The 143,554-nt window shown below is 45.8% G+C and overlaps 5 protein-coding genes across 12 annotated transcripts in view; 3 read left to right on the top strand and 2 right to left on the bottom strand.

Moving 5' to 3' along the window:
- The first annotated feature begins 3,136 nt into the window (after positions 1-3,136).
- SERPINA6 (serpin family A member 6) lies at positions 3,137-10,005 on the top strand. The gene is made up of 4 exons (XM_054715395.1): positions 3,137-3,746; positions 5,131-5,401; positions 9,471-9,618; positions 9,748-10,005. The coding sequence occupies exons 1-4, from the start codon at positions 3,137-3,139 to the stop codon at positions 10,003-10,005; spliced, it is 1,287 nt and encodes a 428-aa protein (XP_054571370.1).
- Positions 10,006-18,022: 8,017 nt separating this feature from the next.
- Positions 18,023-23,900, top strand: SERPINA10 (serpin family A member 10). 2 transcript variants are annotated; one of them, XM_028136446.2, is made up of 5 exons: positions 18,023-18,136; positions 18,281-18,878; positions 19,929-20,202; positions 21,683-21,833; positions 23,709-23,900. In XM_028136446.2, exons 1-5 carry the CDS (start codon positions 18,065-18,067, stop codon positions 23,898-23,900), a joined length of 1,287 nt encoding a protein of 428 aa, XP_027992247.2. In that variant the 5' UTR covers positions 18,023-18,064. The 2 variants fall into 2 exon arrangements, with proteins under 2 accessions (XP_027992247.2, XP_054571411.1); XM_054715436.1 differs by having other exon boundaries at positions 18,054-18,136; positions 18,257-18,878.
- A 6,720-nt stretch (positions 23,901-30,620) lies between these two features.
- Positions 30,621-108,909, bottom strand: PPP4R4 (protein phosphatase 4 regulatory subunit 4). Of its 5 annotated transcripts, XM_054715729.1 has the most exons (24): positions 108,655-108,905; positions 107,249-107,322; positions 85,055-85,157; positions 70,011-70,158; positions 69,159-69,232; positions 67,037-67,143; positions 65,912-66,019; positions 63,667-63,788; positions 60,075-60,197; positions 58,886-59,055; positions 58,088-58,207; positions 56,085-56,162; positions 55,028-55,111; positions 54,025-54,207; positions 46,717-46,822; positions 44,896-45,043; positions 40,124-40,268; positions 37,136-37,177; positions 36,975-37,049; positions 34,164-34,230; positions 33,664-33,747; positions 33,289-33,382; positions 32,103-32,173; positions 30,621-30,903 (listed from the first exon to the last, which is right to left on the bottom strand). In XM_054715729.1, exons 1-24 carry the CDS (start codon positions 108,769-108,771, stop codon positions 30,752-30,754), a joined length of 2,595 nt encoding a protein of 864 aa, XP_054571704.1. In that variant the 5' UTR covers positions 108,772-108,905; the 3' UTR covers positions 30,621-30,751. The 5 variants fall into 5 exon arrangements, with proteins under 5 accessions (XP_054571704.1, XP_054571705.1, XP_054571706.1 ...); XM_054715730.1 differs by lacking the exon at positions 36,975-37,049; XM_054715731.1 differs by lacking the exon at positions 56,085-56,162.
- Positions 108,910-137,069: 28,160 nt separating this feature from the next.
- LOC103302513 (interferon alpha-inducible protein 27-like protein 2) lies at positions 137,070-138,624 on the top strand. The gene is made up of 4 exons (XM_054715435.1): positions 137,070-137,136; positions 137,231-137,260; positions 137,733-137,894; positions 138,405-138,624. The coding sequence occupies exons 1-4, from the start codon at positions 137,130-137,132 to the stop codon at positions 138,605-138,607; spliced, it is 402 nt and encodes a 133-aa protein (XP_054571410.1). The 5' UTR covers positions 137,070-137,129; the 3' UTR covers positions 138,608-138,624.
- A 4,742-nt stretch (positions 138,625-143,366) lies between these two features.
- The window catches only part of LOC103302512 (interferon alpha-inducible protein 27, mitochondrial-like), an 11,001-nt gene continuing 10,813 nt past the window's right edge, over positions 143,367-143,554 (bottom strand). For all 3 annotated transcript variants that reach the window (XM_054715728.1, XM_028136456.2, XM_028136457.2), the window contains exon 6: positions 143,367-143,554. This exon is cut by the window's right edge and continues 28 nt beyond it. In XM_054715728.1, the coding sequence (XP_054571703.1) occupies positions 143,509-143,554 (46 nt within the window). In that variant the 3' untranslated portion in view covers positions 143,367-143,508.

The following is a 143,554-nucleotide window of genomic DNA, read 5'->3' as shown; positions in this document are numbered from 1 at the left end:
TTTCCTAGTGCCCGATTTAGCACGGTCTACGGGTGGAGAATAATGCTCTAAGTCCTTTCTGTGGGCTGATATGAACAATGAGGAAAGGTGAGTCTCGTTCCTTCTGGTATCAAATAAGTAGTTAGAACCAAGTAACCTGGAGCTGCAGTGGCCACCTTTGCCCCCACCATACAGAGACTAAAGCAGGAAAGCACAAGAAAGCACAGATAAGAATTTCAAAAGAGAGACACAGAGCCCTGGGCAGGTGGCTCAGTTGGTTGGGCATTGTCCTGTGCACCAAAAGGTTGCCGGTTTGATTCCAGGTCAGGGCACAGGCCCAGGTTGTAGGCTTGATCCCCAGTGTGGGGTGTGCAGGAGGCACCAATCCATGATTCTCTCTCATCATTGATGTTTCTATCTCTCTCTCCCTCTCCCTTCCTCTCTGAAATCAATTTTTTTTAAAAAAAAATTTTTTAAGTGAGAGAGAGACAGATCTAATGACAACTTGGGACCCCTGGATCCAACCAGGCCTGAAGCCCTCTCCACCTTTTAGAAGTCTCATTCAAAAGACTCAATAAATATTCTTTTTTCTTTAAAGAAGTTGAGTTTGGTCTCTGTCACTAAAATCAAAAAAGAACTGAGGAATTAAAACGTGGGGAAGAACGCTCTGGTTTCTCTTCAGACCGTATAAATCTCTCGCCTTTTACTAAAATGTGGGAAGAGGGAAGGAGCTAAACTTTAGAGTCTTGAATTTGAATCTTAAGGACAGCTCACATAACCTCCAGGTGCCTCAGTTTTCTCATCTAACGAAAAAGGGGATAATAGTACGCACTCATAGAGTCATGGTGGAGATTGGGAGGGTCCAGGGAAGCAACTGACTGCTTTATTCCAGCTGAGGGCCCCTTGAAGACAGGGCCATGCCAGTCCCATCCCCAGCCTGAGCTCAGCAAATCTGTCTCACAGGTATTAGTGCCATCATGCCAACTAAGGGCACCTGCGGCTTCTCTGCCAGCTGCCACTGGGCGTCCACAAACACTGACGCAACACCAGACACATTTTGATATTTAAAAATAAAGCATCAGGGAATTGAACTTCAAGTCAATCTGGGGAGTTGCTGTGTTACTCAAATTTCCTGGAAAGGCCTCCTATTGGTCAATGACTGGGGGGAGGGGACCACCAGTGATGAAGGCCACTGGCCCCCTCTAACCATTAACCAGCCAGGAAGCTGGCAAACAGGATTTAGCAGCAGCTGCCCCTCTGGCTTACTGTACACCCCTGAGGACCCAGGACACAGGACCCAGGACCCAGCCAGCAGCTGCAACCTGGACTCTGCAGAGGGTGAGTAACAGCTGAGGACACTCCATCCTTTGTTCCTGCCAGACCTCAGAACACAGTAACTACAACTTGCTTATTTGATTTATTTTATTTTATTTTATTTTATTTTATTTTATTTTATTGTTTGAAGTATCACAAAGAGTAGTACATATGTCTCCCTTTTTCAGCCAACAGGGATAGGAGCAGCCCTGGGGAGGGCTCCTGAAGTCTGTATGTCTGCCCACAGGAGGTGTGGTTTCCCCTGGCCTCCTGCTTTGTGGGGGTTGACACCGAGCCAAGACCCATTCCCATCTGTCTCACAACTGATGCTCCTAAGCCACGCAGCATTAAGAGCCCAGAGACCAGTCTGAGAGCTGGCATGGCAGCGCCTGGGGGGGGGGGGGGCGTGCAGGGTCAGGGGGAGAGGGTGCCAGACTGGCATAGCACAGACTGTGCATTCTACAGAGTCACACACACCTCCTGGCTTGGTGACCTGGGGCAAGGATACTGCAGATCAAACAGAACTCTGTGCTTTCCACCACATGTTAGGAGGCCGCAGGGCTGCACCTGGCCCACTGGGGCGTTTGTGAAAGTAAAGGATGCCGTGGGTGGTTACTATGTAGGTCACTTCAGAAATGAGGAACAAGGACATACTTGAAATGAAATTCATGATTAATATTGACACTGCATTTTCAGAGAGCTTTTTCACTCAGCATTCTGTTATCTATAGAGAAAAGCAGAATGGCTTATCACAGGCTCTGAAGTTAGACCACATGGCTTAGAATTTCAGCTCTAACTCCCTGGGCCTCAGTTTTCTCATCTGTACAATGGGCGCAGGATGAGCCCTTAAGTGAAGTCACATAGGAAAACACTAACAGCTGTGACTGATATTCACAACCATCTTGTAGCGTTTTAATCCCCATCGGGGAGGAGTAACACAAGAGACAGCAGGGAGAGAAGGGAAGCAAGCCCGCCTAACTCCAGGCTACCCACTGCAGAGGGCCCTTGCCCAAGAGGGGCTCCAAGACAGGTTTGGAGGGGACCGGAGCTAAAGCAAAGATCGCACTGCAGTGTGACAGGGACAGTGACAGAGAGAAGCACAGCGGAAGGGCTTCCTGGAGGAGGTGACCTGGGACCTGAGGGAGTGAGCCAGACTAGGCAGGGAGAGGCTGGGCCTACAGAGTGGAGCCAAGTGGGGCAAGAATGGGACGGCACCCAGGCCAGAACCAGCTCCACAGACACTGGGAGCTGCAGTGACCTTCTCTGCCCTGGCCCTGCAGAGCAATGAGTCTGGTGTGTGCTGGGAGGGAACCCCCGGGGTAGCCAGCCATCGGGCTGTGGCTGAGACTTCCAGGGGCCACATTTGAGGCTGGGAGCAGGGCTGGCTGTCACCAGTGATGAGGTCATGCATGAGGACCGCCTGGGTCACCTTGGTGAAGATCCACCCTGCCTGGAGCCCTGGAGAATGCCATCAGCTTGTTAGTTAAAGGACACTATCAAAAGAGCAAAAAGGCACCCACAGAATGGGAGAAAGAATTTATAAGTCACATATCCGATAAAAGGCTAATATCCAGAATATATAAAGAACTCCTAAAACTCAAGTACAAAAATACAAAAAAAACCCAAACAACTCAATTCAGAAAATGGGCAAAGAACTTGATAAACCAGCTGAGACCACTGAGACCTAGAGTCCTCCTGAGGGGCCCCAGTCACACAGTCCAAGTGGAAGAACAAACCGGGGCTTGGACGGGTCTCCTGCCTCCTGTCACGCAGGCCCCGGTGCCTGGGAGGCCCCACATCACTAACGAGCACTTCTCATTCTGCAGGCCCAGCCACCGGAACCATGCTGCTCGCCCTGTGCACCTGTCTCCTCTGGCTGTCCACCAGCGGCCTCTGGGCTGTTCAGGCTCAGGACTCTGATGCTGACACGAGCCTAAGGAGCCAGCACCGGGTCCTGGCTCCAAACAACGTTGACTTTGCCTTTGGCCTGTATAAGCACCTAGTGGCCTTGACTCCTGGCAAGAATGTCTTCATCTCCCCTGTGAGCATTTCCATGGCCTTGGCCATGCTCTCCCTGGGTGCCCATAGCCACACAAGGGCCCAGCTTCTCCAGGGCCTGGGCTTCAACCTCACTGACATGTCTGAGGCCGAGATCCACCAGGGTTTCCGGCACCTCCATCGCCTCCTCAGGGAGTCAGACACCACCTTGGAAATAACCATGGGCAATGCCTTGTTCCTCAACCAGAGCCTGGAGCTTCTAGAGTCCTTTTCCGCAGACACCAAGCATTACTACGAGTTGGACACTGTGGTTACGGACTTCCAGGACTGGGCCAGAGCCCACAAGCAAATCAATGAGCACATCAAGAACAAGACGCAAGGGAAAGTCGTGGACTTGTTCTCCGAGCTGGACAGCCCAGCCATGCTTATCCTGGTCAACTACATCTTCTTCAAAGGTACCCCTCCCCATCCATTCTGACGGCACCTCACCTGCTATTGCCAAGAGCAGTAACAGCTACCCAAATTCAGGGGCGCTCGTGGGCAAGGCCTTTGTTTTACAAAGCACATGCACGTCTGTGAGTCTCCATCCTCACCATAACCCTACTAGGAAGATGGAATTACATAATCTTACAAAAGGTCAAAACGAAACCGGAAATGTTGAGTGACTTGCCCAAGCTTTTGTAGGCTGGTGTGAGGCACATGTAACCGTGAACAGTCTGGCTACCTCATAGTCTCTAAACACTAGATAAGTTCTGGCTGCGAATCAGGCCCTGGACCAGGGACTGGAAACAGCAGCCAGGAACCAGACAGACCTCCGGAGCCCTCAGATTGCACCTGAGCGGTTGTATGTGCATCTCCCAGGTGCTCACAGCCAGCCAAACTGCAGTTCCTCTTCACCCGTTTGGAACAGCTTTTCCAAAATCCCTTTTCATAAAATCACCGGGGAGACTTGTTAACATTATAGATTCCAGATCCCACACCAGACCTACTAAAGCACGACCTCCACAGGAAAGTCCTAGAATTTGTATTTTTAACCCTCCTCTAATCATCTTAATGATTAGAAAATTTGGGGACATACTGTCCTTGAGAATAAAATCTAAGCTCCTTAGTTCCCAACCCCCACCCGCCCTCAGGGAATTGGACAATGTCTGGAGACTGTGGTGGTTGCCATAACTAGGGGTGGGGTGGGATGTGCCCCTGGCATCTATTGGAAGGGCGTCTACTGGGAGAGCCCAGGGGTGCTGCTAAACGCCCTAAAATGCACAAGACAGCCCCACATGATATCTGCCCCAAATGGCTATAGTCCCAAGGCTGAGGAACCCTGGCCCAGCACCATCTGCTTCTTTGCCTCTCCAGCCTCATGTCAACATGTTCCCTACACACACACACAGTGTCTGACCACACTAAATTCCTCTCATGTCCTGGAGTCTGGCTGTCCCTATAGAAACCTGTATGAGTTTCCTATTGCTGCTGCAACAAATTACTGCAAATATGGTGGCTTAAAACAATGCAATTTATTATATTACAATTCTGAAGGTCAGAAGTCCAAAATGTGTCACACGGGTTACAGTCACGGTGTTAGTAAGGCATGCTCCTCCTTACGTTTTTAGGGCCAATCTCAGAAATGGAGCTAAGCCTCAATCCATTCCAAGAGCGGAAGATGGAACAGGCCTTAAACCTCCGGGGATTTCCCTTTTACCAGGAAACGCCAGGGGACTGGCAGGGACCTTCCCGGGGGAGGGAAGCTGCTGTGTAACTTGCTTAGCGGTCACCCCTGGTGCTCAGCTGCCACCACGCTCCTGCTCTTACAGGCCTATCTCCTGCCCTCCTTCTTCCCAGGCACCTGGGCACACCCCTTCGACTGGGCAAGCACCAAAGAGGAGAACTTCTACGTGAACGAGACGACCCTGGTGAAGGTGCCCATGATGTTCCAGTCGAACAACATCGACTACCTCAGGGACCCGGAGCTGCCCTGCCAGCTGGTGCAGCTGGACTACATGGGCAACGGCACCGTCTTCTTCATCCTCCCGGACAGGGGGCAGGTCGACGCGGTCGTCGAGGCCCTGAGCCGGGATACCATCCAGCGGTGGTCCGATTCCCTGACCCGTGGGTAAGCCTCCCGCTGGCCGTCTGAACTTCTGAAGGGGGTCTGTCCCCAGAAAGTGGGGTGGGTGGGAAAGGGGTGCACCTGGGCGCCCTTCTCGCCCCAGACGCACCCTCCAGGGCTCATTGTTCTCCTGTCTGCTGGGTTCCCAAAGGCCACGCGGTTCTCTGACCTCGGGTCACATTCATACATCCGTCGATGGACACGGAGATACTTTGGGGCGTTCCACAAAGCGAGGTGCCTGGGAGGTTAATAGCCACCCTCCGTGTTATCACATGTTTGCATCGTTTTCTTAAACTGAGTTCACCAGCCTCCCACTTACCCATTTCATTACCTTGCTTCCTGAAACCAAGTACTGCTAACGATGCCTGAGAGACTACAGTTAAACATGTAGGGAAAATGGCCACAGTATCCACCCTGGAAGCAACACAAAGCCCATGAGTGACTGTCACGTCACTCAGGGATCTAACTCCTCTTCAATCCATCAGTAAGTAAGGAAAACTCAGGACATACAGTAGGTAATAACTGAATAAGGAAAAGGAGAGTGAGGAGTGTCCATGCTGATGGGCTGGTGGCCAGGAGAAACAGCCAATGAATTTCAGGCCCAGGAAAGGGGCGGGCTCAGAGTGCACATTCAGGGAGGGCTGGCTGAGCATGTGAGCAAGCAATGAATGAGTGAATGAATGAACGAACGAACGAGCAAATGAATTCATTTTCCCCAAGGCACTTCGAGCTAGAGGACAATCACAGTTATGGTCAAGCATGTGCCCAGCCCCAATCCTCACCTTGGAGGAGAGGCAGATGTTTTTGAACGTGATCCTCACTCTGGGGAGATCTGAGTTCTGTCTGTACACAAGCAAACAGTAACTCCAACCAACAGGGACCTGGTGGTGGGTGGGGTGGTGCAGACTCCAAGGGCAGAGGGGATGCAGGGAAGGGAGCAGACACTTGGATCTGGAGTAGCGCAGGAAGGCTCATGGAGCAGGTGTCATTCCTTTCCTTCCCTTAGTCACTCATTTGTTCACCTAACAGCCGTAATTGGAAGCACCTGCTATGTACCATGCACTAGGCCAGTGGTCGGCAAACTGCAGCTTGTGAGCCACATGCGGCTTGCGAGCCGTAATTTGCCGCTCTGTTGACTAATGTGTTTGCCGACCACTGGGATAGGGGTTTAATCACAAGGAACAACAACAGCCTGTAATTATTGGAATCGAGAGTCTAGGTTAGTGGTTAGCAAACTCATTAGTCAACAGAGTGGCAAACCGCGGCTCGCGAGCCGCAGTTTGCCGACCACTGCACTAGGCTAAGCAGAAGGGATAGAACGATGAACAAGACACAGTGTAGACCTCAAAGACATGCACTCCAGAGCAGAAAACAGGTTCTGGTGGAATTTACAGTGGACAGTGATGGAAGCTCTGCCCAAGGGAGAGAGGGAAGGCGACGTGTGCAATGTTGGGGGGGGGGGGGGGGCGGTCCCTGACTGGGCCCAGGGCCTTGGGGAAGGAGATGAAGAGCAGATTGTTTTGGCTTTGAACTGTGTATTAAGCCTAGGTGAAAGTTCAACCAGCAGGAAGTGGCCCCTAGAGCATGAGTGGAAGAGGGAATGGCACCAAGTCAAGGAGGCTGTGCCCAGGGCCCCAGCCAAGCTGGGCAGCAGCAGCAAAGAATAAGAACAATTAACTCAGATGAACTCAGCAATCCAAGACTTTGCAGGTACAGAATCTAGAAAGAAGCTCTTCTACTTCATTACATACTAGAGGCCCAATGCACGAAATTTGTGCAAGGGGCTCAGCCCCCACCATCATGGCTTCAGAATGTCGTCCAGAAGGACATCCGGAAGGATGTCCGGTCTAATTAGCATATTACGCTTTTATTATTATAGATTATTATTATAGATGTAGGTTTTGGGCTTTATGTTTGCATTTACTTTGAATGATCCCCTCCATGTTCGCTGCTGGGGCTCCTGGAAAGGTTAATCCAGCCCCGTGAATGGACATGGAGGTGCCTGGGAGTTTGACCTCACTCCTGAAGGGACTCGGGGTCTAGTCAGCTCTGGGATTCGGAGAGACCCCCTATGGCTACATGGGGGACACAGGAGGCATTCTTAGAGTCCTGAAACCAAACATACCTGCCCTGTGTGAGGTTGTGTGTGGGGGGTGGTATGTGGAGGTGGGGTGTGTTCATGTGAGCCTGTGTTTGGGTGATGGTAGATAGGGACCCATTGGCCAGCTCTTCACCATTTCAACTGTCCCATCCCCACCTCCATTCAGGTACAGTGCCACCAGGTGCTGATAACGCACCTGGATTCTAACAAATTCTGGACCATATTGTGCTGCAAACGAGGTCGATAATCTTTCTCTTTACACCAAAAGTAATCTCTTCACTAACCTACTTTAACTTACCATTAATCAATAACACATGCCACTTTCTTCTAAATCCTTTTTAAAATAAAGATCCAAAGGGAAATTTTGCACCTTTAGCCCTCATATGTGACTGGGCATGAACAATTCTCTACGCCATCTGAACGGAGCCTGCCCAGTGCCAGAGACAGACCCTCCCTCTGGTTCCGCCCCCCATGCTTCTGTGACCCTTTCCCCACCTACCCTCCCAGCATCACCTCGACGCTTCCCAGTCTCCCCGGTGCACTGAGCCCGCACCTTCAGGGCCAGCTTGCACCCACCTCCCACGGAAGCCGCCTCCCCACTCAGAGCTCGCACACTCTTTCCTCCCGGTCCCCTTGTCCCGCTGTCCAGGCAGATAGCTTTGAACTGTGTACTGAGTCTCACTTACCCGCCCGCTGCACTGTGTCACCTGGGCAGCTCTCCAGGGGTGAGGAGATGGGGCCTGGAGGCAGGTGGCTGGTCCTGGTGCCTCCCTGGTGTCACTGGGGGAACCCTCGGCCTTCCGGACTTTCAGCCTCAGTCTGGACACTGACGGTAGGGTGAGCGCGTGCGGACTGGAGGTCGGGAGGTAAAGGTCTGCCAGCCTGGCATAGGCCCGTCCCGGTACTTTCCGCTGCCGTTTCCCAGTCCGGAGGAGCACCTCCACATCCCGCTCACCGTGCTGCCACATCCCGCTCACCGTGCTGCCTCCTCGTCCCCTGGAGGGATGCTCAAGTTCTCGCGGCCGCTGGCAGCCTCCGGGACTCCAGGGCTGGTAGCTCAGTGCACAGAGGCTGCTGCCTCCCCGCCTGCTGTGGAGCCCATGTCATTTCGCTGATGCCCCTCAGACTCAGGGTTTCAGGCACCTTCTCGCTCTCTGGAGAACAGGAAAAGGAAGAAATATTTACAAGAAATTAATACCTTGGTAGGTGAAAATTTTAGCATCCCATGCCCAACATGATTCCACCTAACTTTCTAGAAACTTCACTGGCTTTATCCAATGAGAACTGCTGGCCGAGTCTCAGAATTCTTACAGAATTGACCTCAGCACAGAAGGGCGAGGGCACAGAGAGGGTGCACCGTGGCTCTCCCACACAGCCTTAGTGGCACAGCTGTGGCCAGGACCCCGCTGCCAGCCAGCTGCTCCCGCCTGCACTCCTGGCAGGGGGACCACAGGACTTCTGTTTTGTTGTTGTTGTTGTTAATCCTCACCCGAGGAGATATTTCCATTGATTTTAGCGAGAGTGGAAGAGAGAAGGGAAGATAGAAACATCAATGTGAGAGAAACACATCGATTGGTTGCCTCCTGCACAAGCCCTGACCAGGGCCGGGGAGGAGCCTGCAACCGAGGTACATATCCCCAACCAGAATCAAATCCGGGATGCTTCAGTCTGGCTTAGACCACAAGGACCTCTTTAGGGACCCTCCTCTTCGATGTTCCAAGGTCCAGCAGTATCACAGGCAGAATCAGCTCAAAGAAAGAGCTGAGAAGAAAAGACTGCAATTCAGAGGCCCAGTGAGGAAGCTGCCTCTGTGGTGGATGGAGGGGCAGATCCAGCCCTTGCCCTGTCCCTGTCCCTGCCCCCAAAGAACCTGTCCAGCTGAGAGGCAGGGTCCGGGGGGATCACAGGAAGTCTGGCTGGCCAAGCCCAGCCCTGGGAAAATCTAACACCCGTCTGCTCTCGCCCAAGCAGCCCAGTGGACCTGTACATCCCGAAGGTCTCCATCTCTGGAGCCTATGACCTTAGCGGCCTCCTAGAGGACATGGGCATTGCAGACTTGCTCACCAACCAGGCAAATTTCTCAGGCAGCACTCAAGAAGCCCAGCTGAAGGTGTCAAAGGTAAGTGTCTCTTGAGCCTCTTTTTCCCCCAAAAATGCACAATATAAATAACCATCAGCAGCATGGAGCCCACTCATGAATGGGCCCAGAGCCCCAGGCTGAGAGCCCAGGCCTTGTCCATCCCAACAGGTGATCCACAAGGCCACGCTGCAGCTCGATGAGAAGGGGGCGGAGGAAGCTGCCCGCACCGGGGCCACCCAAAATGTGGCGTCCGAGCCTCTCAGCATTCGCTTCAACCGGCCCTTCGTCGTCCTGATCTTCGACAACTTCACGTGGAGCAGCCTCTTCCTGGTCAAGGTTGTGGATCCTACCCAAGCGTCCACCTTCCCAAGAGCCACAGCGTGGTCTGACTTTAGGCGCCAGGGACCCCGCAGAAAGGACATGTGAGGAGGGCGGGGCCCCAGTCCCCTCCAGGCTCTCCTCTGTAATCACTGGCATCGGGACTGACGACAGTGTATTACAGGAGAAAGGTAGGGCACCTGATAGAATCTGAATCATAGCCATAGAGTGTAGTCATGTGATTGTGTTTTTGGATCCTTGTACGACGGTTAAGTAATCATATGTGGCAGCTGGGGAAGGATATATGGAAGCACTATTACTTTTGGAAATTTTGTAAGTTTGAAATTCTAAATAAAAACTTTAAAAAGAAGAAATCGTGTAAGCCAAAACACAACAGGAAGACATTTTCAAAGTCCTAGGGGGGGAAATGTCATTATCTTTCAAAAAGAAAAAACAAGTCTTCAAAAATGAAGGCAAAATATTTTTTTAAGATAAATGAAAACTGAGAAAGTTAATCAGCTTCACTAAAGAAATTTTTTTAAGTAGTTGTTTAGGCAGAAAAAAAAGATGACTTAAGATGGAAACCTGGACCTATACAAAAGAATGAAGAACACTGGAGAGGGCAAATACTTATGTAGATAAAACAAAATACTTAAAAAAATATCTTTAAAGTATAATTACTGCTTCAAGCAGAGAAAGTTATCAATGAATGCATTGCTTCTCACCTCCAAATCCTCCCTTCATTGCTGCTCTGCAAAAATGAATCTGGGCCTTTTAAATACTTTTGCGTTGCCTGCTGGGCATGATGCTAAGCTTTGTCAGTAGAGGGCTGCTAGAGCGACATTGAGGAGGAAGAGGCCTTACCCTCCTGGTTAAGGGCAAAAGGTATTAAATGAGATAAAAGAACTGAACTGACTGACAACAGATAGAAATATAAATAGATGTAATACATATGATAGATGAAAGGTAAATAGACAACAGCTAAACAGACGGATGGATAGGGCATATATCTTAAAAAATAAGAACTGAAGGGTACTTCCTTAAATATACTACTTATCCCATATATAGCTGAACTTGAATCCTATAGCCACAATACATTTCATGTTTGCTTACTCAGTAAGCATACATGAAATGTATTCCCACTAAGGTCAAGAGTAAGACCAGGCCGCCCGTTACATCTACTACCATTTTGCATTGTCCTGGAGGGATTAGACAGTGCAATTACAAAGAGAGAGCAAAGGTGCAGATGGCATTTAATGTAGTTGCTTAGCCCTAGCACACCAATGACTAAACTAACTCAAACAATGAAAGAATTCAGCCTAATATAAGGAAAAGGAATTCAGATGCAAGAACAGACTTTCATACACACAAGTAACAACCAGTTAAGACATGTGCTGGAAGAGAAAACCCAACAGCAACCAAAAAGATAAACATCCTATATAATAAAGAGCTGATATGCTAACTAGACCAAACAGCAGAACGGCCATCCAGACGACCTTCCGGACGAAGCTGGGGCTGCGAGGGCCGAGCCCCTTGCATGAATTTCGTGCATTGGGCCTCTAGTTAGAAATAAACAAAATGCGCACAACTTATGTTCAGGAAATTATAAATACTTCTTAAAGATGCAATTGAATGAACAAAACAAACTGATGAACAAAATAGATCCAGGGACACAGAAACATGGGGCAGACTATGGAACCTCAGAGGGAAGGTGGGGGGGAGGGTGGGGGGGAGGGAGGGTGGGTAGGTGGGTGGGAAGAGGTCTAACCAAAGAACTTGTTGTACATATATGCATAACCCATGGACCCAGACAATAGGGTGGCGAAGGCCTGGGATGAGGGGCAGAGGTGGGCTAGGATAGGTCAATGCGGGGGGAGGGAGAATTGGACATATGTAATACTTTCAACAATAAAGATTTTTTTTAAAAGACGCAAAATTATACTTGAACAAATGGAAAGATGTTTCTTCTTGAATAAGATGCCTCTACATCATCCAGGTGTCAGTTTTCCCCAAGTTAATTTGATCATTTAATGGTATGCCAATAAAAACATTAACAAATTTTTTCTGGAGATAGACAAGATGATACCAAAGTTCATATTAAAAAATAAACATGCAAGAATAGCCAGGAAAACAATGAAAAGATATGGAAGACAGGGAGCAGATGAAATGGAAATTTAATATTTGACCCAGAAGGACTTTTAAGTAAGTGGAATTGGAACAACTGAATAGCCATTTGGGAGAGGATAAAATTAGACCCATTCCTCACTCCATATTCAAGAATAAACTAAGAATCAGAGATCTAAATAGAAGTAAAAAAAAAAAACACAAAAACCACAATACAAGTACTGGAAGAAAACACCACACATTTTCTCTATAAATTAGGTGTAGGAAAAGGTTTTCTAACCATGACTCAAAGTCCAGATGAAACTGAAGAAAGAATTGACCAACTTGACCAAGTAAAGACTATTTTTTAATTGCATGGCCAACAATTCATAAGCAAAGTCAGCAGAAATGAAAACTTGAAAGAAATATTTGCAATATATGTCACTGATAGAGCGACTGACTCTAATACATGGTGCTTAAACATATGAACATATGTCCAACTTCACTTATAATAAGAAATGCAAATGGAAACTATACTGAGATACCACTTCCTATCTATCAGAAGGGCAAACATTTGAAAACTTCACAATACACTCTACTGACTGTGTGGGAACGGTCCTTCTCATACATTGCTAGTGGAAATGCCAAAATGTCTGTACGGAAAAGAATTTGACAACATAGACTATATTCGTTCCCTAAGACTGATGTTGCCGATTACCACAGACTAGGTGGTTTTAAATTATTTTTCTTTTTTTCATCTTAATACATTTTTTTTTTTAATTTTAGAGAGGAAGAGAGAGATAAAAACATCAATGATGAGAGAATCATTGACCACCTGACTCCTGCATGCTCCCTACTAGGGATGGAGCAGCAACCCAGGCATGTGCCCTGACCGAGAATCCCACCATGACCTCCTGGTTCACAGGTCGACGCTCAACCACTGGGCCACACTGGCTGGCCACAAACTAGGAGAGAGAAATTCTTGCACAGTTTTGGAGGGCAAAGGTCAGAGATAAGGTGTCTGCGGGGTTCGCTCCTTCTAGAGGCTCTGAGTGAATCCATTCCGAGTCTCCTCCTAGCGGGGTGGCGGCCTGCAGTCCTCGCGTTGCCCGGCTGTAAACACACGCTGGGATCTCTGCCTCTGTCTTCACGTGGCCTGATCTTCTCTGTGTCTCTCATCTCCCTCTGCCTTTTCCCCCAAGGACTCCTGCCATTGGAGTTAGGGCGCACCCTAAATCCAGAGCCATCCTCTCCTCAGATCCTCACCTTACTGACATCGGCAAAGACCCCTTTTCTTTTTGAGTATGTTTTTATCGGTTTGAGAGGAAGGGAGAGGGAGAGGGAGAGAGAGAGAGAGAGAAACATGGATGAGTCATCGATCTGCTGCCTCCTGCACGCCCCCCACTGGGGCCTGGGGCCTGGGGCCGCACCCGGGACAGGACCGAGATGCCAACCAGCGACCTCTCTGTTCCCGGATGGAGGCTCAACTGCTGAGCCACACGGGCCAGGCGCCCCTTTTCTAAACAGTGTGGCAATCACAGGACCGGGAGTGAGGACTGGGGCCTGTCTTGGCGGGGAGGACCACTCCACACCCAAGTAAATGTAACAAAATTACAGAAATCCCACTGTTAGGGATTTGGCCTAAAGACACGCCTCCAACGCCTTTTAAGAACAGTCTGCTGTGTGTTCCTGCCCAGGTTAGCTGCCCTCTCTGAGCCTCTGCTTCTTTACAGCCTCCCAGGAGCACTGCTCATTTCCCTCCCGCCCGAAGGGTCCTCTGACTCCGCCACAGAAAACCCGCCCTCAGGAGCGCTCCGGCTCCCGGCCTCCGGGCCGCAGGCGGCAGGCTGACCCCGGGCTCCCCCACGCCCCCCGCCCCCCGCCTGAGGCCGGCTTCTCCGGGCGGCCCGCGGGGACGGACCTGCCTGGGCCCTCAGCCGAGCGGTGCCAGCGGCAGAGCAGGCCTGTCCGCCCCTGTCAGGTGTCACTGGAGCCTAGCGAGGCCAAGAGCCGGACATTTGCCCCAGGTGTGTGTGCGTGCGTGCGTGCGTGCGTGCGTGCGTGCGTGCGTGCCGTGCGTGCCGTGCGTGCCGTGCGTGCCTTGCGCTGCGTGCCGTGCGCTGCGTGCGTGGGCGTGTGTGCGCATGGGCATGCGGGGCATGCGTGCATGTGTGGGCGAGTAGGTGTGTGTGTGCATGTGTGTGCATGTGTGCATATATGCATGTGTGTGTGCACGTTGTGCGTACCTGTGTGTGCATGTACATGCATGTGTGCGTGCGTTGCAAGGGTTTGAGAAACCTCTTTTCCACCTGCCCAAGCTTCCCCCCATCGGACCCACAGGGAGCCGACTGGCTGCGCGGTCCCCCCCCCCCCCCCACCCACACACACACACACACCTTTCCCTGAAGCTGACGGTGCCGGTAACGGGCCTGGGCTGCTTTCCACATTTGCTCTAGAAGCCCCCGCTCTGGCCCTGGGAGGCGGGAGGCCTCCCGCGAGGAGCTCCAGGAAGGACGGAGCTGTCTCCGTTCACTCCGGCCACCAGAGGCCTTCCTGTCAGCGCTTCCCCGGTCTCTCTCGACAGGTGCGTGTGATGCGCTGCCATCCGGAGCAACTGGACATCGGGGGGCCTGGTTCCGTGCTGGCTCCGAGGCAGGAAAGGCCTGGGGGGCCTGGGCCCGCATTCCCCGCTGTAACCGTCCAGATCAGGGCCGCAGAGGTTCATTCTGGCACTAAAATTATACCACACACGCCACTCATTGGCCCTTCCGACCAGGTGCCCAGCCGAACAGGCAGGACTGGTCTAAGGCCCCGCCTGGCGGTGGGGATTCTGGCTGTAGCGCTGGACGGATAACCGTGTGCAACACAGATTGTCCCACCGCCCCGCGTCTGGCAGCATCACACGTCTTCCAGGGGAGTTACGCCAGAGCATGAACAATTCAAAGACACGTGATTTCCTTATCCTTTACTTTTATTTCCCCTCCGTATTATAGAGCAGTATTTTGCTTTAAAAAAAAAAAATCTGTGGATATGTTCTAGTAACTATAAATTTCACTTCAGGGTGGTAAAGGGCACATGAGATATTTATCAAAAGGAGAGTCGATGGGGCTTTTTGTCTCAAAGGGCCTCCACCAGCCTTGACTGGATACTTGAGGACTCCAGACCCTCGAGTCTGGCAAAGTAGTAAGCTGACCTTGAGTTGACCTTGCATTGCTCATAGCAGTGTGCCTGTCTGTCTCCCATGGAACCCAAAGTTCCCAGGGGGGTTGGGGGAGCAGATCTTCATCGTCTCTGCCCGCCCCCACCCGTGCCAGCCCGGGGTGGGGACTCAGGAGGCCCCTTCACAGGAGGCGTGGGCGCCTGGACTGGCCATCCCAGCAGCAGTGGGCCTCCGGGGCAGTGCCTGGGGTTGCGAAACAGAAGCTCCCTTGGAGGGATTTCCACATTCAGGGTTGGAGCGGCAGCGGGGGATGTGGGAAGCCTCTCTCTGTGTCTCTGCTTTTCCAGAAACGCCAGCATCTCCCGCAAGATGTTAATCAGTAACGGTCCCTCCGGCGCGCACTCTGGAACAGCAAATATTTGCTGCGGGCTTTCAGCTGCGCACCCCAACCTCTGCCTTCGCCCTGAACGAAGGACCTTCCCAGGCGCCCGGGGCCACAGACTGGTAAGAGGCAGCAGATTAAAGGGAGACCTTCATAGTCCAGCCAGCGGGGGGGTGGGCTCTAAGGTGAGAGGGGGAGTCTGGGCAGCGCTGGGCCCTCACTCGTGGGCGGAGGGGGCAGCGGTGGGGGGAGAGGTGTGCGGTGGACACAGGGGCTTCCTCTGAGGGAGGAGGAAAGGGGATGAGGCTTTAAGTCCAAAGAGTTTGTGTCCGCAGCACTCACTGTTCAAACCACACTCAGCGTCCTGCTCTCCTCCCCCCGGTAAGCGAACCCCCCACCTCAGGGCCGGGTGGGGTGCTGCTCCAGGTAATTCGGGGCTGGGAAGTGGTGAGTGAGCCGTTGATTTCTTCCCACTCGGGTTCTCTAGGATGACACGTCCTCGGCGTGCTTGAGGGGTGCCCCGCACACAGATTCTGTCCCGTTCGGTAGATGAACGTGACCGTGGGGGATAGATACCTGGGTCTGTCCGGTGAGCAGCATGCAGGGGCCGTGTACGCCTGGGGCCCGCTCCCGGCTGACGGAGGAGCGGCACAGGAAGACTGGACCTGGGAGGGGTGGGCTATATTGGGGTGCTGGGACTGTTTCCTGCGGCTGTCACCGAGAAGTGGCCCGGATTGGGGAGCATGCTCCGTGGGATGAACGCGTTCACTGGCGGAGTAGTGCTAACTACTGTGAACGGGCCGAGCTCAGAGGCACGGGGTACTGAGGCTCCAGACTGCAATAAAGTGAGCATCGCCATGAAGCGAGTCCCATGCGTTGTCTGGCTTCCCAGTGTATCCGAAAGTTATGTTTACGCTGTGGTGTAGCTTATTCAGTGTGCAGTACTGTCATGTGTAAAACAATATACATGCCTCAATTACCAAAGACTTTATTGCTCAAAGATGCTGACCACCAGCTGAGCCTTTAGCGAGTCGAGCTCTCTGTGCTGTGGAGGGGGGCTTGCCCTAATGTCGAACGCGCAGCAGCACGAGGCAGGCCTGCACACCGAAGGCACGGCCAGGCTCCGTGCGGGTGCTGCAGGGGGCACTTACCCAGCATCTGCGGCTGGGAGCTACTGAACGCGGCCTTGACATTTAGAATTGCACCGAGTTCCCTAAACCCCGACATTTAGAAAACACAGCAGACGTACTCCGCTACGTGGGTGAGGTGGTGACTTCCGGCACATTCTGCGGGGCCGTGTAGCATAAGCAAGAGCAGTGCGCTGGGTCCTGGGGGGTCGCTTGTACCAGGCACAGACGAGGACACAGCGCCTGCGTGAGGGAGGCGGCTGAGGAACGCCATCCTGTCACACGGCCTGTTCAGAGTGAGGGCCTACTGATGGGACTCCTGTGAGGCCTGCAGCCTCCCCTGCCCGATGCCCACTGGGCTGAGTGGCTGCCCTCCCAGCCCCTCCTGGGGCATCTCGGTGACCTGCCCAGCCAGCCTCTGGGTCACAGACCTGGACAGCAGGAGCCGAGTGTGGAGACTGCGGAGCCCACAGCCCAGCGCTGGGGTGTTTACTCAGACAGGAAACGGGCAGGTGCGCGGGAGCCAGGCTCTGCGCCCGGATGCCAGGGAGCCTGGAGAGGTGGCGGGGCTGGGCCGGCTAGCGGTGAGGAGCGTGGGGTTTGGAGACCCCCTGCCGGGGCCAGAGGACTGGCTCCACGCGGGGCTGAGAGCGAGGACGCACTTCACAGCCTCTGTGAGGGGGAGAGGTCAGCCCGGCCTCACTCAGGACAGGCGGCTCTCGTGTCTATCAGGGCCTCCAGGCAGAGTGGAGGAAGGGAGAGCCGGCAGGAGCTGGGACCTGGGCGCCAGGGCTGTCAGAGAGGTGCAGGGGGCAGAATTCTCACCCCGAGCCAGGCAGACCCAGCACTTGCCCTTTCCTGGCCCTGATCGCTACTCGGACCCTCTGCATCCCCAGCCAAGCAGGCCCCAGACCCAGGGCCCCAGACCCAGCTTGATGGGCTGCTGTCGGGCCCAGCGATCAGGGGCAGCGAGTGAAGCCGACCCATAAAGGCCTGTGGGCCTCCTGACCCTGCCCTGCTCTGACCCCACCCAGCCAGGCCGGGTCCAGACCACATCCTCTCTAATCCACTCCTTCGTGAGGAAGTGGGGTGAGTGGGAAAGGGGGGAGGCCAGGCGCTGCCCTGGGCTAGGGCCCAGAGGAGGTTTCGTTCGGTAACAATCCCCTCCTCGGTGGCCAAGGTCCACCCTTGTGCTCCGGGTCTCCCCGAGGGCACTCGGCTGCCTGAGCCAGAGGTAAGCCCCCCCACCCCTCAGAGGGAGGAAGTGGGTCCCTGGAGGATGGACCACAGCACAGGGACGAGGGACTGCATCAGGCATGATCACCCATCTGCTCTCTTCTCCCAGGAAGCCCTGCTGCTGAAGAGCTGCGCTGCCTCGGCCTCCACGCTGACCGGATGGCGGCGGTACTGCGCCTCCTGCTCCCCTGCCTCCTGGCCCAGGTGTGGCTGGTGCCTGGCACGGCCCAGGCGTGGCGACAGACCCCTGCTGTCCAGGCGGCCCAGGCGAGGCCACAGACCCCTGCTGTCCCGACGGCCCAGGCGAGGCCACAGACCCCTGCTGTCCAGGCGACCCAGGCGAGGCCACAGACCCCTGCTGTCCCGACGGCCCAGGCGAGGCCACAGACCCCTGCTGTCCAGAATGAGACCTTCCAGGGAGTGCAGGCCCCAGAGGAGGAGGAAGAGGAGCCCTGGCTGATGGCCAGCGGGCACCAGCTCTCTGAACAGACCTCCAACTTGGGGTTCAGCCTGCTACGCAAGATCTCCATGAGGCATGAAGGCAACGTGGTCTTCTCCCCGTTCGGCCTGTCCTTGGCCTTGGCGGCCCTGATGCTGGGGGCCACGGGGCAGACCAGAGCCCAGCTGGAGGGCGTGCTCAGCCTGCAGAGCCCGAGCCAGACGGGGCCCGGGCACCTGCCCGCCTTGTTTCGGCGGCTCCGGCAGCACCTCTCCCACAACCAGGAGCTGGGCCTCACCCAGGGGAGCTTGGCCTTCATCCACGAAGATTTTGATGTCAAAGGGACCTTCCTCAATTTGTCCAAGAGGTATTTCGATACCGAGTGTGTGACTGTGAATTTTCGCAATGCCTCGCAGGCCAGAAAGCTCATGAATCATTACATTAACCGGGAGACGCTGGGGAAAATCCCCACGCTCTTGGATGAGGTCAATCCCGACACCAAAGTCATTCTTGTGGACTACGTCTTGCTCCAAGGTATTTTGAGAATGTTCTGCTCCCCCCAAGCTGGGTCCCTGCGCAGCCCCGCCCTCTCCTGCTCGACCGCATAGGGTTAAGCCAAGTGATCTTCTGTGAGGTCGGGTTTCACAGGCAAACCAAAACAGGCGTTGACATGTGACGTCCCAGGCACACACTGGGTGTGCCCCCCCAGGCCCCTGCTGGTGGCCCGCGTGCTGTCCTAGTTTCCATGCACCTCCACGCAGTTCTAAACGCCTCTAGGTTCTGACGCTGAGTCTTCCGGGCACATGATCTGTGAGATGTGGGGTTACATCTTTGCTCCTTCACTCTCTCCTTTTGTGAACTGGGGCAAGTGACAATGTCTCTTGTCCTCAGACTCTTAATATAGAAAATGGAGACCCTCCCACCTACTGTGCAGATGAGAGTGAGGCTCGGAGAGGTGAGCCTGGGCAAGGTCACGTGAGGCCAGACTCAGCGAGGGGTCCTGACACTCTCACGCCAGACCCTGTCCGTCCTGGGGCTTGTGTGGCCGCCGCTGCAGCAGGAAGCTGACACGAGGGCCTCGCCGAGCCCAGGAGAAGGTGCCTCCTGCTGCCAGGCACAGCCCAGGACAGAGTCTGTGTAGAGGGTCACGGCGCTGCACGCCGGTGGCCTCCCCTGGACCGGGTGGCTGTGTCAGCAAGGGTCCCCTTCTCGCAGGACCGCCCTGAGCAGCCATGCGTGGGAAGGCCATCACTGCTGTCCCAGGGACCCTGCCCGCACGTGGCTGCGCACACTGAGGGCGGCAGAGGCCCGTCTCCTGCCGCTGGAGCTCAGGACAGGGAGCGATGAGGACCCTGCCCCACTGTTGTGTGATCGAGGGGGCCCCGGTTCTGCCGGCTGGGAGAGGCTGGGCCAGGCGGCCTCCGGGGAGCTGGTTTTGCTGCCTGAGCTGTGGTCACACCACTCCTCCCGGGACGGCCCTGCCCGGTGGCGGCAGAGAGGGCTGCGGGGCGCTGCCCTCTGTGACTTCAGCAAGAATGCTCCCCCGGGGTGTGTCCACACCGAGTTCTCTTCTCACCTGTCCAGGGAAGTGGCTGACCCCCTTTGACCCTGTCTTCACCGAGGCCGACACTTTCCACCTGGACAAGTACAAGACGGTTAAGGTGCCCATGATGTACAGCGCGGGCAACTTCGCCTCCGCCTTTGACGAGAGGCTCCGCTGCCATGTCCTCAAGCTGCCCTACCGAGGCAACGCCAGCATGCTGGTGGTGCTCATGGAGAAGATGGGCGACCACCTGGCCCTGGAGGACTACCTGAGCCCAGAGCTGGTGGACACGTGGCTGAGGAACATGAGGACCAGGTAACGCCAGCCCCGACCCTACACCAGCTCGGTCCCTGGAGCACGCACCACAATTCCGGGGTTCTGTCTGCCTCCCCAGTGGCCGATGGGCTCCCTGGGAGCAGGGGCTGCGTTTGCCGTTTCCCTCTGTCCCGGCATCTCTCAGCGCCTGGCTCATTCACCCGCTCGGCCGGGCACTGCCACGCGCACCGTGGAGCCCTCGATGAGCTCACATTCCAGTGAAGGGAGACGAGGGAGTCACAGCGAGGGAGCGAGGGGGGCACCAGGGTGCAGGGCTGCCAGGAAGGCCTCGGGAAGGTGGTGGCGGAAGTGAAGCAGGACCCTGTGGGGTTGGGGGAGGGAAGTGTTCCGGGCAGAGTGAGAGCCTGGGATGGGAGGGTGCCTGGCGGGTCTGAGGAGAGCAGGGCAGCAGGGAGGAGAGGAGGGGTGATAGCCAGGCCCAGGAAAGACTTGGGCTTCTCCTGAGGGCGGTGGGAAGCCCCGGGGATCTGAGCAGAGGAGCCCCAGGGTCCGACTCCTGTTTGGAAGAGCCACACAGCCCTGTGGAGTAAAGACACTGAGGGCAGGGGAGGCGGGGAGGCAGGAGACCTGACAGGAGGCCGCTATAGCCACCCGTCAGGACGCGGCCCTGGGCTGTGGGGTGAGGGCAGCAATGAGCAGCACGTGCAGGGGGTCCGTCAGGAAGCCCGAGGTTTGGACGCGGTGAGAGGAAGAATGAGGGGGGGGGCAGTGAGCCGAAGGGGATGAGCTGCGGCTCCCCCCGAACAGCGGGCATTGTGCTGGGCGCGCCACATTAGTTCACGCAACCCTCTGAGACCCGGGAACCGGTGCTGCTGTTTGGGGCTACACCTCATAAGTTAGGAAACTGAGACTTCTTTAAGACGACTAGTGCCAATTATGCGTTTCCATGCTTTTTATTTTTGAGCCACAGAACTCATCTGTTCAAACACAGTAATTTCAGAGGAGAACACCAGTGCATATGAAACAGAATATCAGCATGTCTCTGCCTGCAGGAGCGGGGGGGGGGGGGGGGGGGGGGGGGGGGTAGTTCCCTTTACTCCCTCCTGTTCTCCATCCCCGACTCCTGAGATTCTAGAAGGCGCGGGGCTGCAGGATCTAGGCTGTGGCTGCAGGGCCGCCTGGGGCCTGCAGGGTTGCTGCAAGCAAACAACTACTGCAAGGAGCCCTCGGATTGGGTTGTTGTTAAAACAGGGAAATGGATGCAAAAGGCAGTGTTCTTTGCCAATGAGAATGTGCGTCCTTGGCTGGGAGGTGAAGCCGGCTCGGTGACGCTGACGCTACATATCTGCTAGCCAGAGCTGCGTTCCCCGAGCTAGAGCATCACCAAAGGACGGCGTGAGCTATACACAGCCCAGTGAGCGAGACCCGTTAATGGGAATGATCTTGGAGAGAGTGGTCTTTGTAGCGTGCAGTCCACGGCTCTATCCGCATTTCCCCATTTCATCCACTCGTCCCACAGACACATGGAAGTTTTCTTCCCCAAGTTCAAGTTGGATCAGAAGTATGAGATGCATGAGCTGCTTAAGCAGATGAGAGTCACGAGAATCTTCTCGCCCTGGGCCCACCTGGGCGAGCTCTCGGCCATCGCGAGAAACCTGAAAGTGTCCCAGGTAAGCCAGGGTCTCTCATGCGGACCCAAACCCCAAGGAGGAAGTCGGACCAAAACCAACACATATTTTTGCAGATGATTGTATCGTTGATAAAATACCAAGTTGTAGTAGAAGCTCCGATTTAAATTCCGAGGACTTGAAATAGCACTCAAGTTGGATGTTTTAAGAATTTTGAGCTCCTTTATTAAAACATTAGTTCAACTAATTTAATTTCTCTTATGTAGAGCTCTCCCCCTCCTCTCACAAGCACTGAAGGAGAAGTGTACCCCTGAAAAGGAACTTAGTCACGGGTTCATTTAAAATGTCACGAAGTCACACCACTCTCAAGATGAAAGAAACCCCCAGAAGCCATCTGCCCAACTTCCCACCCTTGCTGGAACCCCCTCTATAATATCCCCACAAATTATCCTCCAGTTGTCCTTCCTTCCTTCCTTCCTTCCTTCCTTCCTTCCTTCCTTCCCTCCTTTTTGCCTTTTTCCCTCCCCTTCTCCTCCTCCCTCCCTCTCTTTCTCTATAATGCTTCCAGTGACAGGGAAGGCGACACTTTGAAAAGCAACTCAATCCACAAATGGCCAAAATTGTAATTGTTGTTTTGTGTGTGTGTTTTCATATATATGGCTTCGGGTGTTTTTTTCCTATAACCCCACTAACTCATCCTTTTGGGCCATTGTTCTGCCTCTAACGCTACTAACTCATACTCTGGGGCCCTTGTTCTGCCGCTAAAGATTAGTCACCTTCCACAAGGAATCCCCTCAGCTCATCTGCCTTCCCAGTGGGAACCTGCTGGTTTCGAGGGGAGCCATGGCCTGTTACCTGTGGTCGGAGCAGCCGGGACATTGCGGGGAGCTGCCTACCACTCCTGGCCGCTCACTAATGCCAGCAGTAACCCCCTCATTATTACGACTGAGAAAATGTCCCACCTTTTCCAAGTGGCAGCTCCATCTCCCCCTGCTCTTTCTTAGCTGTGGGGTTTGATTTCTATTTTCCCATTTTCTCGTTCCAAGAGAGATTAAAAATGGAACACCCCCCTCCCCCCCCCTCCCCTCCCCCCCCCCCCCCCCCCCCCCCCCCGAGCGGGACTCAGCAGGGTGAGCAGGCCTGCAGCCAGGCCTTGGTCTCGGGAGGTGAGAGGCATAAACAGGACAGCCCTGCAGACCAGCGCCTGCAAGACTTCCTGCTGCGGACACTGGGCATGGTGACGCCACGCGCTCTTCACAGTTTACGTTGCAAACCACTAACTGTCCTCCCTGTTTGCTCCGGAGGAGAAGGTTCACTCAGGACATTCGGGGACCCCCAGGAGCTACTACACTGATGTTTCCTTTGTCTCCTTCCTCTTACAGCAATTAGGTTGGTCCATCACCCACTTAACATGAGGTTCCTGGACAAAAGGGCCTCCCGGCCAGGACAGGTGGCCTGAGTACAGGCAACCGGAGTCCAGGAAGTCCTCAGGGACCCCAGCACTTGCCGGGGACTCAGAGCCGTCCCAGGTGCTGGGAAGCTGCCGCAGACTAGCCACACCCCTCACCCAGCCGGCCTGCCAGAGGGAGGGCCAGAGTATTCGGGGCTCCAGGCAGCGTGAGCTCCTTTCCGGGGAGCACCAGCTGTGCCCAAGGTTCAGCAGCACAGAGGCCACACTCAGCAAGTACCTGCTGATCTGACGCATGCGTGCAGGGGTTGGCCAGTGTTTCCCATTTGGGGTCCTGGGGTCTCCTGGTATTTGAGCTTCCAAGGCAAGTCCCTGGGCAGCCTCAGACGCCTCCTCTCAGCTCAGATGCATGGCCCTGTAGGTAGCGCCACAGCAAAAGCTGCCAATGGGCTCAATTGCCTCCTCTTCGCTGTCACTCACACGGTCCTCCACATTACTTCCTTTTCTAGGTCTTACAAAGAGCAGTGATTGAGGTCGATGAGAAAGGAACCGAGGCAGTGGCAGGAACCCTGTCAGAAATCATTGCTTATTCCATGCCTCCCATCATCAAAGTGAACCGGCCATTTCATTTCCTGATCTATGAAGAAACCACGAGGGTGCCCCTATTTCTGGGCAGGGTGGTGAACCCAACCCTCCTGTGATCGATGACAAGCATGAGGACGCGGTGCCCAGCGGATGCCGACCTGAGGTATGGGACCCGCGAGGGCACTGGTGCTGGGTGGCAGGAAGGATGGCTCCCGTCTGCTGCCGGTTTGAGCCACTCTGAGAGAAATCCGAGTGTTCAAGTCAAACTTATTTTCAGGTGATGTTTGCACAACCCGTTCGGTATGTGCACCTGTGATAAGAGCCTTGGCTGTTGACGAAAGCCGAGTTTGGTAGAATGCCTTTGCCCCCCTGCTACTCACATGCCTGGACACTCTATCCAGATGAGCCGCAGGGAGGAAGACACACACACATTCTCCATGAGTCACGTGCTTCGCTCTCTACTTCCCTCTGGTGCAAAATAAGCATTTTCTTGCCATCTGCTCTAGAACCATTTCTTGCTGACTAACATTAGAAAAACAGCCCAGCCCTGTGGCTCAATGGTTGAATATCGACCTATGAACCGGGAGGTCACGGTTTGATTCCCGGTCAAGGCACTGGGCACATGCCTGGGTTGTGGGCTCGATCCCCAGTAGGGGGAGTGCAGGAGGCAGCCAATCAATGATTTTCTCTCACCATTGATGTTTCTCTCTCCCTCTCTCTCTGAAATCAATAAAAATACATTGAAAAAAGAAACACAGCGTAACTTGCCCTGATCCAGCATCTGCATCAGTGCGGCCGTGTACTCCATGGCAGGTTAGAGATGCCTGACATCACTTGGCAGAGGCCTTAGCTGGGCCACAGGTCACCCGTTCAATACCTTCATTTTACAAAGGACGGGAATGGGGAACCAGACACAGGGTCACATTATGGCTTTCAAGGGCCCCAGGCACTCTTGGGGTCTTTCCAACATAAAAAAATAGACGTGTATTAAAAATTTGATTTTAAGATGGCATTGGTATAAAAATGAATATATTATGCACTGTATATGGCTTTATACCAATGCAGTTAAAGTATGTAACTTGCTTATTGCAAAAAGTAAAACATTCATGAGCCCCAAAAAGTATCCTGGGCCTTAGGCACTGTGCCTACTGCGCCTAATGGATACATGTCGCAGGACATGGCAGAGAAAAGCAAATGCTTGCCAAGGTCACCCGTGGCCCCAGGCCTCTCTCTCTCTTCCTTCTTTCGACCTAAACCACCTGGCGAGGTCCAGCTGACCAGGCCGAGTGGGCTCGCTGCTCAGTCAGCGCTGTGATTAGACGAAGAGAAGCATGGCCTGCGCCAAGGCTAACAGGAGAACAGCAAATCCCCGACGCTCTTAAGCGGTCACTTTCTGTCACAGAGACAAGGAAGTATTTTCGGAGTAAATTCTGAGACTCGTGGCTAGACCTAACTCACCTTGGAGTGTCAACTGTGTTAACTAAATGCCTATTTGGATTTCTATCCGTTTGCTATCGATTTTATACCTAAAATGAATTTATTGATTAGTCATCTTAACCATTAGTTTAAACCAGAGCAGTGTGTGTGGTAGTGATGTGAACAGGCCATGATTTCAAGCTGCACTTTAAAGGCCGGCTTTTCATCACTCTAAACTCCGGACATGGATTACCACGTGACCGTTGGTAAGGGCAGGGACACGAAATAGAGGACTAACTCCGCTGTTAGTGTTCAGTTAGCCAGGTTTACTTGTGGGAAAATACCTACTTTTAGAGATGAACCTTGGGGGGGAAGTCTATGGAAACAATATTCTCTAAAATAAATATGGCCGAGGCCGGTTACGGAAAGGTTCATTGCTATGGAGGGGTTCGTATAACATGCAGAGCAAACTCTCCCTCGCCTCCCCACAAGCACTGCAAACAATGCGGCATAAGGACTATCACTCATTGCTCTTTAAGGCAGACCAGTGCAAAGTGCAGTCAATGAGACAAAAATTCCAGGTTTCAACTGAGGGGAGAATCTGAACATTACAACAAGGCTTTGCTATGTAAAGCGTCAGGTTTTTCAAACTGTTCCTACAGGCAGACAGGCAGACACCCACAGTCTCTCACAGGCTATAATAACGAGAACAGAGTATTGAATTAATCTAATTCATTTCTCTTCTCTGTGAAATTCCTACTCAAGCTGAATAGCCTGTTCATTCCGGTTTAAATATTTCATGTTTGCCTACTAACCACAAGGGAAAATGGAGCTGTCCCTTCCAAAGGAAGGGGTTTGAGCTCAGGAAGTCAAATAATGGAAATGATTCTCAGAAGCATATGAGGCTGTGGAAGAATATTTCTATATGCCCCTTATTCTACCGCTATGAAGTAAAATCCATTTAAGCCCTATCTCCACTTCTGTCAGTAAAGTTGAGTTTTGCAGGTCTGTTTTTGCTGGCAGTGCTGACCTGTGAAATTCTGAAACCTGTCCTTAAAAGGCAAGTTTCCGTAATTAACAAACAGCTGACGGTGTGGCCCTACTTCCCTCAGTTCAGACGGAGGAGATCGTTCTGTCCCAAAGTTAGTTTCCTGTCTGCTACGCGGCTACGCCAAGGACGTGGACAGAGGATCGGTCTCGTTTCGGTGTAAATCTAAGTATGTGTGGATGGTCGTAACTGTCATCAATTTGTTTTCCACTCTGATTTTATATATCTGGTTTTAGAAATACATATAATTTTTAAAAATATTTCAACGATTTTAGAAATGATCATGTTCTGCAAAGAAAAGAGGAAACTTGTGAGCATAATTTTGATTGACTGTTACTTGATTGCTTAGTGCCCTGGAATGAGACTGTGTTGGCCTCTATAAATCCCTGGATTGTAGAAGCTGTAGTGACTTTTCTGTCGAGTCACTCTCCTCTCCTCTCCTCTCACATGCATAAAGGAAATAAAGGTTCCTAACTCTGCTACAGTTATTAGTGAACAAGTAAACTGGAATTCTCCATTTTATTAAAATGACAGAGTCCATAATTATGAATCACAGTGCTGGGAAACTGCTGTCACTCTGATGTCCCACTTACTCCCCGATCACAGTGTGTGAAAGTCCATGTCAGTGATGCTGTTCGGAGATGTCATTAAAATAGTTCAATGAAATCCATAAGGAGTGTACTAAATTAGCCATATGGTCAAGCTTCTCGAACCTACTCAATTTTTAAGTACTGGCAAATGGGTTGAATAATTCCATTAACCTATCCTTAAATGAAAGATACTAAGAATCATTAAAAATAGCCAACAAGAGCCAATTGTAAGGAAAGGTGGAGAGAAATTGGGTGAAAGTTTCACACCGAGTAGCTGTTCCTGAGTAATTTACAGTTGAGGTCGGCGTGCTTCTGTTACTCATCACTTAAAAGTGAACTGTCCTACTCATTAGAGAATAAAAATTGCAGAAAAGTATTTAAAACTTTTTTCACAAACACAGGTATCTCATTAACCTATGTTTTATTTTAAGTAAATTCACTATTCATTATTTCACATTATAAAAAGTAACCACACACGCATTTGCATTCACAAATTAGATCATCTTTATCATACATCAATATATTTTAAAAAACAAAGATTTTCTAATATCAGTATAGTTATATGCTGATTGCATTTTGTAATAGAGAAGCTGACAATAGCTTCATACAGTATATCTCAAGATCTGACATTTTAAATTAATAATCGTACATGTTCTACAGGCAAACTGTGATGGAAATATTAGCATTAGTATAAATAAAGGCTGTTGACATAGCATAAGCATGATAGCTCAGAGTAACAGCTGATTCAAACTAGATTCATCATTTTTAATTAAGGACAAATACAATCTGAAATGTAAACAAAGTATTTATAAAATAAAATTCTCTAGGAAATAAAGGAAATCATGAATCTATTATTTTTAAGGTGAGTGTGGCTAAAAGCTATCAGAACCTCAGTGGGGTTTTCATTGCCAAGTTTAAGTTTCAGAATATCCGGGTTCACCCTATTGTCACCCCAACCAGCGGGTAGCATTGTGGGCTGCTGGCTGTACCCTTTCCAGCGTGACTGTTCAGATGGGCGTGCAGATTCGTGAGAAGCAATGTCTTTCTGTTTACTCCCAGCCCCCCTCCACGTGGCTCTCTAGCGAGGGTAATTGCAACCGATGTGGGCTTTCGTCTGGTTTTCCATGCGAAAGCTCTAGGACAAGGTAACGGGTGGTTTCCTACACAAATTCAGCCGCGTCTCTTCTGCCGCAGCCGCTAAAGCACATACTACAGTTGTTTTTCATGACACTTCACTGCAACATTGGAATCCTGCAACCACATTATTACTGAAGAAATATATATGTTATACCTCCTACAGACTCTGATTTCAAATATGGGGCTTTTAGCAACATCAGCTGCCAATGTATCTCTTTTCCATTAATTAAAAAAAAAGAAAGAAAGAAAAAGAAAAGGACCCCCCAGCCATTGCTTTAGCTTTTGTCCATCAATCACATTATCTCCAGGTGTCTGTTTTGCCTCCTTCATCAAGCAGATGATTTAAGGATTGGATTTTCTGGATTTTCTTTGTCAAAAAAGATGTAAAAAAGAGAGGGGGGAGGAAAAGAAAGAGAAAGGGAAGAAAGGATGGATAGAGGGAGAGGAGAGGGAGGAAGAGAGGAAAGGGAAAGATAAGAGAGAGGAGAAAGGAGAAAACAAAACATGAAAAATTTTATCCATATAATGCTTAAAAAGTAAATAAATATAGACAGAATCTACTCTGAGAATTCTGAGTTAGTGAAAAATAAATTACATATTAAATATTACTTGGAATTACCTTTAATTACCAAATCCTGTGTGCCCCTAAATAGCATTCAATTCAATTCATACAACTTTCCTTACATTGTTTTTCGTATAACCATAACAGAAATTAATGCAGCTTAAATATATCAATTATCTGGCTTTAAAAGATTTAAAATGCAATGCATTCCCATACATCCTTGAAGACACCTATATTCCTAACTGCCAGATGTGTGTGTCATCTCTGTGATACTAAAAAGTTGGAGAAGGTACTGTTAGGATTTTGTTGAGCAGCAAAAACAGGTATTCATATTTTCTGAAATTATTTCCTAGGCTTATTTTAAGTATAAAGGATAGATTTTCATTTGGAAATAGCATGGTGCTGAACTGTAGGTAACACTTCACAGGAACACAAGGAAGCATAACCACACTGGCCCTGTCCGGTTATGGGCAGTGTGCATTCATGAGAACGTCGAATGAGAAGCACGTTAGATGGACTTGTGGATCCAGTCACATGTTAAAAAAGCAGCTGTGATACCAATTCCCTCCTCCTTCAGAACATCAGAGCAGGAGAAACAAACGATGTGATTTGTTAGCAGAGTGTTTGTTTCTAGATTCATGTTTTAAATAATTATATATATATATATATATATATATATATATATATATATATATGGCTGATTATATAATTAATATAATTATACATTATATATTGAGAAGGAGAAAATTCAGTCTATGAATAGGAAAAACACGCTCAACAATGAAAGAACAGATTTAAAAAGTAATCTGAAATAAAGGAGAGTTGATAGGAAGTTTCAATGGTCTTTATTTTTTAAAAATGCCTATGGCATTTAGAAAAGTAAGTTGAGGAGAGAATGAATTTTATGCTGATGTAACTGTGTTCTTCAATAGAACTCCAGGGCAATCTTTGAGAGGAGGAAGGTCAAGAGTGATGGAGAGGCCGGATCACAGGAGGCCAGAACAGGAAGGCACCGTGGCGGGTAAACCAGGAAACCCTGTCATTTTACCGACGAGACATGAGGCCGAGCACTGAGCGGAGCGTCCACAGCGGCCAGCTGCCCTGAGAGGGCCCAGGCTCCAGCTCCGTGCTCTGCAGACAGGACCCTCCGCTGGCTCAGTCCTCAGGACTTTTAAAGGGACCGCCCACCGTATAGTCACTAGAGCACTGTTCCAAAGAGCACTCTGTAAATAAAACTACCCTCTATGTTAGCATTACTGATTTGTAACATCAATATTGTTTTTTTCTGTTTCCTATTACTTTTTTCTGTGATACATGATCCTACTCTTTCCTTGAGCTCCTTTCCATAAATTTGTTTCTAAGCTTGAATGAATCTTAAATACATCTATATTTATATATACCGGTGAGCAATTAAAAATTTAGAGAAAGTTACAATATAGTTCAGTTCCTAAAAGGGACACCAGCATGGAGTTCCCACTAAAAGATGGATGTCAGAAACCTTAATAGCATATTCATGAACTAAGGGACATATGTCTAAAAGGTTTAAATTCTGATTTAATCAGAAGGTTCGGGCGCCCTGTAGGAAAGAGTTGACCTGTGAGTAGAGTTGGGGCGGCCTGGATGAATCACATCCACGTGACATGGTCGTCTGCCATCAGGATGGTTCTTACGGAGCTACCCTCTTCCACGTTTAAACTAGCAGGAACACAGGCTTCAGTGGTTCACACAGACACCCACCAACAGCACAGAAAAGGAACCTGGGGGAGGAGGAGGCAGGCCTGTATGGCCTCCTGTTAAGGACAAGGACAGCGTGCAGGACTCTCACAGGCTGCCCCGCTCTGGCTCACGCTGCAGGAAGACTCAATGACACACTGTCCGCGCACACTAGCTGTTCAAAGGGAGGCACTTACACCCAGTGTCTTCTTCAATAACCTCCCTGGATGCAAACATTTCACAGAAGATGTTTAAAATCTCGGATATCAGTGGGAGCCATTTGAAGTCTCCTGTTGATCCCCTTAGGTCGCCGTGTCTTTGCCATATACAGCTCATTTTATATAAAGTATCAACATAACAGAGGCACGTGTGCTAAGAACCCCTTTTAATTGAGAACATTTCCTCGTTACAGACAGTTTCTGTTCTGTGGAAACTGAGTGGGAAGGAAAGTGCCCTGAGAGAAAGAGGAGGATGGCACACTTAGCACTACATCCTGGTTACTTACAAGGTGGCCTTACGTGGTGGTGGGTCTTTACCTCCACTGCTCTTTGGATCAACTGAGTTACCTGTCCCACGGGAGGTGCTGGGGAGGGGAGTGTTAGGAGAAAAGGACGGCGGGAGACTACTGGCATTGCGAGTCCGGAACGAGTCATCTGAAAGGAACACATGCCGAGTCAGACACTCCATGTACTAAGAAAGATGGGAACCTAGCAGAAGAAGCTTGATGAGAGCGGCTAATTTTTATTTTAAAATCAATGTATTAGGGTATAGTTTATCTATAATAAACTGCATCACTACCAAATGTTTCTTCCTGCCCCCTGTAATCACTCCCCCTGTTCCCCACCCCCTCTGCCTCCTGTCATTAGGGACTTGTTTGCATTTTCTGAATTTTATATAAATGGAATCAGATAATATGTACCCTCTTTGTGTCTGGCTCCTCTCATTCAGCACAATTATGATGAGGTTCGTCCATGTTGTTATTGTATCGATTCTTCATTCCTTTTTATAGCTGACTGGTATTCCATTGTATGGATATGTCAATATCCATTCTCCTATTGCTAGACATTTGGATTTCCCCCGTTTTTGACTATGATGAATAAAGCTGCTCTGAACCATCATGTACAAATCCGTGTGGAGATGTAGGTTTTAATTTCTCTTCAGTCAAAGCCTAGGAGTGGAATTGCTGGGTCACACAGTAAGGTGCTGTCCGAAGGAGTTGCACCCGTGGCTGCCCACCAGCAGTGTCTGAGCGGGCTGGAGCGCTGCCCACGGCCCTGCGCACTCGACACCGTGAGCCCTTCGCTGAGAGGAGCTTTCACTGTCAGTCATCTTAGTGGGACACAGCCACCCACTCACGTGCCACCTACAGCTACTTTTACCCCACAGGGCACAGTGAGTCATCGTGACAGAAACCAATTTGCCAACGAAACCTAACTACTGACTCTCTAGCCTCCTAACAGAAAAAGTTTTCTGGCCCCTGGTATAAAGTTTCAAAGATACACTATTGCAAATGTTAGCTGTATATTATCTATAGTAAAGCCCTAGTGTTTTAACTGAGTTCATGACTGCAAAACATTTTATTCTTTGCTCAGCGGATCCTCAGACCGTGGCGAAACCTATCCTATCATTTTGTCCCTTTTTCTCTTTTAAAAGAACTCTTAAGTCTTGATACAGTGAAAACAAAATAGTATAGTCAAGTATTTTCTCAATTGCTAGAAAAAAAGTTTCATAGGTATTTGATAAAGATACAAATTTAGAAAAAACACTGTATCTAGAAATAAAGAAATTATTTAAGGAAAATCATATTTCATTAAATTTAGCAATGCCTTGAGGAGCTCAGATTTCTACTTACCAGTTAGTGAAATCATAGAAGTCTTTGCTAACGCTGAGGCAGAAGATGTATATGCTGCTGTAGAAGTTTTACTGGAAAAGAACATAATTAAGTTTAAAATGCAAGAACATGTTTATTTCAATCCTACTCATTCAGCATTTGGTCTTCTTAAATCTATTTTTAAAAAATGTTTCCCCTAGCCCAGTGGTTCTCATCCTTTCTAATGTCGAGACCCTTTAATACAGCTCCTCATGTTGTGGTGACCCCCAACCATAACATTATTTTCGTTGCTACTTCATAACTGTAATTTTGATACTGTTATGAATCATAATATAAATATCAGGCCTAGCCTGACCGGTTTGGCTCAGTGGATAGAGCGTCGGCCTGCGGACTCAAGGGTCCCAGGTTCAATTCCGGTCAAGGGTATGTACCTTGGTTGCAGGCACATCCCCAGTAGGGCGTGTGCAGGAGACAGCTGATGGATGTTTCTCTCTTATCAACGTTTCTAACTCTCTCTCCCTCTCCCTTCCTCTCTATAAAAAATAAAATCAATAAAATATATTAAAAATAAAAAAATAAAATGTTTTCCCATTATGAAACATGCTTGTTACTTCTATTTCTCATTTATTATTTCTATTCCATGTCTCACAATAATTATGTGCCCTTATCCGGGAATTGAACCCTCAACCCTTCAATGCATAGACTGATGCTCTAACCCAGTGGTCGACAAACTCATTAGTCAACAAAGCCAAATATCAACAGTACAATGATTGAAATTTCTTTTGAGAGTCACATTTTTTAAACTTAAACTATATAGGTAGGCACATTGTTATTAACTTAATTAGGGTACTCCTAAGCTGGCCTTGGCTAAAAACGTCCTCAATCTGATTGAGGTACACTCAAGGGACCAAAGAGCCACAAGTGGCTCACAAGCCGCGGTTTGCTGACCACTGCTCTAACCACTTAGTTAACTGGCCAGGGCAAGGCATTATATATCGTCATGGCTGTAGTCTTCCTAGAACACCAGTACCTATTTTTATGAAAATTGGTAGACTACTATCTTTTAACAGTCTTTACAGAAAAAAAATTATTTACCTATAGGAAACTCAAAATTAGTCCTAATTTTTATAGTAATGTAAATATTTCACATATAATGAGATGTGACTATAAAATAAAAATTAAAACGTGAAGAACTGACAGATCATACCTAGCACACTTGTCTAAGTTGCCATATTTTGCATGAAAAGCTTGATTATTAATAGACTGGCTTCGAATCAATTTGGATTTCTTGATTTCTTTGCCTAGAGTAACAAGCAGAAGGAAAATGGAATTGTTCACTTCACCTTTAGAGGCCCCAAGCCCGTCCCCTCTCCCACTCCCTCCGCTTTCAGTACACGCAGACGGCCTAGCTTCCTTTCCTGAGTTTGCTCTGGGGCATCTTTATCCCAACTGTCCAGGAAGAACTCCCAAACAAACACTAAAGGAAAGGGTGCTTTAGAATAGCGTCTCTCCTCTGAGAAAGTGATGGCCCTGTAACTGCTGTTTACAGAAGGAAACAGGAGCAGAAGAGGCTGTCTCTTACTTGCCGACGGGGTGCTGGACGAGGGCCCGGGAACAGCGGTGGGGATGCTCTTGGGCAGAGCTGTTGGTGTCTTGATGTCCCTGCCTAAAATAAACTCTGCTTGAGAGCTGTAATGGCCTCTGGGTCCTTATTAACCTCCATAAACACACAGACAACACAGAAACAAGGAAACACGATCCCTTGCTAAGCAGCATTCTTTCCCACATAAGCTTACCCTGCATGTTTACATATTTCCATCTTAGTTATTCAGTGATCAATTACACATTCTTACTGCTGCTATCACTTTCCTTTGAAGGATCTGAAGCTCCACACTGATCCCCATCACTTATTCATGTATTCTTAACATCCATACAACATTAAGCAGCCAGTTTTTTAAAACTACTTTTAGAAAGAAAAGCAATTTTCCATATAAAATTAGTAACTCAACATGGTCTTTCAGAAGGCCAGGATTAAACATTAATTGTGTGATTTAGTGGTGAAGACATGAGAAAACTACTTACGTTTCTTTTCTAAGGTTTTTTCATTCACGGGCCTTCCATCTTGTTGCTTCTCTTTCTCTAATTGTTCCTATTATTAAAAATAGTATCTGAGCATTAAAGGTAAGCATGAGTAGATTTAGAAAAATGTTCTAATGAGAAATTACTCTAAGTTCTAGAGATACAATTATTCTTTATAAAAATCCTTTAAAAAGTACTTTTTTTCCAAATTAGTGTCTCCAGTTTCTTTCAGATTTGTGTTTTTTTGTTGTTGTTGTTTTTTGTTTTTGTTTTTTTTTACATCTCCAGAATTGTGCTTTTGGGGACTTAAGCTAAAACAAGGTGTTTAGTAACACGATGGGAATGAGTCTTTACTTTCTAAGATGTATTTACTGATTCTCAGCAAAATATTTGTTACTATTGGTCATTTCCATTTCTGATTGGTAAATAGCAAAATAATGTGTTTTGTTTTCTTTCAAATATGTTTTTATTTATTTTAGAGAGAGGAGAAGGGAGAGGGATAGAGAGATAGAAACATCAATTGGCTGGCTGCCTCCTGCACACCCCAAGCCCGCAACCCAGGCATGTGCCCTGACCAGGAATCGAACCAGTGACTTCTTGGTTCATGGGTTGATGCTCAACCACTGAGCCACCCTGGCAGAGCAAAATGTTTTTTCTTTTAAAAGACTGAGAGGAAAGGAAATGGTCTTTGGGACATGTTAAAAATGTCTTATTGAAGTATAAATATAGAGAAAGTACATAAATTGTAAGAGTACAGCTCAATAAATTTTCCCAAAATGAACACACCTATATAGCCACACCAGCTCACAGATCAGGATATAAAACATCACCAAAACGCAAGTCCCTTATCCCAATAGAATAAGTAGGCAAGAAAATCAATAAGCATATCAAGTTCTGAACAAACTATATATACAGAACACTATACTCAGCAACTGGAGAACACACTTTCTTTTCAAGTGCACCTGTGAAATAATGAAAAAGATGAAGAAAAGAAGCAAGATAAAAATGTCCACGTAGCCCTGGCTGGTATGGCTTAGTATTTGGAAAGTCCACCACACACCAAAGGGTCGTGGGTTCAATTCCTGGTCAAGGGCACATACCTGGGTTGCAGGTTCTATTACCAGCCCCATTCAGGGCATGTGAGGGAGGAACCAAGCAATGTGTCTTTCTCACATCGATGTCTGTCTGTCTATCTCTCGCTCTCCTCCATCCCTTTCTCTCCTCTCTCCCCTCCCTCCCTCCCTCCCTTCCACTGTTTAAAAATTAATGAAAAAAATATCCACGGTTGAGGATTAACAACAACAACAAAATCTCCATAAAAAGAACCAAATGAAAATTCTAAAACTGAAAATAAAAAATATAAAACTGAAAAATAAAATATCATTAAGCGTTATCTGCCAACAGTAGTGTTATCTATTTTCTCTATCTTTTCCTCTATTATCTTGATCATTAGTAATCCTAGTTATCCTGAAGTCCTTGTCTGCTAACTCCAGTATCAGGATCATCTATGGGTCTTTTTCTATTGCCTGATTTTTCTCTTAGGCATAAATCATTCAGTCCTAAAACATTTTAGAGCTCTCTTAGTCTTAATCCTGAACTAGAAAGTGAAATTAAAAATTTTAATTCCATTTATAATGATACCAAAAACATAATATACTTAGAAATAAATCTAACAAAGACATCCTTGAATGCTATATACTTAACACTATGAGAAAAAGTAAAGGAGGCTAGAGATTGGGGGTGGCAGTGGGGAGGTCAATGGAGGAAAAAGGTAACATATGTAGTACTATATGTAATACTTTAAACAATAAATAAAACTTAAAAAAAGTAAAGGAGGCTAAATAAATGGAGGGGTAGACATAGTTCATGAATTAGGAAGACTCATGTTAAGATGGCAATTCTCCAAATTGATCTGTAGATCAATCCTAATTAACACAATCCTCATAAAAATTCTAGCAGGCTTTTTATAGAAATGAACAAACTGATTCTAAACTTCATATCAAAAGAAATTATGATGATGGAAAAAAGCATGACAAAAAAGATCACATAACATTATTAAATTTATGTAAATTCTCGTTGCAAACTAATTTGTAGTAACAGAAACTAGAGTAATGCTTTCTGGGGACTGGAGTGAAAGATAGGAATCATAAAGGGACATGGGAAGCCTTTAAGGGAATGAAAATGTTTGGCGCTTTGATTGTGGTGATGGTTTCATAGATACCACGGTTGAGGATTAACAAATATCCGTGGTTGAAGATTAATTTTAACCTATATGTTAAAATTCCTTAAACTGTACACCTAACATATATGCAGTTAACTGTATGTCAATAATACTTAAATAACATAGTTTTTAAAGCCTTTCAAATATCACTTTCCTTATAGTTCATAAAATCACAGATATCAAAAGATCAGAACTCTTGCCCTGGCTGTTTTCTCAGTGGTTAGAGCATCAGCATACAGACCAAAGGATTGTGGGTTCAACTTCCAGTCAAGGGCACGTACTTTGGTTGTGGTTGCAGGTTCCCCGGCCCTGGTAGGGGCAAGTGCCAGAGGCAACCAATCCCTGTGTCTCTCTCATGTCGATGTTTCTCTCTTTCTCCCCTCCTCCCTTACTTATACTCTCTCTCTAGAAATCAATGGAAAAAATATCCTCCAGTGAGGATAAAAAAAAAAAAAAAATGATCAGGACTCTTTCGTGATTTAGGAAGAAAAAAAGTAGTGTAAAATTGAAAGAAATTATTTAATAGGTTTAGTAACAAAGCATATGTAATGGTCAGAAAAAAATATGTGTATGTGCATGTGAAAATAACATACCATTTCCAAAAGAAGTAGTTCTTCTCTTTCTTTCTCTTGATCCAACAAATCTTTCTCATAAAACTTGTTCTGAAACTAAGTTTACGTTTAAAATGAAATTGTGGAACATTAATGACGAGTGTATGTCAACTTTTAAGAATAAAAGCAAAGAGTATACTTACAGCATCCATAGACATTTCCATTCTGTCCAACTCTAACACAGTCTGTAAAGCAAGTTTTTAAAATATTCAATGGTAATTAAATCAAGCATCCTTTCACAAAAAGACTCTTTCCAGAGGGAGTTTCAAATAAGAGACTTCTACACTATGTATAGGTTAAGTTAGAAACCTTTGAAAGTTCTTCCCAATTCTACATTGTATTTTTTATTTTTCTTCAATCTCTACACTTTTAATGCCAGGATCTATTTAAACTTTTAAAGTTTTTTACTTTAAGGAGAGCAAGTCTACGCCTGGCCAGTGTGGCGGACATCCCTCAAGGGGTCCCAGACTGAGAGAAGGTGCAGGCTGGGCTGAAGGGACCCGATTTTCGTGCACCGGGCCTCTAGTATATATATAAATTTTTATTTTTATGCTGAAATTTACAAAAATTTGAAAATTTATGCCATAAAATATCTGTTAAATAAAATTACTTCCCATCTTAAAAAACTGACAAGAGTCAGCTATTCCATTTCTATCCAGAAGCTTTGTGTAGCTTCTCTCAAAGGTTCCCATACCAACTCCTCAGTATGATAACATTGTATGATAACATTGTACTATAGAATTTTGATAGGACAGATTGACTTCATACTCAAAATAAGAGGAGTATTCCAGAATAATCCATTGTAATCCATTAATTTAATTATTTCATTTCTGTACCTATTTATGGGGTTAGCTTATATTATCTCAAGCTAACAGAGTCTTTCAGAAAAGTAACTAACCCTCTCATGTGGCATGTTAACTTCCTTGCCTAAACTTCTGTAATTAAATAGCAAGGTCAGAAATATCTGATAGAAACAAGTGTGCCTTGTGTGTGTGTGTGTGTGTGTGTGTGTATGTGTGTGTGCGCGCGCGTGCGTGCATGTGTGTATGTGTTTAAATTTAGATGCATGTCCAGGTGCTGGCTATTTCTGGTTATTTCAGTTGATGAAGAGAAATTCACATCGCAGTAAAATAAAAGTATACTAATTAATACTAAGTTATCAAGTCACTTTATCAAAAAGTTCCTCATGTGACACTGGAAATTATTCCTAGGGTAAAAAAAAAGAAAGAAAAAACACAAGGAATTCTTTTTCTTTTTCTCAAATCAATGCCATTATTTAAGACATTAATAAATTAATTTCTCTCACTACAAATAAATTCTCAACACTATGTGTCCTGAAGTTCACATTCATATTCATAAAAGCAACCACTTTTTTGTTGTTGTTAATCCTCACCCGAGGATATTTTTCCATTGATTTTTAGAGCAAGAAGAAGGGAAGGAAGAGACAGAGAGAGAGAAACATTGATGTGAGAGACACATCGATTGACTGAGGCATGTGCCCTTGACCAGAATTAAACCCACAACACTTCAGTCCTGGGCCGATGCTCTATCCAGAACCAAACTAGCTAGGGCAAAAAGCAATCACTTTAATTTGGCTTAATCTTATAAAACCACTAGAGGCCTGGTGCACAGATTCGTGCACTCATGGGATCCCTCAGCCTGGCCTGTGGGGATTAGGCCGAAACCAGCTCTCTGACATCCCCTGAGAGGTCCCGGATTGTGAGAGGGCATAGGCCAGGCCGAGGGACCCCACCGGTGCACAATTAGGACTGGGGAGGGACCGTGGTGGGGCTCCAGGGCGTGTCTGGCCCTTTTGCCCAGTCCCAATCAGCCAGACCCCAGCAGCAAGCTAACCTACTGGTCGGAGTGTCTGCTCCCTGATGGTCAGTGTGCATCAAAGCGACTAGCCAAACGGTTGAGCGAATGGTTGGACCCTTAGCATATTAGGCATTTATTGTATAGGATTAGCATTAGTTATATATCGGGCATAAAAGAGTTTTTGAAGAATAAAGTATTTTAAGGTTTGACTTCACAAATCAAAATTCTGACTGTTTTAATGTTCCATTCCCAAACAATCCCTATAATAAGATCACATACTAAGCCGAAACCGGTTTGGCTCAGTGGATAGAGCGTCGGTCTGAGGACTGGAAGGTCCCAGGTTCGATTCCGGTCAAGGGCATGTACATTGGTTGCGGGCACATCCCCCAGTGGGGGGTGTGCAGGAGGCAGCTGGTCGATGTCTCTCTCTCATCGATGTTTCTAGCTTTCTATCCCTCTCCCTTCCTCTCTGTGAAAAATCAATCAATAAATAAATAAATAAAGATCACATACTAAAACAAAACAAAAACCATAAGACACAATGTTACTTTATTGAAAAAAGGATGCACTTGGGAGTAAGAGATCTATACTCTAGTCCTATGTCTGTCACTTACTAAGATGATATTAAGCAGACACTTAATATTTATAGGTCTATACCTTCTGTAAAGTCAAACACACTGGATTACCGCAGAGGGTCCCTCCATGGCTAAATGTCTATAAATGTGCCTTTTCCATTTTACCAACAAAGCTTTCCCAGATTATAATTGCTTGTAAATAAAATCTGGTGAATGAAGTATTCATTACTAGTTGAACAGTATTTATTGAGCACCAAAATTGTGCCAAGCTCTCTCTTGTGGAGCTTATATTACTACTAATAGTATCTAATGAGTGCCGACTTTCATACCCAATTGTAGCACACATCAACCAAATCAGTTACTAATTCTTAGTGCACTAGCAAGGATATAAAGATTTTAACATAGTGCCATCCCTTCAAGCTAAAACAGTGAAGGTATAAAGATTATCCTTTTTTTAATAGTTGATTGATTTTAAAAGTGAAAGGAAGGGAGAGGGAGAGAGAGAGAAACAGTGATATGAGATCAAAACATGAATCAGTGCCTCCTACACACCCCCTACCAGGATTTGTGCATACCCTGGGCATGTGCCCAGACCGGGAATCAAACTGGCAACTTCTCGGTACACGGGACAATGCCCAAAGGCACATTTATAGACATTTAACTGAGCCACACCAGCTGGACTGATAAAGACTGTCTTAATGCAAGAAATACAAATGTTGTGGCAAGCATGAGACTTACTCTTTTTACAATAGCCAGAACATCTTTATCTTTTTCTTGACATAGAAGTTTTCTCACGCACATTTCTAACTGCTGAAGTAGGTGTTTATCTTCAGGGATCTTCAGAGTAGATTTCACTTTGGGCAACAAGTAGCAAAGTTTCATTCTATAATAAATTAAATACTAGTTACTTGTGAGTAAATTTATAACTTAAATTTAATTACTTTATAACAATAGTGACATATAACTGAAAGAAAAAACCCAAGTAGCAGGTAGCCTAAGAGTTCGTTTATTATGCACTAAATGCTTATGGAGTGCCTAGAATGAGTGGAATGTTCATTATTCCGGGTGCTGGGATACAATGGTGACTAACAGCAGCAGAATCCTCTGGTGTCATGGAGCTTACATGCTAGCATGAGGTGAGGGAGAGAGGGAGGATAAACTAAGTAAAATGTTAGAGAGTGGTAGGTGCTGTAGAGAAAAATCACATGGGAAAGAAGACAGGTGAGAACCAGAGGAGGGGAGTTACAATTTTAAAACAGGTGTCCGAGAGGGTTTCAGTGACGGTTTCACTGAAAAGATGACCTTTAAGCAAAGACCTAAAACAATAATGAATAAATGAGGGAATAAGTCGCATGGATACCGAACATTACAGGCAGAGGCTGCAGTAAGAGGAAATGTCCTGTCGGGAGAGCCTGCCTCGGTGCTGGCCCAAATTAGCACATTGGCCCAAACTGGCAAATCGGATGAGAGGACAGAAGGGGCAAAGGTGAGATTAGCAGATCTTTGAGCAGCAGTAGGAGGCCCGCTCATCAGGGCCTTGCAGGCCACTGTTCCGAGACTGGCTTTTTTTTTTTTTTTTTTAAGTGCAATGAGAAGCCAGGGAAGGTTTGAGCAGAGGAGTGAAATTGTCTGACTTAAGGGTTTTGTTTGTTTGTTTTTTATATTTTTATTGATTTCAGAGAGGAAGGGCGAGGAGGAGTGGGGAGAGAGAGAGATAAAAACATCAATGATGAGAGAGAATCATTGACTGGCTGCCTCCTGCGGGTCCCCCACTGGGGATCGAGCCCGCAACCCGGGCATGCACCCCGACTGGAACTCAGGACCCCTCAGTCCGCAGGTCAACACTCTATCCACTGAGCCGAACCAGCCAGAGCTGACTTAAGGTTTTGAAAGTATCATCTGGCTATTGTGCTGAGATTAGACTGCAGATGGTCAAGGACAGGCGAAAGGAAACCACAGGGGAGGCTCTTTCAGTAATTCAAGTAAGAGCGATGTGCCTGAACCAGATGATGGCAGTCAGGTGGTGAGAAGTATTGGGTTCTGAATACATTTGGCAAGCAGCAGGATGTGCTGAGGGCTTGGAGATGGAATGGCAGAAAGGAGCTAAGGTTTGACCCGAGCAAGTGGAAAGATGAAGTCGTTATTTACTGAGATGGAGAAGACCTCTGGAGCAAGATGGGGGTTTACTTTGGGACACATTAAGTCAGAGGTGCCTGTCAGATATGCAGTGGACATGTTAAGTGGGCAGTTGGTTCAGTGAGTCTTCTGTTCAGGGCAGGGGTCCCTGCTGGAGAAACAGGCAGGAAGGAATCTTCAGCATATGGATGATTTGCAAGCGAGGGTGCAGCCTGAGTAGATGAGATAAAAGGGTAAGGTCTAGGGCACAGTCCGTCTAGATCAGGCTGACAAGGAAGCAATGAGCAGACTGAAGAAGGCCACGCGGTGAGGGGACACGCAGCAAAGTGCAGACAACCTGCCTGGGAGGAGGCAGCTCAGAGCTCAGCCTCTGTGGGCGGGACCTCGAGAGGGATGCTAGGCAGGTGTCTTCTATGGCTGCTGTTTTCATTGGTCAGCTGAGTACTCTCAGACATTATTCTTATTTCTGTGCCAAGCCTCGCGACAGCTAAGTCCCATTCCTAGAGATTTCAGGATGCTTTGTCAGCTGAGCCCTCAGTTAAGGATTCTTCTCAGCAACAAAATTTGTTCTTTATTCAACCAAAAAGAGGAACGCTCCTCCTCTAGAGTTTTCAGCTCTGTAAACAGCCATAACTCATTCACAGCTCACCACGCATGCTGCTCAGTCCTGTGATGCATTCTCCAATAAGGGGTCTCAGTCCCCCAAAGAGATTTTTTTCTCAATTCTCATAGCGCAGAAGAAGGCTTCTTAGAATACCAATAATATTTTCCCAGCCTTGATACTGACTCGGTAAATTTTAATTTTAAACACTCACTTACTGGTAAAAAAAAAAAAAATACCGTATATACGCACTTCATTCTTTATAACTCAAGTCAGGTCTAGAAAACATTTATTCAGCAGAAGCTATACAAACTACAGTAATGATTTACCTCTATGGGAATCCGGGGCCTGTGATATTATGAAGACTTTGAGATCAGGGACAACACCTTTCTGGTAAACTACACTCTTTATGTACATGATCTCTGCCGTATTCCTCAGAACACCCTATGAAGTAGACACTAAGGAAATGGATGCACAGGGAGTTTGGTAACTTGCCCAAAGACACACAGCCAGCATAGGGCTGGGAATCAGCTGAGGCAGTCGCTCCAGAAACTCCCCTCCTAACCTGCCTGACCCTACCACCCTTGCCTGTGATGGCTCCTATTCCATCTGCAACCTCTACAGCATTGGGCAAAGGCCTTTGTACCCAAAGCCACTTAGTATATGGTGGTTCTGGACCCATTTGGGGGGCTGGCAGCCGCCTAGGCAGGAAGTGGGAACCAAGACTTTCTGCTACACAGTGAGCTCTTACCCAAAAATATCGTCAACACTCAGAGCGCTGCTCAGTGATCTGCACTTGGTTTTTGCATTGGCAGAGCCAGTGCTACATTATTAGTCCCAATGCCCAGAGGAGAGGTGATTCCATTTCCTTTCAAATAATTTTTGTCAACTTCTTGGTAAATGATAATTCATCACATTGAAAGCCACTTTTCTAGAATCACAACATCAATTTTCAAAATGGTAATAATATGGTCAGATCCAAGAGCTAAATTCTAAAGAATTATCAACAGTTCTTTAAATCAAAATGACAATGCGGTACCACCTCACACCTGTCAGGATGGCTACCATCAACAAATCAACAAACGACAAGTGCGGGCGAGGATGCGGAGAAAAAGGAACCCTCGTGCACTGCTGGTGGGAATGCAGACTGGTGCAGCCACTGTGGAGAACAGTATGGAGTTTCCTCAAAAAATTAAAAATGGACCTGCCATTTGACCCAGTGACCCCACTTCTAGGAATATATCCCAAGAAAACAGAAACACCAATCAGAAAGGATATATGCACCCCTATGTTCATAGCAGCACAATTCACCACAGCTAAGATTTGGAAACAGCCTAGGTGCCCATCAGCAGATGAGTGGATTAAAAAACCGTGGTATGTCTACATGGTGGAATACTATGCTGCGGTAAAAAGGAAGGAATTCTTACCATTTGCAACAGCATGGATAGATCTGGAGAGCATTATGCTAAGTGAAATAAGCCAGTCAGAGAAAGATAAATATCACATGATCTCACTCACTTATGGAATATAATGAACAACATAAACGGATGAACAAAAACAGAGCCAGAGACAGTGAAGCATAGATCAGACCGTCAAACCTCAGAGGGAAGGCTGTGGGGGGAGGTGCAGGGGGGAGAGATCAACCAAAGGACTTGTATGCATGCATATAAGCCTAACCAATGGACACAGACAGCAGGGGGGTGAGGGCATGAGTGGGGGGGGGAGGGGGAAACAATGGGGTGATAAGGACACATATGTAATACCTTAATCAATAAATTAAATAAATAAATAAATAAATAAATAAATACTTTACTCCAAAGGAAACCTCTCCTCTCACATAGCAGAAAGAAAATGCACAAACTACCGAAGCCGATGTAACAGTGCTTTCTGTATGTTCTCACACTAAAAATTCAAACAAAAACCAATCTCTAGATCTGTTCCCCTTAAACAATGATCTCAAAATTCTCAGGTTGAACTTTTCCACATCTTTTGGCAATTCTTCTTGGTATATTTTCTCTCAATAGCAACCCTATGCTTATTGCCTTGACAATTCCTCCTGTTAGTATTATACTATTGCCTACAATTCATGTGAGTTCATTATAAAAGATGCACATATGTCACACAGCATAAAGTAAGTGGCTAGCATGTGAAAACGCAGCAGGGAGATCTGGAGTTCTTCTGTTCAGGGAAATCTTGGCCACCTGACTTTGTGTCTCTCCCCCTAAGACCTGAGGGCCTCAAGTTCAGAACAGAGACATGGAGCATAGAACACAGAAATCTAATGGCTGACGGACTACAATTCTCAACTCATTATGCACTGTACAAACAACTGGAAGAGCATTCGCGTACGAAATGCCACTGACCTATTCACTTAAAAATGGTTAAAATGGTAAATTCTATGTTATGTATCTTATCACAATTAAAAGGAAGAAATAATATGCGTATTTTGGGAGGGGAAAAAAAGGCAAAATATATCTATTACTTTTTTTCAATTTTCAAGCAAGCTATTTCCAGTCCTGTTCCATCTAATCAGTTAACCAACTGCAAATGACATCTATTGGGTTTCAAAAATGCAAGACAGCTGAACATTGGAAAAGGCAAGAAAAAGACTTCACAGCAGCCCTACTCCTGTTCACTAAGAATTTCAAAGTTAACATAAATTCTCTACTTGAATTTTTAATTGACTAAGAAAAAACATTTTGCATATATTCATTATAGTAGATACACATTAAAATACATTTTTTCAAATATTTTCTTGGATTGATAGCCATACCTCACATTTGCTACTGGATCATATGTCAGTTCAATAACAGGCAGAAAGAAATATTTACAGAAAAATGATTTGGAAAAGAGCTCTATAATAAATTCACAGGTATCCAGAAATCGAAGTCTATTCCAATAACTTTTTCCTTGGCCCAGTTCTAAAAACAAAACCAAAAAAATTAACATAAGCTTAATGTTTTCTACATGAAAATACATATGACAGAATCAGACACAAAATCCATGTCATGTTTATTTATACCCACAACTTACTTAGCAAATACAAGAGATAAGAGAAAAAAAATCATATTATATACCCCAGGTTTGTAAACCCCAAGTTAATAATACCTCAAAAAACAGGGGGAAAAAATCTATTAAACATTGCATTCAATCCCATGAGCATTTAGTAAATACTGAATGACTACATCTACTATTTTTGGTCATCCACTATGTGCTAAGTACTTTAAACATATTCCAATCCTGGAAAACAATCCATGGGATAAGCACATACTTATTCCTCCTAAAGGATAAGGGTACTGAGGTTCAAAGACATTACAGTGGCAGAGCCGGTAAGGGCAGAGCTAGAATTCAAACGCAGGTATGTGTAACTTCAAAACCTTTCAGCAACCAAATTAACTGTTTTCTTCCTCGTTTACTTAAAAAGGCTTTGAAGTGAACAGTCATATGTAAATACAGCATTATTAAAATAATTCAGATCAAATTAAAAGAATAATTTTCTCCCTTATTATGTAAATGTTCAAAGGCAGCATTTTTAATATTTAAAACCAAATTCTTTTAAAATAAAAAATTTTAGCCCTGGCTGGGTAGCTCAGTTGGTGAGAGCATTGTGCCCATACGCCAAGGCTGTGGGTTTGATCCCCAGTCAGGGCGCATATAAGAATCAACCAATGAATACGTAAATAAGTGGGATAACCAATTTATGTTTCTCTCTCTTTTCTTCTCTCTCTAAAGTTAATCAATAAAAATAAATCAATAAAACATTTTAAATGTAAGGTCCTACCCAATGAAAAATAAAAATTTAATTAAAATAGACTAAAAATTGAAACATTAAAGTATACTAAGCATAACTTTTCATAAATGAAATTTTATGTACTCTTAATGTTTTGAAAAGCGGCAATCTATACTTAAAATGGTAAACCCCAGAAATAATTAGAAAATCTCTACCCACCTATGCTGGACAACAGTTTAATAATAGCTTAAAGACATGATTATCAAAGGAAGTATACAATAATTAACAAATTCACTAAGTAGATATAGATGTAGGCCACTATTTTTAGAATTAACACTTCCACTAAAGGTATTTGTCTTGATTTTGGCCCTTAGCAAATTAAAATAAATTTTTGTTTGTTAATTGACTTAATTTTTAACACATTATAAGCCACCTAGACTCACAGATTCACATTTATTCAACTCTATTCAAGAAAAAAACACACCTCACGGTTAATATTTAAAATAGAAAGATAAATGCTTAGATTCATGGATATTCTTTTTATATTTTAGTTTCAAATTATTTTTCATTAGGGGAGAAACTAGGCTTTCAGCAAAAGTATACAGTTGAGTTAAGTTCTCAACTGCAGAAATTCACACAAAAAAAGGCCCAGAATAATTATTACTTTCATTCATCACAGCTCTGATCCTGTCATATAGATTTCTAAAACAAACCAAAATATTACCTGTGAAACTCAAACACAAACACTCTAGGTATTACCAACATCAGCCTAACTACTCATGGCAAAATGATAGGTAAGTCAGAGGTAATTAAGCCAACTACTTTGTTTACCTTTTTTCAAAATAACAGACAATGATTACTCACGTTCAATTAATTTTTGAATGACCTCAAGTCTCTGTTCTTGTTTACGATTATAACGTAGAAAAATGCATAAAGTTCGTGAAGCTGCCTTTTGGACAGGTAAGACTTTCTTAAAGAAAGAAGAAAGACAATTAAACTAGTCTATTAGTGTATATTCTGAATAACTTGGCCCACAAGTCAATTTTAAGTTATTGAGTAAAAGAGCAGTGTAATCTGCTTCTCAAATCACTGTACTCATAGCCCTCTGATGTGTCTTCATAATTTAATGTTAATATCATTCATCAGACAAATCAACTTGTCTCTGTAATACATCACATTACAAAGTTAATTTAATTTGGCACAATCATTTCCGTATCATCCAGATTTGATTCATATTTAACTGTCATTTTCTTGCCACTTCATCATAAGTGACAATCTCCCCAAATATATTCTCTTAGTCATTCCCTGGACCAGACACTCGTTTATTCAACAAACTTTAGCTAGAACATTCCCTGCCTCGGGTACATCACTAAAAACGTGCCACTTCTAAAATATAAATTTAGAGATTCCCATGATCAGGTATGTTCTTCATTCCTTCTGGCTCACTTCTGGCTCTTCAACTTCTCTGCCATTGACACGATAAAGCGTAGAATCCAAAGGACACCATGTCACTCTACAGGGTACTAAACTCTGTTGTCCTTTGAATTTCTGTCACACCACTGGGAACCTCAATTCTAAATGAATTCAACCATCCACCTATATCAGGTTTTGGTTCAAGATACTTGTTAGAGAAAAATTTCTTAACCAGATATACAGGGAGGAGCAAAAGTAGTTTTATAGTTGTTCATATGGAAAATAATATGATAATTAATAAATAATAATACAAGAATAAACTGTTTTGCATACTCACAAATGTAAAGCTACTTTTGCCCCTCCCTGTATTGTGTCCTGTATAAGTTCATGTTCACCATCTTGGCTTCATATCCTATGTAATAGAAGGCTAATATGCAAATTTTCCCCTCAACCAGTTTGATCAGGGGGCAGGGCCAGCCCGCCAACTACCCGAGGTCTCCCCGCTGCCGGCCCAGCCCGATCAGCCCCAGTAGAGGCAGGCTGACCGGACCCCATGCACCGGGCCTCTAGTAAGCATTATAATATTCAATTCTTGAAGATTCAGATTATTATAATGGGAAGCTTTGAAATTCAAGTAGAATAAAACTTCACATTGCTGAGAGAATATTGCCTGCTATCTCATCTCATCTATCATCCTATCTAATAATAGACAAATATGCAAATTGACCATACCTCCACCACGCTCACAATCCAATCAGAGCGAGTATGCAAATTAACCCAAACCAAGATGGCTACAGCCACAGAGAGCAAGGTTTCCTAAGTAACAGAGGAAGCCAAGCTTTCTGCCTGCCCTTGCCAGGCCTAAGCCTCCACTCAAGCTACAAAGTTTCAATTATAGAAGGTAAACAAATTCAAACAAATGGCGGCAGAATGGAGCTTGAGAGAGCAGGCCAGGGTTGCCGCCGGCAACAGGGGAAGCAAAGCTTTCCACACACCGTGGCCGGACCCACCTGCTTAAGGCAACAAAGTTTCAATTATAACCCCAACACAAATGGCTGCGGGCCTCGGAGGGAGCCCCAGGCTTGGCTCCGCTCCAGGCTACAAAGTTTCAATTGTAGAAGGAAAATAAATTCCAGATACCAGGGCCTCCACTTGGGTTGCCAGGGGGCGTGACCGGCCTGCAAACCACCACAGGCCCCTCGCTCAGGCTGCCCCACACCCCAAGGGAACCCCCACTTGATCCGGGACGCCCTTCAGGGCAAACCAGCTGGCCCCCACCCCTGTACCAGGCCTCTATCCTATCTAATAAAGGAGTAATATGCAGATTGATCATCACTGCAACACACAATATAGCTGCCCCCATGTGGTCAAAGATCCTTCCCCCATGTGGACACAAGATGGCCACCACAAGATGGCCAGCAGGAGAGGGCAGTTGGGAGGCACCCGGCCTGCAAGGGAGGGCAGTTGAGAGGGACCAAGCCTGCAAGGGAGGGCAGTTAGAGGTGATCAGCCCTGCAGGAGAGGGCAGTTAGGGGTGACCAGGCCAGCAGAGGAGGGAAGTTGGGGGCAAACAGGCTGGCAGCAGAGTGGTTAGGGGTTGATCAGGCTGGCAGGCAGAAGTGGTTAGGGGCAATCAGGAAGGCAGGCAGGCAAGCAGTTGGGAGCCAGCAGTCCTGGATTGTGAGAGGGATGTCCAACTGCCTGTTTAAAACGGGCAGTCGGACATCCCTCAAGGGGTCCCATATTGGAGAGGGTACAGGCTGGGCTGAGGGACAACCCTCCTCCGTGCACGAATTTCGTGCACCGGGCCTCTAGTATCTAATAAAAGGGCAATATGCAAATTAACCATCACTCTGCTACACCCACAAGCCACGCCCACCAACCAATCAGGAGTATGCAAATTAACCCAACCAAGATGGCTGCAGCCACGGAGCAAGCAGGCTTGGGTTTCCACGGCAATGGAGGAAGCCAAGCTTCCCCACACACTCTGGCAGGCCCTGGACTCCACTCAAGGCTACAAAGTTTCAATTATAGAAGATAAATAAATCCCAACAAGAATGGCTGCAGCCACGGAGTGAGCAGGAGGCTTAGGTTTCCCTGGCAATGGAGGAAGCCAAGTTCCTGGCAGGCCCAGGCCTCTGCTGAAGGCTACAAAGGTTTAATTATAGAAGATAAATAAATCGCAGATACCAGGACCTCCACTTGTATTTTATAAAACTGTTTCCATTGTATGAGATGCTATTCTGTGTGGTGTTTTTAATGTATTGAATGTAAAAAGGAAATGTTCACTACAAATTAGAACAGGAAATTTAAGAAGTACACATAAACAGAAATACCACAGAATTTTTTTAAAAATTTAGATACATGAACTAAGTAAAAGCATGTTATTCTTTTCTTTCATTTTGTGTATACAATAGAATTTCAAATGAATATATACTACTTACATGAAAAATACATATATTTTGTACTTTACAGTAGCCTACCTTATAAAAGACAAATATGCAAATCGACCGCACCTTTGCTATGCCCAAGCCACGCCCACCAACCAAGCCACGCCCACCAACCAATCAGGACGAGTATGCAAATTACCCCCAACAAAGATGGTGGCTAATTTGCATATCAAGACAGCATAAAAAGAAGCCAAGAGATGCTGAAGGGAGCAAAGCTGCAGAGAAGCAAGCAAGCCGGGGGGAGGAGAAGGGAGGAGCGGAGGCGGGGCCAGGGGAGAAGGAAGGAGAGCGGGGCGGGCTGGCGGAGAAGGCGGGCCGGGGGACAAGGGAGGAGCAGAGGCAGGGTGGGGTAGAGTGCAGCAGGAAACCCTATTGCAGGATTTTTCCTGCAACGGGAACGCTAGTCCTATATAATAAAGAAGGAATATGCTAATTGACCCTCACACCGATGCACAAGATGGTTGCCCCCATGTGGTCAAAGATGGCTGCCACAAGATGGCCAGCAAAGGAGGGTAGTTGTGGGTGGTCAGGCCAGCAGGGGAGGGCAGTTAGGGGCAACCAGGCCAGCAGGGGAGGGCAGTTGGAGGGGGGAGGACCAGGACTGCAGGGGAGGGCAGTTAGGAGTGACCAGGCCGGCAGGGGAGGCCAGTTGGGGGCAACCAGGCAAAAAGGGGAGGGCAATTGGGGGGGACCAGGCCAGCAGGAGGGCAGTTGGGGGCAATTGGGCTGGCAGGGGAGCAGTTAGGCGTCGATCAGGCTGGCAGGGGAGTGGTTAGGGGGTGACCAGGCTGGCAGGCAGGCGAGCGGTTGGGAGTCAGCAGTCCCGGATTGTGAGAGGGATGTCCAACTGCTGGTTTAGGCCCGATCCCTGGATCAGGGCTAAACCGGCAGTTGGACATCCCCCGAGGGGTCCCAGATTGGAGAGGGTGCAGGCTGGGCTGTGGGATATCCCACCCCCCAGTGCACGAATTTCGTGCACCGGGCCTCTAGTATATTATAAAAAGTAAATAAATAAATAAATAAATAAATAAATAAATAAAAGTAAATTATCTTTGGGGCCAGAATTTAAAGGTAAATGCAATAATATCACAAGCACATAAAAGGCAGCTTGAAGATGTTGGGACAATTTGAGCACACAAAGAATGGCTGCAGCTGATTAAAACATTATTTAATATAAAAATGAGTCTAAACAAGAGACAAAACCAAAAATAAAATTCCTTTGTCACCACTGAAAGTGGCTTCTGCCCCAAATGCTAGCCCTACAAATTGATAGAGGGAATGAATAAGAATCCATCCTGTCTTTACACTAATAAATGTGTTTCAGGTGATCAAATAGCCCAAGTGGATAGAGAGGAACATCTCTTCACAGAAGAATGTCATTAAAAATGTAGAAGAAATGATAGAATTTTTAAAAATCACTCTTTCACAAGTTCTAATGAAATAATTGATTCAGGTTAAGAATTATCAATGGCTGCAAAAACTAATGGGTAAAAGGCTGATGGGAAATTGGGTGTCAGCTTCAGATTACAATGCAAATCACAGGGAGAAAGCATAATTTTGAAGTGGACTAACAGAGCTGTTACCACCTGCACAGCCACCCTTAGGTCACTTATAGGGATAACCATCCAGATTCAATGTAATATAAATATACAGTAGCACTTATGAAATATTCTTGCCAAAAATGCTTAACCTAAAACTCAGCAAGCCCTTACATCTACCTTCCAGTTTACAAGAAACATGAAAATAGATGAACAAATTAACCCAATGAAAAAGCAATCTAACAAACATAGAAATGAAATATTCCACAGGACAACTAAGTCTTCCCAAATTCAACATCGTGAAAAAACAGGGAACGGGGGAGGAAGGAATCTGTTCTAGATTTAGAGATGTAACAACCCAAGGCAGTAGCTAGACCTTCATTAGATCCTCCACATCTACACGCTCACTCGTTACTGTGCTCAAGCCTCTGCACGAGGCACTCTTGATTGGAAGGCTTTTCCTGCCATTATGTCCACAACAGCATGCTGCCGCCCTCCATCACTTTCTTTCCCTCCAGCTTGCTCTGTAGTTCTTCACTGTACTTTTCATCCTTGACATGCTACATATGTATGTGCTTGTTTATTGCCTGTCTCCAATAAAATGGAAGCTTCCACAAAAATAGGTCCTTTGTCTCTTCCATTCATATTGTACTCCTAGCATCCAGAACAATGTTAAAGAAATGAATAATATTATGACCATTAGATATAAAGCTAAACGTAGATTTTTCTTTTCTCCAGAGACTACTGAAACAGGAGTGTCTTCTTTGGTCATGAAAAGTGTGCGGTAATAATCATGTATCTCTTTTTATGTATGGAATTACCTCCTTGTAAAAGAGAACAAGAAAACAAATCTCTGAGGCTTAAAAGTATTTTGTTCACACTCTATGGTTATAAATCATTTCTCTGTCCTAGTAAGAGAAGCTAAAAATATGGAGTAATTATGTAGTCTTAGTTTTCTAAATACAAACATGCCTACTAAGTAATTAAATTGAGACAATAAGACCAAACTTCATAGCACTTTTTAGTACGTGTAAGTACTGGTATATTTACTTACTAGAAGCCCATTGCATGAAGTTTCGTGCAATAGACTGTCCTTCACCTGGCTGCCAGCACCAGTTTTCCACCAGCACCAGTTTTCCTCTGGCCACCTGCAGATTGGAGCGCCTCCAGCCAGCGCGATTGGCCACCTGGCGCCATTTCCTCTGGCCACCCGCCGATTGGAGCGCCTCCCGAAGGCTGGAGGCGGAACTCGGGGTGGCCGATGGCGCTGGCTGGAGGCGCTCCGATCAGCAGGTGGCCAGAGGAAAACTGGTGCTGGCGGAAAACTGATGCCGGCAGCCACGCAATCGGCCACCCCGAGTTCCGCCACCGGCGCCTTCTGCTGGCCCCATGGGTCCTCCCGCAGAGCTGGCCTACGGCTGGTGAGAGAAGCAGGGAGTGGGGACTCGCGAGTCCCTGCCCCCCGCTCCTCCTGCCAGCCAATCGGCCACCCTGAGTCCCGCCCCCCACGCCTCCAGCCGGCCCAATCGTGGGCGTAGCGGAGTGATGCAATTTGCATATTACCTTTTTATTATGTAGGATTTTATCACCTATCACTCTCATCACCACAACCTCCTTGGAACATAAGCTCCATTGGAGCAGGACTCTGTCTTGGTCACTCCTGTATCCCCAACTCTTAGTGCCCGACAGAGAGCAGGCACTCAGAAAAGTACTATCTGCATAAAATAGTCAATAAGTCTGCTCGATTTTATGTGAAGTTCCAATGCGGTGCACTCATGCACTGTCTTCTGACAAGGACGTGATTGCTATCAAAATCACTCTGGCAGTCCTTCTATCTGTAATGTACCTTCATCCTCCATGCTTTGCTTTGATACATGAAATAAACTTGTAGAAGTGTTAGTTCATGAAACATGCCTATAATTTTTAAACTTAACTAGTAAATGACACCAATGTCATATTTTTCTCTTTTTAGTCTTTGAAGCCAAAACTAATTTGGGTTTTTGAGATGGCTGCTAGATTTCATTCTCTCCCTTTTATTGAGAACAATGAGAATTTAAAGTACATTTTTAACAGTTTCTAAAATGTATTTATATGGAAATTCTTATACTTCAAAAAGTGGTTGTAGGATGTCATATAAAATGTACAGTGAACTGTGGGTTTAAAAATCCCCTCTGGGAATTCTTGTGAAAAAGGGCAGACAACGTACGCAATGGGGAAGTTTACGTACAACTCTCCCCCGCTTCTCTCACTGCCCTCCCTCACCAGCCCCGCTTCTGATTCAAATTTTAAAGTTATCCCTAGAAGGGCATCCATGTTTTTGGTATAAGCTTTGCCTGTTACGCAGCCACTCTTTAGGTGCTATTTTTAAAAAGTAGCCAAACTAATATTAAGGGGACTGAGGGAGCCTTGGCAAAACGGCAGGGTTGAAGTAGGCACTGAGGCCACGACACATAAAAGGTGTTCGTCAGAGCAGAAGGGGCACTTGCAGTCGAGGTCGCACGCTCCTGTCAGCCTTCCCCTGGGACAGACTGCATGAGGTTGAGGTGAGTCTATTGGCCCTCTCCCTGGCGCTATGGAAACAGGGAAGTGAAGGTGTCACCTGCTCACTCCTCTCCCACTGGGCAGAAGATGGCCCAGGGAGATGAGTGGAAGCAACCCGGGAAGAAAACCTCCTTCCGGCAGAATGGAATGAACTGGGTGCTGCACGGCTTCAAGAATGTAAAAAACTTGCTAGAAATCCCAAAGAAGAAGACAAAGGGCGTGGGGCTCACATTTGTCATCATGATTGTGAACATTCTTTGTAAGAAACGATAATAAATCTGGTCACTTGATATGACGTGTGGCAGGCAGGCATATTTCTGTAGCAGCTTCTCATGGGTTCTCCATTTTAAAGAGGCTGCAGCTCGCTGTTCAGCAGCCGTGAGTGCTGGAATCAAGTCAGGCAGGGATGGCAACTGAAATGGAAACACACCAAAAACCAGCGATAAATAAATCAACTGCAGGATTCCGTCAGATTAGTCACCAACAACACTCTGAGGAAGGCAATGCTCTTGTCCATTTCAGAACATAGGCGGCATCTCAGCTGTCACAGGGAGATAACAATCTGATTAAATTAAATGCTTAAAAAACATCCAAAGCCCTAGCCGGTTTGGCTCAGTGGATAGAGCGTCGGCCTGTGGACTGAAAGGTCCCAGGTTCGATTCCCGGTCAAGGGCATGTACCTTGGTTGTGGGCACATCCCCAATAGGGGGCGTGCAGGAAGCAGCTGATCGATGCTTCTCTCTCATCAATGATATCTCTCTATCCCACTCCCTTCCTCTCTGTAAAAAAAATCAATAAATATATATATTTTTTAAAATATCCAAAAATAAAATATATTAGTTGCTGGAAACAAAATTTTGAAATAGAGACTGGGACTCTCACAACCCTTCTAATTAAAGTAAAATTTATTCTATTTCACTGTCAGCCAACTTTGACTTTCTAAATTCCTACTCCTTTGTCTTTACAAGTTGTTATTCTTGGAATAATAATTAATGTGAATAAAAACTGAAAATATGAATGTAAACTCCAAAGACTGCAAACAAAGCCGTGGCAGTATAAGAATTGTGGAGGAAATTCAAGCTGCTCAGACTCCAACAGGCGTTTACTGAGCATGTACTATGTGTCAAGCACTATTTAAATGTTTCCCATACAGCCTTTCACTGAATCCCCACAACTCTGTAGAGAAAGATAGTACTTTACAGCGTTCAGAAACTTTTTGACATATGGAATTACCTTATTTTCTTGAATACTGCTTTCTCCACCAGTAGACATAAGTTCCAGGATTTCTGGAAGATGATCTATAAGAGCATCTAGTACCTTTTAATAGAGATATTGATTATTCTTGTGGCAATTACAATGTTTTTCTGATCTCAGATTAGTTAACTTCACATGTCAATTCCTACACAGAAACAGTGCTATTTACCAAACAACATTCTGGAGGGTTCAACTTTCTTACTTGCCTGACATCTTCTTGCTGGAGGGCCTTGGAGACATAATCAACTGCCTTGATCAAACTACCTATCACTATCACACTATACTAAACTATACTAAACTATATTGCCTCTTAATATGTTTAAACAGTCTAGATCTGAGACAGCTGCACACCAATCTGCTCAAACACGTTTGAAAAGCACCCTTGGTGATGCAGAGTTGCACTATAGCAAGCTAGTATCACTTAGGTGGCTAGAATATACTATCACATCAAAATTAAGTATTTCAAAGCCTTCACAAGTATACTCCCCATGTAATGCTGAGAGAGAAAAAGATATGAAATGTGATATAACATAGGGTTACAATTGTGTAAAATAAAAACCTTTATATAGAAAAAATGAAAAAATTTAACAAAATACTAATAGTGATTGGAACTAAAGGTACTCACTCTTTTAAAAGTTTGTCTACTTTTTGGCATTTCCAAAATTTTCCTGAACAAACAAATATATATGTATATATAGGGTGTCCCCAAAAAATGTATACACACTTTGAATAATTATTATTTCCAATGGATTAAATCTGAAAAGAAAGAAACATGAATTGAGCTATCAACTTTTAGTAGCGTATAGATTTGGGGGGGGACATCCTATATATTTTTTTAACTGAATATATTTTAAAACCTAATTTTTATAAAATACCTTCCCAACTTTCAGTCTCTGATACAGTGGTACATGGACTCCAAGCTTCTGGGGCTGGTCAGCTGAAAGGCTATACAATTCCCAAGAAGTAGGGGGGAAGGCATTGATGTATTCAGACTTAACATAAAACAAGTAAAACTCAAAGAGTAAGAAGATATTACCTCCAGTGATTCGTCTTGTAATAATGTTATTAGTTCTTTATGTATTAAATATACGCCAGAATTCAGAAGTTTAGACACCTAAAATGTAGCAATAAAGTCTCTCAGATTTGACTCTACTAGACATATAAAGGTTGTAATAATAATTCTTAAAATTACATCCCTGTTAGGTCTTCTAAAATGAGACTAGGTTAAAACAGAAATATAACATTAGACTTCTAGAAAAATTACTTGCATACATAACTAGCTTTATCTGCTATAACATGCTAAAGTGTGCGGACAGATGAGGGTAAGAGACGAACATATGGCATGGAAGTGCAGGAAACTGAGTTTATCAGAGTCGTAACTTCGCTGTCACAAGCACTAATGAGCCCAGGGTGCCTCCGTGCACGGTGGGAAGCCTCAGAGCAGCCATCGGGTCCAACAGGACATTTCAGGTTTATGAGCATTCATCCCGGCTCAGGGTTCCTGAGAGAGGCAAGTGCTACTGCAGGCCCACGACACAGGGTGGAGACAGTGCCTCACCGAGCAAAAATAAAGGCTTTCCCATCAGAGACTTCAGTCAGCATGCGAGGAGTTGGGACAGTCTAGCCTAAAGTAAGCACTTAGTATAAATATATTGAATGAATGGATTAATAAATAATAAAAATATAATATTTCTGTAAACTAAGTTTATAAACATTCTAAGAAGATAATTGAGAACATTTAAAAAAGATTTAGGACTATACTGTGAAAGAAATATAGAGCTTATATTTTCTAATACATCTATAAATAGAAGTGTACAAAATACCAAATAATCATCCTACCTAATATAAGAGTAATATGCAAATTAACCATCACTCCACTACACCCACAAGCCACACCCACCAGCCAATCAGAGTGAGTATGCAAATAAACCCAAACAAGATGGCTTCAGCCACAGAGAGCAGGAGGGAGGCTTGGGTTTCCCAGGCAACGGAGGAAGCCAAGCTTTCCGCCTGCCCTTGCCAGCCTAAGCCTCCACTCAAGGCTACAAAGTTTCAATTGTAGAAGGTAAACAAATCCAAACAGAAATGGCGGCAGCCACGGAGCTGGAAAGAGCGGAAGGCTAGGGTTGCCCCCGGCAATGGAGGAAGCAAAGCTTTACGCACACCCTGGCCAGCCCAGGCCTCCGCTTAAGGCTACAAAGTTTCAATTATAGAAGATACACAAACCCCAACAGAAATGGCTGCCGGCCACGGAGCGAGCAGGAGGCTTGGCTTGGCTCCAGGCTACAAAGTTTCAATTGTAGAAGGTAAATAAATTCCAGATACCAGGGCCTCCACTTGGGTCACCGGGGGGCGTGGCTGGCCTGCAAACCACCACAGGCCCCTCGTTCAGGCCGCCCCACGCCCCAAGGGAACCCCCACCCTGATCCGGGACACCCTTCAGGGCAAACCAGCTGGCCCCCACCCATGCACCAGGCCTCTATCCTATCTAATAAAAGAGTAATATGCAGATTGACCATCACTCCAACGCACAATATGGCTGCCCCCATGTAGTCAAAGATCCTTCCCCCATGTGGACACAAGTTGGCCACCATAAGATGGCCAGCAGGGGAGGGCAGTTGGGTGGGACCAGGCCTGCAAGGGAGGGCAGTTGAGAAGGACCAGGCCTGCAAGGGAGGGCAGTTGGAGGCGATCAACCCTGCAGGGGAGGGCAGTTAGGGGTGACCAGGCCGGCAGAGGAGGGAAGTTGGGGGCAAATAGGCTGGCAGGAGAGCAGTTAGACATCAATCAGGCTGGCATGGGAGTGGTTAGGGGGTGATCAGGCTGGCAGGCAGAAGCGGTTAGGGGCAATCAGGAAGGCAGGCAGGCGAGCAGTTGGGAGCCAGCAGTCCTGGATTGTGAGAGGGGTCCCAGATTGGAAAGGGTGCAGGCTAGGCTGAGGGACAACCCCCCGCCCCCATGCACGAATTTCGTGCACCGGGCCTCTAGTCTAGTTAATAGGTAGAATTAACAACAAATGTATCACTTCTTCAGACTTACTTCATAAAAGCAAATGGCAATTGTGTATCTGACGGGTACTTCAGGATCATGACAAAGGCAAAAGAATGTAGAATAGAGTTCCAATTGGAAATTTTTAGGGTCAACAAAAACAATCATGGCCTGGTGGAGGTGGAAGGAGAGAAAAGCATGCATCAATACATAATATTATAATCATTTCACTTAAATTGAAATCATGTCCTCTGAATCATAATTTACTTAGAAATCATATTTGGAAGATCCAAATGTATGTATATAATTCTAATCTTATATAATAAAAGCCTAATATGCAAATTGTCCCCTCAACTGGGAGTTTGACCGCTTGCTATGACATGCGCTGACCACCAGGGGGCAACGTGGAACATGGCAGGCATCTGCGATGCGGTGCTGGCAGTGGGTGGCGCTAGCAATGGGTGGCACTGGAGGCGCTGCCAGCCCTGATGGGCCTGACAAGAGCAGGACCGCAGTGGGATGGTGAGGGGGCAGCACCAGGCCAAGGCGGGGTGCCAGGTGGGGCTGTGGAGCTGCGAGGCTGGGGCGCGCACTGGGCCCCAGCTCGTGCCCCCAGCCTTGCAGCCCACCCTGAGGGATCCCATCTGTGCACGAATTCGTGCACTTGGCCTCTAGTTTATACATAGAAATCAATGTAAATTACACCAATATTTACTAGGTACCTACTATATATACCAGACAATGCTAAACAGCAGGTGTCAAATATGGCAATATTTTTAATGCTATCTATTCACATAATTTTAAGTAATAATCAAAATGTTTAATCAACACAAATATATAATGTATTACCGGAAGGTTATAAGCACAGTTCTTCCGCACTGAAATATATTTCTTCTCCTGCTCTAGGATTTGGGGTGGAATCTGGTTTTCATTGTGTCCATTTTCTTGCTGCAAACCTAATGTACAAAGTTTCTTATAAAACTCCAAAAATCTCAAGTGTTGATCTGGAGTAAAAATTCCTAGAGAAATGTAAAACATTTGTTCAACATTTTAATTGAAAATAAAAATTAAAAAGATAAAAGCAAAGTACAATACAAATTAGAACAGAATATTTAACTAAATGGGTAGAGATCATAAATAACAGCAACAAGGAGAAAAGGGTAACTGTTATTAAGAAATCTAAAGGGTCTATTGTTTTACCTTATGTTGATTTTAATAATATTTTAATTTCAGTAGCATAAACTATGCAATACAAGAATTATGCCTGCATTAATTTCTGCAGAATAAGTCACACTGCAGAACTAACAAGTCACTATAATAATAATAGTGTGGCTGTTATTGCTACTTACTCATGGTAAATATACTAAATTGTCTGCTGAAAAAACATGTATATGTGTCTACAGAGGAGCTTGAAAATTGAATCTGAAAGATCGCAAAGTAAACTCAAAATATTTTTTATCAATAAACTGGTTCCATTAACTATGTTAGGGAGCCTGGAACTCAGGATGAATTCCAATATATTTTCCAACCACCCATCAAAAGTCTACAATCCACATAAAAAGTTTTACTATGCTAGATGGTTATAACTTAATTAATGATTACATTATTATAGTAAGCTAAGAACTGGCTAATATGTTCAAAGTGCCAAGTGTTATGAGTGTTATTCTACATTCTAAGCTGAAACTATCATATCATACATTAATTATTCAACAGATGATTAATAAGGATATACTTACTATGTACCAATAGTTAATATACCTGAGCTTCTTTTATCAGATACAAACTAACACATAAAATATTCAGAAATTTAAAGGGCTCTCCCTACTTCACTCTGTCATTGTTCAATCAAATAGGTTCTATTAGTAAAAAAGGTTATTTCTAAATGTGTTCTAAATTATGCTACCAAAATTCTAAGATGTCTTAAGAGTTTACACACTTAAAGGTAAATTTTACAACTGAATGGCTGAGGTTTAGTGACAAAGGTAGAAGAAAAAGGAAAAATTATCCATAACCTTGAAATTCTTAGGATACATCATACCGTATAGTCCATGGCATAGTTTTCCTAAGTGGAAAGATAAGGAAATAAGAATTGATTCATCTGCTTTGAAAGATTTTTCACAAAATGATTTCACTAAGGGAAGTATAGTTTGACTTCTATCATCTGAAAAACAAACCAAAATAAAACATACTTTAGATCCATTGCTTGTACTGCACATTTGGAAACTAATAAATACACATAAATTCCAGAAAGAAATATTACTATGCTAGCCACATGGTAGTAAGAAATATCTGAAAATAAAGATGGCAGTGTATAGTGAAGAAAGGTTCAGAGGAGAGTTGAAATTATCAAAAACTTTAATGCCAGGCTGAGGGGGTTACACTTTACTAGTATATCGGGGGCATAGGGAATCCTATATAATAAAAGACTAATGTGCAAATCGACCGAATGGTGGAATGACCAGTCGCTATGATGCACAATGACCACTAGGGGGCAGATGCTCAACGCAGGAGCTGCCCCCTGGTGGTCAGTGCACTCCCATAGGGGGAGCACCACTCAGCCAGAAGCTGAGCTGATGGCTGGCAAGCGCAGCGGCGGTGACAGGAGCCTCTCCCACCTCCGCAGCAGTGCTAAGGATGTCTGACTGACGGCTTAGGCCCACTCCCCACGGAGCAGGCCTAAGTCATCAGTCAGACATCCCCCAAGGGCTCCTGGACTGCAAGAGGGCGCAGGCCAGGCTGAGGGACACCCCCCCCCCAAGTGCACGAATCTCGTGCACCAGGCCTGTAGTAATATATAAAGTGATTACAAATTTAAAAGCTAAGATGATTGAGGTTTTGAGCCTGAATAATTAAAAATTCTAATATCACTAATACCAATACATGAGAGGCAGGCACAGAAAACCTTTCTGACTCTCTCTTGCATCCATCTCATGACTTTCTACAACTTTTTGATTGAAATTAAGTTAGCTTATAATATGTTCTATACAGTGAATTTCTTCACTATTACTTCTTAGATAAGTCTTCTTTAAAATGTTGATTGATTTATTGAATATGCCTGCTTAAGTCAAAAGTTTGATATATTAGTAATACTTAAGTCTTGATTCTAAATACTCTGAATTTCTTAGTTATCTTAAACTTTCAGAAATGAATCACTATTTTATTAAGGGTCGGTCTGACAATACTAAGTAAAGTGCTGTAACAGGCTTATTTGTATTATTGTTATTACTGTTACGAGAGGCCCAGTGCACGAATTTGTGCACCAGTGGGGTCCCTCAGCCTGGCCTACAGAATCAGGCCAAAACCAGCTCTCCAATATCACCTGAGGGGTCCCGGATTGCAAGAGGGTACAGCCCAGGCCAAGGGACCCCACTGGTGCACAACTGGGGCCGGGGAAGTACGCGGGAGGTTGGCCAGCCAGGAAGGGACCACGGGAGGGCTCCAGGGCATATCCGGCCCATCTCGCTCAGTCCTGATCAGCCGGATCCCAGTAGCAAGCTAACCTACCAGTCAGAGCATCTGCCCCCTGGTGGTCAGTGCACGTCATAGCGACTGGTCAACCAGTTGACTGCCCCCTGGTGGTCAGTGCACGTCATAGTGACTGGTCAACCAGTCAACTATCTGCCCCCTGGTGGTCAGTGCATGTCATAGTAAGCGATTGAGTGGCCTTAGCATATTACACTTTGATTGATTGAACAGCAGACTGGACAACCGGACACTTAGCATATTAGGCTTTTATTATATAAGATTATAATCACATTTCAGTATCACCTGTACTGTTTTAACTAAATGATATTCTTTAAACAAGCACTTTATTTAATTTCTTACAGAACAAACATATTAACCTTTTGCACTCGGATGTCAAGTGTGACGGTTATTTAATGTATCAATAATTTGAAATATAAAAAAATCCAAATAAATAAGTTTGTATGAAAAGAAACTCCAGTTTTTTATTCTACTGTCGCGCTTTGTAAAATCTGGGGTATTTAAAAAATTAAATCCCGAGTAGAATAAAGGAATCGAGGAAAAAGCAAGCGAGTGCAAAGGGTTAACAAGATGAAAGTTAAATGAACTCTGAACTTAAGAAAATGAGAGCAGCAAAGAAGCCAAAAACAAAAGTATCTTAAGACAGTGTGATCACAGTTTACACAGCTGGCATAATGCAGGGGTCTGTTTACCTTTTTTGTAAACTTTCTAGGCTTTGCAGTTTATCTACTGAAACTACTCAACTCCGTCCCTGTGGCACAAAATCAGCTACAGAGAATACATAAGCAGGAGGGCATGGCTATGCTCCAATAAACCTCATTTATAAAGCCAGGTGACAACGGGAGTTGGCCTATAGGCCATAATTTGCCAACTCCCTGGTATAAGGAATTTGGAAAGATGTTAGAGGGGAAAATATATTAGAACTGGGCACTGGAGCAGGAGAAGAAGTAGGCTAGGAAAAAAATAGAAGGGAGAAAAAACAGGAAGAGAAAAAGCATGTGGAAAGGCTAAAGGTCTGAAAGAATGTGGTGTGCCACGTGAGGAAATAAAGCCATGAATACAATCAGCAAGTGTGGGCCAGAGAAGGGGAGAGATCAAAGCTGACACCAATTTTCTAGTTTGGATGCCTGGGGATACCCCATTATTAGGACAAGGAGATTCGTTTTTTCAGTCATTCAGTGTGCAGTGCAGTTTCTATGCCTCTGGCTCATCATACAGCCTAAATATTATTCTAAAACATTCATACATAATTATTGTCCACATTGCCATAATCTTTAAGAGGCTCTACAAATTCAGGTAAGCCCGGCCAGCGTGGCTCAGTTGAGCATCGACCCATGAACCAGGAGGACATGCTCAGGCTGTGAGCTCAATCTCCAGTGCAGAGTGGTGCAGGAGGCAGCCGGTCAGTGATCCTCTCTCTTCATTGATGTTTTGATCTCTCTCTCCCTCTCCCTTCCTCTCTCTAAAATCAATTTTTTAAAAAATTTGGTAAAATTTGTTAATCCAAGTCAATGTAATCCTACAATTATGCAATAGTGTTTTATAGCTGAGTACTTGATATTTACCCCTGCAAATTTCATCCTACAAGAATGGTTAATGTTTACTGATAAACTATATAAAGTCCAGAATTAGTCAAGAGTCTAGTCATACACTCAGGAGAGAAGCTCATTGTCTTTGTGATTTAATTTGCACAACACTAAGAAATACCTCCTTACCTATTTCCATGTTAATGCCCCTTTCCAGATTTCTTCTCCTGTGGGCCATGAGATTTCCAGTATTAAAATATTAAGGAGAGGAAACTAATGTAAATATTGCTTTAATCAAGGTCTTTCTTGATTAAAGGGTCAATTAGCTGAGCAAGTTAAAGGCTAATGACCAAGCCAAATTTCTAGTCCTACACACAAGTCGGTTAAATGTTGACAAGAGAAAAGGGAGATATGGAATATGCAGCAACAGTGGGCACCATGAGGATAAGAGTAGCAGCAGAGAAACCACCATAGGAAGAGAGATAGGAAGGGAGTTTAGCATTCATCATGAAATTTAACGTAAGCAATTCTGTCCTGCGCCCACCTTTCTCCTTATCAGTGCTACAAAATCTAGGGGAAAACAGCTTTCGGAAGCAAAGGTGTGTCCACATGACGATTTACCTGTATCAAATACGTCAAGCAGATTGACCAAGGTTTCAAACGCTGCCAGCCGCACACTGCAGCCTTCATCCCTAGAGAGTTCTATTAATTCAGGGAGCACCACACTTTTTGTAAGGTCTGTCCTGCACAATAAGCAACGGAAGAAAATAAATCAAGTCAATACGTTTATAGCAAGAACTTACTAAAAACAAGTCACTGGGCTAGATGTTATAGGAAATTGGAAAAAATCACAAGACATGGCTCCTGCTCTCTAGAAACTTGCAGGCTGGTTGGGAAAGCTTGATATAAACATAAATATTAATATTAACTGCAAAATTATTTAAATCAGGGTGTAGGCAAGAGGCAAACAATCGATGTGTCTCTCTCAGATTGATGTTTCTCTCTCTGTCTCTCCCCTTCCCTTCCACTCTCTCTAAAAATCAATGAAAAAATATCCATGAGTGAGGATTAACAAAAAAACAAAAAGAAAGAAAGAAATGCTAGTACTATTCTGCTGTCCTGGCCAACCATAAAATGCAGAATCTTCTTCATAAGTATTTAACCTGGAGCAGACAGCTAACCATCAGATGACAACAGATCATAGCCAGCACTGGGGTAGATTGTACCCCACAGCCTGACCCTAGAATTCCTGGTTGGCCATGTGGACAAGCTCACCTATTTATTTCATTCATCTCGTTATCCCTGACCCTGTATCTTATTCCCTTATGACCTCTTGGAGGGTTAGATTGTAACGACTAGCACCTAAGCTAATAAAACTGGACTTCTACAAAAATAACGGGATCAGGCTGTCCTCAGACTTCTGTTCCATATACTGAAATAACAGGAGAGTTTTTAGTAAAAGGGATTATAATCTAGAATTCTGCCCCAGCCAGGGTGGAGTTTGCATGTGAAGGCAAGAGAAAAATACTCTCATAAATAAACTACCTTGTGCAATATACAGCCCATACCTACTTCCTGAAAAAAATTACTCCAGTTTGCTAAGAGGAAGTAATGAAGGAGGGAAATAGTTGCATCCTATATGTGTAGGTCTGCCATGATGCCTTATTTCCCTCGACTTTTAGAAGGTGACAGATGGGCAAAGAAAATGACCATCTACTTCAAAATACAAGTAGCTCCTAACCAAATATTCAACCTCATTGTTGAACATCATTAGTTGTCAGAGAATGAATGAATACATATGAGCAACTGCTTTAAGTAAGCACGGCACTACATATGGGTGAGGTAACAATAAAAAAAAGATATAATGCTGTCTTCCAGGTGCTTCAAGTTTAAGAAAATATAGTCACATAGACAGACAGTTACTGAATAATATCTTTGCAAAATGATAGTGAAATACTACTTCTGCCAATGAAATTGGAAAAGTTCATGATAAACCTGAATTATTTGTAAAGTTGCAGGAAACATCTTCATGCACTACTGGAAGAAACATAAACTCAGTCTTTTTGAGTTCTACAATATACATTAAAGTTTTGCTTATTTTTTACCTGTTTTATTCCAATTTTAGAGAGTCTAAGAAATTACCTGTTTATATTAAAATATATGAGATAACAATAGAAGTAAACAGTTAGCTAATGTTTACAAGGTGTCAGGCACTACTCTAAGCACTTTACATAAGCTAGGTAGATTCTTTCTAGTTATACTTTTATAAATTAATCTTCAAGCAATAATCCTAAATTAATTTTCAGAACACAAATTTGAGCACACAATGACCTGCCCAATTTTAACAGTGGCAAAATACCAGGTGACAAAAAGATAGAATACAAAAAGACAACAACAGCATGTTCTCTTAATAGGTTTAAATACTGGTTAAAGAACACAGATCCAGGAAAGACAATTATGGCCGCAACGATCCAGAGCCAACCTAGACTTAGAAGACCTATCACCAAAAGTTGCTTCTGAGATCAAAATTAGGGAAATGATTTTTCATAAATACAACTGCACACATAGTTTATATTGGAACATTTTCCCTTCCTAGATTAAGGAGTTTGGAGTAGTAACTAAGTAACTTAAGGTGAGAAGGAAAGAAATTAACATTAATTGAATGCCTATCACATTGCTAAGCTTTTTCACTTTTATTTCTTTTAATCCAGACACATCAGGAGGTACTTGATGTTATAATCATTCTTAAAGATCATATAAAGTTTAGCCTTTCATTAGCATGCTTCCATGGAAAACAGAAACAGGATACGCATGTTTGATTATCCAGAAATAAGAGTATGACATAAGAAATTGAAAGTATACTTACCCAATGCCTTGAGCTATATTTTCTAATTGCCGACACATACAAGATCGAACTTCATATTCTACATCTTGACAGAGTGATTTTACCAAGGGAAGTATTTCTCTTTTAATGCTTAGAGAGGAAAGAAACATGTAAATGGGTGAGTGTTTTAGAATAATTAGTATTTTCAAACAATTATCATCAAAATCTTAGCTTAATAATAACAAATATACTTTAATATAAAGCTTTATAGCTTCTCATGTATTTTTACATAACTGATTACATTTGGATGTTATCAGTAACTGTAAATTATGTATATGACTGTTTTTAAAATAATGGTTAATTTTGGATTGGCAGTTAAACATTTAGCTAAGATAAAAAATTAAAAAAAAAAAATCTGATTCTACCAAACCATCAACCAAAATGTTCTTCAATTTTATATTTTAACTTTTGTCATAATTACACTCCATTCCATCTTTCCATTTGGGATTTATCATTTGGGCAGAAAGTAGCATATAAATTATAAACATTCTCTATAAAACCTCAAATAAGTGCATTGTTCAAAACAATGAATTTGTAACTTATAATAATGGAAGAAAGCAGAAAGTCTGTCCTTATGTTATATGTATCAATTTTTGAAGTCTATACAAAAATGTCATTTTATCCTCAAAACTACACTAGGTGTATGACAGAGTAGATTAAGATGGAAAATAAAAGAAATGTTAACCTTATTTTTTAAATATATTTTTATTGATGTCAGAGAGGAAGGGAGAGAAAGAGGGAGAGATAAAAACATTAATGATGAGAATCCTTGATCAGCTGCCTCCTGCATGTGCCCTACTGGGGATCGAGCTCCAAACCCAGGCATGTGCCCTGACCAGGAATTGAACCGCGACCTCCCATAGGTCCACGCTCAACCACTAAGCCACACCGGCTGGGCAAAAGTTAACCTTACTGGTTTTGAAAAGGGATGAGATCAAGAAGAAATGCATCTGAACAAGTAGACTTCTGAGAATTCTATAAAGTTAAAACAGCTAAATTTGTATGCAATGTGGAGTAATACAAATCTATTGTTAGTCACACGGTTATTATTCATTTTTTATCAATTTAATTTTATAAAGGAGACAAAAAGTTAATACAAATACTCACGTGTGGGCATCAAATTTGTTGGTCAATTTTCCTAAAATTTTACAACTAACTAAACGAGATTGGACGGTTTGGGAAAGCTGTGCCTTGGAAACAAGTGGATTCAAAATCTGAAGAGAAAGATTGAGAGAACAAATTCACCAAGTTTTATATATTCTTGACACTAATGTCAGCTATTTTCCTCAAAGAATAGTTTAATGTCCTCAATGTTTTTAAAGAATGTGAATTACAAATTAAAATGCAGAAATTATGGATATTCATAACCTGGATCACCTTGTTTGTCTTCTGGGATATAGATACATATATATTTAAGATAAAGATGATGATAGATTATGTAACTAAAAACAATGATGCACAAATAAGATTGAATTAAAGCTTATGGTGAAGTCTGCAATGATCTGTAAGCACCTAAAGTATAACTGTGAAATATATTCAAAGAAAAAAAGCAAATTAATAGCCAGCTACCCTTAAATAGATTTTCATATTTATTCTGAAGGAATGCAAAACATAAATTATAGGTTCAAATGGATTCTATTAAGTAATTCTATCATTTGAATACAACAACCCAAGTCTGATACTGTATTATGTATATGTTGGGCACTCAAAAAATCAAAAGCAAGATACATTATGAAGAACTATGACAATCAGATCTTGACTCTGGTCCCAGCTCTTTAACTTGTCCAAGTCAGCTTGCTATTTCTCATCTACTTAAAATGGAAATCAGAATATGTCATATGAAGATTCCTCCAAGTTCTAAAATTTTATGACTCTAATAAAAAGGCCAACTGGCTTTATTCCTCTCAACAAAGTAGACAGAATTCCTGAGCACATAATGATAAATATAGCTTAAAAGTGAAATATTTCAAATAAAGTAAAACACATATTTAAAATCACGTTAAGTAACAGATGGCATTCTAGAGTAAAAACTGCATTCTACCACATACCACTCTTCAAAAAATGTATAAATAATACACATCAACATTACACTGAACATTTAAATAGGTGTAATCACCTAGATTTTTGGCATCAAGTATACAAGCATCCTTATAAATGGTAAATCTTCCCATTTTCAAGCAAGTGTTTTATCCTTGAGAAAGGACCATAAACTGTATGAGGGCAAAGGATGAAGACACTTCATAAAATCCAGAGAGGACATTTTACTGATAGGTTACTGGGTTTTTTCAACAATGACATATTTGAAAAGAAATACATATAGGGATAATGTTCTCAGGATAAAAAACCTTTTCATTACAGAAAAAAATTCCTTTCTAATTATCTTATTCTCTTATCTTAATTTACTAAAGCTTTTAGAGAAGGATGTATTGAACAATATTGAAAATTAAAAATAACAAATTGGTAACAATATTGGCAATAAACATAACAACCTTCATAGATAAATAGCACATACAAATAGTAATCAATGATACTCTTAGACAATTCCAAAAGAATAATTAAAAGTGACATAATATATGAGAAATATATACAATAGACTAATTTTTATAATTCTGATTAAAATATCATGCCATTTTTGGCCCATCAAATTAAATTCGAACACTATTGCTGATAGAAGTCCAGGGAAACAGACATTTTCACATGCTGCTAGTTAAGACCCAGAAGAATATTAATGCTCTCTGACCCAGTAATTTCACTTCTTTGGAAGCTATAGTTAAATCATCTGAAAAACAGGAAAAGCTCTATAGAGATGTTCATTACTGCCTTATTTTGATAATCAAATACTGAAACCAGGCTTAAATGTCTAACAAGTAAAATATTTTGTAGGTACTGTCAAATGAGTTTAAAATAACATAGGAAAATAATACTAAGTGAAAACCAAATTAATGCTAAATGATCACTAAGATGGCTAACAACCATACTAGTACATAGGGGAGAAATCTGCAATGAAAATATATCAGAATGTTAAAAGTGGCTAAGTACAGAATCATGATTTTTCTCCTTACTAATTTCTGTATTACTCAAATTTTCTATAATTACCATGGTTTGCTTTCAGAGTGGGAAATAACTTTATTCTTTTTTTTAAATACCATTTTTATAAAAAGAAAAATTGTAGAGTGACTTAGTATTTACTCCCCCACACACACCAAAAAAAAAAAAAAAAAAGAATTACCTCATGCCTTAGGGTTTCTTTGGGCAACACTTCTATCACAGACAGAAGAGTTTCCAGCCATGCGTTGCTGACACCTGATTGACACAGATAAAACATGGAAATTTAATATCACAAATCTAGTTTCAACTCAGCCATTATTCACTACAATATTACTTAATGATAAAATGAAATAATAATTACTACCATTGTAAGAAGTTTCTCTATTTTTATTTTAGCCAATATCTGGAAAAAATTTATATCTTTAAAAATAATATTGGGGAGCCCTAGCTGGTTTGACTCAGTGGATAGTGTCAGCCTGTGGACTGAAGGGTCCCAGTATCAATTCCAGTTAAGGGCACCTGCCTGGGTTGTGGGCTCTATCCCCAGTGGGGGGCATGCAGGAGGCAGCCAATGAATGATTCTTTCTCCTCATTGATATTTCTCTCTCTCTCTCCCTCTCCCTTCTACTCTGAAATCAATAAAAATATATTTTAAAAATAATAATATTGGGGAGCTATCTTTACCCCAAATTGTGCATTTCTGCTGTACAGTTATAAACACAAATGCTTTAAAACTCGAAGAAGAAGGTGTAAATCGTAAGATGAACTAATGGGTCTTCAGCTTTCAAGGATACTGAATTTCGTGGGTTTTAAAAGGAAACAGTCAAGTCTATTTTTAGTCAGACTAATGATCAACTCTTGGACAGCATGACCCCATTCAGTTGTCCTCACCAGACTAACAAGATTCCAAGAACATCATGACCACATGAGTTTAAAATGACATAGGAAAATAACGCTAAGTGAAAACCAAATCATGCTAAATGACATTTAGAGCAATAAATAACTACAGGAAGACTCGTGCCAGGCTCCTGACCTGCATCCCTGTGCTCCAGATGCAGCAGAATGATTTGGAGGAAGGAGTGGGCATACGTATGAATTGACACTGATTCTTCCTGTAGAATGGTCAGAAATGATACTGCAGCTGTTAGCTGCATTTCCACACCTGCAACATGCAGGACTTCCTGTAGAATCAGAAAGAGTTTGCTATTATATAGGTGAGAGATCATAAATTGTAAGTTTTAAAAATCCAAGGTCATAGAAACAAACATAGTCACATTCCACAAATAAATGTATATGACTTCCAAGAATATGTATGGCCCAGCCAGCATGGCTCAGTGGTTGATCTCAACCTATGAACCAGGAGGTCACAATTGGATTCCCGTTCAAGGACGTGGCCAGGCTGCGGGCTCAATCCCCAGGGTGAGGTATTCAGGTTGCAGCCGATCAATGATTCTCTCTCATCATTGATGTTTCTACCTTTCTCTCCCTCTCCCTTCTTCTCTTAAATCAATAAAAATATATTTTAAAAAATATATGTATGCTTGCTTTATTTAAGAAAACTATATTAATCTGCTCCTGATCACTTAAGTCATTAGACCACATAAAGTTTAAATACCTTATGAACTAATAAAATAACATTCCATTGCTTTATGAATGAAAATTATAAAAGTATATAAACCTTTAAATAGAATAGGCATTTTTGATAGATTTCAACTTCTATTTTGCTATTTGCCATCATATCTAGAACAACAATATCAAAGCTCAGATAATCACATGTATTTTCATTACTTGTATTTCTGGTTCAAAAAATAAACATACATTTTACTTTAAAAAAATAAATGCATGTAAGATTTGAAAATGCATTTTCCCCTTTAAAGGACTGACAGGAACATAAATTATCATAAAGTAAACTGCTACTAAAAGAAGAAATTTTTATATATAAGAATGTTTTTTAAAAATTATATTCATTGCAATCTCTATTCGCCATTTTTTTTAAAATCCTAAATATATATGCAAAGTTAAAGCCTACATGAGAATATTAGTTTTCAACACATGGAAAAGTAAAAAAGGCTTTCACATAAACCTTTTCAAAGATATTATCTATACTTCACTAGATAAGAGAGCGTGTGTGTATGTGATATACTTTGTTTAACCAATTATGGCAATTATAAAATTGAATAACTATTTTATAACTAGCATGGTAAACTTAGTAGAACGTGGAACTTGCAGCCACAAAACAAGGTTTCAGATCTACGTGTGTGTGAGCCTAAGAAACTTCATGATTCTGCACCATTTTCTAATAGATAAAATAGAGGCCCAATGCACGAAATTCATGCAACAGTAGGCCTTCCTTCCACCAACTGCCGGCACCTGGGACCCAGGCTTCCCTCCGGCTGCTAGCAGGCACCCAGGACCCGGGCTTCCCTTGCAGCCCCAGCTTTATCTGGAAGGACGTCCTGTCTAATTAGCATATTGTGCTTTTATTATTATAGATGTGAATTATAATACTGTCTTCTTAGAGATTTAAACAGAACTTATATGACTTACCAACTTGTGTAAATTGAGCATTAAATAAGGCGGCTGTACATCCAACTACCCCTCTCTACAACTAGGCTATCTAATAGGAATCTCGTCTTGGCCACACCTGAACTGATCTCTTCCAGAACCTTCTTCTCCAACTTCCATCTCGGTAAACAGTAAATGACAACTTAGCCCTTCCAGTTGTCAGCCCAAAAATGCTCAGGTCATCCTTAACACATCTTAGTCCCTCACACCCCCAATCACATGACCAATCCATCCTGATCCAGAATATGACCATTTATCACCTCCACCATTACCACCTGATGCAGGCTACCATCATTTCCGGCCTGAATTACTCCAATGATCTGTTAACTAGTCCCTGATTCCATCGCTGCCCCTAGAGAGAGTCTTGTAAGTCGGATCATGTCGCTTCCCTGTCCAAAACTCTCCAATGGCTTCATATCCACTCAAAGGAAAAGGCAGTCCTCACAATGACTTATAAGATCTGTTCCCAGTTCCCCCTTTTGTCCAGATTTACTCATGGTTGGCTCCTGATCTCTTTCAAGCCTCTGTTTAAATATCACCTTTCCAATGAGCCCTATTTTAACCGGAAAGCCACTGCCTTGCCCCAGTTCTCACCACCCCCTTTACAGGCGTATGATCTCCATCACCCAACACAGTCATTTGTGTATGGCCTATCTCCCACATCTAGAACATAAGCTTCATGACTGCCAGGATTTTTGTCTGTTTTGTTCACTCCCATAGCCCCTGGTCTTAGCGCACAGCAGGCATTTGCAATAATGGCTGGATGACTGAATATCTCTTACCCTTTCACCTCAACTTTCTGCTATTGATGCTATTCCCTTCACACACATTATCCACATCTCCTAAAGAATAGTTTCAGGAGATTTTGGGATGAATCCTAAAGATTAGGGATTGGTAGAATTATACATAAGGTAAAACAAAAATGGATCACACAGAAATGCATTCTCAGTCCTCTTACTATGTCAATAGGAGGTGTTCCTGCCATCATCTACCCCAGCGTCTCTGTGGCCATGATTTAGACCGTGTACCCAGACTCCTTGGTTCAGCCTGGTGGGACCACTGCCAGGCATTTGCTAGAAGACCTTCTACAGCATGTCATTCTCCAGCAGAAGAAACAAACTCAGAATCCTCAAGCATCTTGCTGAAGGCCAGCGAGCTAGGATCTGGCAACTCTAACCCTTGTGTGCATGATGTCAAATCTAAGCGCTGAATTCTTCCTCACAGGTTCTGCACTTCCACTCCCCGCTGATTAAGGCATGGCTTAGTCAATCCTAAGCCTTCCTGAGTGTCACTGTGGCCTATGTTTATGACGTACGGTAATTCCCAGAGACCTATCAAACATTAGGGTGGTCGATTACTTATTTATTTAGTTAGATAACCCTCTCCAGAGGATATTTTTTCCATTGATTTTTAGGGAGAGTGGGAGAGAGTGAAAGACAGAGGAAACATCAATGTGAGAGAAACACACTGATCGGTGGCCTCCTGCACGAGCCCTGACCAGAGCTCAGGCTGAGGAGGAGACTGCAACCGAGGTCCATGCCCTTGACCGGAATTGAACCTGGGACCCTTTGGTCCGCAGGCCAGCGCTCTATCCACTGAGCCAAACCGGCTAGGGCTCGGGGGCTGATTTTTGTGTTGTTTTGTTTTAAACTTCTGTATCGCACGCACAAACATTATTTTACAAGTCTTTCAGCCAACAGTCAGTTACGATCTTAACAGTCATTGGCTGACAGAAAGGAGAAGAGACCGTGAGGCAGAAGCAGAAGCAGCAAGTGGTCTCTGAAATGGGCCTCCCGTGTATCCTCGTTCTACTGTTTCCAAAACAAACGTAACTCCACACTAACAACCGGGATTGGAAAACGTTTCCTAAAGATTCTATGTGGCCAGGATGCATCACTCACAGGTTTCAGAAGGCACAGCTTTTATTTAGAAACATAAAGGACTTTGCGAAGAAAGATTAAAAGAAACGGTGAGGGCCACAGTGTACATTATTCCGGCTCGCATGTGTCTGCTGCTTTAAGTTCCAAGAGATGTAATTTTGCACCCTCTTAAAAAGCCATTAAAGTCCGGGTGTGTACGTATGCGAACGTTAGGTACAAGAGGACGTGAGAAGCTCTCCGACTTCTTATCTTCTTACTGCGTTACTTAGTCTTGACTCCCGCAGCAACATTTGCCCCAACTATTTTGCATTTAATTTTCGAAAAATCCTCAAGTCTTATCAGGATTTGGGTTTTTCTCTTGTGCTGACTTCAACATCTGGGACTGTCCACTGTTAAGAAACCAGCACAGACTAAGAGATTTGATCGCTGCTAAAAGCCAATTGACTTCTAAACATGTCTTTCTGAAACAGTACAATAAGAGTTTGATACTTACCGGTAAGTATTCTCCTCCAGTCACACCTCTGGACAAACAGAGTGAGATCCATACTCTCGGGGTAAATAAGTGTGCATCCTCATGGGCCTTGGAAGACACTGAAAAGTAAATGCCTCTATGGCTTAAGTGCATGCCTTAGTGCCAGTCACCCTTCCTCTTACGACTACTGTATAGCTGGCATTCCAACTTGAATCCTCAAAAATGAAATGAGACTGTTTACAAATGAGTTAATGATACATTTCCAAATTTCAAAAGCTATTCTGATTCTAGGAAGGGAAATATACTAGCCACTCTGGGTTAAACTGATTCTTTAGCAGTATGAATGGAGGAAGAAAGCATTTTGTAAGATAATGTAATGCAGTCCTTGCAGAGAGAAAAACTGCTGTCTCCAGTAAACCCACACTCTATGCATCAAGAAGAGACTTCTCTTTATAATACACAACATACAGAAGCAATAAGTCATTGGCTTATTTCAAAAAGAGCAAATATTTTAGATGCACACATTGGGAAGCTAAATTAACTGGCAAACACATGGTGCTGGTTAAAGGTAAAGGAGCCCTAAAATCATAAAGTATCCTGGTATATTTTTAGAAATAACATCACTAATTATTTTGAAATTAAATAACAGGGATTTAAATATTGAAGATCAAGGACGTAGAAAATATTTGAGGATCATAAATGTGGGAATTTTTAGTAGCAATAACAGTGAACAGCACTTTCACTATAAAATGATAATATTTATGAAAGACTTTAAAACTGAGTTAAATATGAATAATTGGAACATGCCAACTCTAAGACACCTTTAACAATTAACTACGATACCTCGTTCTTTTCCTTGTCACTAACTGCCACGTTCCCCTCTGAAACAAGTGTGGGTGGAACTATTAACAGCAATGAAAATCAAACTCCGAGAGAGAAAACAAGGTGGAGACAGTCAACGGAACGAAGGGGATATGTTTCACTCTCCTCTAAATCTGTATTTCAGTGACTCGCAAGACTCATGAGGAAGTACAAATAGAAATATTCCAAAGACCTCTTTCCAATCAGGAAATACCAATACCGGTAACACCTATCACATGACTATGTAAATGTGTAATGAAGTATCTGCCGTGCAAAATCATGACAACACCAAACAAACACATTTCAACACAATGACTTTGAAACTGAACTTCTAGCTGGACTACTCTGTTATTTTTACATATAATAAAGTAGAATCATGTAATTTCATAATTTCAGCTTAAAATGTAAACAGACAGTAATTTAAAATGCTGCAAAAAGATGTGCATATCAAAAAAAATGTCTATTTATTGGATATAATAGCCCTAAGTAACCATTTCAAATGATCCATTGTAGCTATATTTAATTAGTTAAAATATTTTAGAAAAAATTATGAACTGTTTTCTGGGGTGGGGAGCATTTTGAAGTATGGCAAATTTCTATAAGCAAGTGAAAATAGGATTTTCTTTGTAGTCATTCTAAAGCATAGTAACCTCCATCTTATATAAAAAATGTTGTTTGAAATTTTAACCCTGCTATTTTGGCTTCTGTAAACACTTACTTGCTTAAAAAATAGGGAAAATAAGACTACTCCCATTCCAGAGAGGCCATAAACTATGACAAGGAAAAGAACGAGGTATCGTGTCAGTGCTGGCACCAAGCCAGGCCTTGAGATAGGGTCTCATGGCCCCTTTCCAGCACACAGGGCTTCTTTCTCAGAAGGTCCAGAAGTCTCATTCCAAATTTGGGAAATAAAGTACTAAGAAAGATATAAATAGGGAAAGCTTCCTCCATGTTTTTGCTCAGAATTTGAAAGACATTTTTCTATGAGCCCATGGTGTAATAATAATAATAATAATAATAATAAAGTGTAACTCCATTTCTCTAAGCGTTACTTGGTTTTTCTCCAGTCTTCTGTAACAATTCAATGGTAATTTTCCCTCCTATCCAAATCTTCCTCTAATGAAAATCTAATTCTGATAATATAATTTTAACTTCATTTATAGCTATGTTAAGTACCAGTACTATACTAAGTGCTCTGGGAAACTGCTTCCCTACTTTTGAGGGATTCCTGTTGCTTATACATATTTAAATATTCAACAAATATTTATTTAGTTACATTCAAGGCACTGTGCTAGATGCTGGAGACTTAGCTACAAGCAGGACTAGCAATGTATCTGTTAATACTGTAATTACAGTGACAAGAGCTAAGGATGAGAAGTACAAGATGGCATTAGAATATCTAATGAGTGGCCTGATCTCTTCTGAGGATCATAGAGAAATAATAAACAGAGAAAAGAGAAAGAAACAAAGAGACAAAAGTTGGAATCGAGAGGCAGAAAAGCAAGAAGAGTAAGAGAGAAAGAATGCACAGCTCTGAGAAGTAGGAGCAGGGCAGCACATTCAGGAACCGAAAGGAGGTCAGTGTGCCAGGAGCACAGTCCGAGGAGGGGCTGAGGCTAGTGAAACAGACGGAGCCCAAACTATAGGGCCTTAGGTGCGGTAAGCAAATGAATATTCAAACTATAAATTAAATGCTTTGAAATATCATGCCTATTATAAAAATAAAAATGAGTCAGAAAGCAGTGAGGGAGGGTGAGGTGGGAGGGAGGAGTGGGCAAGGATCACTTGAGAAGCTATTGCATTTACGTGAGCAAACCCTCAGAGTAGCTTAGACTAGGGTGGAGGCGGTGTTGGGGAGGGGTGGACGGGTTCGGGAAATATTTAAGATATAAAATAAACAAGATTGTATATGTGAGTAGTGAAGGAAGAGATGGTATCTAGGATGACTCCCAAAATCCTGGCTTGAAAACCAGAGGAGTAACAGTGCTCTCCACGAGGGGAGTGGAGGAAGCAGGTTAGGACAAGGGACACTGGAGGAAGACCAGGGTCAAGGGGAAATACCAGCTCCATTTGGACTTGTTAGCTGTGAGATGCCTTTGAGGCATCCAAATAGAGATTAAACACAGGGAATTGTATTTACAGATCTGACCCGCTGAAAAGGTCTGATATAAATAAGAGAATTTTTATTGGCTAGAACGAGATTGCCTACAGAGAAAAGATGGGCCGAAAGTGGAGATCTGCTACTGTAAACACACTTTCACCTCAGTGAAATAAGAGTGCTGAAGATGTCAAAATTTAAATAAAGAGATGCATTATAAGTGCTTGGCAAAGTATTTAAGTTTAAGTTTTGGACTATTCCTAACACGTCATTAGAAAACAATCTGCAGGTTAAGGATGATGACAGGATATGGAGGGAGGTGCAGGTGTATGTACAGAAACATTTTGGGTTAATATTGTTTTGATATTAAATCAAGAAGAGAAAAAAAAGGAAAAGGAACTTCCTCTTTCAGTAATGGCAGAGCAGGTAATTCTGATCAGCTCTCCTGATGAGGATAATTTAAAAAGCTTGAAAAAATAGACAAATCAGCTGCATAAAGGCATCTGGAAATGAATAAGGTTACTCATTCAAAAACTAAAAAATTACCCAACTTAGATTATCCATTACTAGCAAGATGGCCCATTACTAGCAAGATCACCCATTAATAGCAAGATTTCCTGTCTAACAAATAACAGAATTCCAGAAAGGTTAGCATGTAATTTGGGGCCTGTTTTTTTCCTCTGGGACCATCTGCTGATTCTAGAAAAGGCTCCTTAGTGGCCAAAAGCTTAACTGCCTTTTTTAACAGCCTCTAAGAAGCGCTGATAAGACCCTGGGATAGGATAAGGGCAATCCATCAGCAAACTGACCTTTGCAGGGAGAACGGCCCAGCTTCAAATCATCCAACACCTAAAATGGGTTAAGTATAGCTGTACATAATGTCTCAAAACATACTTTCTTATGCTTATTGGCCAGTTTCTTATGCTTTATTGCTAGTGCAGTTAAGAGGCTGCCAGAAGACAAAATATTCCTTTCTAGAGGAAGATATCACCCTGGGCCTCAAACTATTTCCACAAATAATTTACTGAATTCAGGATCAAGCACACAATCAATAATATCCAGGCACATGAAGAGATAATGTGAATCAGAACCAGCAGAAGCAACAGAAAATAGAAGTGCACCCACAGGAGCTCCAGGTATTGGTGTATGATGAACACCTGGTTCAAAATGATAAAAGATACAATTGAAAAATTCAACAGAAAATTCTAAGACATAAAAGAAAGGATGTGGCAGATTTTTTAAGGAGCTAAACAAAAATTCTAGACCAGAAAAATATAATAATCAAAATCAATAATCAGAATGAATCACAAAGAGAAATGACAAAAAAAGAAGGTAAAAGACAGAGATACTATGGAAAGGTCTAATATGTAAGAAATTGGAGACATAGCAAGAGAGCAGAGAAGTGATTAGGTAGAAGCAAAATTAACAAACATCTGCAAAGACTTTTTTTCAGCAGATATTCTAGATTGTGTAGAGATTTGTTTGCATTTATCTAATGACTAAGCATGCTGAACATCTTTTCTTATGCTTATTGGCCATCCACAAATCGTCTTTGGTGAAGTATCTGTTCAAATTTTTGCTTGTTTTAAAAATTGGGTTGTTTTCTTACTATTGAGTTTGAGAATTCTTTATATATTTTAAACACGTGTTCTTATCAGATATATGATTTATAAGTATTTCCTCCCATTCTGTCACTTGTCTTTTCATTCTCTTAACAGTGTCTTCTGAAGTGTAGAAGCTTTAAGTTTCATGAGGCCCAGTTTATCAAAATTTTCTTCTATGGATCATGCTTTTCATATCAAATGTAAAAAAACCTTTGCCTAATCCAAGGTCACAAAGATTTTTCTCTTGTTTTTTTCTACAAGTTTTTATCATTTTGGTTTTCAATTCTTAGGTTTATAATCTATTTTGAGTTCATTTTTGTATATGGTACAAGGTATAGACTTTTTCCCAATTGACCCAGCACCATTGTTGAAAAGACTGTCCTCGCTACACTGATAGGCCTTTGCGTCTGTATTAAAATCAATTGGCAATGCACATGTAGAGGGCTTTTTTCTCTATATATATCCCATTGATTTGTCTTTATATCAATATCACATAGTCTTAAGTGCTGTAGCTGTATATAATGTCTCAAAATCAGGTAGTAAAAGTCCTCCAACTTTGTTTCTCCTTTTCAAAATTATTTTGGCTATTCTTGGTCCTTTGTATTTTCATATGAATTTTAGAATTAGCTTGTAATTTCCTACCAAAAAAAAGAAACTAACCTACTGTAATTTTTATTATTTTGCATTAAATATATAGATTAATATGGGAAGAACTGGTATCTTTTTTTTAAATATATTTTATTGATTTTTTACAGAGAGGAAGGGAGAGGGATAGAGAGTTAGAAACATCGATGAGAGAGAAACATGGACCAGCTGCCTCCTGCACACCCCCTACTGGGGATGGGCCTGCAACCAAGATACATGCCCTTGACCGGAATCTAACCTGGGACCCTTGAGTCCGCAGGCCGACGCTCTATCCACTGAGCCAAACCGGTTAGGGCAAGAACTGGTATCTTAACAATATTGAGTCTTCTGATCCATGAACATGGTGTCTCTTTCCATTTACTTAGTCTCATATTATTTCTCTCAGCAATGTTCTATAGTTTTCAGTATACAGATCTTGCATGTCATTTTTCAGACTAACCTCTAAACATCACATACTTTAGCACTATTGGGATAGGTTAAGAGAAAGTTCAATTTCCAACTGCTTGTTTTCCTGATTTGTATATTGATCTTGTATCCTGAAACATTTCTATATTCAGCAAGTGCTAGTATTTTTCTTATGTAGATCCCATCATAAATGATGTTATGTGACCAAAAAAAAACAAAAAACTTTTTCTTCTTCCTCTGCAATGTGAATACCTTTCATTTCTTTTTGTTGCTTTATTGCACTTTTTGGAATGTCTAGTAGTGTTGAACAAACATGGTAAGAGCCAACACGCTTGACTTGTTCCTGATCCAAGCCACCATCAAAAATGAAGACCAGTGCTGTAGTTTCCTCATTCTCCCATTCCCATCTACTTTACACACAATTAAAATGATCACTGTAAAAGGTGAATGGGCAAGTCACAGGCCTGCTTAAAGCCTTCAATGATTTTCCACCGTCCTGAGAAAGAACAACTCTTGCATGCTGTGTCACTGACCATCACTCTAACATCTTTTTAAGTCACAACCCACCCAGACCACTGGGTTCCAACCAAACATACCTCTCAATTCCCCCAAGCTCCTTCATCTTAGGAGCTATGTGCTGCTCTCTCCACCTGGACCACTCATTCCTGACTCTTCAAATGGCTGCTTCCTCCCAGCTCTTCAGTTTTAAGAGCTCCTCAACAAGGCTTTCTTTGACCTCCCAATACACATTAAGTTCCCCCTGTCACTTCCTCCTGACATTTACACTCACCTTCTTCTGTTATGTCTGTTTCCCACTCTGAACTGTAACCTCCTTGAGAGCAAGTTCTCTCTTTTGATCACCTCTATTTTCTCAGTGCTCAGAGCAAGTGCCAGCACATGGAAGGCACTCAGTAAATATTTATGTATGAATCAAAATGCCATTATCACCACTCTCTCACTTATAGTACAAGATTGCCTTCTATAAGATGAACTAAGAAATTATGTCCATGACAAAAGTGAGAAAAGTGGCTCTGCATGATTTTTTTTTGTCGTTTTACCACTTGAAAGTAACGACTCCCAGAAGCAAGGCGGAACTGAAGAAGGTATTAACAATAAGTACAAATACTTCTTAATATCTTAATATAATGATTTAAAAATTAGTTGCACATAGGTTTTATAATTTGACATGAGGTTGTTTAAAAGTTTAGCTGCCTACATTATATAGCAAACCCTCTTTAACAGCCATTATTATTGCCCCCATAAAGTCTTATCCAGTTGCTTAATTCTTCAGCATTTTTAGATATAGTCAGAATCACACAATTAAATACTCTCCTATGCTTATTCTTCAATTGTTTTCCATATAGTTTTTAGGCCTGCTTGATATACAATCTAATCTGGCACTGAATTTATTTTTTTGTATTTTTTAGTACAGGGCAAGATAAATGAGAATCCTAAATAAAGGACTTCATGTTGATTAACTCAAGAAATGAATGAAATTATTTCACCAAATAAAGGTTTTCTTAGTATATATTCATTAGTATACATTTTCTTTATTGTATCCATTTATTCAGTTTTCTATGCTATGGATTAATTTTTATTACTTTAAAAGGCTATTATTAAAGTCATCTTTATAACTCAGTTATATAGTTTCAGCAGACACATTTGATTATTTATATAAATACTAGAGGCCCGGTGCACAAAATTTGTGCACTGGGGGGGGGGGGGGAGGGTGTCCCTCAGCCCAACCTGCACCCTCTCCAATCTGGGACATCCCCTTCACAATCCTGGAGTGCTGGCTCCCAACTGCTCACCTGCCTGCCTGATTGCTCCTAACCGCTTCTGCCTGCCAGCCTAATCACCCCCTAACCACTCCCCTGCCAGCCTGATCGATGACTAACTGCTCCCCTGCCAGCCTGATCATCCCCAACTGCCCTCCCCTGACAACCCGGTCATCCCCAAATGCCCTCCCCTGCATATTCCCTCTTTATTAGATAGGGTTTTTTCTTTAACATATTGGACAGCCCTAACTGGTTTTGCTCAGTGGGTGGAGTGTCGGCCTGCAGACTCAAGGGTCCCAGGTTTAATTCCAGTCAAGGGCATGTACCTTGGTTGAGGGCACATACCCAGTGGGGAGTGTGCAGAAGGCAGCTGATCAATGTTTCTCTCTCATAGATGTTTCTAGCTCTCTATCCCTTCCCTTCCTCTCTGTAAAAAATCAATAAAATATATTTTTTAAAAAGGAAACATTTAAGATTCCTCCATTTCTGCCTGGCTGGTGTGACTCAGTGGTTGAGGCCCCGGGCTGGCACTGGGAGGGGGTCACTCCGTGGGGGTGCGCGCCCCTCCCAGGCTGAGGCCCCAGGCTGGCGCTGAGAGGGGGTCACTCCGTGGGGGTGCGTGCCCCTCCCAGGCAGAGAGCCCACTGGGGGTGTGCACCCCTCCCAGGCTGGCGCTGAGAGGGGATTGCTTCGTGGTGGTGCGCGCGCCTCCCAGGCTGAGACCCCAGGCTGACGCTGGGAGGGGATCGCTCTGTGGAAGTATGGGCCCGAGGCTGCAGGTGTGTGTGTGGGATCACTCCGTGGGGAGTGAATTTGTTTTTGTTTTTTATAAAGGGTCAGGAGGGCCTCTGGGCAGCATTCCGCCAGGCCACTTACGCTGCCGGCTCTCAGCAGCAGCCCTCCCTGGGACTGGGGGACTCCAGCAGGGCTGAGAGGACTAGGCGCCGCCATTTTGTGGCTATGGGCGCCACCATTCTGTTGCAGAGTTATGGTTAATTTGCATATTATTCTTTTATTAGATAGGATACTCTATAGATGAGTATATAATATTCTTTACACACTTCCATAAAATTAATATTGGGGGGAGTTATTTAATTAACTTTATTATAACCTCATTAGCAAAATGATTTTTTCAAAATAATTTAGAAACCTCAAGGTCACTACTCTCTATCATTCATTTTTTATTTTTACTTCATGAAATTTTGGACATTCAATACCCTCTGTGGACTAGATTTAGCTTGCTCAACACAGTATGTGTATAGCATGCTCAATATTTTTAGCTTTAAATCTAATTCACTTAATATACAATAACTTTATTTTTAAGAGAGAAACATAAATGTGAGAAACATCAATCAGTTTCCTCCCATACATGCATTAAACCTGCAACCTAAGTATGTGCCCTGACCAGGAATCAAACCCTCAACCTTTTGGTGTATGGGACAACACTCCAACCTACCAAGCCACCCAGCTAGGGCTAGAATAACTCTTAATCAAGAGGACCTAACTACCTGTTCCTTCTAACGTTGTTTAATTGGCACTTTCAGGTGTTACGCTAATAAGCATAGGTCAGTTAATATCACTGAAGTAGAATGTAAAGTTAAACTTAAACTGTGTAGACTTAATTCCATTTAAATTATAGCATGATTCTGGGAAAAGAGGTATGAAAGGCTTGATTCAATTTTGAATCACATGCAGTGCTAAAATAAAAATAAACATCTCAATTCATCATGGTAACAAGTAAGAAAACAAAACAAAACAAAACAAAAAAACTCATGCTGCCAGGATAGAAGGGTGGGTATCTTGTATAAATAACATGGTACTTCCCTACATCTAATTTAAATCATAGTAATTGGAACCAGCTATATATGCCTCTATATGCCTAAAAATAAAACGCAAGGGCACACTAATAATTACAGTATTTTAAACACATATGAATTAATTTAAAAGTTAGGGAAAAGTTACAACCAAACAGAAAGCCAAAGTAAAGTATACAAAACTATTAGCAAACATAATCCCCATTAGTATGTAACCTCCCTGACCCCATTAGTAGGTAAGCTCCCTAAGGACACATAGATTGTTGTCTGTTTTGTTCATTCAAGTTCTTAAGAACAGCACTTGGCACATAGGCACAAATAAATAATAAATCTTACATATTAAACATTTAACATTATATGTTAACTAGAGGCCCGGTGCACAAATTCATGCACCAGTGGGGTCCCTCAGCCTGGCCTGCGGGATCAGGATAAAATCAGCTCTCTGACATCCCCCAAGAGGTCCTGGATTGCAAGATGGTGCAGGCCAGGCTGAAGGACCCACCAATGCACAATCGGGGCTGGGAAGAGATGAGGGAGATTGGCCAGCTGGGGAGGGACCGCAGGAGGGCTCCAGGGCATGTCCAGCCCCATCTCGCTCAGTCCTGATTGGCCGAAACCCAGCAGCAAGCTAACCTACCAATCAAAGCATCTGCCCCCTGGTGGTAAGTGCATGTCATAGTGACTGGTCGGCCGGTCAACTGTCTGTCCCCTGGTGGTCAGAGCATGTCATAGCAAGGGGTTGAGCGGCCTTAGCATATCATTAGTATACTAGTAGCCCTGCGCACGAATCCGTGTGCCAGTCACTCTCTGCAGGGCCAGGCCGCTCCACGCCTGCTGCCCAGAGGCTCTTCGCAGCCCAGAGGTCCATCAGCAACCGGGTGCGGAACGCTTGCCTCGTCACTCAGGCGATGACGCAAGTGTTCCACACCCCAGCCTGGCCAGAGGCCCATTCGCGGCTGGGCACGGAACGCTTGCCTCGTCTCCGCGGTGACGAAGCAAGCATTCTGCCAGGCCACTCACGCTGCCCGCTCTCAGCGGCCACGCCCCGGGACTGCGGAACTCCGGTGGGCTGAGAGGACTGGGTGCCGCCATCTTATGGCTATGGGTGCCACCATCTTTGTGATGGAGTGAGGTTAATTTGCATATTACCCTTTTATTAGATAGGATTACACTTTGATTGGTTGAACGGCCGACCCGTCGACCGGACATTTAGCATATTAGGTTTTTATTATATAGGATAATCCATAAATACTAAATAGAGGAAAGAATATTCTAGTCGATCAAATATTTTTTGTTTATAGCAGGAAAACTAATTCTGAAGAATTTAGGAAGCAATAAAATGAATATAAAACTAAAATTGTGATGGCCCAATTCAATCTTTATTTGATGATTATTTAGAAGTCACACCACAGGGTCATTATTAAGAATATCAGTGAAATAAAATATTATCAGTGTTGCTGAATACTATTAATATAAATTTAACTCAACAGAATACCAAATAATATAGGTTAACCAAGTAACATATATGCATATACGAATAGCCCACAGACACAAACAATAATATGGGAAGAAGGGGGGAAAGGGAGTGGGTGGAGGGAGGGGGGGCAAAGGGAAGGAAAATGAAAGACATCTGTAATATTGTCAATAATAAATTTAAAAAGACAGCTATGATTTTGTAAAACTAAAATTTTTCTGAGCTACTGAAAAGCTAACTTTATTAAAATGTCTCTACTCAGAAAATGACTAAAATCTTTGTTTCAACTAAGACCTGGATTTCTCCATTTCCATCAACTAATTTCCCTAAATATTTTCATCACAATACAAAATGTGTATCATAATACTTCCTCCACTCAATGATTAAGGTACAAAAGATCAGCCATCAAAAGCTCTGAAGTTTTCTCCTGACAATGAAAAAAACAAATGGTAAATTCAAATCTCATTTCGCACCAACTTACTCTAACTTTTGGCAAGACTCTCCGAAGTGTCTCAGCAGGATTCTGTCGCATCAAAAACGGGAGATTCGCAATCACACTTGTTCCCTGGATATCTTGACCAGCACTTACAGAGAAAAGACAAATTTAAAATTTGTAATTGTAAGCTGAATACCTAGTTTATGACTATAAAAAGCAGATTAATTTGAAAAATGGCTGCTTTTAATGACAAACACTAAGATTTTGACAAAGTGTTAAATTTCAAACACCATCACTTAAATACAAAAATAAAACCAGAACTGAAATTTCATTAAGTAAATCTTATAACACTGCATGAAAATATTAAGCTTATGCTAAAAACAAGATTAACTTTTAAGTCTAAAAGTTTTTAATACTATTATTAAATACTTTAAAATTCTACCTCATTTTTTTCATGTGACCTACCAATTTGCTGTACTGTCTGAAAAATATAAATGGAAAATTTTCATCATGGTAAAATATTAATAATCATTACAATAGGAATAGCAACAAAATCAACTACACAGAATCATACAACTTCCTTCTGTTATATTGAAGTTACCTGTGGCCCTAGACTGACTGTGAGTTGCCAGAACTTCTTAAAGAAATACTCAACATTCTTAAAGGTCAGTAGGGTATATGTATACTAGTACAGTATCTTTTTGACATGTTATTCATTAGATCACTAAAGCTTTACCAAAACAATCTCAGTGATGCTCTAATGGTCTAAATGCTTTAGAAGAGGTGTTCAGGTTCTTCTGAAAAACCAGTTCCAAGCAAAAAATTCTTGGATTTTAAAACAGAAACTAAGTGACATAAGATTTCCAAGTACCTGAAACATATATATATATATGGTGCTAGTAAACGTGGCACTGCTATTCTGATACCAATTTAAATGCTAACTGCTGATGCCATATTTATTTATCTTAATTAAAATGATTTTAACTTAGCTCTTCAAATGGAACTATTTGTTATTATATGTATGTTAAGACCTTAATATGGTTTTTAAAGTTTTATATTTATTTGCTTCAGTTTTATACGTTCTGTTAATAAGAAGCAGATTCTGATTCTAAACAAAACTGCAGAGCTATGAAGAAAGGCATTTGCCCTGTTGGAGTAAGGCAGGCTATGCACCACGGTCAGCACAATATTCCACTGCTGTCACCACTCTCTAAGTGAATATTTTAAAAGACAAAAGTCAAAAAGGAATGGCACTGAAATAAGGAACACATGCCAAGATGGGAAGATGGTCAAAAAAAGGAAATTAAAGTTGCATATAAAATAACTAGTTGTAGTGGGTTGAATGGTGCCTCTCACCCCATAAAGTATGTCTCTGCCCTAAGCCTAGGTTTCATGATGTCATCTTCATTTCAAAGAGGGCCTTGAGATGAAGAGACCATTCTGCGCTATCCAGGTAGACCACAGACCCAGTAACAGGTGTCAAAGGAGACGCTCAGAGGAGAAGACACAGACCAGAAGGCAGTGCGACCACAGAGCAGAGACTGGAGTGGTGCAGCCACAAGGCAGGGAATGCGGACAACCTACAGAAGCTGCAAGAGGCAAACAACAGCCTCCCCTAGAGGCCTGCTGACAACAATGTTTCATATGACAACTTCTGGCCTAGAGGAGAGGGTCCGTAAATGTCTCTTAAAAGGATGAATAAGCTCTGGCCCCGGTGGCTCAGTTAGTTGGAGCGTTGTCCTGTACACCAAAAGGTGGCAGGTTCAATTTCCGGTCAGGGCACATACCCAGGGTGTGGGTGTGATCCTCAGTCGGGGTGCATGCATGAAGCAGCCAATCTCTCTCTCTCTCTCTCTCTCTCTCTCTCTCTCTCTCTCTCTCTCTCTCTCTCTCTCTTCCTCTCTCAAAATCAATTCAATAATTTTTTTAAAGGATGAATGAATGGATGACTCACTGGTGAAGTTCCCACCGCTGCATAACATTCTTGAAATGACAAAATTATACAAATGGAGAAGAGTGGTTTCCAGGGGTTAGAGATGGATGTGGGAAAAGATGTGACTATAATAGTGTAACCTGGGTAATGAAAATCTTAACTGTCTTGACTGTATCAATGTCAATATACTGGTTGTAATATTGTACTATAGTTTTTCAAAATTTTACTCTGGGGGAAGCTGGTTAAAGAGAACATTGGCATCTGTATTATTTTTTTACAACTGTAAGTGAATCTACAATTATCTCAAAATAAAATTTAATTTTTAAAAAATCAGTCAATGTGATAGATTTTAAAAAATACCTATGAACATCTCAACAAACACAGAAATCTGACAAATCCAACATTCATTCATGATTTAAAACTATCAGCAAACTAGAAGTAGAAAGGAACTTCTTCAACCAGATAAAGGGCATCTATGAAAAACTTAGAGCTAACACCATACTTAACAGTGAAAGAATGAATGCTTCCTCCCTAATCATGAACAGGACAAGGATGTTAACATTTCCACTCATATTCAACATTGTGTTGGAGGTTTGAACGAGTGCGATAGGTAATAAAAAGAAATAAGAAGCTTACGGATTGAAAAGGAAGAAATTAAGCTGTAATGTACAAAATAGCCAGTAAAACTAATACCAGTAAGTGAGTCTAGCAGTGTGGCAGGATACAAGATCAAAAAGGATTTGAGAACGTGATATATCAGACAGGTAAAGAAGGTCCAATAGACTGTTAATATAAGTCCATAAAAAAGAAAACCTAAGCAAAGGAAGCTTTTAAAAAATGTTATCAAAAACCCTTTCTTGAAATTAAAAAAAAAAAAAAAGATTCAAAAGAGCACACCATATACCTGAGAAAATCAATCCAACAGAACTGAGATACATTATTGGACTTTAAAGAAAAATAAAAATCCTTTGGGCATCCAAGCAAAATGAGCAAGTTACTTGTATTAGAAACAAAATCAGATTGGCTTTAAACTTTAAAGTAATAAGATATTAGAAAAGCAAATAACAACTGATAAGACAATGCTTACTGTAAACAGAACTTGAAAAAATAAAAGAAATGAATCTAAATTGCAACCACCATAATCTCTATCAACAAACACCATCTAGGAGGATCCAAGATGGCAGCAGGGTAGGTGGAAATTACACTCACCGCCTCCCAGGACAACGCTGGAATTAAATTACAGAACATTCAACCTGAATAACCAACTGAAGACTAGTTGAGCAGAAGTCTTATAACCAAGGATTTACAGAAGGCACATCAAGACTGGTAGCAAAGGCAGAGATGTAAAAAGCTTCTTTAAAGTTGCAGAAGGTCCATCTGACGTCGACTGCACGCATTCACTACTTCGGCTTGTCCTGCAACAGGTCTCCTCTTCATGATGATGGTAAAGTGATATGGCAAAATACAGTGAGCAGAGGTGGAACAACACAGCCGACATAAATGCAACGAGAGGAAAGCGTGAGGAGGAGCGGGGACAGGGTTGTTTATCAGATGAAAGGGCAGACGTGGCTGTACTTTAAAGTAGGGAACTAAGCGTGCACACCTGGGAATTTCTCAGGTGCTGTGTACCTGCTGTTACCTCCTGCTGACTTTGGTCCCAATCAGTATAAATAAACCAAATACGTGTGAATCTATGCCACCAGCCACTGAATGGAAGAAATCCCAAAACAATCAGCATTGGTTTAAGTCAACAGTATAAAATTCATGTCATTGCTATTTGATATGGTACATGTAATTTTAAAATAAAAGTTTAATCAATATTTTATTTATATAGTACAGTGATGGCGAACCTATGACACGCGTGTCAGCACTGACGCGCAGTAGCCATTTCTGATGACACGCGTCCACTGAGGCGGCCGCATGCCGAGGATGAAACATTTGTGAATAATGTTTTTTCCTCAAAGTGACACACTACCCGAGTTATGTTCAGTTTTTTGGCGAAGTTTGACACACCAAGCTCAAAAGGTTGCCCATCACTGATATAGTATGTTATTTTATGTTTTACTAGAGGCCTGATGCACGAAATTCGTGCAAGAGTAGGCCTTTGCAGCCCCGGCGGCTGCCTGGATCCCTCCCTCACAGCCGCATCAGCTTCCTCTATCCTGCGGCTGCAGCCCTGACTTCATTCGGAAGGTCATCCGGTCTAATTAGCATATCATGATTTTATTATTATAGATTTTTATAAAATAAGCTTCTTAGACTTCAAAACCTACAACTTTCAACTGAAAGGCGCCAGGAACAAGCATCCTGCTACCCCCTGAGCTGCTCCCTGTTGCCGGATTCTGCTGTCTCTGGGACATGCTCCTTTCCTGAGATACTGACTCAGAAACAAAAAGACACAAGCCACTCGGCAAACCATTCCTCTAAAACTAAAAAGAACTGGGTGAGTCATCTACTCTGTGCACTAGTGACTAAAAAGGAAAGAGGAAGGGGGAAAAGACTAGTTAGATAAATGAATTTAGGACAGCTATCTTTTAAATTCTAAATTAATGTTACTAATTATTTTATTCCCATTGGGAGATGCGCCTATTTTAAAGAGCCATTTATAGTAATATCTTAAACCAAAAAAAAAAGTCAACCCACTCAAGCATTTTTTATGATAATAAAAAATTTAGTAGTCTTCATTGTCATCCCAGCTCCTGCCACTGTCATGATAACTTCATCACTGACGGGAATGACTAATAGCTACTTTTTGATCCCCTCTAATCCAACAATGTTTCACCCAATTTTTACATTCTCCAATACTTAGCACAGGATCTAGCACTCAGAAATGTTCCATAAATTTTTTATTTAAATTCAATTTGTCTCCACATTAACAACCATTTTCAAAAGTTGGATCAATCATTACCTGGAAATGTTCCATTTCTAGAATCTGATCCCATTTGCTGCCCATAAACTCTTATCTATTTTTCCATTGCTAAATACATTTGTTATTCTTATCACATTCCTAATCTCTCAATTCCTTCTGATTCTCTAGTTTCTAATACTCCTAGTTTTACTTTCTACTTGCCAGCCTGAACCTCCCCGACTATTACTTCAATTACAGTCCCTACTAATGACCTTGCTTCTTCAATTCTCCTCCTAACAATAAAAATAGTATCAAATATACTATTACTAGGCATAATACTAATAAGCACCTTACTTGCAGTCATCTTTTTTAATTCTCACAATAATTTTATGAGATAGATTAAATATTATTATTAGCTCCATTATATAGATGAGCAAATTAGGGCTTGGAGAGATGAAGGTACTTGCCCAAAGTTATGCACACAGCCTGTACAACTCCAAAACCCATGCACAAACCACTACACACACTGCCTCTCATCCAACCTCAGCACCCAGCCAATACCAAACCCACCCATCTGCTTTTTCCATCCCACTCCTGATCCTAAGCTATGTAGCACTACTAGAGGAAAATGTATAACTACGCTGCTTAATGCTTTTAAAATCATAATTTTTTTAAGAAAGCTGGTTCTCAATGATGCTGGAAGTAAACAAAATGATAAGGAATTTGTGAGAAATCAAGAAAAGCTCAGAAATTCTTGGTATATCATATTGCCTAAAGAACTTTCAGAAATATTATTTTGGTCTCTAAAAACACGGCTATCTGTGCTAGTTATGAAACCCGTGCCCTTACCCACCAAAAAGAATAAGCTGTATGTTAGAACAGATCTAGACACTGACAATATTGTCTTTCTCTATTCTTATATGTACCTTGCTTCAACCTTCTAGGAGCTCAAAATCTAAGGAGAAAAACAGATTTGCACGTAAGAATCCTGACTGTAGAGCAAAAAGTCCTTCTCTTTTCCTAGCCAGACAACCTTCATGTTTTATTTAATCCTAAACCAGTAAGAAAAGGGAGAGGGGGAGGAGCATATGCTACCCAGAAATGACAACACAGCACAGTCACCACTAGAGAACTGAACCCGAGAATTCTAGCTCTGCTACTGTTCGACTCTGTGCAGGACCGGAAAGGGTTTGTATAGGCAGAGCCTGCGGTCCCAATCCGAGCAGCTCTCATTTCAAAATCCAAAATACAGCACATAAATAAGCTGGCACTGCTTGAATTTCAACGATGAAGCAGGTGCACACAGACCTTGCTTTGAGTTTGCAATGAAAACTAAACTTTAAATAGTTGATATTTAATTATTTCTTTACTCAAAGTAAATTATTAAATAGTTTGTTTTCATGACAGAACAAAATTAAGTGATTAGCTTAGAGAACTAAACTTCCAAGAAAGACAAAACTTTCTTTTAAGACAAAGATGACTCAAGAATATAAAGCAGAGGATACTGATACCAATCAATAACGTAATTTTTCAAATGTTGCACATTTTCATTATTACAAAATTAAATCCTTAATACTGTTAAATCTTCAAAATATCACCTCAAAGGTTTACATAGTTAGAGAACCATTCAACTCTGCTTGTAGACATCATACTTAGAGTCAGAGAGTAACAAATTATATTGTTTAAGAGCACCAAAGAAAGAATAAAAGAAACATTAAGATTTAAGTGTCACTATGTGCCAACCAAGGCACTTTATACACATTTTCAAATTCATCTTGATAATATATATATACAATATATTTCTTTTTTTTTATTGAGGTATTATATGTGTACATATCTTACCATTACCCCCCCTATATACAATATATTTCTATCCTTACTTGACAGTTGAAGAAACAATCCCAGAAAAAAAAAAAAGTGATTTACCCGAAGTGATCCAACTACTAAAGATGAGAGGCAGGGCTCCAAGCTGTGATTTCTAAGTTCATGCCCGAGCACCACCGTACCACCTAGGATCGTAGTCCTATCCTAAGAAGCGGCTGAGCTGTCAGCCTAAAAATGTCTCTATGTTGATAATTTTTCTAAGAGAAAAATTTGCACATAAATTAGTAATATTCACATTAAAATAAATTCCTTTACTAATAATTTCCACTACATATCCTTTACTATCCCAATGTCATGTCAACAGAGTATGCAGAAGCTTCATGTCCATTGTGAGGAAGAGACAAACACCTCTCTTCACTAAAGCAGTGTCACAGCTATACGGAGGGCGTTTCCCTTTGAATGGCTCTTCAACTGCCTATATCACGAATTGAGCTCATTCCCCCGCCCCTCTTTTTACCCCCAGAGATAGAAAGAGCCCTCTGACTCTCCAGGTACACAGCTTAGAACGACACTACCCTTTCCTTCCTCCCTCACCTCCACAGCAAACCTCACAACAGTGTACAAGGTGAACACTGTCCTTGCTTATTCTGGAGTGGAATGAACAGGCAGACACACCTGTTGAATTAATAAATCTTTCCTTATTTTTTTTTAATTTGGAATTTTTCCATCTTCTATTTCAATATTAAGATTACATTTGTTGTTAACTTCCATATGTTTTTCATTTATTATACATAGGTGGATAATTATTAACACTTAGTATCAATTATACATTATTAGTATATATACACAACCACGTGTGATTATATTTAGGTGACAATTTAAAATGTATTCCTTACTGTGAGTCATGGAAAAAATATTTTTTTGAAAATCATTGTCCTACAGTATTTTGCAGAGTAAAAGGAAATATTACTAAGGCCTGCCCTAAATATATAACCTATAGTAGGAATAGTGAAAGGTATGTAAATTATGAGTTCAGGGATAACTAAACAAATTTAGAAGGTTTCTGGAAACATTGTGACCTCTCCCATTATTTTTTTTTAATCGGCCTTTCAACTTCCCCATTAACAAGTGGCAGAAAACATCATTTTAAAAATACTTTTTAAAACTATATAAATATAGAACACAGCAAGGAAAAGGGTTAGCTAAGAAGACTGGGTTGCATAGCAGCTAACCCAGCAGGCGAGGAGCCAGGAGAGGGAATGGAATAAGTACCTGGCAGCTGTATAAAAGAGATGAAATGAGGCCACGTCCCTGGAACCCGCAGGAAGAAAGGATGATGACCCGCTATGACAGGAAGAGGACCAGACCCACGTACCTAAGCTACAGAAGACAGGTGGCCTGAGATGTTCAGTAACTCAGGTGGCATATATGCAGGACCTGCTGTTTGTTAGGCCCCGGTTCTGGACTCTCCAATACAATCTAATAATGCTTCATGCCTCGCCACAGAATTCATCAGGCAACAGATTACATATCTGGCACAGAACTACGCCCTGAGCAGGGATACGGTGGTACGTATAGACATGACCTTACCCTAGGCTTCACCGTCAGAAGAGACACGTATTAAACAACAAAAATCAATTAAGGCCCTGGCCAGGTAGCTTAGAGCAGTGGTCGGCAAACTCATTAGTCAACAGAGCCAAATATCAACAGTACAACGATTGAAATTTCTTTTGAGAGCCAAATTTTTTAAACTTAAACGATATAGGTAGGTACATTGTTATTAACTTAATTAGGGTGCTCCTAAGCTGGCCTTGGCTAAAAACGTCCTCAATCTGATTGAGGTACACTCAAGGGACCAAAGAGCCGCATGTGGCTCGCAAGCCGCGGTTTGCCGACCACTGGCTTAGAGTATCTTCCCGATGCGCCAAGATTGTTGGTTTGATCCCTGGTCACAGCACATACAAGAATCAACCAATGAATACATAAATAAGTGGAACAACAAATCAATGTTCTCTCTCTCTCTCTCTCTCTCTCTCTGTCTTCCTCTCTCTCTAAAATGTTTTTAAAAATGTTTACGTTTATTACATCATCCTAAGTGTGCAAATACCTATAAAGGAACAGTACATAGCACTATCAAGAACATCACCTACTTTGGAGGTTAAGGGAGGGCTTCTTTGAAGACCTGAGATCTGAAAGATCAGTGAGAACAAAGTGTAGAAGGAACAGTGTGTTCAAGCATCCTTGCTAGATGGGATTTCACCAAGAATTACTGAGCACTTACGCATTGCCAGGCACTGTGCTCTGAAAGCGGGAAGAAAACAATAGACAGAAAGCACTCTGTTTCTGTGTATCTAAAGTAGAACAGAAAGGAAGAAATGGCTCTTTGCAGAAATAAAATCAATAGGACTTGATACAAAACTAAGTTCTGCAAGAAGAAAGAAGAGTACAGAATTGTTCCCAGCCTTCCCTCCAGTGTCCTTTAAAAGGGCAGTCAGGCCCTGGCTGGCTTGGCTCAGTGGATAGAGCGTTGGCCTGCGGACTGAGGGGTCCCAGGTTCAATTCTGGCCAAGGGCACATGCCTGGGTTGCAAGCTCAATCCCCAGTGGGGGGCGTGCAGGAGGCAGCCGATCGATGATTCTCTCTCATCATTGATGTTTCTATCTCTCCTTCTCCCTTCCTCTCTGAAATCAATAAATATATTTAAATTAAAAAAAAAAAAGGGCAGTCAGGCCCAGCCACAGTGGCTCCATTGGTGGGAGAGTCGTCCTGTGCACTGAGGGGCTGCCAGCTGCATTCCCAGTCAGGGCACGTGCCTGGGTTTCAGGTTCCATCCCCGTTTGGGGAAAGTACAGAAGGCAACCCATCTATGTTTCTCTCACGTCAATGTTTCTCTCTCTCTCTCTCTCTCTCTCTCTGAATGTCCTCAAGTGAGGATTAAAAAATAAATTAATATTAAAAATTAATTAAAATAAAGGATATTCAGGCTTCAATAACAAGTGGAGACATATTTAGATTTAAAATTATGAATGCCATTTCAGGTGCACTAAGTTTGAAAAGCCAGTGAGAGGTTCTGCTAGCGGCATCACGCTGACACCACCCAGCAAGCAGTCCTGGTCCAGAGGTGGGGAGAAAAGCCCAGAACTACAGCTGCAGATTTGGAAGGGAAGCCATGGAGACCACAACTGACATCTAGGAGTGCGAAACCTGACTCAGAGAGTCCCTAACCGTATACTGTGGCTCCTCACTGTTTGTCTGACTGATATTGTAACTGAGTCACTTAATCAGAAGAAATACAATACAAACAAATCAATTATAAAATGTAAATGTTCATCAGTCAAGCAAAAATCAATCTTATAAAAGCTGTGTGAAATGCTGATTCCTTTTCTCTAATGCTAAGGATCGGGTATAATGGAATGTTGGACTTAAAGAGGGCCTTAGAAATATAATTCGCCTCCTCACATGCTGGCAAATGAAGAAACCAACATCTAGAGATTATGGAAGTTGCTCAGGTCAACCAGCTAGTTCTTGTCAGAGTTAGGACACTATCTTCACAAAGCAAAAATCTAATTTAAAAAAACAACAACACACAAGCAAGAAAAAAGAATTTATTGATCCTATAAAATGGCTCATGGGTTCCTAAATAACAATTAATTTAAAATAAGTTCAAACGTGTATTTTCTTACTTAAGAGAAAAAAATGAAGTCAAGTTTCCCCATGATATTCCTTATAATACAAGAACTAATTTAGACAACTATATCATTCCTTTTGTAATATATGAATTACTAGTCCTCTAGTTGTCTTGAAAAAAAAATTGTCTAAGGAAAAATGTTTAATTATATCGTATGTAATTCAATGAGTAAATATTGATACACTAGAGGCCTGGTGTACAAATACGTGCACAGGTGGGGTCTGGCCGGCCTGCCCTGATCGGGGCCTATTGGGCAGGGGCGGCCAGGGAGAGGGGCCATGGGCAGTTGGCGGGCTGGCCCCGCCCCCTTGTCAAACTCCTGGTTGAACTCCCCGTCGAATTCCTGGTCAAGGGGACAATTTGCATATTAGCTTTTTATTATATAGGATAAGTAACTAACGTGTAAATTAACTCATATGAGTATATAATTATATAAAAACTAGAGGCCTGATGCACGAAATTTGTGCAAGAGTAGGCCTTCCTCTCCTCCCCCCTCCCCCCCGCCCCGGCTGTTGGCACCAGCTTCCCTCTGGCACCCGGGACCCGGGCTTCCCTCGCAGCCCCGGCTTCCTCCGGAAGGTCGTCTGGAAGGATGTCCGGAGGTGTCCAGTCTAATTAGCATATTATGCTTTTATTATTATAGATTTAGGTAAGATATATATGTATTTTTTAAAGTAACTCTTTTTTTATTTATTTTATTGATTTTAGAGAGGAAGGGAGAGGGAGAGAAAGATAGAAACATCAATGATGAGAGAGAACCATTGATTGGCTGTCTCCTGCACACCCCCTACTGGGGATGAAGCCCACAACCCAGGCATGTGTTCTTGACTGGAATCGAACCTGGGACCCTTCTGTCTGCAGGCCGACGCTCTATTCACTGAGCCAAACCAGCTAGGGCTTATACAAATATTTTAGCATGTTGTCCACAAGACTAGGTCCATGTGCTATTTATTTACGTGGGAATCATGAAGACTAACAAACCATTCTATTCGTATTTATACACTAATTACCTGCACAAACCAAAAAGAAATGTTTATCATGCAAAATATTGAACATTAATATTTTTTTAGAAAATACTAGTCAAAAGAATCAGAGCTGACTAGTATACCCTGAATGTTTTTGTGAGTGTGTTTTTTAACTAGAGGTAAGTAAATCTTTTTGAAGGTGTCAAGAAATGAATGCACTAACCACCTGAGGCAAGTTGATAACTGGGGTGAGCAGTGAGTTAAGTTTAGAGTCACGGGTGCAAGAAAGAATCCTAACAGCATGACTGGCACATCCCCCCTCACTTTACTGACAATACAGAGAAGCTGAATGATGCTACCAAGGTCACACAGCTTTTAGTGGCTGTGCTCCATGTTTCTTAGCAACAAATTTTGTTAAGAAACATGTTATATAGCTCTCACTGACTAATAAAAAGAAATATGAAATTAGTCTACAGACCGATTATAATATATGTTCCTTAATAATAGACTAGAGCCGACAAAATAAAATAAGTGCTATTTTAGAAAAGTACGAAATATTTTCCTGAAGAAAAATAAGGAGGCCACATCTATTTGCCCACTAGTGAACCAAAAGAAATTAGTGTTTTCCAAAGTGAAAACACTAGAATTCTGACCCTCCAGCAGGTTTCTACTAATCAAAGATTTGAAAACCATCTTGACTATAAACAAATGTAGGGTTTTTTAATGTTTATATCAGAAAACTTACAGAAACCCTGTGAATGATTCTATTTTGTAAAAGAGAGATTTAATCTGTTTAAATATCAGTGATATGAGGAACAGAAAAAATTGAGGATACTCCCAGGTTTTTAAGCTGTGGCATTAAGTAGATGGTGGTGCCATTTATGAGAGATAAGGAGGCAACCCACATTGAGTAAAGATCTGAAAGAAATAATAGCAATGTAAGTATCTGAGGAAACATTAAAAGCAGAAGGAACAGTAAGTTTGTAAGCCCTGAGATAGATGTGTACTTGGTATGCTTAATGAACGGCAAGGATGGCTGGAGTATACACCAAGGGAAGAAGGTAATAGTAAGAAATGAAATCAGAGCTGCAATAAGGAAGAAGGAGGAAGTCACAGAAATCAGGCAAAGCACATTCTCAAACCATAATGGAACTAAGGATCAATAACAAAAAAAATCTGGGAAATTCCCAAATATTTGGAAATTAAACAACACACTTCTAAATGACTCATAAGTCAAAGAAGTCTCTAGATAAATGTTTAAATGTTTTTCAATTAAATGATAATGAAGGTTTAACAGATCAAAATTTGTGAGATGCAGCTAAAGCAGTGCCTAGAGCAGTGGTTCTCAACCTTCTTAATGCCGCGACCCTTTAATACAGTTCCTCATGTTGTGGTGACCCCCAACCATAACATTATTTTCGTTGCTACTTCATAACTGTAATTTTGCTACTGTTATGAATCGTAATATAAATATCTGTGTTTTCCGATGGTCTTAGGCGACCCTGCTAGCAATTCTCAACCTGTGGGTCCCGACCCTGCTAGCGGTTCTCAACCCACAGGTCACGACCCACAGGTTGAGAACCGCTGCTATAGAGCCTAAGACCATCGGAAAGCACAGATATTTACATTATGATTCATTAACAGTAGCAAAATTACAGTTATGAAGTAGCAACGAAAATAATGTTATGGTTGGGGGTCACCACAACATGAGGAACTGTATTAAAGGGTCGCGGCATTAAAAAGGTTGAGAACCACTGGCCTAGAGGGAAATTTACAGCATTATAATGTATATATTAGAACAGAAGATGTAAAATCAATAACCTAAGCTTCCACCTTAAAAAACTAGAGAAAAGAAAATTAAATGCAAGGTAAGCAGAAGAAAGAAAATAATACATGTTAGAACAAAAATCATTAGAGAAACATAATGAAACCAAAAGTTGGTTCTTTGAATAGATCAATAAATCTGAAACTCTTCACTATCCAAGGAGTTTCTGCTGTTCAAGGCTGTCTACTAGCACCTCCTTAGAGGACAAAATTAGAAACTGGGGTTCAACATCTTTTCTTTTCTTAGAATTGAGAATAGCCTGCTAAAGCAACATGGAAACAATTTCTATTGGGCCCAACCCATTATATCATACTAGAGGCCCGGCACACGAAATTCGTGCATGGGTATGGTCCCTAGGCCTGGCCTGCAATCAGGGCCATCTTCCCCAACTGCCCGCAGCCAGCCCCATTCCCCATCACCACCCACCCCAGGTTCCCCATTCGCCATCGGGTGATCGGAGCCTGCTGGCCGGGGAAATAAACCAAGAGGTGGTCAGTGAGCCTCATAGTGACTGGTCGAGCGATCGTTCTGGTCATTCTGCCGTTAGGGTCCATTTGCATATTACCCTTTTATTACATAGGACTATATAGGATGGAGGGAAGAGAAGGAAACAGTGCCTGAAATACCTAAGTGACTTGAATGTGATCACAGAGACAGATGCCAGGTCCCCTGGTTTTTACAATAGCAAAGTGGCCCTTTCTATTGCATAATATAGCCATACTGGGGGGGAGGGGACCTCAACCCTTACCTTACACTATACATAAAATTTAACTGGAAAATGAATTACAGACCTAAAATTAAGAGCTAAGACTTAAAACTTTTAAAAGAAAACCGGGACAAAAATCTTAATGACCTAGGATTTGGCAAAAAAATTTCTTAAATATAACATAGAAAGTACTAACTATAAAGAAAAAAAACACAATAAATTAGACCTCACCAAAATTTGACCACAGCAAAGCAAAGAAAGCCTTTGCTCTTTAAAATATGCTCTTGTAAAAATTAAAAGGCAAGCCACAGACTAGAAGGAAATATTCGCAAAGCCAATAACCAACAAATGGGCGAACTATTTCACCAAACAAGCTCTATGGCTGCCTCATAAACACACGTAAAGATGCTCAACATCCATTGGCCATCTGGAAAGTTCGGTTACAAATACAATGAAACACCAGTACACTAGACCACTAGAATACCACTAGAATGGCTTAAATAAAAAGACTGATCATACCAAGTATCAGCGAGTATATGGAGCAACTCAGTCTCTCACACACTGATGGTGAAAATGTAAAACTGCACTATCAATTAGGAAACAATTTAGCAGTTCCTTAAAAATATAAGCATATACCTACTATATGACCCAGCCATTCCACTCCTTGATGTTTACCAGAGAGGAACGGAAAGCACATGTCCACACAAAGATTTTTACATGAATGTTTATAGTCTGTAATAGCCAAAAACTGGACACTATCTAGATATCTATTAAATGATCAATGAATATGCAAAACATATTATATCCTTAAAATGAAATAACTATCAATAATAAAAGCAACAAATTATTGATATATGCAGCATCATGAACTTCAAAATAATTACATTGAGTAACAAAGCCAGACAGCCCTGGCTGGTTTGGCTCAGTGGATAGAGCGTTGGCATGGATTGAAGGGTCCCAGGTTCAATTCAGGTCAAGGCCAGGGTTGCGGGATCAATCCCCAGTAGGGGGCGTGCAGAAGGCAGCCAATCAATGATTCTCTGTCATCATTGATTTTCCATCTCTCTCTCCCTCTCCCTTCCTCCTGAAATAACAATAAAAATAAAAAATTATTATTTAGGAAAAAAAATCCAGACAAAAGAGTAACTATTGTATGATTCACTTCTATAATATTCTAGAAATTGTAAACTAACCTATAGTGACAGAAAGCGAGTCTGTGATTGCCTGAAGTGAGGGAAGTGATCAGAAAAAGAGGAGAGAATATTTTAAAGAGACACCTAGTTACTTTGGGGAGTGATGTATATGTTCATTATCTTAATAGTTATGATGGCTTTATGTGTATATACATATGTCAAAACTCATCAAATTATACAGTTTAAACATGTACATTTTATTGGGTGTCAATTATACCAAATAAAAAGAATAAATAAATAAATATACACACACACACACACACACACACACACATATACACTCACCATATGACCTAGCATTCTATTCTTAGGCATTTATCCAAGAGGTATGAACACATATATCCACACTCTAGAACTGGAAAAACCCAATCCAAAATGACAAAAGGCAAATCATATTGATTGCCTTGGATCAAGGTGGAGGATTAACTGCAAAGGGGCACCATCCGGAGAGAAAACTTTATAGCTACATGAAGTTTCTTTTTTTTGTTTTTTTAATATATTTTATTGATTTTTACAGGGAGGAAGGGAGAGGGACAGAGAGCTAGAAACGTCGATGAGAGAGAAACATCGACAAGCTGCCTCCAGCACACCCCCCACTGGGGATGTGCCCGCAACCAAGGTATATGCCCTTGACCAAAATCGAACCCGGGACCTTCCAGTCCGCAGGCCGACGCTCTATCCACTGAGCCAAACCGGTTTCGGCTACATGAAGTTTCTTGATGGAAATTTTTCTATACATCCCAAGGGAAATGTGTTCTGAATTGCAAGTAGAAGATTTAGAAGACCGGTAACAATTGCCCTCTACTGAAACAACTCTGCTCCAAGCATTGTGCCCTCTCCATACATGTCCTCTACTCTTCCTAACAATCCTACAATGTAAGCATTATTATTCCCAGTTTAGTTTAGGAGGCTTGAACTCAGAGGGAATAAGAAACCTACCCAAGGTCTCTCCGTAAGTAAATCAGGAATCAATCTGGCTGTGTCTTAATGTCAAGTATTTCTGACAGCACACTGCCTTCTCAATGCTCAACACACTTGTTAATTGGGGATGACTTCTACTCTATTGAAATTTAGGAGAAATACATTTGCTTCCTCAAACGTAAGTATTTACTGGTACAACGCCATTCATTTTCCCGGGAGATGCATAACAATAAGTACTCAATACATTGATGATTTATCCTAAAGTAACTACAAATATTTCTCATTATTAACATCTCTGATTTGGATGGAAAATTACACTACATAAACAAAAAAAGAGAAAAACTCACATTATATCACATCCACACATGAGGATATAACAGATTTGCCTTTATTTCTGACATGATCACCACATACCAATGGATAAAGACGAAAGTGGTGACTGTGATAACTAAGTCTGAACACCTTCTTCATGCCTCCACTGATTAATGGTTGAATACCCTTTATGTGACCCTAATTCTAAGAAAGTTATGATTTTAACCACTTGATACAGTCAGCATCTTAACTTTCATTTCCAGATTTGGCTGCAGAACTCCCACTCTGCGATATCACGAGGGGGCGACTTACTCCTTTATTTTTTATTTATTTATTTATTTTTTTAATGGGAGGAGAGCCCTAGCTGGTTTGGGTCAGTAGAGTGTTGGCCTGCGGACTAAAGTACCCTGGGTTGATTCCAGTCAAGGGCACATAACTCTGTTGCAGGCACTATCCCTGCTCTGGTTGGGTCCCGGGCAGGAGGCAACCAATGTGTCTCTCTCACATCAATGTTTCTCTCTTTCTATCTCTCTCCTCCTCCCTTCTACTCTCTCTAAAAATAAATGGAAAAATATCCTCTGGTGAGGATTGACCAAAAACAATGGGAAGAGAAAGAAAAAGGGAAAAGTTCTAAAGATGCACTTTTATCCTGACTGTCCCTGGAAGGTAAAGTGCAAAATGTTTTAAAATTAACAGTGCAGTGGATTTTAGCTGGTTTTGTTCAGTGGATAGAGCATCAGCCTACAGACTGAAGGGTCCCAGGTTTGATTCCGGTCAAGGGCACATGTCCAGGTTGCAGGCTGGATCCCCAGTAGGGGGGCGTGCAGAAGGCAGCCCATCAATGATTCTCTCTCATCATTGATGTTTCTATATTTCTTTCCCTTTACCTTCCTCTCTGAAATCAATAAAAATGTATTTTAAAAATAAAATTAAATAAAAAATTAAATTAACAGCAAAGTGAAAAATAATTTAAAAGTGACACATGACTATAAAAGTAAGCAACATCAATGTTAGATTTGGTAGATACATTAACCAATGAACACATTTAATGCATAATATAAATAGCAAATATTGCTTAAGGTCTTTTGGTAAAAACAAAAACAAAAATCTATAAATCTGTAATAAAAGCTGACCCTAATTATAACTCAGTTTAAAATGCTTAATTATAATTTGTGAAGATTCTGGTTTCTGATAAAATACTACTAGCAAAGAAAGTTAGATATTTATCACAAACTTCAGCTGATATACTTCACTTGTCTGTTACTTTATTAAATTACTAGAGGCCTGGTGTACGGATTCGTGCACCAGCGGGGTCCCTCAGCATGGCCTGCGAGGATTGGGCTGAAACCGCAGTCCAATGCCACCTGCCACTCCTGCCTGCCACTCCCGCTCATCCCAGCCCCACTGCATCTGCCAGCGGCTCGCACCCAGTCTGTCCCAATCAGGAGAGGCTCCTGCCACCACAGCGGTGCTTGGCAGCTGTGAGGCCTGCATCTGGTGCCCATCGGTCAGCTGAGTGGCGCTCCCACTGTGGGAGTGCACTGACCACCAGGGGGCAGCTCCTGCATTGAGTGTCTGCCCCCTGGTGGTCAGTGCACATCATAGTGACCGGTAGACCAGTTGTTCCATCGTCCAATTGTTTGGTCACTTAGGCTTTTATATATGTAGATTGGAAGGCAAAATTAATACTGTTATCCTCTTTTAAAGTTGGACATTTACCTTGAGCACCTAAGTAGCAAGGAAAGGTGACAGAGGGAATGAACGTTAATTAGGTACCTATTCTGTGACAGGAGCTCTACACGTAGTGCAACAACCTGCGGGAACAGAAATTACTATTCCCATTTACAGATGCGAAAGCAAGGGCTTAACAATCATGAGTAACTTGCCCCTCGTCACACAGATAGTACATGGCACAACCGGATATAACTTAAATCTGCCCGATTCTATTGGATAAGATACCAAAAAATCAGAAGTGGCTTAACCCACCTGACACTTTGGTCATCTTCAAATAAACAAATACACTTCTTCTACTAAGAGGTATGTATTTCCATTGCAGCAAAGTACAAGAAAGAACCAAAATAGCAACAACATAAAATACAGCTCGTCCTCCAAGAGCTCGCAATCTGATAGGAAAATGTATACACACACACACACACACACACACACACACACACACACACACACGCACACACACACACCACGCACCACACACACACTCACACACACACACACACACACCACACACACACACACACACACACACACACACCCACACACACACACCACACACACACACCACACACACGACACACACCACACACACACAAACCACACACACACACACACACACAACCACACACACACACCACACACACACACCCACACACACCACACACACACCACACACACCACACACACACACACACATACACCACATGCTAAGGAATACAGAGCAGTAATTAATTTTGGGATGCAGCCACTAAATGATATGGGAGCTCAGAGAAGCCTGGGATCCAGGTGGTTTCCGCAGTCAGGAAAGGCCTTTCCTAAGATGCACGATTACATCTGGATCCTGGGGATGGAAAATGCCGGGTAGACAGAATGAAAGGGTGTCCCGGGATGGGTAAAAGCAGAGGCAAGGATGAACACTATATAGCTAAGTAACAGTGAAGAAGCCAGCTTGACTGCTTCAGAGGACTGAAAGGAAACAAGCCAACTATCCACTACCTGATGAATGAATAAACAAAATGGGACATATCCGCACAACAGAATACTATCATCAATAAAAAATGAAGTACCAGTACATGCTACAACATGGGTACAACTTGAAAACATGCTAAGTAAAAGAAGTCCATCACAAAAGGCCACACATTGTATCATTTAACTTACATGAAAGGTTCAGAGTAAGTAGTGGTTCCCCAAGGCGGGGCAGGTGGGGGAGCAGTGGAGAGGAACTGCTAATAGGTACAGGGTTTTTTACTGGGTGATGAAAATGTTCTAAAATTTACTGTGGTGATGGTTACACTATTCTGAATATACTAAAAACCACTGAACCCTATACTTCAAATGGGTGAACTGTATTGTACATGAATTACATCTCAATTATGCCATTAAAACAAAATGAGGGTTCAGTAGGATACCACATTACACAGCTAAGATCGAGTCACTTATGCTAAGTTTAAGAGTATGCGATTTATCTGGTATGCAATAAGAAATATGAGTAAAGATTTATCTAATGAAAGCACAGCATACACACTTAAAGACTCTCCTCTAGCAAAATAATTCACATGTTTTAAGTACATTCCTAAAATATATGCCAAAATCTCAAAGAGGAGAGAGAACAGGAAAAAGATGTTGCAGTAAGATTTTGACTAATCCACAAGCTGTGACTATTAGGAAAGTTGTTTTGCTTCAGTGCTAAATGCCACAGATGGGTATATATCAGCATCATATTTATGCAAAACCGCAAATTTGTCTGTGTCAAATCTTTAAGTACCACAATGTTCTAAACTTAATTGTGAAAACAGCATTAATAATTGATCTACCACACTTTAAAGTAAGATAATAAACAGTGTGATTTGTTTTTCATTGGATGACAGTGCTCTGCATATAATGCTTTTTTAAATATTAGATTCAATTTAAGTTATGAGAATCTCTACTAATGTAAAGCATTTCCTACTGACGTTTACTCATTTGACTCTAAATTCTAATTTAACATAATACTCCAAAATAGTTTTAATATACAAAATAATAGAGCTAAAAAAACAAATCTGACATTCAAAAGCGGAAAGCAAAAAAGAACGTCTGGATACTAAAGATCCAATACAAAGGGAAAAGGAAAGCACTCAAAAATAAACCTGAAAATCAGAGAGAGAGAGAGAAACAGAACTCAATATTTTGTTCTACAGCATTGGGGAGTACAAACATTTTTTTAAAGGAATAAAACACATCTAAAATAGAAGGCTCAGTACAGGAGATCAGAGGAGGCTTTAACGGAGGCAGCCTCTGGAGCAGTTCTACAAACAATCCCTTACCTTCTTCCCCCAATCCCAGGCATGAAAGAACCTTTCAGGCCGCCCGGCCTAAGGTGAAACCCCGCTTCCCCCCAGGAGGTGGTGAGATGTTAGGAAGACAAAAGAAGAATTCAGCTGCAGACCCAGACACAACCCAACTAGTGTTTGCCTTCTCAGTCACCTTGCAAACCTCCTTCAAGGCAGATGAGCCCTAAGAAACTAAGAGAGATATCGGATCTCTTTTTAAAGTCTCTTGTTGAAGAATGAGAGGACCCAGCTGTCTCTATCAGGGCTTTGTAAGTTCCAGGACTAGATGAAACTTATGTTCGGTGCCTTGAGAAATACAGACACCTCAGAAGACCTGGTTCAGTAACAAACAATAAAAGTAAAATAAAAACAAATAAGCCATCCTAAAAAAGAAGGCTTGTCACTGATATCTAGAATAAGGTATCTGCTGTCACAAGTAAGTAGAGCAAGACTCCATTTCCTCATTGTAAGCCAGCGTTTAGACAAAGAAAAGAATTCAGGCGGAGTAAGACCTTATTTCAAATCATTTACTGCAGTATGTTAAAAATAAACTTATCCAAACTTTTACCAACTGTCTACCTACTCCAATAAAAAAAAAAAAAAAAAAAACTGTGGGAAAAGACAAGTGTTTGTAACTACTGTTCACCATGTTGGACGTGTTCATGTACTAACATGTTCATGTTCATGGAATAATGTACTTCAAATATAGCAATAAAATATCAAAATAGGTTAAATGCTGGATTACTCTCTATGTAAACATCAAAACACATACTGTTAATGTATACATAAATAAAAGTTTTCTTTTAAATAAATAGGTAGACTTGATGAGAGCATGCTACCAAAGACCACCAATAACATCAACAGAAGGTCCAAGATCCAGAAACATTTTAAAGCGATAGAATTATTGGAGAGGATGCCCACATTGTAAGCATGCTAAAATTCCGACTAAACTAAGAACAGAAACCCAAGGTGCCACTAACAGACTAAAGAACATTTTTTATAACGGGTGCCGTGGGAAGGGATTTTTTTAATAGGATCCTTCGATGAGTAACAAGGAACTAGAAACATAATGTAGACACAAGGAAGAAGAACAAGTAACTTGCCAGCACCTGAAACTGGAAAAGCAGACGGAAGCTAAGGAAACAAGGATGACAAATCTCCCAGTGGCAAATAACACCAGTCTTCAAAATCACATTCTGAAAAACTAAAGTGAAAACTAATTTGCTGAAAGGGAGGGGGGAAAAACACGTTGCACTAATTAAAGAGAATTTTTAAAACAACAGTACACAAAGTACCTTAGAAAAATTTGTTTCCAAAGTATAGATATGTTCATTAATGTTGGCCACATTTGCTTTTAAGAAGCTAAAATCACAATTTTTAAAATAGTTGAGAGAAATCTTGTAAATATTTACAATAAACATTTGCCTTAAGCAATTCTGTAGCGCTGGTGAGATGAAACTTAAATGAGAGTGAATGCAATTAAATTTTAAAATCTCTCAAGTATTATTATGAAGCTCACATAGCGAAAGTAATATGAACAACTACCATATGTGTGGATTTTTTTTTTATATAGTAAATAGTATATAAGGTTCACCCTTTACAAGTAACTTAAATTAATCCCTGGATATTCTTGAGTCTCATCTAAACTTATTGGATGTTATGTGAGAACGACTAAAGCTGGAAAATAAAAAAAAAGAATGAGATTCAACTCAAATCATTAGTTCTGTTCCTCCTCCTCCAAGCAGTATTCTTTAAGTCAGGTATCTTATTTTATTTCAGTTCTCAACTGTATAAGTCCATAGCTCAATCTTGATTTACAAATCTTAGTTTAGGTGGGAGTAAGCGCTAAAACATCAGTAAGTGCTATGCTGGCCAAAGTACTGTGCCAAGTGGGTAAGTGAGCCTGAACGTAACGGCAGCGTGACATTGCAGAGAGCGTTGGCCACACCGGGAAGAGCGGGATTTCAGAGACTTCCGGAAATACCTGAGCAGATAAACGGCCCTTTCAATATCCCCGAGGTCTTCATCCACCGTCAGTCTTTCTATTTCTTCTGGTGTCTGTCAAGTGCAAAACACAAATTAGGTCCACCACATGCACCAGCCTGCCCCCCAGTGCCCTCCGGGGCCCTAGGTAACTGCTCCTGCCCAATGGGAAAGTTTCCCAACTGAGCATTTTCACTGAAATCCAACCGAGGATCTGAGGGAACGGTCTCTAATTGTTGGGTTTGGGTTGAGGAGGTTTGGGTTTGGTTTTTGTTTCTTTTTTTCTTTTTTTTTTCACTCTTCTAGCTTTTAGATTGAAGCTTGAGAATCACATTGTGGCTTCAGAACAGTGCTGGAATCAATTTTATGCGCATCTTTAAAAATGTATACACACTTTTTATCTCTAATATCCCAAGGCGGTTTCTCCGGCATTTTCCACCCCAGGAAATGCTCAAAGGGGTGACGGATGAAGACTGCAGCGGAGCGGGAATGAAAAGGACGAAATCTGGAAGCTGGGGAAGATTGGGGGCGGGGGGGGGGGGTCTGTAAAATGGGAAGCTGGAAGGAAATCCAAGGTTGGAGATCTCAGGGCGGTGGGAGCAGGAGCCGAAGGGGCTGCGAAGGGCGGGCTGGGGCCGGGCCGTGAACGGGGTTGGCCGGCAGCGAGGGCTGGAGCCTCCGCGAGGCTGGGAGGACGATGACTCTGCGGCGGGGGAGCCGCCGGGGTGCGGGGCGCTAGTGAAGGTTGACTTCCTCAAGACGGCGGGGCGCGGGTCCCAGGAGGGCCGTGCCGGGCGGGGGGGCGGGAGGAGAGGACTCAGGGTGACTCAGGATGGAGGCAAAGGGTCGGCGGGGCCACGAAGATGGGGAGCAGGACGGCTCCCGCACGGGCGCTGGTTGGAGGTGAAGGGCGGCCGGGATGACTCGGAGAAGGGGTGAGATCTGGGGTGTCTCAGGATGGGTGGGGGGTCAGGATCGCGGCGGTGCTGACTGAGGAGGGGGACTGGGGCCAGAACTGAGACAGCACCGGGGGCCGAGGGGGACCGGGGGAGGACCCCGGATAAGCCGAGAGGGGCGGCGGGGCAGACGCCGGGCGGACCCGAAAGACGGGGGCTCGGCCGGCCGTTCGGGGGGCGGGCTGGGGAAGGGCACCAGGGGGCCGAGGGCCAGGGTCCGAGGAGAGAGCCGAGGGCTCGTCCCTCGAAGCTGGGGGTCAGGCTGGGAGAACCAACCCGGCTGCGTCGAAGAAGGGGCCCCGGAAGGGCCGGTTTAGGGGGACACGGCGAGCGGCGGAGGCTGAGGGGCCCGCCGGGCACCGAGAGGCGCCGCCACAGGGACGGGCCGGGGTCGGGACCGGGCCGGCCGCCGGGCTCCCAGCGGGCAGCTCCTCCTCCCCGGGGCGCGCACCTTGAGGCTCCGGCGGACCGGCCTCTCGATGATGGTGAGCTCCTGCAGGTCCTCCGTGTAGCCGAACAGACTGTTCTGACTGAAATCCATCGCGGCGGCGGACGGCGGCGGATGCATGGACCGCCGGGCCCCCTCGCCGCCCGGGCCGGAGCGGCCCCCGGATGCCGGACGCGCGCAGCCCCGCGGGCGCCCGCCAGCAGGACTTTCTCCCGCTCTCGGCCGCGGGAACCCGGCGGGCAGCGAGCGGCGAGCCGGCAGCGAGAGGGAGCGCGGCCGCCGAGGGGGCGGGGCGGGGCGGGCAGGCGAGAGGGCGGGGCTAGGCGCACGGGAGGGGGCGGGGCTAGGCGCACGGGAGAGGGCGGGGCTAGGTGAGAGGGCGGGGCTAGGCGCACGGGAGGGGGGGAAGGGAGGGGCAGGCCGACGGGGGGGGGCAGGGGCGGGGCCAGGGCGGGGGACGTGCCACAGCGCCCGCCTCAGTCCCGCCCCTTCCCCCGGCGTTGCACGCTTGAGGGCCGGACGCAACCTCCTTGCAAAGTGGCCGCGGCCTTCGCGACCCCTTTGCGCCCGCCCCTCTCGGCTTCCAGCTCCCAACCGAGCGCGTCCCACCCCGCGGCGCGTGCGCAGAGCCTTCCACTTGCCGCCACCGGCGGGGGCGAGTTGGGGGCGGGTTGGGGGCGGGAGACGGCAGAGAGGCTGAACCAATGAGAGGGAAGCAAAGGAGAGGGGGTGGGAAGTGGGCGGAGTCTTGTTTAATTGGCCAGTAACTTCCAGGGACTCCCGGGACGGCCCATCCCCGCAGGCTGGCTGTGGACACTGAGACCAGCCCAGCTCAGCGCTAGCCCTGGGGGACAGGTGTGTCCCCCAAAATAAGCAAGTGCACCGCGACTTGTGTGGGGAGGAGGGGGAAGGGGGCGTACGGAAGTGAGGTCCTGGAGGGGCTAGCGTTTGGGAAAGGGCAGCGGTCAGGAAAGGACTCTTGGAGGGGAGGCACTTACACTGAATCTTAAACGATCAATAACACTTTTCCAAAAGAAATCAATAATAGGAGTAAAAGCCATTGCGGATCGAAGCCTGGGCGTGTTTTGGTGGTGGGACTTGCCGTCGGAGTAGAACTTGGCGTGCGGGGAAGCGAGAGCTTGGCATGTGGCGGGGAGAGGCCCTGCTCTGGGCAGCCACGACGCGTCCTTCTGTTTGATTCTATTAAAAATAGAAAACGATGAAAGGACGACTGGGGCGACTTTTCGGACGTCAGGGACGAGTTATGTTGACGATGCTCTTCAGCTCCTAAGGATCAGCAAGGCCCCCCCTCTTTTTTTCTTTCCTTTTCACTTTGTTGTTTTCCACTCATCCCTTCTTCACACGCCCGCCCATTTCTCTGCCTCCCATTGGCACCCTCTTTCATATGTTTACGTACCAGTACAAGTGTACGTCCTGAAAAGTTTTCAGTTTGTGTATTTATTTTTAATATACATGAATGGTCTTGTGCTCAGAACTCACTCAATGTTTCTTGTTTTCCCCTCAGCGTAATGCTTTAGAGATCCATGCCTGAGGCTGTGTATATCAGGAGCTCATTAATTCCTACCACCAATGGCATTGGATTTGGGCATCTAACGCCTTTACTTATCAGTTCCTCAAATAATGGACAGTTACGGTGCCAACAGTTCCTTGTTACCACAAACAATGCTGGGATGGGATGCGACTCCTACAGACCACAAGGAAAATGGAATTGCTGCGTCATAGTTTCGCTCTGCCACCTCTCTCTCCAGAATGACTGTCACTTTGCACTCCCGCCAATGGCACATAAAGGCAGGGAGATGCCTGTTTCCCTACTCTGTACAGTAACATTTGGTATTATCCGACGTCCTAATTTATATCAACCTGATATTGGTAGAGTCCTATCACAATGTAATTTTCATTTGTATTTCTTGGGTGATTAGTGATGTTAATTATTTTTCCATATATACTTAAGAACCATTGAGATTTTTTTTCCTTCTGTGAAGTAGCTATTGACATTCTTTGCCTCTTTTTCTGCTCGATTTCCTTTTTTTTCTGAATGAATTGAAGGAGTTGTGCCCACAGACAATAGTGTGGCGAAGGCCTGGGAGGGGGGAGGGGGAGAAGAAAGGGGTCAGTCGGAAAAGAAGACAAAGGGAACATCTGTAATACTTTCAACAATAAAGATAATTTTTTAAAGAATTGAAGAAGTTCTTAAATATTCTAAATATTAATCCCTTGTCAGGCTTGGGCATTGCAAACATCTCCCAACCTTTCATGCATCCTGTTAGCGTGGTTTTCTCTATCTTACACAATAGGGGAAATCCTTCATTCTGGTGTAGCCAAATGCATCAGATTTTAGCTTTGCAGAGTGTGCTTTGGGGTCTTGTTTAAGGATCTTTTCTACCCACAGTTGCAAAATATTCTCCTACATTTTCTTCTATTTAACTTCATGCCTTTAACTCTCACAGTTAGGTCTGAATTCATTCCAAGTAGGAATGCGATGTTATTTTCACTAAGGAGCCAGCTTTCCCAGCAATGCCCACCACGCGATCCATCTTTTTCCCACCGATGTGCGATGGTGTGTGGGTTCGATGCCACGTCCCCGTAGACACCTGTGTCTGTTTCTGAGCTCTCGTTGCCGTTCTATTGGCCTACGCCTGTTCTCGTCACCAGCGCTGCGCTCATCTTGCTGCTATAGCTCTGCTGCATACACCCTAATGCCTGGTAGAGCGAGTCCTCCCACTCTTTGTTCTTTTTCTTTTCCCAGTATTGCCTCTGAAGTTCAAAGCAAGAAAGAGTCAGTGGTTACCCCAAATCTGAAATTCAGGTTTTCCTGATCCCTATTCCACTGAGGGGGGATAAGGGGGCTGGGCGGGGGGAGTGGGGGGGAGCAGAAAGTGGTATATCCTGACAGGATCAGAGAAGAGGCCAAGGGGGCAGGTCCTTAGCCAATACCTTGCAGCCTCCTTTTTCTGTCAATTTCTGAAATTCTCCTCCTTTTCCCCTTGATCTGTAACTGATACCGAATAACATTTGCAAACCTGACCCTGTTTCAGCTAAGAAGTATTAGCTCATATTTGGATTTTGTAATAGCACCGTCTGAGGTCCGAGGACATTCTTAATGAGGCGTGATTGAATCACCAAGACATAGCCTTCCTGTTGGCTGTTCCGGGGCAGGAGGCGGATGAAGGAGAATGACCCACTGACGGCGGGAATCTGTACCTGCTACAGTCACCGCCTGGGGTGGAGATAGCCCACCCGCGCCTGGCTGCCAGGAAGCCCGAGTCCCAGCCCTGGCTCTGCCAGGAACACGCAGAGGAACAGCTCCTGGCGCCGGTTTTCCTTATCCGGCTGCTTTCTTGACACGTGGCTCCCTGTGCCCTGGAAGCAGCCCTGTGACGTGCGGCAGGCAGGCAGGACCATCCAAGTTAGCAGATAATGACCCTGAGGTTCTGACAGGTGGTGTGACTTGGGCTGCGGCACAGTTAAGGAAAGCTAAATGTACTCACCTCCTTGGCTCATTCAGCCATAGCGTGGTTACTAAGCACATGGACTCTGGAGCCTAACTACCTGAGTTTGAATCCTGGTTCTGCTACTTCCTACTGTGGGCAAGGAAGGTACCCACCCATTCTGTCCTTCCCTTCACTCATCTCTAAGGAATAAGAGCAGAACGTAGCACAAAGTCTTGTAAGGGTTAAATGAGATAACATGTATGCAATGCTTAGAGAAATTCCTGCCACAAAATAAGCGCTCGGTATTTGCTATTTTTATTACCACTAGACCAGTGTGGTCCCCCTCCCTGCCTCCGCCCCGTACCCAGCTTCAGAAAAGGTTTCATAAACTGCGCTGAATCAACTGATTGTTGTGAGAGGCAGAATAATCCTCTCCCAAAGATGTGCACACCCGGATCCCCCGATCCCGTGACCACGTGAACGGATATGGCCAAAGGGCCTTTGGAGACGTGACGAGCTGAAACATCTTGAGGTGGAGGGTTCCTCCTGGATGATCCCGCTGAGCCTGATGTAATCCCAGGGTCCTCAGAAGTGAAAGAGGAGTTCGGAGTCAGTGTCAGTGATGGGAGGCAACAGAAACTTGACCGGAAGACCGGAGGGCACCACAGCGGGCAGCCTCTAAAAGCTGGAAAAGGAAAAACCAACCCCTCAGCTCCCCTAGAGCCGGACACCTTGCTGTGGGGCCAGCGAGACCAGCTCTGCAGTCTGGCCTCCTGGATGGAGAAGATATTTGTGTTGTTTCTCGCCACTAGGCTGATGGCCATTTGTCACAGCAGCAGCAGGAAGTGAGTGTGGTTTTGTGTGAGGAAGATAGTTCAATTAGCTTTCTACTCAGACCATACACCAACATCAATTTCAGGTGGAAAAAAGCCTAAACATGAAAGACAAGGCTTTCAAACTTTTGAAAGAAAACATAGGAGAATTGTTTTATGATATCAGACAGCATAGGGAGTGTTTTCTTTTTTTATTGATTTCAGAGAGGAAGGGAAAGGGAGAAAGAGACATAGAAGCATCAATGATGAGAGAGAATCATTGATCGGCTGCCTCCTGCACGCCCCCTACTGGGGATCGAGCCCGAAACCCAGGCCTGTGCCCTGACTGGGAATGGAACCGTGACCTCCAGGTTCATAGGTGGACGCTCAACCACTGAGCCACACTGGCCAGACAGGAGTGTTTTCATAAACAAAACAAAAAGCGCATGCTATAAAATAAAAGATTGATAAATCTAACTACCTTAAAGAAACTTATATTCACCAAAAGACACCACAAAGACAGTGACAAGACAAACTATAGAGTGAGAAAAGATATTTACAACAAATTAATCAAAGAACGATCACTGTCCAGAATCAAGAATGCAACGAATCAGTAAGAAGACAACTACACAGAAAAGTGGGCAGAGCATATAACCAACCAGATTACCGAGGAGGAGTCACCAATAAACCTCTGAAAAGAAGCTCAACCTCATGAATAACGAAGGAAAAGTGAATGTACACACCCACCCAAAGCGGCAAAAGAGTGACGACAGAGAGACCAGGTGGGACATGACTGTCGCTTGGACTGGAGTCATGATAGAGATGGAGCCATGTGAACAGATTTGAGAGATTTGGGAGGAACTGGGGATGTGTTGGGGAGACGATAAAGGTCAGGGAGGCAGAGGCATTAAGGATGATGTCTGAGTTTTGGGCATCACCCACCCAGCTCTCTTTCTTCACTCTCTTTCATGTCTACGTGGATGGCAGATGGGGACAGTCACCTCAGAGCTCCACCTGCAGCCCCAAGCGGACTTCCCAGTGTCTGCCCCATGTCAGCAGCTGCTCCCTGGAGCTCCCTTCTCTTCGGCTTGAGTCTGGACAACTAGATGAGGTTCCTAGTGGACCACGTCCATTGGAAACTGCTCAGCACCTGACCCAGGGTTAGCACATAGTAGGGCTCTGTTGGTGTTGACTGAGAAAATGGGAAGAGAAAGAAAGAGGGTAGAAACAGGAAGGATAGAACAGAAAGCACTGAATTACATAGTAGAAGATCTCCTATCCCCAGGGTCCAAGCCACGATGACCTCTCACCTGGATTCACAGAGCCTGGGCTTCAGACTGATCCTGTTAACCCAAAAGTCAGACCTAGTCACCTTGGGCTCTACACCAGGGCTTCTCACCTTGTTTCTTTGTTGGCGAGGAGGAGAGACCTTGCATTGTAGGATGTTTAGCATCAGCCTGGCCTCTACCCACTACTCATCTCACACAGAGCACGTCTTCCCACATCCCCCCTGACTTCCTCGCTCCTCATTTTCTCCCTCGCCCACTCTGCTGTTCCCTCTGCTCGGAATGCTCTTCCATGGGGCTTCCAGGTGACCACTCCATGTGTCCTCCAGGGTGCGAGTCAAATGGCACCTTCTCGGTGAGGCCAGCCCAGGACACCTTGCACGAAATTAAAATCCTACTGAATTAATTTGCTAAACCCTCCTTAACACAATACCACAGCCTGGGTGGCTTAAACCACAGAAACTTATCGTCTCACGGGTTTGGAAGCTGGAAGTCGGAGATCAAGATGCCAGCGGGGCTGGTTTCTCCTGAGGCTTGTGATGGCCGCCTCCTTCCCACTATGTCCTCGCGTGGTTTCTTCTATGTGTGGAGGCATCCCTGTGTCTCCGTGTGTGTCTGGGTTTCCTCTCCTTATGAGGACACCAGTCATACTGGGTTAGCCCCCCCCCCCCAATAGCCTCACTTGAACTCACTTCTTTGATGGCTCTGTCTCTGAATACAGTCACATTCTGAGGTACTGGGGTTAGGACTTTAACAGATGAATTTTTGGGGACACAATTCACTCATACCGCCCACCATCACCACCACCAGCACTTACCAGCCTAACATTCTAAATATTTTTTAAATATATTTTTATTGATTTAGAGAGGAAGGGAGAGGGAGAGGGAGGGAGAGAGAGAAAGAAAGAGAAAAACATAAATGATGAGAGAGAATCATTGATCGGCTGCCTCCTGCACGCTCCCATGCTGGGGACTGAGCCTGAAACCCGGGCCTGTGCCCTGACCGGGAATCGAACCGTGATGTCCTGGTTCGTAAGTGGATGCTCCACCCCTGAGCCACAGGGGCTGGGCTGAATATTTTACTTATTCACCTCATCTACAGTCTTTTTCTCCTCCAATTCCCCACTCAGATGTTGTGTTTCGTGAAGGCAAGGGTTTTGTCCATTTCACTCACCACTATATTCCCAATGACTCAAATAATGCCTGTACATACATGGTAAGTGCTCATTAATTAGTCATTAAAGTCATGAATAGGCATAGCTTCTCCACTAACTAGCTGTAAACTTGGGGAACCACTCAATCTCTTTGGGCCTCAGCTGCTCTGTCAAATGAGAGAACCAGGCTAGGTAACGGGGACCCGGAATCTGTTCTATTGGACTCCAGGTGCTGGCTCGGCCCAGATCCTCTAGGAAGCAATCAGGCAAAGCTTCGGTGCTAACCCTTCCTTTCCAGGTGTGACCAGGGCAGCCAGAGAGCAGGCAGGCGGGCAGGATAGGTAGCCAATCCACACGCACCTGCACCGGCTGCCACGCCATCCCCCTACCCCCGCCCCCCATATCGCCGCAGAGGCACAGCCAGGTGCCCCCTGCACGGGACCGTGCAGACAGCAGACAGGCTGTGCGGAAGCAGGCGGAACTCTCCGTGGGAAGGAGGCCGGGAAGGCTTCTCTGGCCACGGTCAAAGTTGGCCCCTTGGGGAGTTAACCCGCCTGCACTTGGTCTCCGGAGAAGCCAGATCCAGCCCCTGGGGAGGAAGGCTGCAGGGACAGAGAGGAGGGTTAGCAAGATGGCAAGCCCTGGTCCCCAGGGCTGAGCGAGTCAGTGGCTCAGAGGCTGGGAGACAGGTGGGACCCAGGGCATCGGACAGCCTAGGATGTGTCCAGGACTAAGGAGGGGGCGCTGGGGGCGAGGGCAGCCATAGGTGAGGCAGAAGGTGGCCACAGCGTGTGGGACGGGGTCAGGAGAGCAGGGGGGAAGCGATGGGCTCCAGCAGCTGAGGAAGGAGAGGGGCCGGCACCTGGGCCTGCCCTGCGGGGTGGAATTGGTTTTCTGAAGTCCTGACGGCGACTCCATGGCCCACAGCCTGGCCTGGTGAACCTGTTCTGGGGGGCCGGGAGGAGGGCACCCAGCCTCCTGACCTGCATGGGCAGACCCAGGGCCTGTGCTGAGGGGGCGCCGCCTTCCGGGGGGGCCTTGGGCTGGCAGCCAGGGAGCTGCTTCGCCTCCAGCCTCCTCCCTGATGAGGCCTCAGCCCTCTCTGATGTCTCTTGGCAAACTTGCTCCACTCCAGCCGCCCCCTCGGTGCCTCTGGAGGGACAAAGGACGTTCCCTGCCGAGGCCCCTCCTCCAGGGTGGGGGTGCCTTTCTCCTGTGGGGGCTGTGTCGGCTCGTGCCCCCCCTCGAGGGCAGATTCCACCCCAGGGGTGCTGATATGTGCCGCCCGCAGATTGCACATTTGTGTCCTGGGAGGCAGTGGGCGAGGCAAGCAAACGCGTGTGCGCCTGGGGAGGGGGTGTCTGCAGAACCGTGAGGGGCTGCCTGGCTCCTGCCCTGTGCAGAGGCAGCAGGAGGCTGATTACAGGGCTGGTCCCCGAGGCCGCGGGTGTGGGTGCAAGGAGCTGGGCACACACTTGCCTGTCGAGGTGGGGGTGATGGTTACCCTGGTGACCGGGCTGGGAAGTGGGTTGGCCTTGCAGGCAAAAATGCTGGAAAGGAATAGCATAAGCCCTGGTTAAAGCTCCTCGCTCCCTCTCTCCCTTTTCTTCCCGGAGCACAGGTTCCGCGGAGCCTGCCGTCACACATGGGGGGCGCCTCTCAGGGGCTGGCCCTCGTACCCTGTCTGGTGCCCTGTGCACACCCTCTCCACACCGCCTGGTCCTCCCAGCCCTGGGGCCTGGGCACGCACTTCCCCTCTCCGGCCTCACTCCGACCAGACACCCCCAAGGTGCCTTGGTGTTCTGATTCCCCGGCGCCACCCCCAGGTCTCACTCAGCAGGTCTGGAGCGGCACTGGGAATCTGCATCGTAGGAACCCCCCTCCGCACCCCCCTCCGCACCCCCCTCCGCACTCCCCTCCGCACCCCCAGGTCCCTGGCCACTGCGGCTCAGAACCCTGCCGCTCGGCATCGAGAGCACAGGCACGGGCATCGGGCACACCTGGGTTCTCGCCTCAACTCTGCTGTCTCCTTGGGCAGTTTAGCCCATCGAGCCTCGGTTTCCTCCCCTCTGTTACGGGGGGGGGTGGGAGGGGGGCGGGCGGCGCGTGCAGGGGGTGAGGACTGCCAGCCACATGGCGTTGCCGTGAGAATCAACTGAGACAGCGGTAATGCCGGGATGCGATGAGGGTCCAATAAGTGTTACACTTTTAGCTCGTTTTTCTACCTGAATCTGTAGGTCTCTACTGCCTGTCCCTTCCCGGCAGCTCCCTTTCTTCTGCTCCTTCTGCAGCCAAATCCCATTTCCTGGGACACTGTCTCTGCAATGAGCAAGGAGTCATCAGGTTAGACGTCAGCAGAGGAGGGGACAGCGTGCGCACAGCTGGGCCCTCACACCCAGCCCCAACTTCCTTTCATCTGTTGCCATGAGGACTCTTAGCTTACCAACCTCTATGGGGTGGAATGACTTCCTCCAGCATTGAGGCGGGGGTTGGGGGGGACCTCTGGATCCCAGCGCTCATTTTCCCAAGGCGCCAAGAGATGGGAGGGCTCCATGCCCACCCAACCCAACCACCACATTCCATTTCAGGAAAACGGAGGCTTCTCCAGCACGAGGACTTAGCTGAATTTCTAAGCCCCAGCACAGTGCGTGGCATACTGGTTAAGATCTGATTTTCTTGATCCTCTTACTCAACCATGAGCTTAATTTAGGTACGAGGGGAAATGGTCTCTCCTGATGCATTTATTCACCTTGATCTCAACACATTAGTACATAGGAAAGGCCCGGCCGGTGTGGTTCAGTGGTTGAGCATCGACCTCTGAACCAGGAGGTCACTGTTAGATTCCCAGTCAGGGCACATGCCTGGGTTGAGGGTTTGATCCCCAGTGGGAAGTGTGCAGGAGGCAGCTGATCACTGATTCTCTCTCATCATTGATGTTTTCTCTCTCTCTCCCTCTCCCTCTCCCTTCCTCTCTCTGAAATCAATAAAAAGATATCTAAATAATTTTTAAAAATACATAGGAGAGCCTAGGGCACGCAGCTACCGTTCACTCTCACTTCCCCACACCCAAAGTTTTGAAGTTAAGTGTTGCCTCAACAAATTTGTTCATCTAAGCTCTTTTGAACAAGACTGGTTATTAACATATCAGATTCTACAGGCCATGAAAATTAATCCTTCCTTTGAAGGCCTTGCATCCCCCAGCCATGAATTTTTCATGCCCCGCCAACTCCCGTCCTCCTCTCCCTCGAGGACCGCCTCGCTAGCACAGACAGTTGATGGAACTCACATCGGTTCAGGATCACAGCTGACTAACAGATGTCATGAAGAAAAGGAGATTGAAACTCTTGGCTTAGAAGTTTTCAAAAAATTATCTTAGTGATTAATCTATCTGTTCTGTCTGCTGTTAACAGACAATTTGTGAGAGAACAGAAGATACATATGTTGGTCTCTGCCCTGGTTCCTGGCACAGAGCTCCTAAAACCCTGGAAATTTCCTAAGTGATAGGAACCAGGTACATCTCTTGTTTTAATTTTTATCTTTGCACTGCATGGGAGAACATATTTGCCAATGCTACATCTGATAAGGGGTTAATATCCAAAACATATAACATACTCACACAACTCGACAAAAGGAAGACAAACAATTAAAAGTGGGCAGAGGATCTGAATAGACACTTCTCCAAAGAGGATGTACAAATGGCCAAGAGACATATGGAAAGATGCTCAATGTCACTAGTCTTCGGAGAGATGCAAATTAAGACCTCAGTGAGATACCACCTCACACCTGTCAGAATGGCCATCATCGACAAATCAATAAACAGCAAGTGCTGGGAGGATGTGGGGCCAGGGAGTCCTAGTTCCCTGCTGGTGGGAATGTAGACTGGGGCAGCCCCTATGGAAAACAGTATGAGTTTCCTCAAAGAATTAAAAATAGAACTTCCATTTGACCCAGAAATCCCACTTCTGAGGATATAGCCTAAAAACCCCAAAACACCAATTGGAAAGAATATATACATCCCTATGTTCATAGCAGAGTTATTTACAACTAGAGGCCCGGTGCATGAAAATCCATGCACTGGAGGGGGGTCCCTCAGCATGGCCTGCCCCTCTCACAGTCCGGGAGCCCTCAGGGGCGGGAGGTGACCCGGCAATCAGGGGAAGGCGACGCCCCCATTACACCTCTGCTGCTGCCACTGCCGGCAGCGCAAGCCTCGGCCGGCCCTGGTTACCTGAGCCTCGGGTGGCTCTGGACAGCTGGGCAGCTGCCCTCTGAGGCTTGCCTGCACCTCGGGCCCACCCTGGGCAGCTGGGCAGCCAACATCCAAGGCTTTCCTGTGCCTCAGGCCAGCCCTGGGCAGCTGGGGGACTGAGGGCGGGTCCAGCCGCACCACGCGCCTGCCACCTCCTCCCCTCCCGGCGGGGCTGAAAGGACTGGGGGACTCCAGCGGGGCTGAGGGGACTGGGTGCCACCATCTGGTGGCTATGGATGCCACCACCTTTGTGATGGTGTGACAGTCAATTTGCATATTCCCTCTTTATTAGATAGAATAGCTAAGATTTGGAAACAGCCCAAGTGCCCATCAGCAGATGAGTGGATAAAAAAGCTGTGGGACATTTACACTGTGGAATCTATGCAGCTGTAAACAAGAGGGATCTCTTACCCTTGGGGACAGTATGTATGAACCTGGAGAGTATTATGCTAAGTAAAATAAGCCAGTCAGAGAAAGACAAGTATCACATGATCTCATGTATTTGTGGAATATAAGGAACAAAATGAACTGACCAACAAAATAAGACCCAAAGCATGGCGGCATGGAACAGACTGACATACCTCGATGCGGGGCTGGGGGGACGAGAAGAGATAAACCAGAGAACTTATATAGTACTTACATGCATAGACCATGGACACGGGCAATAGGGTAGTGACGACCTGGGAGGGAGGGTGGGGATGGCAGATATCGGTTATACTATCAACAATAAAAACACATATATTTTTAAATACTTGTCTTTGAAGACAAGATCCATATGATTTCACTTCTGTATGCAATCAATGAAACAAGTGAACAAACAAAACAGAAACAAACTCAGAAACAGAGAGCCAGTTGGTGGTTGCCCGAGGTTGGCATTGCTGAGTTTGAAAGGCCCCATCTTTGCCAGTAACTAACTCTTCACTAAAATCTGTGCCACAAAGACACTGTGTCCCATGCATGGGGTTTCTTCACCGTGAAGAATGGCATTCAGCCCGGCCGGGGTGGCTCAGTGGGTGAGCTTCTGTCTATAGTCGCGGTTTGATTCCCAGTTAGGGCACATGCCCGGGTTGTGAGCTTGATCCCAGTGTGGGGTGTGCAGGAGGCAGCCAATCAATGATTCCCTCTCATCATTGATGCTTCTATCTCTCTTTCCCTCTCCCTTCCTCTCTGAAATTAATAATAAAAATATATATTTTTTAAATTAAAACAAAATTTTTTAAAAAATGAATGGCATTCAGCCCTAGTCGGTTTGGCTCAGTGGATAGAGCATCAGCCTGCAGACCGAAAGGTACTGGGTTCGATTCCAGTCAAGGGCATGGACTTCAGTTGCAGGCTCCTCCCCAGCCCGGGCCCTGGTCTGGGCTCGTGCAGGAGGCAACCAATCGATGTGTTTCTCTCACATTGATATTTCTCTCTGTCTTTCCCTCTCTCTAAAAATCAATGGAAAATATCCTGGGGTGAGGATTAAAAACAGAAAAGAAGAGAAAAGAATGGCATTCATTTTCATATCTCCCGGTCTGTCTGGCACTTGGCAGGAAGTGGATGAGCATTTGTTATAAGAGGGACAACACAGAAGAAATGGTTAGCGAGCAGACACAAATGAGAGCATGCACGATGGCTCGCCAGCACGGGGCTCCTCCAGCCCTCACATTGGGGCACAGCCTGGAGGTGCAGGCTGCACAGGGAGGTGCTTCCAGAGGGTGTGGGTTGGACGTGGAGAGGAGGCGGAGCTTGGTCAGTTTATATTTGGAGAATCAGCTCTAAATGGATGCTGTGGCCCCAAAGACTCAGAGCACCTCAGAAGTAAGGCTGTGTGGGAATGGCTGCCATTCGGGATGAAACAAACGAGGCTGGTCTCAAAGGCTTCCGCACAGTCTCCGCGGGACCGGACTGAGCAGGGTCTTAACGCTGCGCCGGGGTGGGGGGTGGGGGTGGGGGGCACATGTGTTGGCAAACAGAGCCCGAGCGGCCCGTTGCCACCTGTTGGCCACGACGCCCCCGAGAAGGCCCATCCCTGACGCAGGCGGGCTCCCTGTTGCAAAGAGGGGGCAGCCCGCGTCTCTCCCCGTCACCACAGCATGATGAGAGCAGTTCTGTGAACCACGAGAGCTTACAGTTCGCTGGTAACGCGCAGGAGTGCGTCAATGATCTCCTGAGCACGGGGGAGGAAAGCACTGTGTTCTGCCTCAGCGTGCGTGGCAAGCACAGACCTGGGCTGCGCGGGGAATTAGAGTCACGCACTCGCTCACGCACTCGCTCAGCACAGACTGACAGAATACTGTGCCGCGGCAGGAAGTGCACGCCATGGAGTCTAGAGCCGGGCTTCATTCCTCCACGTCTTGACCCAGAGGAAGGGCCTGCCGGAACAATGACCATCTGGTGCCGGCTCCAGGGGAGTGACAGCAGACCTCACGGACACCCAGGCCCACTCTGGCTACCGGCCCTAAGAAGGCGCCCGATGCCGGCCCGTGGGGCTCACCTGGCTGGACGGTGTCCCCTGCACCCAGAGGCTGCCGGTCCGATTCCCGATCAGGGCACATGCCCGGGTGCGGGCTCTCTCCCCAGCAGGGGTCTGCAAGAGGAAGCCGATCGGTGTTTGGTGTTTCTCTCTCTCCCTCTCCCTTCCTTTCCCCCTAAGATAAATAAAAACGTATTTAAAAAAGAAAGAGAAGACCCTATCTGAGGTCAAGATTCAAATCAGAAACCCCCTCCCTGTCCCACAGATGACACACGGGCTGCCCCGGGTCTGAGCCCTAGTCCCGCCCCTCACCAACTCTGAGTCATCCTCCTCTCTGCACCCCGATGGCGGGAGGTGACAGAGAAGTGAGGCATTCTGAGGTCGCTGAAGCCACAAAAGAAGGAGGGGTGTCGGATGTAGAAACCAAGGCGGGTCTTCCCAATGGATGAACAACTCCAGGCAGATGGCCCACCTCCGAGCACAGCACACCTGACATGGTGACACCAGCAGATAAGACTCTCCTCTTCAAGTTCGCGGCAGACCCTGAAGCAATTTCCGGAGCACTCCAGCCTTCCAGACTCCTCGGTGGGTGACTCCCCGGTAGCAGAGCCTAGAGAAGACATGGAAACACGCCCCAATACCCACCTACGTCCACAGGGACTGCGGCTCTGACACACATGAACCAGGAGACAAACAAGACCTACTTCACACGGCTTCCAGCCGGTTGCTAAGAAACCACGACTGCCAGGTGTGAGTGTGACCACAATTAGAGTGAACTCAACATCGGAGAGTGGCATGCGGCATTGCGTTTTTGGTCACCTGTACAGTGAGTCTGTTACCGTCCAGAGGCCTAAAGAATATCTGCCCGAGTCAGGAGAAAGGACGGAGAGGTCAGGGAGAACTAAGATCGTGTGCAGGGAGGGAGGAAATACGGTTCTGCACACCACAGCCCAAGGGCCACCCACTGGGTGGCATCCATTCATCGTCCATCCTTACCCCTTTCAAAGATGGTGCTGCGTGCTGGTCAGGCATGGACCGCTCGGGCTGGACGCCACGATCTGCGTAGCAGAGTGAGGGGCAATATTCCCACAACTAACGGTCATTGTCCTCACCCGAAGCCACCCCGCTCCCTGTCCCAGGGAAACAAAGGCTGCACTCCGCTCCCCAGGAGTGAGAGGGTCAAAGGCGATGGGTGTTTCCTCCTACGAGCTCTGCCCACAGCCCAGCCTGTCCCCAATGGCTGGGCATCCATTAGCCTGTAGGTGGCGGCCGTTTCCCAGAATTCCGCAGTCACCCCGAGCACAGAGGTGGGTTTGGTGTTTGTTCTGAGCTCCTGAAGGACATTTCACACATCACTTCTCTTAGGAAAGCCAGTGGCCTCAAGATAACCCAAGGTTATGCATTCACTGCCTCAGCTGGATGTAAACGCCCTTACCGAGTCTCGCTGGATGGTCAAGTCTGGTTGTTGTTAATCCTCACCTGAGGACATTTTTCCATTGCTTTGTTTTCAGAGAGAATAGAAGGGAGGAGGAGGAGAGACAGAGGGAGACATTGATGTGAGAGAGACACATCGATTGGTTGTCTCCCACACGGCCCGATCAGGGCCGGGGACTGAGCCTGCAACTGAGGTACAGCCTTTGACCAGAATTGAACCCTGGACCCTTCGGTCCGAGAGCCGATGCTCTATCCACTGAGCCACACAGGCTAGGGCTGGATGATCAATTTTTTAAAACATTGACCCAAGAGATGACACCCTAGCACTGGGGAGAGCACGGGGGACAGATAAGTTAGACAATGACAGTTCAGCGTGGTGAGCACCGTGATCCGCAAGCACACGGGGTTATGGGCCCTGGTAAGGCAGCGGTTCCTGAACTGGCCAGGGTGTGTGTGTGTGTGTGAGTGTGTGTGTGTGTGTGTGTGTGTGTGAGAGAGAGAGAGAGAGCAGGAGGGGTTCTTGAAGAGGTGGCAACTGTGGCTTCTCCACTTGAGAGCAGACTTGGCCTCAGTCACCTTTGCATCTGCCCCCGGCCTAGCACAGAGCCTCGCACCTGGTGGTTGTGCAACGACCATGGCCCTGGGCTACCACCTCCTCGGGCATCTCAGAGGACCCCTCACTATCTCCGCCATGGCTTTCGCCTTTCTCTAGCTTGCTCACTCCCTATGTTTGTCTAACTTTGACTTGACGATTTTGTAGAACCCAAATCAAAACCATCTTCCCGGTTCTCACCACGTCTTGGAAAAGGAGCGTTTCCACTGGGGTCTGAGCAGAGCCGGGCAGCCTGGGCCCCATCATTGCCCGAGACTCCTCAGACCAAGTCCTCCTGTCAGCACCTGTCGAAGGTTCAGGTCAGTCAAGGGGCAGATGGCAGGGCACGAGGGGCAGGTGCCCACCATCCTCCACTGTCAGCAACAGGGCTGCTCTCCCGGCTTGTGGGTCTGCACCCGCTCACCCTCCCGGCTGTGTGGGTCTGCACCCGCTCACCCTCCCGGCCGTGTGGGTCTGCACCCGCTCACCCTCCCGGCTGTGTGGGTCTGCACCCGCTCACACCCTCCCGGCTGTGTGGGTCTGCACCCGCTCACCCTCCCGGCTGTGTGGGTCTGCACCCGCTCACACCCTCCCGGCCGTGTGGGTCTGCACCTGCTAATAGTTTTTTGTTGTTTTTTTTTTTTGGAGGGGGGCGTGAGGGGGCAGTAGTTTCCAGGAAAGGAACACGAGTATCAATGAAACTCATTACGTCAGAAAGAGGAAAAAACACCGACTTTATGTATGAGCTACACTTTGAATGACAGCCTTTTTGAAAATATACCCAACAAAAGAAAACGTAGACGACGTGCTTAAGAGCCACTTGTTCTGGATACCTCAGTTGTCGAGCTGCGTCACGTGCATGCTCCAGCACCCGGCTGGGGCGGAAGCTGCGTACCTTGGATGTGGATCTTCCTTGATCTCTGCTTTCATGGTGTCACCGTTCTGCTCAAGAGCTTGACCTCAGGCCTAAACCCCAATGACAGCCAGTCCACGGTCTCACCCCTGCACGGCTTACAGCGAAGCTCCACCCAGCTTAGCCTCTACCTGCCCCCCGACGGTGGCCACTGCTGCTGCCCTCAGCCACGCTCCGCCGGCCTCCTGCATCTGGCTATGCTCTCCCACCAGGAATGTCGGTCTCTTTTCTCCATGAAGAGCTGTCCCCCACCTCGCCCTTGACAGTTCAATTCATGTTTTCTTTCCTTCTGGAACCCTCTCTGATCCTCTTCAGCTCCTCCTCAATCTGGATGCCCCACCGTGAGGCACGTAGTCTGCTCCAGTCCTTCACACGCCGTGTTGGGTGTCTGTTGGAGATGTGGAAGGCAATAGAGGACAGCAGGCAGCCTGAGGCTGACTCCTAGGCCCTGCGGGACTTGGAATTGAGCCTCAACTCTGTAACCTATTTCCTGTGTGACCTTGGGCAAGTTACTTAACCTCTCTGGATCTCAGGTTCCTCGTCTATTAAAAAGAAAAAAAATGACAATAATATCTACTTTGGCCCTCACCAGTGTGCTCAGTGGTTAGAGCGTGAGCCCTCACACCGAAGGGTCTCAGGTTTAATTCCAGTCGAGGGCATGTACCTGGGTTGCAGGTTTGATCCCTGGCCCCTGTAGGGGTGCATGCAGGCGACAACTAATTGATGTGTCTCTCTCACATCAATGTTTCTCTCTCACTCTCTTTAAAAAAATCAATGGAAAAAAATAATTCTCAGGTGAGGATTAACAAAATAATAATAAGAACAATAATAGTAATACCTACTTTGCAGGATGGTGGTGATTATTAGAGGTAATGGGAGTAAATGCGCCTGGCAAACAGGGACTTTAATAACGATGGCCACCTTGGTGTTAATGATCGCTCTTCTGGCCTGGCCTTTTTTCTTAAAGGAGTGATTAGAGAGAGCTGGCGGGCTGCTGCACGGGCAGAAGGCCTGACTTCTTCCTGATCCCCATCCTGTCTGCACATGCAAACCCTCCCCCACCTGCTCCCCTTCCTCCCGCCACACACAAAATGCCGTTGTTGGCTCCGGGATAAATTGTGCACTTTTAAATATATGTATTTTTATTGATTTCAGAGAAGAAGGGAGAGGGGAGAGAGAGACAGAAACATCAATGATGAGAGGGAATCATTGATCGGCTACTTCCTGTACGCCCCGCACTGGGGATCGAGTCCACAACCTGGGCCTGTGCCCCGCCCGGGAATTGAACAGTGACCTCCTGGTTCATAGGCCGACGCTCAACCACTGAGCCACACTGGCCGGGCTGGAGGGCTCTTTGAGAAAGCCAAGCAGTGCCGTAAAGCAGGCTCCGGATCGAGGTGGGTGTGGAGATGGGAGGAAGCCATTCTATAAAGACCATCACCTTACGGTAGCAGGAGCGCCTGCGGCTGAGCCGTCAGGAAGGGCTATTTCCTGTGCCTCCCAGAGCCCAGTGCCCCTCAGGGGACAGAGGAGCCTCGCCCAGTGCCCCTCAGGGGACAGAGGGAGCCCCACCCCAGGGCTCTCGCCACACCGCTCCGCTCAGGACAGCAGAGCCCGGGGTGTGCTAGAGAGAGCCCCCAGACCAAGCCACACACAGTCAGCCTGTCCCAGACCTAGCTCCAAGCCAGATCTGATTGCTTTTTAAAAATAAAGACATGGAGCCCTGGCCGGGTTGGCTCAGTGGACAGAGCATCCCGGGTTCGATTCCGGTCAAGGGCATGTACCTTGGTTGCAGGCACATCCCCAGTGGGGAGTGTGCAGGAGGTGGCTGATCGATGTTTCTCTCTCATCGATGTTTCTAGCTCTCTATCCCTCTCCCTTCCTCTCTGTAAAAAATCGATAAAATAATTTTTAAAAAATAAGTAAATAGAAATAAAGACCTGGAACATCTCTTGAGCTTCACTGTTGTGGCAGAGAATGCAGTTGTCACCTCCTATTTTGCAGGAGAGGCAATGGCCATCCAGAATGAAGGCCTGGTTTCCCAGAATCCTTTGCCGTCAGATGTGAGCAGAATGTCCAGGTCCTGGGACAGGATGACGGGAGTTTATTCTCACTCAGCTCCACGCTGGGCAGCCCCGGGGGCCCGTGCTCCCGCAACCCCTGGGACCCCGCCTTCATCTGCAGGGCCCAGGGTTGCGTGGGCTCCCCACCTAGGTCTGCATTCAGGGGGCGACCCGGGCTTCAGCGCTGCCTGTAAATTATAGCGGGGGTTACACAAACCTACACACGTGTTAACTATACACCAAAAGGGATGAAAAGTCCATTTTACTGCATAATTTAAAGAACGAAATGAACGCACACAGACCTGTGTGTGTACATGTACGGGGTGCAGGCACGCACTGTTTGTATCCGTAGTGTTGGGCGCAGACCGGCAGCCCCAGTGTTGCCAGGATCATATAGGGCCTCTTGCTAGATCAGTCAGCTCCACTGCGAAACACACACTTCAGGATGTAGCCAACTTCTTTCTTTCTTTCTTTCTTTCTTTCTTTCTTTCTTTCTTTTTTTTTTGGTTAATCTGTACCCTAGGATATTTTTCCATTGATTTTTTTTTTCTTTTAGAGAGAGAGAGTGAAAGGGAAGTGGCGGGGGGGGGGGGGGGGGGGAGACATCGATGTAAAAGAGACCCATAGATTGGTTGCCCCCTGCACAACCAGGGCCGGGGATCAAGCCTGCAACCAGGTACATGCCCTTGACCAGAATCGAACCCGGGACCCTTCAGTCCACAGATCAACACTCTGTCCACTGAGCCAAACCGGCCAGGGCCCGACTTCCGGTTTTAAAGCAAGACTTTCTTACTGACGTTAACGGTGTGTTGATTTACGTTACGGTGCGAGCTCCTGTGGTAGACGCAGATGGGCCCTTTGAGTAGCCCTGCTCCGGGAAGGGTGGCGACAACACCCGTGTTATGTACGTAAGGGCACTGTCACAGTGGGCGAGGAAGGCAGACATGGCATTGCCCTCCGGTGGCCAGTGCTGGGCACAGGGCCTGGCTGGCGACAGCAGATGCCTAATCGGGTCGGTTGGAGAAGCGAGCAGGGCCTGAGCCGAGAAGACGCTGCACACACAGCTCATTCCCGCATTCACCTGACGGATTTGTTGACGGCAGACAGACAGACAGACAGACAGCGGGCGCTATGCAAGGCCCAGTGAAACGCCCGCTGAAGATGGCCCAAGAAGAGAGCCTGCACGAGGACCAAAAGGGTGGCAACCTGTTGACGTGTGTATCTTTCCTGATCGCAGGAAGGTTTCCTTGTGCACCCCCAGAATGAGCCCTTCTCTCCTGCCGCCCCTGCTGTAAATCCAGAGACCTGTCCTGCGGGCGAAAAGTCAGACAAGACCGGCCCCTGAAAAGGCCAAGAGGTGAAGCAGGGGAGACACCATGGCTCCGCAGAAAGCACCCTGGCCTCGGTGCTGCCCACAGGAAGCAACTGGCCTGGAGCAGGTGTCCCCGTCTGAGGACCTGTTCCCCCAGCCGCCCAGCTGGCCTGGAGCAGGTGTCCCCGTGTAAGGCCTGTTCCCCCAGCCGCCCAGCTGGCCCGGAGCAGGTGTCCCTGTGTAAGACCTGTTTGCCCAGCCGCCCAGCTGGCCTGGAGCAGGTGTCCCCGTCTGAGGACCTGTTTGCCCAGCCGCCCAGCTGGCCTGGAGCAGGTGTCCCCGTCTGAGGACCTGTTCCCCAGCCGCCCAGCTGGCCTGGAGCAGGTGTCCCCGTCTGAGGACCTGTTCCCCCAGCCGCCCAGCTGGCCTGGAGCAGGTGTCCCTGTGTAAGACCTGTTTGCCCAGCCGCCCAGCTGGCCTGGAGCAGGTGTCCCCGTCTGAGGACCTGTTCCCCCAGCCGCCCAGCTGGCCTGGAGCAGGTGACCCTGTGTAAGACCTGTTCCCCCAGCCGCCCAGCTGGCCTGGAGCAGGTGTCCCTGTGTAAGACCTGTTTGCCCAGCCGCCCAGCTGGCCCGGAGCAGGTGTCCCCGTCTGAGGACCTGTACCCCAGTCACCAAGCGGATGAGCAGGGCTCTCTCTCATACTTCCTCGCCTTCCCCACCCCTCCCGGACTTTCTCAGATCCCTTGGGCTCACATTGTCACTCATTGATTAGACCCTTCCCATCCTCTTTTCCTGCCCTGGATCTGCAGCTCTGAGTATTTTGGTTCTTTGCCAAAGGCCAGCAAGCTTTGCCCGCAGAGAAAAGCACGCATCCCTGCTGACAGCAACTCCAGAAGCTAAAGGCCTGGCCTCCACCTCCCCGCCCTGCTTGAGTTCTCTGGGTGCCCCTGGCACAGCCCACAGTCCCCGGCCTCTCTGCCATCGCAGACCTCCTGGCAGATGGCGGCAGCCTCTGCTATTTCAATGTATTATTTATGTGGCCCATTTCCACCGCCAAGGCCAGCCCACAAGGCACGCTGGGTCCTGCGCCAGGAAACCACGCGCCCCCCCCCCCCCACCCCCCCGCAGTGTGTGCGCTCCGCCTCCGGCCGCACCTACCTCGCCCAGCCTTTCGCTTTACTGGGGCACCTCACTAGGCCAGGAACAATGGGACCTCGGATAATAGGACAGTCACCGCAGTGCCACGGCGGCTCTCCAGGCAGGGCGTGGGGGACACAGACACAGGATGGTTCGCGGCAGCTGCCGAGTTGTACCCGGCAGGCTGGAGCCCGGGGCTTCATGCAGTTAGGTCTTAGAGCGAGCAACGCGTCATGCCATCTCTCTGGACTGCAGCCTCCCCACCTGCAAAATATAAATGCACTAGCTCCGCCCTGCCAGCCTCGCGGGTTGTGGCAAGAATCAAGAGGAGCAGTGCGGCCTGGCCGGCGTGGCCCCCTGCACCCCCCCGCATGGGCACCGTGACCTTCTGTTCAGTGGGGCGTGCAGGAGGCCGCCAGTCAGTGATTCTCTCTCATCGTTGATGTTTCTCTCCCTCCCTCCCTCTCCCTTCCTCTCTGAAATCAATTTTTAAAAAATAATTTTTTTAAGAGTACTAGCTGGCCCTAGCCAGTTTGGCTCAGTGGATAGAGCGTCGGCCTGCAGACTGAAGGATCCTGGGTTCGATTCCGGACAGGCTCCCGGCCCTGGGTGAGGGCACGCGGGAGGCCACCAATCGATGCGTCTCTCTCACATCAGTGTTTCTCTCTGTCTCTCCCTCTCCCTTCCCTCGCTCTAAAAATCAGTGGAGAAGTATCCTCAGGTGCGGGTTACAAATAAAAAAGAGGAATGGTGCGTGTAGAAGCTCACCGTAGGCCACGCCGCTCCGGCTGCTCCGAGTGCGGTCAGCATCACCCGGGAGCTTGTTCCACACGCAGGCCCCAGGCCCCTCCAGACCCGCTCCTCAGGACGCTTTGTTTCCCTGAGTGGGTTTTTACTGAGACCCCAGGCGATGTGCAGGAAGCACTGTGACATGCAAACACACGTGTGCTTTGGCGGGAGGAATGCGCAGTTCAGTTCGAATTCGGCACGTGGAGCTTTCAGTTCGAATTTCCCTTCCTTCGCGGCCTTGGGAAAGTGCCGGAGCCTCGGCGCCTCTGCTGGAAAACACTGTCACACAGGGCTGCGGGATGGCCCGGGCCGGTTGCTCAGTGGTTAGAGCACGGCCACTGCACATGGAAAGAAAAGGCCGGGGCCCCAAGCGTCCCCGTTTCCCCGCGCTGGAGGGTCTGCAGGCTGCCCCCTAGCCACCAAGCACCCCATGTCCGGCACCTGGGGGCCCAGGACTGAGGTCAGCAAGTGAATGGTGGGGGAGGGAGGAACCATGAGCAGCCGATTTTTTACTAAGCAAACTTTTTTTAAAAAAATATATTTTTATTGATCTCAGAAAGGAAGGGAGAGGGAGAGAGAGATAGAAGCATCCATGATGATGGAGAATCATGGATCAGCTGCTTCCTACAGGCCCCATACTGGGGATCGAGCCCCAAACCTGGGCATGGGCCCTGACCTGGAATCGAACCGTGACCTCCTGGTTCATAGGTCGACGCTCAGAAGCAAACGGGATACAGCTCGGAGCTGCGCACACTTGGCCTGTGTTTCCAACGTCCCCGCAATGCTGGGACGTGGACTGCGTCGGGCCCGGCAGGGCTCGGCCCAGTCATTGCCCGGCACAGGGAGTGTCGAGGGCCGCGTTTCACGGGCTTAAAAACACCCGCTTTCGGGGCTGTGGTGAGCGGGCAGCGGGGCGGCACCGCCCTGGGCACGGGCCCTCCGGAGAAGCCTCGCTGCGCCCGGGGGCCTGTGCGTGGCCGCCGCCCTGGCAGCCGCGTTCTCCTGGCTCTGCTAATCCATGTTTCCGGCCCACACGGAGCCTCGGCCCCGGTCCGGTCCGCAGAGTCCCGACTCCTGGCGGCTGCAGCTTTGGTGGTGGTGGTGGTTTGTTTTCAGGAAAAGCTCAGCTATTTTTTTCAAGGACCCACTAGTGTGGCCCTCCGAGCTTTCTGCCCTCCCAACAGAGCCTTTCAGGAAATCGAGTTAAGGAAATTCTCACAGACAGTAGTTTTATATTTTTTAATATATTTTTTATTGATTTCAGAGAGGAAGGGAGAGGGAGCGGGAGAGATAGAAATATCAATGATGCGAGAGAACCATCGATTGGCTGCCATCCTGCACACCGCACACCGGGGAGCCCGCAACTCACAACTCAGGGAATAGGCCCCGACCAGGACTCGAACTGTGACCTCCTGGTTCCTAGGTCGATGCTCCACCGCTGAGCCACGCCGGCCGGACTCACAGACAGTAGCTGTAGATGCCCCTGAGGGCACCCTCCAAACCTAGGCAATGGCAGGTCAGCATGTGGGTCAACTGGACAGGTACCTCTGAGCACCGCCGGGGGGGACGGGGGGGAGATTGAAGGACCACCCCAGTTCTTCACCCCCTCTGTATTCACACCCTTGCCACGGCCTCATGTTGGGCAGAGAAATTCCCACTCCTTGATTTGGAGCTTGACCACGCCGCTTGCTTTGGCCCGGGAAATGGAATGCCAAGTTCCAAGCCCAGACCTTCAGCACTTCCCCGGGCAGCTGCTGCGCCACCGTTCTGCCACGAGAGGGCGCGCACAAGCAGGAATGGAGCTCTCCCGAAATCCCGCCCTCAATTCCTCCAGGCCCAACGGGGTAGCAGCAGGGGTTCTAACGGTGGGACCCAGGGTCTCCCGCTCTTGGCCTGCTGCCCAGAGCTGAATTAATTTATTTACTACTTTAATTTAGTTTATTTTTTCAGGTTTCCCATTTCTTCTCGGGTCAGTCTGTTAATATCTCAACGAATGTCCATTTTCTTTATACTGTCATATAGAGGCATAGAGTTGTTTATAATTCTTTCCTTGGTCTCTTTTAAATGTGATCAAGTACTCTTATTCTTGATGATGGTAGTTTTTGTTTTCTCTCACCTTTTTATTTCATCAAGGAAAAGTCTAGCCAGGGTTTTAACGTGTTATTCAAACAAAAGTTGAGATTGTTCATTTTTTTCTATTGTGTTGGTTTTCTGTTTCGTTGATTTCTGCCCTTATCTTTATTTCTTTTCTCCCACGTACTTTGGATTTAATTTGCTCTTCTTAATTTGGACACATACTTTATTTTAAATCTTTCTTTTCTTCTAATACAGACATTTAAAGCTACACAAAAAATATTTCTATGTGCTGATTTGGTCACAGCCTACACATTTTGGTGTTTTATTCATGCAAAATATTTTCTAATTTCACTTGTGATCTTTTTTACATATACATCTTTTAAAATGTTTAATTATTTTTTTAACTGTAAGAGAACATTTATTGGGTAAATTACAGAAGTAGAAAAAGTAACTCCTAGAAGCCATGGGCTGAGGAAACAAGTTCTAGAGGCCAAGGGAGGGCCCCTGGAGCTTGGGAGTGAGGAAGCTGATGGGATGTTGCCTGGGGCCAGAGGGAGGCAGAAGGGGGAGGAGGAGTGGGAAGGGAAGGGAAGGGAAGGGAAGGGAAGGGAAGGGAAGGGAAGTAGAAGACACAGGCATGCTCCCAGGAGGGAAAGCGCCTAAATCTACATCTTTTTAAAAATATGTTTTTCTTAATTTCAAATAGAGGAAAGGAGAGGAAGAGAGAGAGAGAAACATGGATGGGAGATAAACATCTATCGGCTGCCTCCGAACACTCCCCTACTAGGGACCCAACCCTGTGACCTACTGGTGCATGGGATGATGCTCGACCCACTGAGCCACACTGGCTGGGCTCACTTGTGATTTTTAATTTGTCCCATGGATTATTGAGAAGTATGATACTCGATTCTCACCTATCTGAGGATTTCTATATATTTTGTTGTTATTGATTACTCATTGAAAAGCTCTGTGGCCAGGTAATGTACTCTGTATATGTGTGAACTTCTGAAATTTAGGAGACTTATTTTGTGACCCAGTATGTGGTCTATCTCGGTGAGTGATCTATATGCTTTAGCCAATATTTTAGCCAATATTTTTTCAACTATCATTTTTCACCTATTATTTCTCTCCTCACAAATTACATGTGTGTTTTCACCTATTATTTCTCTCCTCACCAATTTACATGTGTGTTGGGCCACTCAGTCCTATTGCACAAGTTACTGAAGCGCTGTTCATTTTTACCATTTTTTCCTTTTCTCTGATTTAGTTGGATTATCTTTTTTATCTTTCTTCAAATTCAATTCTCTTATTGTGTCCAGTATGCTGTTAATCCCATTCCATGAATTTATAATGTCATATATTGTATTTTTCAGAGCCATGATTTAGCTCTTTTTCAGGGGATCCAACTCTCTCCTTGAATTTCCAATCTTTTCAATTTCTTACATATTCTAGATTCTTATGTATATTTATCAAAATAATTTTAGCCCTAGCTGGTTTTGATCAGTGGGTAGATTGTCGGCCTGTGGACTGAAGGGTCCTGGGTTCGATTCTGCTCAAGGGCAGGCTCCTCCCCAGCCCAGGGCCTTCACGGCTCATGCAGGAGGCAACCAATAGATGTGTTTCTCTCACATTGATGTTTCTCTCTGTCTTTCCCTCTCTCTTCCACTCTCTCTAACAGTCAATGGAAAATATCCCCAGGTGAGGATTACAAAATAAACATTATTAATAATAATAATTTTAAAGTATATTTCTGATAAATCCAACATATGGGTCATCTGTGGAACTGTGTCTATTAACTGATTTTTTTTTTCTTGATTACAGGTTATACTTTCCTGTCTCGTTGTATGTCTTGTAAATTTTTTTAATGCTAGATATTTCATCTGGGAAGGGTTCATCTCTGGAGTTTAGTTATTTTACATTTCTTTACCCATGGCTCTTTGATGACTTTTAAGCAGGGGTTGGCCAATGATAGCCCATAGTTCAAATCCAGCTCACAACCTGTTTGTGTACAGATCATGAAATGAGAATGGCTTTTGCATTCTTAAAGGACCATGAAGAAAAAGGGGGCGGGGAGAGGGGAAGAAAACAAAACAAAAACAAAGACCATGTGTGACAAAGTATTTACTCTCTGGTCCATAACGTAATATTTGTCAACACTGGATTTAAAGAAAAAATTTTTGTTTATCTGTTGATTTCTTGTTTTTCAGCAGTAACATCCTTCCACATCTTAGCCAGAAGCAGCACTCACATTTAATTTCTATTTCCTGATTCGTGGAGACTGCGCATCTTTTCATATATGTACTAGAGGCCTGGTGCATGAAATTCATGCACTCGGGGGGCGAGGGGGGGGGTCCCTCAGCCCAGCCTGCACCCTCTCGCAGGAGCCCTTGGGGGATGTCTGACTGATGGCTTAGGCCTGCTGTGCTCTAAGCCATCAGTCAGACATCCTTAGCGTTGCCATGGAAACAGGAGTGGCTCCCGCCACCACCACTGTGCTCGCCAGCCATTAGCCCGGCTTCTAGCTGAGTGGCGCTCCCCCTGTGAGAGCGCACTGACCACCAGGGGGCAGCTCCTGTGTTGAGTGTCTGCCCCCTGATGGTCAGTGTGCGTTACAGCAACTGGTCATTCTGCTATTCAATTGATTTGCATATTAGCCTTTTATTATATAGGATTGGTTATTTGAATAACCTCACTGTTGTTGTTTTTTTGTTTCTTAAGTCTCTTGAATGTTTTTTCTACTAGACAGTTTGACTTTTTAATGATTTGTAGGAGTAATTTATATATTCTGGATATCAGTCCTCTGTTAGTTACATTTGTAACAAATGTTTTCTTCCATTGTGTTGGCTTGACCTTTCATTCTTCCCATAGTGACTTTATTGAATAGAGTTTCTTAATGTTAATGTATTCAAATTCATAACCTTTTCCTGTATGGTTCAGTGCTTTCCTTGTGTTTGGTTTAAGCGTATGGTCTTCATTTACAAATTCCAGGAGACCAGAGCCGAATCCAGTTGGCACTGCTCAGGGGAGAGACTAAGAAGGTGGATGGGCTCCACCAGTGTAGCTCAGTGGGTGAGCGTCTACCTATGAACCAGGAAGTCACGGGTTCGATTCCCCATCAGGGCACCTGCCCAGGCTGCAGGCTCAATACCCTGTAAAGGGTGTGCAAGAGGCAGCTGATCAATGATTCTCTCTCATCGTTGATGTTTCTATCTCTCTCTTCCTCTCCCTTCCTCTCTGAAATTAGTAAAATTATTATTTTTTTTAAAGAAGAAGGTGGGTGGTATACATTGGGTTTTAGGCTAGCCTCGAAAGTAGCTTTTATAAACAGTAAGTCTATTTGTGGTTTGGGTCCTTTTTAAAATTAACATTGAATTTATTTAAATAAAAATTAAAAGCTAATATCCTTAAGTTTTTATTAAGTTGTAATTAAAACCTTCATCTTCTATCTATAAATCTAAGAGGATCTTTACAACCTAGTTAATTAAATCCCCTAAGTAGTTTAGGTTGAATATATATTAACATAACCAATTTTCTTTTTAAGCATATATCTATAATTCCATTTTTAAACACTGCATTTGTTTCTAGCAAACAAAGCCTTCCTATGAATGTGGTGAATACTATAAACGTAATAAAATAAACATATACAATTTTAAATGTTCGTCTTTATAACCACCATTAAATCTTTCCCTGAAGTACTGTACTCCATTAAAAATGGAATCATAACTAATCTGTCACATATACCAAATTTGTGTGCACTAATATTCAATATACACAAATAATTCTTAAAATATTCCAAAAAAATAATATCATTGGCTTTGTATTTTATTTTTTTCTTTAAATACTGTAATTATAAACATGCCTCGGTTTTTAGTTACCTTCTAAGGTGGTAGTTTTTAACTGGGATGGTACTGCCCTCTAGGGGACATTTGTGGAATTTGATGGCATGTTTTTAGTGGTCATAGTGATGGAGGGATGCTCTAGTATTAGGCACAGAGGGGTCAGGATGCCTGCCGCCCTGACAGTCCTCACAGCCAGAAGTTGTCCGGTATGGATGTCAGAGGTCCCTTCATGTGAACAAAAAATTCATACTTCCCCGCGCCTAGAGCTTCACCACGTTCTACACAGAGGTATTTTGCCTGGTTTTGATAGAGATTGAATTTCCAGGAACTGCAATTATCTTGCAAATCAGGGAGACATGTACTTTGATGTGTCCTGAACGTTACCAAGATCTGCTGACAATTTCAGAAAATGGTGCTCTGAGTAGCGATGCCCCTCGTGGCACGGGAGTCAGTCTGTGTGAGGGTCACACTCAGGGCGCGCAGATACAGTTCACGGGGAGGGGTTATGGATGCATTCCTCAACCCCTCGTTCCAATGATCAAATATAAAAACGTCATAACTGTCAATTACATATTGTATTCTCTTAAATCTAAACTCAAATGAAGCAACTGATTTGTTATACCTTCTGCTTTATTATATCTAGTGCTTGAGCATTTAAATATTGAAATAAATAACTTATTTCTCTTTTATATTACAGTTTTGGCAGTATATTGTGTGTAACTAGATGATGTTATGTATGAATTCCCTTTCAGGATGGAGAGATTAGCAGAGCCAGGGAGCGGGCGGGGAGCGGGCGGGGAGCGGGCGGGGAGCGGGCGGGGTGCGGTGCTGCCGCGGGCCACGGGGGGCGCCCTCGGGTCGCCCGGGAAGCCAGGCCCACGGAGCAGCCCTTCCAGCGCTGAGCCGGCACCATGATCAGTGAGTCTCGCTTTCCCGCGGGGGTTGGGGGGCTGGCCTCCCCGACGCCCACCGCCCCCTCCAACAGCTAACTGACCCCCCCTTGTGTCCCCAGAGAAAGCGGCTGCTGCTGCGGTGGGAGGAGGTGAGTTACTGGGTCCCCTCCATCGCCAGCCCTCCGCGGCCCCCATCCTGCGGGGAGGGGGGGCCCTTACCCACCCGCCTGCGGGCTGCGAGCGGGCCCCCCGCCTCCACCCCAGCTGCCTGCGGGAGCCTTAGGGGCGGAGGGCCCCCCTCCCGCGGGCCGTCACCTGGGCCCCCGCTAGCTGCTCCTCTAGTGCTTCCTGCTGATGAGCATGCGGAAAGGGGGTGCAATGGCTGCTTTCACCCCCGCCTTTGCACACACACACCCCCGAGCCCAGCGGGGGCTGCTGACGCCCTCAGGGTCACACAGCAAGTCGGAGACCCGGCGGCGCCCCGCCTGCCCCGCACCCCGCCTGGTCCTTGACCTCGGGCCCCTCCGAGCTGCCGTCTCCCAGGCGCGCAGGGCAGGCGGGTCCGGAGCCGCCCAGGGGGTGCGCGCCCCGGCGCCCCGTCCCACCGGCCTCTCCCCGCAGCCGTGGCCCTGGGCGCCGCGCCCCTGGTGCTGGGCGCCGCGGGCTTCACCGGCGCCGGCATCGCCGCCTCCTCCCTGGCCGCCAAGATGATGTCGGCGGCGGCCATCGCCCACGGGGGCGGGGTCCCCGCCGGCAGCCTGGTGGCTGTCCTGCAGTCCGTGGGTAGGTGTCCTGGGGTGCAGGGCGGGCGGGAGGGTCTGGGTCCGGGCGGGAGGGCCTGTCCCGCCCCAGCTCCCTGGTCCTTCGTCTCTCCCTGTCTGTCCTCTGTGGCTCCTGAGTGAGGTGGGGGGCGGGGTGGGGAAGGGTGGTGGTGGAAGAGGAGGTTCAGGGAGGGAGAGAAAGGAAGGAGCCCGGGGTGAGTGAAGTCTGGGCAATGGGTCCAGCTCTACCCACAGCTGACACCTGGGTGGCCCCGGGTGGGTCCCCTCACTCTTGGGGCCTCAGGGGCCGCCTGTGTAAAGTGAGGGGGGACCAGTAGGGGCGGGAGCCTGTGGCCAGCTCTCCTCTGCCCCCACTTCCCAGGAGTTCCCCATCTCCTCTCTCCGCCGCCCCAGCATCCTCTACCCAGAGCAGAGCCTGCGGGTGTCAGGACCTACAGGAGGGACCCAGGTGGGGTCTCTGGGCCTGGGACCTCCGGAGGGTCCCCCACGCTCACCCTCTCTTCTCCCCCAGGGGCAGCTGGACTCTCCACGTCGTCCAACGTCCTCCTGGCCTCTGCTGGGGCCGTTCTGGGTGCCTTGCTGGGAGGTTCCAAAAAGGCGGCCCTTCCCTCTCCCCCAGCTGGCCCCGGGGCTGAAGGGGACCAGCCAGGAGAAAACGCACCCCAGGTGAACCCTCCGAAACCCCCCCTCAGCTCCGAGAAGCCTCAGAAATAAAGGTCACGTGCACATGCGCCTCCCTGTCCTCGTTCCTGCAGGCCTGGTTGGGATGTTGTGAATTAGAGGCTCCTGGTCCCCCCATTCTCCGACCTGCCTTGTCATTGTCATGCGGGGGGGGGGGGGGGGTCAGGCCGATCAGGCACAGAATCGGTTGGCAGGAGGCTTGGCTGGTCCTAGTCTTACAAGGATGGGCTGTATGACCCAGGGCCACTCCCAGGCCTTCTGTGGGCCTCTGCCCTCACTCAGGGGTGGGGTTGACCCAGGTTCCTGCTGGGAGGCCGGGGGGAAGGGGCGCCAGGAGGCATGTGGCGCCACGGACCCCAGAGCCCTTGGCCCTTCCTCCTCAGTGGGCACTAACAGCCAGCGCTGACCGCCGCCCGCCTGCCCCGCTGCCGCGGGATGCGGGGGGGGGGGGGGGGGGGGGCGGGAGGGAGGCTGGCAAGCAGCCGGCCAGACAGTGCACGATGCCAGGTGCTGCAGGCTCGGGCGCTGCAGGGGGAGGAGACGGAACCCAATGTCACTGGGAAATCCAACAGGAACTGACAGTCACCAGCTCCTACCCTGGCGACAAGGGCTTTGGGGTGTCCCTGAGTCTCCACCCACACCCAGGACGAGGTCTTTTCCTGCCAGTGAGGTGACATTCTCTGGAGTTGTTTATTTGTTTGTTTTTTAAAAGGATTGAGTTGTAAACTAACTTAAAAATAGGAGTTCTGCCCTCGCTGGTGTGGCTCAGTGGATAGAGTGTCGGCCTGCGGACTGAAGGGTCCTGGGTTCGATTCCGGTCAAGAGCACATGCCCAGGTTGCGGTCTTGATCCCCAGGGTGGGGTGTGCAGGAGGCAGCCAATCAAATGATTCTCTCGCATAACTGATGTTTCTCTCTCTCTCTCTCCCTTCCTCTCTAAAATCAATAAAAACATATTTTTAAAAATGCACTTACATAAATAATAAATGAAATAGGAGCGCTAGGACTTCTGCTTGCCCCCCTTGAGGAGGCCCCGGCAGTGTGCTGCGTTGTGTAGACCGCGCCACGGCCGGGTCCACCAGGAGGCCGCTCAGAGCGTGGCGAGCTGGGGAGCGGCCACGCCCAGCGCCCAGAGAAAGCCCGAGGACCCACACAGCCTAGCTCTCCTGGCCCTGAGGGGTGAGTGCAGGCGGCAGCCGGCCCAGCGCCCCCAGGACCAACCCATTCATTCTGGGCCCTTGTTTGGCTGCCTGTTTTCCCCGGTCTCAGCCTCCCTCCCCCGTCTGTGCTCCCTGGAGTCACCTGCATAAAACATTTGCACTCAAATCCCTGTTTTGGGGTCTCAGCCCCACTCAGGAGCCCACAGGGCCGAGCCCGAGACAGCCACAGCGCCCCATCAGATGGTTCCTGGAATCCGGTTCAGGCTGGTCCTGTCTCCTTCCCTCAGGATGAGGCGTGGGCAGGGGGCTTTACAGCCTGTCTCATTAGGACCCAGCTGGTGGGCACCCCCAGACAGGCCCAGGTCTGTCAGAATCCCGGCAGAGAACACGGCTCTGCCCCCGGGCCAGGCTACCCTGGACCATGACACGCGCTGAAGGCCTGGGAGGAAATCACTCCAACCAGCAGGCCATCCCTAAGTCTGCGATGTGTCAGGGAAAGCGTTGCACAATTTCAACTGGAAAAATGTTCCTTCTCACTGACCTTTCCTCCTGCCGCTGAAGATGCTCAGGAGAGTCGGGCGAGGGCTGGCCCGGAGACGGCTGACACCGATGAGCCACTCCACCCTCCCTGCGCCTCCCCTGCCTCCTCACTCCTTTGAAGGTGCCTGACTCACGAGGAAAACAGTTTCGTCTCCTGAGCACGGGGAGCAGCTGGGAGGGAGCCGGGGCGCCTGCAGCCGCTTAAGGCCCCACAGCGGGAAGAACCCTCACGGCGGCCACTCAGCCTCTGGGAAGGTGGCCATCTTCAGTAGCAGCGGGAGTTGGGGACTTTGGGCCATTTCTCTCTTTCCTTTTTAATTGATTTTTAGAGAGAGAGGAAGGGACCATCACTGACTGGCTGCCTCCTGTGCGCCCCACGCTGGGGATCGAGCCTGCAAGCCAGGCACCTGCCCTGACCCACACAACCTGCGACTCTCGGTTCCTGCGCCGATGCTCAAACCCTGCGCCACGCCAGCCGGGCTGGGTCGTTTCTTACAGGGTCATTTCTTTTAACAACATCCATCCAACGGGCAGGCGGCATCCCCTTCTTGGAGCGGTGTGTGGCTTTTCTGTGGTGAGCACGGACCGTGTCCTGACGGCAGCGAGTATCTTCTGGATGCTGCTTTGATCCTCTGTGTCCGTGCTTTGGGAGCTGCCCTGTGGGCATTCAGGCTGCCCCAGAAGTTGCCGGGGGGCCCAGGGGGACAGGGGGCAGGGCTCCTAGGAAACATGCCCTCCTCCCTGCCCCGGTCCAGGGGCTATGAAAGCATTGCACCTCCATCCACATCCCTTCTGGGCCACTACACTCCCCTCGCCTCAGGACCCCTCTGTACCCAGTTTTCCACCGTCACAGACCAGCACTGTAGCTCTCACCTCGGGTCCCTCCCCGAGGGGGGAGTGCCCAGAGCGGGGGTGCAGGAGAGAGAAGGCCAGAGACGTGAGGGGCTGAGACTTCGTGAATGTCTGATGACAGGCTGTGCCACCGGTGTCTCTTGCCGACTGAGAATCCCGGCAGAGGTTCTGCAGGGTAGCCTGTGGGGGAGGCGGTGGGGAGGGAGGCGGTGGGGAGGGGGGCGCAGGTTCTGACCCTGTGACCTCCCTGAGCCTTTCCATGGGCACACCCCCACCAAGGTGTGGGAATGTGAGCAGTTCTTTCCTTGGGCTGGTAAGGTTCCCCAGAAGACTTCCTCCCTCTGATCTGAAAGTCACAGCCCGGCCCGCAGCGTCCTGGGGGCCAATGGATGGAGATCACTGAGGGTCTCTTTCCCTGGATGGACACTCATTTTTAGTACAAAGCTCCTGGCACCCCCTGGCACAGAGACCCACCTTGCCAAGGATAAAGCTCCGGTCTGCTAAGGCGGTGCTTGGGGAACTGCCAGCTTCCTGCGGGGACTTCCAACAGCCCTCTCGCTGCCAACCCACCTTGATGGTCATTCAAGAAAGGAGAGAAAGAAAAAGAAGCAAGCAGTGAATTAATCCACACCCCAAGGGGGGGCGGGGGTGGGGCTGGCCAGTGTGCTCAGTGGCTAGAGCTTTGGCTTGCACACTGAAGGGTTGAGGGTTTGATTCCTGGCCAAGGGCACATACCTGGGTTGCAAGTTCACGCTTCACCCCCAATCTTCCTTTCTCTCTCCCCCCCCCCCAAAAAAAACAAACAAAACACAATGGAAAAGTATGCTCTGGTGAGGATTTTAAAAACAATACCCAAAGGCTTTATTTTCATGGCTGCCTAGCAACCATGCATCACTGGCCCAAGTAGGAGCCACGGGAGGACACGGCCGCGTTATTAACTTCCTGCAATGCCCGCTGGACCCGCAGGGTTAGTGCCTGTTGGAAGCGGAGATCCTGTGAGGCTGCGGGAGGCCCGGGCGGAGGGTGCAGGCTGTGACGTCTGCGACTGGGTCACCCTCATGTTGGAAACCCTCCGTCTCTAAAACGCTCAGGTTCGAGTGCAAGCTCCCTTTCCCAACATGCCTGCTGCGGTCTGAATGTCCGTGCTCCCCCCTCCCCCCTCCTTCATGTTGAAGTCCTAACCCCCGAGATGATGGCTTAGGAGGTGCCTAGACCATGAGGGTGGAGCCTCCCCGACCGGAATCGAATGCCCTTATGAGGAGACCCCAGAGAGCCCCATTGCCCTTGCTCAGGGGAGGGCACCCCGAAAAGATGGCTGTCCAGGACGCAGGCCCTCACCAGGCACCTCTGCCGGTGCCTTGGTCTCTGACTTCCCAGTCTCCAGGCCTGGGAGACATCGATGTCTCTTCTTTATAAGCCACCCAGTCTTTGTGATATTGGTTGCAGCACCTAATGCATGAAGACCCTGCTGTCACCTGCCTTCCCCTGGGCACCCCTCCAGCAGTGCCCCCTCAGGGGGCCATGCCTCTGGCCACGCGCCTGGTGGTCCATGCCCCTAGCAGACCAGGATCACTGCCGGGAGAAGGCGGGGTCCCTGGCACCCAGCCCGGGGCCCTGACCCACCGCACTTGCTCAGAGTTGGGGGAAAGGTTTGTGCTGGGGGGGAGGGGGGCTGGGCCTGGTGGTGAGTTTCTCCGCGACCTTGTTCTGGGAAGAGAAGCACATTTCAAGACCAAGGCCCTGAAGGAGAACCAGAGCCCGGTAAAGCACATGTCCCTCTGTCCCAGCTGTCCTTCTGCCCGCGGGAGGGGCGCCGGCCACGCGGGGCAGTGACCTGGCTGAGCCCGTGCTGTCATAGGAAATGGCCGTTGGCTGCAGAGACCAGGGGTGGGGCGCGTGTGCAAATGAGACTCTGGCTTTCACACAAGAGCTGCAAACAGGATGCCCTCCCCCCCTCCCCCCACTTCTCCTGGCTGCACACAACCGGAGCCAGCACCCCTCCCGGCTGGGGTCTGTGAGGGCCTTTAGGTCAGCTCCCCCCTAGAGGGGCAGCCGCCGGCCCACAGAGACGCTGCCAGGCTTGGGGGGGGGGGGTGCGGGGAGCACATTCAGAGGCAGAAGCCGGGCAGGGGCAGCATCCAGCCTTCCCATTTAGGTTCCTCCCAGCTTACGGCACCCCAACCCCATGTGGCTCGGGAAAGAAGCGAGGCTTCCCCCACATGACTGCAAGCGAGAAGGAAGGAATCCGAGAGGTGTGACAACACCTCGCTTTTATTCTTTATTTTTTTCGGGGGGTGCGGCATGTGGCACACCGTCACCCCGGGTCTGGACCCCGCTGCATCAGGCACCCGGTCCTCTTCTCCATACCGGGAGCGACAGGAAGCTAAACGACCAGGGACACCAGGGCCCCAGCACTGCCCACGAGCACT

This window comes from Eptesicus fuscus, chromosome 5 (genome assembly GCF_027574615.1).
Source record: "Eptesicus fuscus isolate TK198812 chromosome 5, DD_ASM_mEF_20220401, whole genome shotgun sequence".
NCBI classification, from domain to species: domain Eukaryota; kingdom Metazoa; phylum Chordata; class Mammalia; order Chiroptera; family Vespertilionidae; genus Eptesicus; species Eptesicus fuscus.
Note: the sequence above shows the minus strand (reverse complement) of the source record. Positions and strands in the feature narration are given on the sequence as shown.

Bases quoted from the DNA above. Each gene is read 5' to 3' on its own strand.
- PPP4R4 (XM_054715729.1), bottom strand. From the start codon at position 108,771: ATGCATCCGCCGCCGTCCGCCGCCGCGATGGATTTCAGTCAGAACAGT. The intron at 63,789-65,911 runs GTAAGTATACTT...CTTATTGTGCAG, and splicing joins AATATAGCTCAAGGCATTGG to GACAGACCTTACAAAAAGTG. The intron at 30,904-32,102 runs GTAAGTAGAAAT...TGTTCCTTTCAG, and splicing joins TTCTATGATTTCACTAACTG to ATGACTCGTTCCGGACTCGC.
- SERPINA10 (XM_054715436.1), top strand. From the start codon at position 18,065: ATGGCGGCGGTACTGCGCCTCCTGCTCCCCTGCCTCCTGGCCCAGGTG. The intron at 20,203-21,682 runs GTAACGCCAGCC...CTCGTCCCACAG, and splicing joins CTGAGGAACATGAGGACCAG to ACACATGGAAGTTTTCTTCC. The intron at 21,834-23,708 runs GTAAGCCAGGGT...TTCCTTTTCTAG, and splicing joins GAAACCTGAAAGTGTCCCAG to GTCTTACAAAGAGCAGTGAT.
- SERPINA6 (XM_054715395.1), top strand. From the start codon at position 3,137: ATGCTGCTCGCCCTGTGCACCTGTCTCCTCTGGCTGTCCACCAGCGGC. The intron at 5,402-9,470 runs GTAAGCCTCCCG...TCGCCCAAGCAG, and splicing joins TCCGATTCCCTGACCCGTGG to CCCAGTGGACCTGTACATCC. The intron at 9,619-9,747 runs GTAAGTGTCTCT...CCATCCCAACAG, and splicing joins CCCAGCTGAAGGTGTCAAAG to GTGATCCACAAGGCCACGCT.
- LOC103302513 (XM_054715435.1), top strand. The intron at 137,261-137,732 runs GTGAGTTACTGG...CTCTCCCCGCAG, and splicing joins TGCTGCTGCGGTGGGAGGAG to CCGTGGCCCTGGGCGCCGCG. The intron at 137,895-138,404 runs GTAGGTGTCCTG...CTTCTCCCCCAG, and splicing joins GGCTGTCCTGCAGTCCGTGG to GGGCAGCTGGACTCTCCACG.